The 144,179-nt window shown below is 40.1% G+C and overlaps 1 protein-coding gene and 1 non-coding gene across 8 annotated transcripts; both read left to right on the top strand.

Moving 5' to 3' along the window:
* Window positions 1–1,017: 1,017 nt before the first annotated feature.
* LOC140483033 (acylphosphatase-2-like) lies at window positions 1,018–113,997 on the top strand. Of its 7 annotated transcripts, none has more exons than XM_072580916.1 (5): window positions 1,018–1,233; window positions 6,983–6,999; window positions 20,019–20,128; window positions 70,752–70,848; window positions 112,040–113,997. In XM_072580916.1, the coding sequence occupies exons 1-5, from the start codon at window positions 1,116–1,118 to the stop codon at window positions 112,082–112,084; spliced, it is 387 nt and encodes a 128-aa protein (XP_072437017.1). In that variant the 5' UTR covers window positions 1,018–1,115; the 3' UTR covers window positions 112,085–113,997. The 7 variants fall into 7 exon arrangements, with proteins under 7 accessions (XP_072437017.1, XP_072437018.1, XP_072437020.1 ...); XM_072580917.1 differs by having other exon boundaries at window positions 70,755–70,848; XM_072580919.1 differs by lacking the exon at window positions 112,040–113,997 and adding an exon at window positions 100,417–100,803.
* Window positions 9,953–10,042, top strand: trnay-gua (transfer RNA tyrosine (anticodon GUA)). The gene is given in 2 exon segments: window positions 9,953–9,989; window positions 10,007–10,042. It is a non-coding gene; the product is annotated as a tRNA-Tyr (tRNA).
* Window positions 113,998–144,179: the final 30,182 nt, after the last annotated feature.

Consider the following 144,179-nt stretch of genomic DNA (forward strand, 5'->3'; position numbering starts at 1 on the left):
TCTGGATTGTTTGTTAAGTCTCTCATATTTTACAATGACCATGTTGGTTTCAAAGTTAAAAATCACACAACACCAGGTTATAGTCCAACAGGTTTAATTGGAAGCACTAGCTTTCTGAGCGCTGCTTCTTCATCAGATGGATGATGAAGGAGCAGCGCTCTGAAAGATAGTGCTTCCAAATAAATCTGTTGGGCTATAAGGTGGTGTTGCGTGATTTTTAACTTTGTACACCCCAGTCCAACACCAGCACCTCCAAATCATGTTGGTTTCAGTTCTTTCCTATGTAAACCCAGAACTTTTTTAAAAAAGTTACATTCTCAAGTGAACATTAACAATAGGTGTCACGTCAGCATAGATAATGCATTGAAGGTATAAGGTTAAAGTCTGTCTGTCTGTTTCCCAATGTTCAGACTGATTGTATTCTAAAAAAAAGATTTACAGAATCTTACATGGATCCATGCAGTTTTTGAGCAAAATAAAAAGTAATTCCGCAAGTACAAATTCACCCCACAAACATATATGTGTGTGTGTGGTGGGGAATGGGGGGGATGAGTGCCTGTGAGACAGTGTACGTGTATGAATGTGAGTGTAAAGGGGTAGAAGTCTGTGAGAGGGTGTGTGTGTGAGCGTATGAGAGAGAGCTTGTGTATGAGAAAGTGTGTGAGTGTATGTAACCTTATAAAAAAGTTCTGGAATTTACATATGAAAGAACTGAAACCAACATGGTCATTCCAAAAGATGAGAGACTTAAACAATCCAGGTCTTCTTCAATATATAATTTGTTACATCACACTGTAAACCTTTGCTATAAATTCTGTGTCTTACTATCTTATGCTCCACAATCACCTGATGAAGAAATAACGCTTCGAAAGCTAGTGCTTCCAAATAAACCTGTTGGACTATAACCTGGTGTTGTGTGATTTTTAACTTTGTACACCCAGCCCAACAGCAGCACCTCCAGATTATGATTCGCATCTTGCGGAATAGCTGCTTCCAGATGACCGGAGTGGATCAGGAAAAAGCTGGAATGGAGGACATCCGGTGTAGGTGGTGAGGGAAGTTTGGAGCGGATTGTGTTGACGGCTTGTGCCGGTGCTCTCGCTCTCTGCTGTTGGATGTGCAGTGCGGCTAAACTAACGATTTGTTTCGGTTTATTGTTGATAATGTCAAAGGTGGGGTCAGTGGCAGCGCGATTCAAATCGATAGATTATGAAATTAGTGGCCGAGTACAGGGTAAGTGTGGGGAATATAAATAGACCCTTAAACGTGTTCAGGACAACATCGCCGCGCACCCTCTCTCTAAGGCGGTATTTATCATTTGTTGTTTAAGAAATTGCGGTGCAATACATTCGCAGCCGAATTTCATTACAACCAAGAGGTTTTATTTTGTATCTGAAATAAGAAAAGGCTTAGGATTATGGTACCTAACGCCCCTCCTACACGAACAAAGAAAGGCCGGGACTTTGCAAAGTGCTGGCTGAAAAATGACAAGACTCTTTTTGGTCGAGACCGAATGTTAAGACAGTGCAGAAAATGCAACACTTTCACGTTTGACAAGGCCAGCGGGCGTGTGATATTTGTCTATTGTGAAAGTCGGACTTTGAGAAGCAAAATTGAGAATAGCAACCTGGGAACTGGCATGTTTCCGGATCAGCTGAAAGCTGTGAACAATGCGACACAAATAAGTATTTTTGTACAGCAGCTCAGGCCGAAAGTGTATGTACAAGTTTACAGTCAATGATTTCTATTCTGGTCGCTGGCGACTGTCAGAGACCTTTAACATTTGGGGGTGTCACGTGATCCTCCAGCGTATTTGCAGACGGATCCAGTCATCTATTGCACAGATGCTGGAAACTGAAATAAAACGGAAAATATTCAGGTATGGTACTGTTGCCGGAAATAGGGGGAAAAAAAGTACCCCTTTCAGGTTTAGGTGACCTTTTTATACCGACTCTCAAACGTTAACTTGCTTTCTTTAAAAGTTTATACCAAACCTGAATATTTCCAGTATTTTCTGTAATAGTCTAAAATGTAATGAAGGTCTTGTTTGTACAAGACAATTTCTCCTTGCTATGATTATTTTCCTTTTAATAACATTCTTTTGGCTGAAAATAAAAATTGGAGACAAAATTTAGAGTTTTTTTTCAAAAAAGCACAGCAGCACCTAGTAAGCTTTTGAAAACCGGTGGTGATGAATAGTAAGTCAGGTGATTAACAATTAAAAGAAAGATAGTTAACAATTGCTGAAAATGCTTTCTGAATTAAACATTCTGTCAATAAACTTGTGTTCAATTATAAATATTTCATTAAAATACTGCAGTTATATTCCACATAGAATGATTAAACACTCTTCCTGTACTATCTTTAATTCTAAAATTGCCATTTTCTTCCCACTTTAATCAGTTTCCTCAGAACAGTTGAAGCAAGCCACTTGCATTCTAAACAGTGTTCATTAGCTTCAGAATTGAAATATAAAGTCATATAAACCCTCCATTCTACAAATTTTGCTCATTTCTCCCAAAATCTGTGATAACGTTTACTGCATTCTCTGAAGAATATAACTCTGGTTGGTCTTTTATTTTGTGTCTAGGCCTGGATTTGGTTGCTTGTAGTCCCTAAGTCTTAAGAAATGTGAAGAATAGTTACATTGATTTCCAGTTTGTTGCCATCCACTGCATTTTCATTTCACAGAAAAAATGCAGGACTGCATATTTCTGACACAGAAGGTTGGTGGTGGGGGGAACTCTGGAAACACTGGAGACCAGGCACTATTTGTGGAAAGCGAAGCAGAGGTAATGGGCTGAACTTTCCCAATAGAGCTAGGGAACAGGAGTCCTGAGTATTTTGGGCACTGGGTTTGCCTTAATGCAAATCTGTTTCAAGTTCACATTTTTACATGCACGAACTCTTAATTGACTTGAAGACTGCTTCTCTGGTGAGCAGGCTGTTGAAGCCGGAACACCAATTACAGGCTTTGGTCATGAGCAGTAAATACAATATATTAAATTTTAAAATTTGAGTAAATTGCCATTTCTCTTGTGAGGAGTGATTGGGGTACCAGATGGAGTGAAGGGAGGAAGCATATGGTAGTTTTTTTTACTTCTGTGTTTGCGTGGAAAGGTGTGGTGGAAGGCTTGAGGGTGTTTGATAGAGAAGTGGGCAAATAATTAAGGGAATAGCACATTTGGAATGCTAAAAAAGAAGGGAAGATGTGTTTGAATTTTGTTCACTCTGAGCAGTGAAAATAATGGAGGACAATCTGTGAATGTGCAGACTGGTGAGGTGGAAAGGAAAATACACTTGATTCTTGAAGGGAAAGGACAGCGCGAGAGCAAAAATTGAAGAATTATAGTTCATGGTCCTTGCAAATAAGGTTGAAGGGTTGTGGAAAAGGAAAATAAATTGGAACCACTGCTGTGTAAGTTGGCATTGTAAGAACATGAGATGGAGAAACTGGGAGAATGGTGGAGAGACATTTCAGGAAGTTTGGGGGAAGAAAGTAGTCTCTTTTGGTTATAGTCAATCCTCCGGAATGGTGATAGAGAAGTCCAGGGAAGGATGAGAAGAGTTGGAAATGGACCACGTTAAAGCAAAATGAGTGAAAAATTGAAACCAAGATGATTACTTTTTCCAGTTCTGAGTGACAGCAACAAACAATACCAAAAAGTTATGAAATGGAGAGAGTGGACCCGAGTAGAATTAGATTGAAGAATGTATTCCATGAAAAAATGGGCATGGTCAGGACCCAAATGGTTTTCCATCTTATACTTATTTGGATTAGATGAAAGGATCATAAGATGCAGGAGCAGAATTAAGCCATCTGGCCCATCAAGTTTGCTCTGCTACTGGATCAGGGGTGATATATTTTTCAACCCCACACTCCTGCATTCTCCTTGTAACATTTGATCCCCTTACTAATCAAGAACTTGAGGGCTGACCTTACAGAGGTCTACAAACTCATAAGGGGCATGGATAGGTGAATAGGCAAGATCTTTTTCCTAGGGTGGTGGAGTCCAAAGCTAGATGGCATAGGGTTTAAGGTGAGAGGGGAAAGATTTAAAAGGACCTGAGGGGTAACATTTGCATGCAGAGAGTGCATGTGTGGAAAGAACTGCCAGAGGAAATGGTGGAGGTGTATATAATTAAATATTTTAAAGGTATCTGGATGGGTATACAAATAGTGATGGGTTTGAGGGGTATAGGCCAAGTTCTGGCAAATTGGACTAGGTCAGATTGGGATGTCTGGTTAGTCTGGACGAGTTGGACTAAAGTGTCTGTTTCTGTACTGTGTGAATCTGATTGTCTGTGTCATAAATACACGGTCTTCAGAGCCGTTTGTGACAAGTTATTCCATGGATACATTACCCTTTGGCTGAAGAAATTCTTCCTCATCTCAATTCTTAAAATGTTGTCCTTTCATTCTGAGGCTGTGCCCTCAGGTACAAGTCTCTCCTACCAGTGGAAATATCTTCTCCATATCTACTCTATCCTGGCCTTTACGTATTCTGGTGTAAGTTGTACTATGATCTGCCTTCCCTACCCCAATCTTTCTAAATTCCAACACGTTCAGACCTAGAGTCCTCATGATAAGCTCTTCATCCCAGGGATCATTGTTGTAAGCCTCCTCTGAAAAGCTTTCGAAGGCCAGCATATCCTTCCTTAGATACGGGACCTGTAACCACTCACAATATTCTAAATGTGGTCAGATGACAACATTGGATAGTCTCAGTAGTACATGTCTGCCCTTGTATTGTGGACCTCATGAAATGATTGCTAACATTGCATTTGCCTTTCTAATCACCAAAAAAACCTGCATGTTACCTTAGAGAATGCTGAAATAGGACTCCTTAGTCCCTTTGTGCTTCAGATTTCCAAACGTTTTCCCCACTTAGAAGATAGTCTGTGCCTCTATTCTACGTGTTGAAGGAGTAGTGCTCCAAAAGCTTGTACTTCCAAATAAACCTGTTGGACTATAACCTGGTGTTGTGAGATTTTTAACTTTATCTATTACAGTCCAACATCGGCACTTCCACAACATGTCTAGTTTTTCTACTAAAGTGCGCAATCTCTCACTTTCCCACATTGTGTTCCATCAGCCACCACTTAGACAGGCTAAGAGTGTGGACAAATCCCTTGTACAGCCTCCCTGCTTCCTCAACACAATAGTTTCTGTTCAGTATAAGAATAAGTCTTAGTTTGGTGACAAGAGTGTGGTGGATGGGAATTGTTTGGCCCTCCATTCCAGGAAGAAGAGGAAGCCTCACAGAAGTGTCCTGGTAGAAATTGGAGGTTTCGAAGTCCCAAGCATCATGGGAGAAATGGAGACTGTTAGGGCTTGGAAGCTGGAAAAGGACAATGTATTAGAAGGCATTAAAATGTTGCAGATATGAGGGTTGGTTGGCGGGGGATGAAGAGCGAGAGACGAGGAAGGAAAAGGAAAGGCAAGTAGAAAAGCTTAGCTTGGTGGGACAAGAACAGGCTGAAAACACTGTTTATCAAGACAGTTTTGTTTGCAGATCTTGGGAAGCAGGCACCGAGGGGTAGGAAGCAACTTGGGTTTCAAAGATATCCCAATGGCCTTTTCTGAATGCTTGCTTGACTATCCACTTATCCTGAGCGCTTGCTTGCTCCATTGACTTCTGGCCTACCTGCTTCAAATACAGTTTATACTTTTAGACCAAATATTTTCGATGCAGGCATTTGCCATAAAAGCCCCACACTACAACCATTCCCTGCTTGTCCTTTTTAAGATACCCCAAGCTTATCTGTTCAGCCCAAGTTGTCAATCTATTTATTGATCCATTTGTCAGCTTGACATGCTTTTGGCTTGCCAACTTGTGAAAGAGGGCATTGTGGAAGATGAAAAAGGAGAGTGAAAAGAAATAAAATTTCCTAAAGTCCGTTATTCTGGGAGGGAAGAGGGTAAAAAAAGTGTAGGATGTGTAACCAGATAAAGGGCTAGCATCTCCACAAGACAGAAACAGATATAGAAGAAAAGAGAGATATCATCAAAGGAACAGAAAGTCAGTTTTTTTTAAAGTCTGTCAGTGCCATTCCCTTATTTAGAGAGGCTAAATTTTTTTGGCAGGGCTTTGTCCAGAAAGTTTGTAAACTAATGAATTTGGTTTGAAAGACATTTAATGCCAGAAAAGGGGGAGATATGGAAATATCTGGAATAATCAGCAGTTTGCAAGGTGGGAACTATTTGTGACGAGAGAATGGTACGTTCATTATAAAGTCCAGAGAAACACTGAGATTCCTCATTATCACATATAGGAAAATCTAACTGTACTAACCTCTGTCTTCAATCATGGTTGATTAAAGTGAACCCCACTCATCATCTGCTGCAAATTAAGTCCATGTTCTCTTGATACCAATTGGACTCTAATTCAAATGGCCTGACTCAAATGGATACCTCATCCATTTGAAATATCAGACATTTTAAGTTAGGGCTAAGAAGGAACCAGCCACAAACTCCATTTAACTGTCACTTGTGCATGGGGAAATGAAGTTTCCATTACAGAAATTTTGAGTTGGAGGAAAATCTGGGAAATTCTTTTGAAAAAATTGGGTGTTTTCATTGTGTGTATGGAATATTTATTATGAATTCCTTGTAATTTTAGAGTTTCCAATTATAAAATGTTTACAGAGGATTTTTTCAAAGGTTTAATTAGGAAGTTTTATGATTTTAAGTCAACATGAAAACAATTGGAATATTCAAGAAAGCAGCTAATAGCCACCATCTCAACAGTCATTAAGAAAATGCAATAAAAACTGGCCCAGTCAGTAATGTCCACAACTTGTGGAAAAAGTAATGTAAAATTTAGGAAATAACATTGGTGGAAAGCAGGCAGAGGCCATTTGCAGATGTTTAATTCTATGTGCTTGAAACGAACCTGATATGAAATCATCTAATTTATTACATTGGCTTTTTGTTTTAGTGGGATTACATGGTTGATCTATACTTTTTCTTTTTCCACAGGGGTCTGTTTCAGAATGGTAAGATGACTGCTGCGGAATCATTTAATATTCTTAAAAGTCAGTAAAGCAGAGGTTTGTAATTTGTTGGGATAAACATTTTTTTGAGTTTATGGGTAACTTCTAATTCTTTTAATAAATAATACCTGTTGTTGCTTCTGTTATGACACAATGGTGAACCCTTCTGTTAATTAAACCAAACACCCAGAAAAGCTGACCTCGCCTCGTAACCTGTTAAAGAATGTGTGACAGAGAACTCCCAAATTCCACTATTTAAAGAAAAAAAGTCAATTTATTCTTTAACTCTAACAACCACTTACAATTCTACGCCTCCTTTCTCTTAAATGCTTGTTGTCTGCCTCCAACTCTATAACAATATACCATTCCCATAAAAACACGTATTAAAATTACACCAAATTAATTTAAAAAAAACACGCAGTGGCTGTTGTCATCTGTGTCTATCTTTCTCTGGCTGAAGATCTCCCTGAGCCGTCTTCGGTCTTTTGCTGCAAAGGAGTTTCATATGAAAAAGGTACCTTTGATAGAGAGTGTTTTGAATGGCAGCCTCTCTCTCTAGATGGCAGCTAACTCTCTGTCTAACTTTCAAATGTTTGCTTCTTTTTCCCCCAACATCAGATCATCTCATTGGTTCAAGGTTGGCAAAAACAATAAATTCAAACTCAATTTGGTTTTTGTATCCTGGGACATAATTTAAACGGATTGGTTAGATTCAAATTGTTGTCAAAACAACTACGGTATCTATTTCACAGCGCAATGGTATATATTTTCAATTTTCCAGTACACTCTAAGACTACTAGCCAGTTATATGACAGGTGCTTGTAAACTCTCATTGCAAAACAGCATTCATTCCCTCTTAAAGGTACAGTACACACCTTCAGCTTTATAACACATCACCTCCACTGTTCAACACACACTGATACCAAAGTGATAGCCCGATAGAGTCATACTGCTCGGAAATAGACCCTTTGGTCCAGCCAGTCCATGCCGACCATAATCCAAACTAAACTAGTCCCACCTGTCTGAGCTTGGCCCATATTCCTCCAAACATTTTTTGTTCATGTACTTACCCAGGTGTCTTTAAAACATTGTAACTGTACTCGCATTCACCACTTCCTCTGGAAGTTAATTCCACGTATAGACCACTGTGTTTTCTTAAAAGAATTGTCTTTCATGTCGTTTTAAATTGTCCTCCTCACCTTAAAAATATGCTCCCTAGTCTTGGAGTCCCCCATTCTACGCAAAAGCCACCTCATAATTTTACATCCCTCATAATTTTATAAACCTATATAAGGTCACCCCTCAGCCTCCTTTGCTCAAGTGAGAAAAGTCTCAGCTTCTCTTCATTACTCAAACCCTCCATTCCTGCAACATCTTGGTAAATCTCTCCTGAGCCCTTTCCAGGTTAATAATATCCCACCTGTAGCATTTTGAGAAAACAAACAAGGGCACGACTTAGACAATTAAATGTAGGGCCTTGAGAAGTGTAATAGAACAGAGAGATCTAGGGGTTCAGGCACATATTCCTTTGAAGTTTGTGTCACTTATAGGTAGGTTGCTTAAGGAGGCATTTAGCACGCTTCCCTTCATTGCTCAGGCCTTTGAGTATAGGAGTTAGGACATTGTGTCAGACATGAGGGGAGGCCTCTTCTAGTTGCCCTACTATAGGAGAGGTATTACTAAGCTTGCAATACTTTGTAGGTAAAAACAATAACTGCAGATGCTGGAAAGCAAATACTGGATTAGTGGTGCTGGAAGAGCACAGCAGTTCAGGCAGCATCCAACGAGCAGCGAAATTGACGTTTCGGGCAAAAGCCCTTCATCAGGAATAAATACCTTGTAATTATCCAAATTAAACTCCATCTGCCAGTCTTCAACCCATTGACCCAATTGATCACAATCTCTTTGTAATCTTAGATAATCTTTTTCAGTGTCCACAATACCATCAATTTTGGTGTCATATGTAAACTTACTAACCACACCACCTATGTTATCTTCTAAATCATTTATATAAATTACAAACAAAAGTGGACCAGCACCAATCCCTATAAAACACTGCTGAAAAACAACCCTCCACCATCACACTATCTCCTGCCATTAATCAATTTTGCATCCAGTTGGCAAGCTCACTCTGACTTCCATGTATCCTAACTTTATTAATTAGTCTGTATTGCAGAACTTTGTCAAAGGTTTCACTAACTTCCAAATAAACAATGCCTGCTGTTTTGGCCTCATCATCTCCCTGGTTACTTCCTCAAAAAAGTCAGTCAAGTTTGTGAGACTCAACTGTCCTCACACAAATCATGCTGGCTATTCCTAATCATTCCTTGCCTCTCTAAATGCTCTAAAAATCTGCTTTTCAGAATCACTTCCAACAACATATGCACCATCAAAGTCAGGCTCTCAGGTCAATAGTTCCTAGTCTTCTCCGTAGATTGTTTCTTAAACAAAAAGACAAACATTAGCTGGTATCCAGTAATCTGGCACCTCACCTGTAGTTACAAATAATACAAATATTTCTGCAATTTCCTCCCTAGCTTCCCACAATATCCTGTATGCAATAGGTCAGGTCCCAGAGAGTTAACCAACTTTGTATTTTATAAGACCTCCAGCACTTCCTCTTTTGCAATGTGAACTGTTGTCAAGACATTACTATTTGTTTCTCTGAGTTCTGTAGCATCCACTTCCTTCTCTACAGTAAATTAGCGTTTACCTAATTATCACTTCAGTCACATGCCGTGTCACTCACTAGACCCAAAGCATTCCCCTATTATCACTTCAATCACATGCCCTGTTTTATTACCCATGGAAGGTCAAGTTTTGTTCCTTCCTAGTGGGAGCATTCACATATTGATAAAGAAAATTCTCTTGAACACATGTAACAAATTCTTCACCATCTAAACCTTCAACACTGTAGTAGTCCCAGTCAATGTTTGGAAAACAATGTTCGGGCTCTCCTTCGATAGCTCAGCTGGTAGAGCGGAGGACTGTACTGTGTCGCAAATCTGTCATCCGTAGGTTGCCGGTTCAATTCCGGCTCGAAGGAGCCTCAGCTGCTTTATGGGCGGCACGGTGGCACAGTGGTTAGCACTGCTGCCTCACAGCACCAGAGACCCGGGTTCAAATCCCACCTCAGGCTACTGACTGTGTGGAGTTTGCACATTCTCCCCGTGTCTGCATGGATTTCCTCCGGATGCTCTGGTTTCCTCCCACAGTCCAAAGATGTGCAGGCCAGGTGAATTGGCCATGCTAAATTGCCCGTAGTGTTAGGTGAAGGGGTAAATGTAGGGGTATGGGTGGGTTGCACTTCGGCGGGTTGGTGTGGACTGGTTGGGTCGAAGAGCCTGTTCCCACACTGTAAGTAATCTAATCTAAACTAAAATCACCTACTATTATAACCTTATTATTCTTATATCTGAGATCTCTCTAGATATTTGTTCCTCAATTTCCCTCTGACTATTGGGGGGGGTCTATAGTACAATCCCATTAAGGTGATCATTTCTTTTTTATTTCTAATTCCAACCCATATATTTTAACTAGACGAGTTTTCAGAAATATCTTCTCTGATTACAACAGTAATGTTTTCTTTAATCAAAAATGCCACTCCCCTCTCCTCTTTTGCTTCCCTTTCTGTCCTTGCTATGATATCTAAAACCCAGAACATTGAGCTGCCAATTCTGTGCATCCCTCAGCCAAGTTCCTGTAATAGCTATGACGTCCCAATCCCATGTTCCCAAATGTGCCCTGAGTTCATCAGCCTTGCGTGTAAGACCTCTTGCATTGAAATAAATGTAATTTAATTCTTCAGATTTACTTTGTTCTCTGTCTTGCTCTTGTCTGTCTTTTCTAATTAACTTGTTCTTTTCACATTCAAAACAATTCTCATCCATTTTTCTATCTACTCTGCTACTTGGGATCCCTTCCACCCACCCTCTCAAGTAGTTTACAGTCACCCTTCATAGAATGAACAAATCTTCCCGCTAGGATATTGGTCTCTTTCCACTCCTGGTAAAACCATCCTTTTGAACAGGTGCTTTTTTTTCCCCAGAAGCGATCCCAATCATCCAAGAACTTGAATCCCAGAACATTACACCATCTCCTCAGCCATTGATTTATCTTCTTTATTCTTTCCCTCATTCAGTCTTGGCTCCAGGAGTAAACCAGAGATTACTACCTTTGAGGTTCTGTTTTGTAATCTTCTACTTAATCTCCTGTATTTAATCCATAATGCCTTAGTTTTTTTCCTTAACGATGTCCTTCCCACCGATGTGCACAGTAACTTGAGGTTTCTCACTCTCCCCTTAATGATTAGATTAGATTAGATTAGGTTCCTTAGAGTGTGGAAACAGGCCCTTCAGCCCAATCAGTCCACACTGACCCTCCGAAGAGCAACCCACCCAGACCCACCTCCATCTGACCAATGCCCCCAACACTATGGGCAATTTACCATGACCAATTCACCTGACCTGCACATCTTTGGACTGTGGGAGGAAACCAGAGCACACAGAGGAAACCCACGCAGACACAGGGAGAATGTGCAAACTCCACACAGACAGTCACCCAAGGCTAGAGTCGAACCTGGGACCCTGGTGCTGTGAGGCAGCAGTGCTAACCACTGAGCCACCGTGCTTCAAATGTTTTGAAATATGCTTAATCCTGGCACCAGGAAAGCAAGCAACATACTATCCTCGATTCATGTTTATTGTCGCAGAATCTCCTGTTCGTGTCCTTGACAGGAAAGTCTCTATAACAACAATTCTTTCAAATTTTGTGAAACCCTGTTTAACGGAAGATTCATTCTTAGTGCCCAAGATCTCACTGCCTGTTCTGTAGTCCTCTGAGACGCTATCCTTTTTTAACAATACCCAAAATTAAGTATCTGTAGCTGAGAGAGGAATAGCCACAGGAGACCTCTGAACTACGTTTTTATCTTTTCTGACAGTCACCCATCTATCTGACTGATCCGCGATGTATTCACTTCTCTAAATCTACTCGCCATCTAATTCTGTGTCTCTTGTATCCTCTAAACGATATTAAGCCTAAAAAGAAGCAGTTTACAATAGAACCTTTGTATGCAAAATAAACTACCTTTCCTTACCCAAAGAATTAATATTAAGCATGCAAAAAATAAATAAAAGAAATCGTAAAAAGAAATTACCTACTTATCTGAATAATCGAATTTAACCCCCCTCCCCCAAGTTGTCCAGCAAACATTTAGTTTCCAGTCTTCTGATATAAAAATGCACTCCCGAGCCATCCATATGTAGGCTTCTCCAAAAACTCTGTAAACGCAACTATTTAAAAAAAAAGTTCTCCTCTGCAATTTGAAAAAAAACTTTAAAAAATTTTTGCATATAATTTTACAGAAGAAAAGCTGAGCTGTCCACATGGAGGTGTTTCCAAATGGTCTAGTAACAGAACTCTTAGAAAAAGAATCACACACATGTTTTGGTTTTTTTTGCATTTTTGACTGTAAAAGAATCAGATATACATCCGAATAAAAATCTTATGCCAATGAAATGTAATAACTGTAATAAATCTAGAAGTATGTTATATGTAGAACTTTCCAAAAATTCTGTTAACCCAACTCTGTTTGAAAAAACATTTATGCGCTTTGTTTTGACTATAGAAGAATCAAAAAAATTTTATGTGACTAAAATGTAAGAAATCTAGAAGTAAATCTAGAAATTAGCCTGCAAGGAGCAGCTGCAAGATTTGTGCTATTTTCAGTCCATCATTTTAGGACCCTAGATGGCAGTATCTGAACACTCAATGTCAGTTTAATTCAGTTGCATTTTAATTTGTTGTCTTGTGCTCATTGTTTCTGAGTTGAGGAACATATTGTGTCATGTCATTCCTCAGTTCCAAGCTCCTCTCCTTCTGCTCTCTTTTCCACTTTGCTATGAATCAAGTTGTTCCTACTTTTTAGCTTCAGCACTGATCCTCCCACTATACCATCCCTAACACGGTACTTTCTAGGAGAACAAGCATTTCTTTCAGTGACTGAGGAACCTTGTATTTTAGGGAACCAGTCCTAGATGAGAGGATCACTTAATTTCTTAACTGTTAATGATACAGCTCTGCTTTTGTTTTAAACAAGGATCATGGTTTAGAGCAACTAATATTCTGCCAAGTGAAAATGGATATCAGTTTAAAATTGTGGTCATTGTAATTTTTTTAAGAAAATGACAAAATAGATTTTACAAAAGTTTAGCAGTGTTTGTTTTAATTAACTCAAATTTTCTAGTACGTAACTGCCTATTTATTCTTCCTGACCATCAGAAGTAAAGAAACCAGCGGCATATCAAAGGTGCCCCCTCCCGGCCCCCCATGGTTGTGACCAAGCCATTCTTAAATATGTTTAAGGCTGAGGTAGAGATATTTTTGGTCTGTGGGAATCAAGAGATGCTATCTTTTACTACTAACTCCTAAAACCAACCAAAAACATGCAGGAATGGTTAGAATGCACTGTGACCACAGCTGCATATACAGATTCTCTCATGGAACTGTCAGTGGATTCTGCAAAATTGACATATATTTCACAAGCTAGTTATGTTGGGATAATCCTTTTTTTAAATCATGAGAACAAGAATAGCTATTGTAGTAATTTAAAAGGCAAAAAAACCCAAATAGGAATGCGGTTATATAATTAAAAAGGCCTGGTTAATATTGCAACTTTGCTTTGGTGTGGGGCGGGAAAAAGAATTTATGGTTACCAAAGAACTTGAATGTTAAGAAGGTTGTTTTCTGAATAATTGCAACCTCTTTCATTTACTGACTTTTGTTGAAAATGCGGTAGTTATAAGACACCAACTTGCAAAAAGGATTGCATAATTCAGTGCCTAAGCAGAGCTGCAATAAAGCACATCTCACTTTAAATATTCCTGATGCTAAATTTGTGAATGTGCAGGGAGCAGATAGGAGGCCATTTAAAAATCTTGTTTAAAGATGGTACTTCCAGTAATGGAGTACTGGCAGATTTTGTGCTTGTCCTGGAGTACGGTTTGAATCCATGACTGTCTTACTCAAAAGTTTCCAACAGAACTATATTTCATACCCTTTTTAATTGTATGCAGTTCAACAGGGTGGAATGTGACGATTCAGCCCATTATGTCAGCTTTCATGTAGTACTGTCAATTTAGCCCCATGGTCTTTTCTCTTTATACCCTTTTAATTTTTTTTCTTTAATATTTATCCATTTCTCTTTTAATTTTTACATATGTAATACATCTGTATTATTATTCACAGATCTGATTATGAATTATTTTGTGTAGTTATATGGAAGTTTTCCCACATCATTTCTGGATATAGCTGAATGATCTGGAATTGGAAAATATCTGTAGGGTTTAAGCACAAAAATGTTTAAAATTAAGCATTAAAGGTGTATTTGACACAGAAAATGTACCGCTCTGGAATTCAAACAGAATCAGCCTCTCAACTGCTCCAAGGTGGCGTTGCTGCTTTGATCAGGCAACAAAACCATTGGGTTCACTGTCAAGGTAGTTTAGGGTTAGACTGGCAGTGATGAGGCAAGGCCGTAAGTGTGTCATTGGAAGTCAGTCATAGAGTATTTGATTTCATTAATCTTTGATAATAAGTGGAACAGATGATAGAGGAGGCTATTGGTAATCAGTGGCAGCCGGGCTCTAAAAGGGGATGGTAACCTGCTGTTGACTCAAGGAGGATTGGTGGTGACCTCTTAGCAAAGCACACTGACACTCATTATTGTTGGGTAAAAGGTAAATGACCAGAGAAGAATCTAAGGATCCCCTCCAAAGACAGCATGTGAGAGAGGGACAGCCTATTGGCCTGGGACTGTTACCAGTATTTCTCCTCTGGAGGGGGGAGAGCATTAATGAGTGTAGGGAGGACTAAGATTCAGAAATAGAAAAGTATCAGGAGGGTCACTCTTTGTCTGGGCATGGTGAAGAAGGGTGCAGAATAAACTGACAGTAGATCACCACACCAAGAAAGATTCACCTGGAGCCAGAAGTGTGCTGTACGCAACTAGGTGTAGACTAGAACTGTAGGTGTCAGGATGTCAGTGTTAAAGAAGATTGTGGCTGGTTAGGAAGGGTGTCTTGGACTTGCATATCATGCTAAATGATAAACTATGACCCATGGGCCTCATGGACACCCAATGCCTGTAGCTTTGAAGATACCCCTGTTTAAAAAGGGAGTAAGGCAAAAGATGGAAAATTACACACAAATTAGCCTAACTTTGGTTGTGGATAAGATCCTGGAACCCATTTTGAAAGATGAGATTTCTGAATACTTAGAAATGTATGGTACAATAGGGCAAAGTCAACGTGGTTTCATCAAGGGAAGGTCATGCCTGACAAATCTGGTGGAAGTCTTTGAGGAAGTAACGAGCAGGTTAGACCAAGGAGAGCTAATGGATATTATCAACCTGGACTTCAAGAAGGTCTTTGACAGGGTGCCATACAGAAGGGTACTGAGTGAGATAAGGAACCATGGTGTTAAAGGCAAGGTGCTAGCATGGATAGAAGCTTGAATGTCTGGCAGAAAGCAGAGAGTGGGGATAAAAGGGTCCTTCTCAGGATGGCAGTCGTGTCGAGAGGTGTTCCGCAAGGCTCAGTATTGGGACCACAACTTTTCACTTTATACATTAACAATTAGCGAACTGAGGGCATTCTGGCTACGTTTGCAGATGATACAAAGATAGATGGACATGTAGCATTTAGGAAGCAGGGAGACTCATTTGGACAGGTTAGGAGAGTGGGTAAAGAAATGGCAGATGAAATAAATTGTGGGAAGGTGTGAGGTCAGGCACTTTGGTAAGAAGAATGGAGGAATGGGCTATTTTGTAAATGGGGAGAAAATTCAGAAATCTGAAGTGCACAGAGACTTGGGAGTTCTAGTCCAAGATTATCTCAAAGTAAACTTGCAGGTTGAGTCAGTAGTTAGGAAGGCAAATGCAATGATGGCATTTATTTTGAGAGGACTTGAATATAAAAGCAAGGATGTACTTCTGAGGTACTATAAGGCTCTGATCAGACCACATTTGGAATATTATGTGCAGTTTTGGGCCCCATATCTCAGGAAGGATGTACTGACCCTGGAGCATGTTCAGTGGAGGTTCACGAGAATGGTCCCAGGAATGAAAAGCTTAACATATGAGGAGCATTTGAGGACTCTGGGTCTATGCTCGATGGAGTTTAGAAGGATGAATTGAACCATACAGACTACTGCATGGCTTAGACAGAGTAGATGTAAGGAAGATGTTTCCATTGGTAGGAGAGACTAGGACCGGAGGGTACAGCCTTAGATTAAAGGGAAGACCTTTTAGTTACAGAGATAAGGAGAATCTTCTTCAGCCAGTGAGTGGTGAATCAATGGAATTCATTGCCACAGAAGGCTGTGGAGGTCAGGTCATTGAGTAAACTTAAGACGGAGATAGATAGGTTCTTGACTGTCAAGGGGATCAAGGCTTAAGGGGAGGAAGCAGGAGAAGGCGGTTGAGAAACCTATCAGCCATGATTGAATGGCCTAATTTCTGTTTCTGTGTCTTATGGTCTTATAACTCTTGTTGCACTGAACTGTTATTAATCAGGCACCTCCCAGTTCACTGGGACAAGTGTAGGATCTCCTAATGAATAGTTCATTGCTAAATCAAGGAGTTGACCAATATTTTAATTAAGAGGGCTGCTAACTATGCATTTCCAGAAAGTCCTGGCAGGCAGAGAGGTCATCAGCTTCAGGGCCATCATTGGATTCCTCAGTTATATGTGTGTGGCCATCAAGGTCTTTGGGACCACCCAGAGGCTTTCATAGAAGACAGTCAACTCCATCAACGTTCAACTGGTCGGTAACTGACAAAAAGTGCATTGTGCGGATGTGACTCTAAATTCCTCGGTGTAGTTATGATGCATGCCTACTTCAACTGTCCTAGATAGCATTGCTGTTCCAACCCTCATATGCCTTTAGTGATAAATCTTCAGGGTCAACAGTTGCCCACTGAAGACGTGACTGCTAGTATTGGTGAAGAGCCTTCATGCTACAGTAGTGGAATAATACCAATATCTGCCACTGATCAAACCTAGTAACCATCACAGATCAGTGGCCTCCTCAAGATGTGATCTTAAGACTGATGAGTTGGAAAAGGACATTGCAGCACTCTTAATCCATTGCTGCAACTTCGCCAACACAAACTGTTAAATTGTTAGAAGATGTCATTGAGGCAATCCTGTGTGATTTTACTTATCATGATTTGTTGTGTGCCAATTTTATAATGCTAGAAGAAGACAACAAGCCAGGCAGCATCAGGAGGTGGACAAGTTGATGGTTCGGGTGTAACCCTTCTTTAGGACTTGGGGTGGGTGAGAGGGGAGCTACAGATATAGGGGGTGAGAGGACAGGCTGGTGAAATGGCTATAGGTGAAGGCAGATAGAGGGTATGACCTCGTTGGTCAATGGGAGGAATGAATACAGTGGCAGTGAGGGGGAGGGAGGCCACCTGAAACTGGAGAACTCAATGCTGGGTCTCACGGGCTGCAGGGTGCCCAGGCAGAAGGTAGGCCCCCCCCCCCCCCCCCCCCCCAAATAGGCGCTGCGGCCCGTCCTGGCAATGGAGGAGGCCAAGGATGGTCACGCCTGAAAGGGAGAAGTTGGGGGAACTGAAATGGGTGCCGACAGTGAGGACTGCAGACCCGGCTGCGACACTCGGTGAGCCGCCCTTCAAGTACATGCCTGGTCTCCCCGAATGTAGAGAAGACCACACCAGGAGCACCCAATGCAATGGAAGAGAGTCAGCTGAACCCCACCTGGAAGTACGGCCCGGGACTCCAGTTGGAGGCGAGAGGGGTGGTGTACCAGCAGGCACTGCACCCTTCCTGGTTGCGGGGGGAAGGCACCTGGGGGCCCGGTGGCAGGGGTGGTGTGAACCAATGACTGTCGGAGGAACGGCCCCCATGGAAGGCTGAGAGCGATGGGAAGTTTCAGCTGCAACCCTTCTTCAGAACTGGGTTTGGTGGGGTTTGGGGGGGGGGGGGGGTGGGGCGCTGCAGATACAGGGGGTGGTGAGGGCAAGGTGGTGGTGGGGATTCCAGCGTCTGCAGTTTTTCTTGTCTCAATACTAACTTTATTAATGCTAAACGGGCCATTATCAAATCTGCAGATTAGCCTGTTTTTCTAATCAACCTATTCAGAGATGTTTTATACACCTCTGGATCAAGTGGTATGAACCCAGGCCTCCCTGTGCCAGGGGTAGGGACACTAACAATGTGCCACAAGTGGCCGATTAATTCAGTAATTAATTAGTAATAATTAAGCAATAGCTAGATTGTACAATTTCTTATTTTTAACTCATGTCCCAATGAGAATTCTAAGTCAGTAACATAGATTAGCATCTCTTGTGTTGCAAATTGAGCAGTGTAGTTCAGAGCTTTGACTGCAGTACCAAACAGATGAGGATAACACAACTGATCTTGACTCCTCTGGATAAACAGGAAGCTTTCTATTCAGTGCTACTCCAGTTTTTCCACTTTGCTCAATCGGGGGATAACAACAGACTTTAGGAGGATAAAGATTGGTAAAAGATGTAGTCACATGGCAGATGAAGTAAGGAATGTATTAAAAGATATGGAAACAATTCTGAAGGGTGCACAATTAACATAGATTTAAAATAATTTATAGTATTTCTGCATGTAACATGAAAAAGTCTGATGCAGTGTGGTGGAATTATCACCAGGAATGTATGAATTGAAAGGGTGGTGGAATGAGGTTTAATAGTGACCTTCAAAAAAAAATTGAACTAGATAAATATTTACGTGGAAAATGTATAGGACTGTGTAGAAAGAGTGTGAGAATAATCGGACAGCTGTTTCAAAGAATTGGCAGACTCTCAATAGGCTGAATGTGATCCTTCTGTACTGTATCATTCTGGAATATGTAGCCTCAGGAGGATTTTTACTAAATCAAATAAATCTTTGATTTCACATCAGCTACCCTTAGGCCTGGTCATAATAAATTAATATTTGTGGACAGCTTTGTGTTGTGGATTGAACAAGAAGAGAGGTTAAATAATTATTTCACTTGAAGGAGGACACCAAACCTTATCTCAGATGAAAAAAATCCCTCTTAAAATGCCTCATGTAATGAGATGATTTAAAATTCAGCTTTCAGTACTATAGCTTCTAAAGCCTGCAATGCATTCTGGAAATGATTCTGTCATTGATAATGATTGTTACAAGATCTTATTGTGCATTCATATTGTATAAGTTTTCAAAGGATAATAAAGAAGGACAAGTGACTTTGAGAGTACTCTGCATATGTTGGCTGCTGTGGTCATGACCTTCATAGAATAGATTACATCATCATTAAGCAAGGATATGTATTTCTCAATGGTGCAAATATGTGGCACACAAGCTGCAGCACTCTTAAATAGCAGTATATTGAATAATTATTTTACTTTTGAAACTATTGAAAATCATAACATAAAAGCACTAAATTACTAAAAGATGTTTTTTGGTATCTGACTGATTGGTAGATGTTTTGTTTAAAAAAAACCCATACTGTTATTTTAAAAAAGAGCAGGGAACTTATCCCCAGTACTTACCAATATTTATTACTCAATCAGTATCACAAAAAGCCAACTATCTGGTCATTAGCAAACTATTGTTTGTGAGTTTGCTTCGTGCAAATTAGCTTCTACATTTCCTATAGTAACAACAATGACTACAATTCAATAAGTATTGTAAGTATTATAACGTGCTTTGAAACATATGGTAGTCATGAAAACCACAATATAAAGTTGTATTTTTTTCTCAATCTCTTTTTTTTTATTCTTTCAAATGGAAAGGTTCTAATTCTACCCTGATGTAGCTATTAATATTTGAATACAGGGGTATTTAGTTCACACCATTGCAGATCAATTGGTAGGCTTTGCCTCAAAACAGCAATGTAGTTTCAAACTGTATTTTTTTAGAAACCTATGTACAGTAACCAGATGATCCAAATTAAAAGCAATTGAACACAGTTTTAATTGTTTAATTTTATTTCAGTACACAGAGGATCAGGCTAGAAAACTTGGAGTGGTGGGATGGGTTCGAAATACTAGGAGGGGAACTGTAGAGGGACAAGTGCAAGGGAAAGAGGAACTAGTGAACTCAATGTAAGTATTTCATTCTATTTATATATTTATTGCAAATTAATGAAATATTTGTTTTGCCAAAAGTATCATAATGACGACTATAAAAAGAATTGATCTCCAAGCACAAAGAGCATTTTGAAAAATGTTAGAGTGAATTTATGTTGTCTGTATTTGTTTAACTTCTCTTCATACTGTTTGAACATTATTACAGGTAGCTAAGATTTTTAAACAAAATTCTTTCTTGTGTTGAAAATTGAGTATAGACTTGCTTGGTTAAACAAGTTGTAGTCATCGGTCACTTTTGCTAATTCAATATTGAAAATCTTTGAAAAAGACATATTTTGACAAACCTTTTTGTTTTGCACTCGCCGGGATAATTTATGAGAAATATCAATTTGATGGGAAAACTTTTTTTTAAAAACTCTATGAGAAGGGAGTATACTCTGTGTGGGTGGCCTCCCATGCTTTGTTGGATCAAGCTGCCTGGCTTTGTACCAGGAACTGATCAGAGTTGGAATATGGTCACTTCTAACTGAATTGCTCTTCTATCAGCAATGTCAGCTGTAATCGGAGAACCCCTTCTCAGGAACATAGTGTGACAAATATGGATAATACATTATCATCAGTTTTGGAATTTGGACTTTTGAAAATAAAGGAGCAGACGAACTTTTAAGTTAGCTTATGATTTGGCAGCTGATATTTTTAAAGTCCAAAATTGATATTTCCTCTTTCCTATCCTCCAAAATGTACAAAGGCTGCAAGCATAAGATCAAATTATGGTCATGTTTCAATTGTACATGGCACTTTTGAGACCACATCTGGAGTACTGCTAAGTATTTGTGACTGTATTTATGGAACAATGTAACGCACTGGAAACATTTAGAGAAGGTTTATCAGACTAATATCTGGAATGAGTGGATAGCCTTACAGGAAAATTTTGGACAGGCAAGCTTGTACCCACTGGGGTTTAGAAAAGGAAGAAGTAACTTGATTGAAAATACAGATCCTGAGGGTTCTAAAGAAGGTTTTGGACTCAAAATATTCACTGTTCTTTCTCTCTCCAGAATACTGCCAGACCTATTGAGTTACTACAGCGCTTTTTGTTTTTATTTAAGATCCTGAGGGGTCTTGACAGGGTAGCTGTGGAAAAGGTGTTTCCTTTTATGGAAGACTGTAGAACTGGACCACAGTATTAAAACGCAGAGGTTGATTATCACTGCTGTTGCTTCCTTCACCTTTTCAAAAGGTTCAAGAGTTCTTTAAATATTTTAAGGCAGAGATAGATTTTTATTGAGCAAAGAGATGAAAGGTTGCCAGCGTAGGTAGGAATATAGATTTGAGGTTAAAGTCAACTCAGTCGTGATACTTTTGAGTGGCAGAGCAAGCTCAAGGAGTTGAATGGCCTACTCCTGGTCTTTGTTTGCATGTTGGGTGAAGATGAAACAGTGTTGTAGTTTAAAATATAGGATGGAAGAGAACTGGCAGCTGGAACGATGGATTAGGAATGAAGAGATCCTCATTATTGAACCCTCACGCACTACCGATTGCCATGGCTGAGCAATGACTATTCTCAAGATGGCAGCATTATTTCCTCCTCGGGGGTTAGAATGTGTCAGTACTTATACCTTTCTCCAGTTTCTTGCTGCCTTTGGTTATACTCCACCTTCTGCAAAGGAGAGGGAACTGTATCAGCGAATTTCCTGCAGTGTGTATGGGTGATGTAGTTATCATGGTTGAATAGCAGCCAGAATTAAAGAGTTTGTTGGTGGAGCAAGCAACAGTTCTAAATATCTGAGGGTGTGGTACAAAATTAAAGGGTTTAGACTGATTTATATTGTCAGTAGGTGGATGGTGGTTAGTGAGTTGAGCATAGCGATGTAGTTTTGATGTGCTTTATGATTGGACACACTCTGATGACATGTGACAGATGAGTAAATGTTTTCCCATGCTGTTTCTATGGTTTTTGTGGATGTACTCCTCACAGTGATGCACTCCTTGCTGCTATTTTGTCTGTGTGTCTATTTGCATATACCTCGAGGGCCGCCACCTCTGTTGCTGAAACAGGAAGTTTCTTCTCTCACACCAATGCCTGGAGTGCTTTTCACGTAAACCTTAGTACATCTCTGTCACTGCATTCTGGCATTCTGTAAAATGGAACACAACACTGATTCAGTTTTCAAACAATTCCTGTCAAAGAGTTTTTGGGGTACAATATATCTCCCTTAAAGAAAAACAGACTACCTCTAAGTAAATACCAAGCTTTCACAATTTCAGGTCTCTACTGATTATTGTAGCCAAGAACAACAAGGTTAGCGTCAACTGCATGTAGCAAATCATAAAAAAACAGCAGGCACCATGCTGCAATGAAAAGGCAACTTCTAATCAGTGACCACAGCCACCCACTTCTACTACTGAGAATTAGTCTAACCACCCATGGCCTAGTGGTTTTCACTTGTGATTAAATCATTAAACTGGGTGTTTCAATTTTTTAGTCTATTGGGAAGTGACAAATGAAGTTTAATTTAAATAAATGTGAGGTGCAGTATTATAGTAAGGCAAATCAGGGCAGGACTTATACACTTAATAATAAGGTCCTGGGGAATGTTGCTGAACAAAGAGACCTTGGAGTGCAGGTTCATAACTCCTTAAAAGTGGAGTCACAGGTCGATAGGATAGTGAAGAAGGCGTTTGGTATGTTTTCCTTTATTGGTCAGTTTTATAGGAATCGAGAAGTCATGTGGCTGTACGGGACATTGGTTAGGCCACTTTTGGAATACCATGTGCAATTCTGGTCTCCCTCCTATTGGAAGGATGTTGTGAAACTTGAAAGAGTTGAGAAAAGATTTACAAGCATGTTGCCAGGATTCAGGGTTTGAGCAATAGGGAAATGCTGAATAGGCTGGGGCTATTTTCCCTGGAGCTTCTGAGGCTGAGGGGTGACCTTATAGAGATTTATAAAATCATGAGGGGCATGGACAGGATAAATAGACAAGATCTTTTCTCTGGGGTGGGGGAGTCCAGAACAAGAAAACATAGGATTAGGGTGACAGGGAAAAGAGTTAAAAGGGACCTCAGGGTCAACTTTTTCACGGATAGGCTGGTGCATGTATGGGATGAGCTGCCAGAGGAAGTGGTGGAAGCTGGTTCAATTACAATATTTTCAAAGGCATCGGGATGGGTCTATGAATAGGAAAGATTGAGAGGGATATGGGCCATGTGCTGGCAAATGAGACTAGATTTGCTTAGGATATCTAGTCATTTTGGCCCTGTTAGACCAAAGGGTCTGTTTCCATGCTGTATGTCTCTTGAGTGTGACAAACAGATACAATTAATCTACTACTTGTTTTGACCTCTAGAGGTCACTGAAATTCTGTAATTTTTCTGATGTTATGAGACAGACCAAATTAGATTTGCTAGCAGTGAATTCACAGAACAGTGAAATTAAAACATTTGATGACCTTCAAAGTTGTCCAATTGTTCCTAACTAGAAGTGAAGGATAATAGACATCAGGCATCACATTTACAGCTTAAACAAAAAATTAACAGTTTATTATCAATACTGTAACTTGAGAGCAAAGCTAAACAACAAGGTAATCTAATGTGCATGATTCAAACCCAAACTTCCCACTTACATATGTAGACTGACGGACACAGTTAGAGTCATAGAGATCTACAGCACAGAAAAAGGCCCTTTGGCCCATCACATCTGCCCTGGTCACAACCAGCTACCTAACTATTCTAATTCCACTTTCTAGATCAAGGCCCATAACCTTGTATGTGTTGACATAGTAAGTACACATCTAAGTACTCCCTAAGTGTTATGAGTGTTTCTATCTCTGCCACCCTTACAAGTAATGAGTTCCAGATTCTCATCACCCTCTAGGTAAAAAACATTTTCCTTACATCATCTCAAATTTTATAATCCCCTCATAATTTTATACATTTCATTCTTGTCCCCTTTCAATCTCCTCCACTCTGAGGAAAATAACCCTAGTCAGCCTAATCTCTCTTTGTAACTGAAACTGTCCAGACCAGGCATGATCCTGGTAACTGTTCTCTGTACCTTCTACAGCATTATCACATTTCTCTAATAATGTGGATTCTAGAAGTGCACACAATACTCTAGCTGTGGCCTATCTAACATTTTATCCAGTTTCAGCATAACCTCCCTGCTCTTAAACTCTATGCCTTGGCTAATAAAAGCAAATATTCCATGTGTCTCTTAACAACTTTATCCTCTTGGCCAGATGCCTTTAAGGGACCAGTCTACATGTACACTAAAGTCCCTCTGATTCTTGTGCTCCCTCAGGTCCTACCATTCATCATGTACTCCCTTACCTTTTTTATCCTGTCTATTTTGGATTATTTTAATTTTATCTCAATATTTAATTAAATTTGTAGTTATTTACAGAACGTAATTGATTCAGATGTATTATCTATCAACAATACATTTACTCCATATTCAGTATAAATTGTGTTTGTTATATATAATTCCAGATGAGGGTGCTAATGTGCCATGTACAAAGTTAAAAAGAAAGTATGCCCAATGCAAAGAATATATCATTTAGAGCTCCTTGTCTTTTAAGTATAAGCTTTTAACCTAAGGCTCATGTTGATTAGGTGGTTTAGCAGTCAGTTGTAGTGAATGTTGTAATTATTGGAAATTCTCAGTCCCTTAAGTTTGCATCAATTGTCAACTTTTTCAGAGACAGAAAATAGAGACAGCAGATTATTTTTGATTAAATAAAAATGCTCTTGGAATCTCTTTGCAACGTGTAGGTCTGTTGTGACGTTCATTGTGTAAATGTTCAGAACTTGGCATTTGTAATGTCTTTGTGAGATTGTGATAGGCTTACACCCATACAAACCTATCTGTAGGCTCATAATAGAGGCAGTCTATTTTTACAAAGTGTTTTGAAGGTCCATTGTCAGAATTCCCCTGTTATCCTTTGATGTAAGTGGGGTGGGGTTTCAAACACCGTTGCCTAAAAAGTATCAAATTTAAGTTTTGTTTCAACAATACTTGTAGTCTGTAGTCAAGAAGCCTTGAACCAATGCAGAGACTTTTGAAGGCCTCATTGTGAGCTATTTATTCAAGATGATTAATTTTTACTGTCTAGGTAATTACTCCTACGAGAACCTTTTCTAGAAATGGGAGTGAGTCCCAGCCATTAGATATTTCTTTGTATCTTCCAGAGAGGTTGGCTATTTTTGAGGCAATTTTTACGTTTCCTAGCTCATTTCTAGCTATTTTTTTCTATCAAACCCAAAATTCAAAGTTTATGAGTTAGTCAATTAATAATCCCTATTTTGTATCATAATTACACAGTTAAAATTTGATAACAATTGATGTGCTTGCTTAATTAGTTTGCAGCTTATTAAGGTGCCTTGAATGCAAGAACAAGCATAATATATATCATGTTGTTATGGTGTACACCAATAATAAAGTTGCTTTATGAATAAAGACTAGACAGAAGAGTCAGAGCCCACTTAATTGAAACATTTAAGGTCTGAGGAGACTTGACCAGATGCATGTGGACTGGATCATTCCTCTTCTGGGAGAATCTAGAAATAGGGCAATTACATATTCATACTTGTAAACTACACTTTACCAGTTTACTCATGCAGATGTTGATCTGCTTAAGCATTTATTCACCTCTACCTTTGACATCCTTGTCTTCAGTAAAACCTGGCTGTCTTTCCCCTTGATGTGGTCACACATTCACTCTCTCAAGCCCAGCTGAATACTTGAATACCTCTGTGCACAACAGGTTTTGTCATTTAACTCCATATGTTTGGATCGCTTCAAGGACTATCAGCTTTGAAAGCCAAAATGTACAATGTGGGAAAGATCAGTGGTAAGCCTGAGGATTATTGCATCACAGGTAGACTGTGTGGCCAAGAAGGCATTTAGCATGCTAGCCTTCATTGCTCAGACCATTGAGTTTAGGAATTCAGATGTCATATTGAGGTTGTTGGTGAGGCCATTTTTGGAGTACAGTGTGCAGTTGTGGTCGCCCTGTGGGAAAGTTGAAGAGGGTTCAGAAAAGATTTATCAGGACGTTGATGGGACTGGAGGGTTTGAGTTACAAGGAGAGGCGGAATAGACTGGGGCTAGTTTCCCTGGACCGTAGGAGGTTGAGAGGTGACTGTATAGAGGGTTTTTAAATCATGAGGGGCATAAGTATGATGAATAACAAAGGTCTTTTCCCTAGGGTAGGGGAGTTCAAAACTTGGGAACATAGATTTAAGGCGAGAGGAGAAAGAGTTAAAAGGGACGTGAGGAGCAATCTTTTCATGGTGGGGGGTTTGCATGTGGAATGAACTGTCAGAGGAAGTAGTAGATGTTGGTACACTTGCAAAACGTAAAAGACAGTTGGATAGTTAAATGAATAGGAAAAGTTCAGAGGGATATGGACCAAACAGAGATAAGTGGGATTAGGTTAGTTTGGGAAACTTGGTTGGCATGGATGAGTTGGACTGAAGGATCTGTTTCTGTGCTGCATGATTCTATGACTCTATAATAAAAGGTGACCAAAAGTAATCTAGAGGGAGAAGATAAGCTTTGGATGTAAACTCACAAGTAATAATGGCCAGTTAGCTTAAAATCTGTTATTGGGATGGTGGAACAGTCTATGAGAAAAGATCTAATAGCAGAGCATTTAGAGAAGCATAATACTGTATAGTCAAGCAGAGTTAGCATAGCTCATGAAGGGTAAATCATGTCTGACAAAGTTATTAGAATTCTTTGAAGAAGTAACAAGCAGGATAGGTAAAGCGGAAGCAATGGATGTAATATATTTGAATTTTCAAAAGGTGTTAGTTAAAGTATCGCTCTTGCTTTATAGGATTGGCTAATCAATTGAAATGCAGGTCCTGGGCCTTCTCTATTACCAATCCCTCACCACCTGACAGCTGGAGGAAGAACGCCTCATCTTCCGCCTCGGGACCCTTCAACCCATGGCATTAATGTGGACTTCACCAGTTTCCTCATTTCCATTCCCCCCCCCCCCACCTTACCCCAGTTCACCCTTCCAGTTCAGCACCATCCTCATGACCTGACCCACCTGTGAGTCTTCCTTCCCACCTACCCACTCCACTCTCCTCTCTGACCTATCACCTTTACCCCCACTTCCATCCACCTATTGCACTCTCACCTAGTTTCTCCACAGCCCCACCCCCACCTCCTCCCATTTATCTCTCCACCCCTGAGGCTCCCAGCCTCATTCCTGATGAAGGGATTTTGCCCAAAATGTCGATCTTCCTGTTCCTCGAATGCTGGCTGACCTGCTGTGCTTTTCCAGCACCACTATAATCTTGATTATAATCTGCAGTACCCACATCCACCTAATCAATCGAAAACAGAGTTGGGATAAAGGGCGGCAGTTTCAGAGTGGCAACCTGCAACTAGTGGAGTGCCACAGGAATCAATGCTGGGGCTGCAATTATTTACACTACTTAGAAAGACTTAGATGAGTAAAGTGAATGTATTACAGTCAAGTTTGCAGATATTTGAAAAATAGATGGGAAGGCATGTGCTGATGAAGAGTCTGCAAAGAGATATCAGCAGGCTAAGCCAGTGGACAAAAACTTGGCAGGTGGAATATAATGTGGGAAATGTGTGGTTATATACTTTGGCAGGAAGCATAGCGGAAGTGAACATTATTTAAATGAGAAAAAATGCAGAAGGCTATAGCACAGAGAAATTTGGGAGTCCTTGTGCATGAATTTCAAAATACAATTCAACAGGTAATAGAGAAAGCTAATGAAATGTTGGACTTTATTTCAAAGAGAACGGAGTATAAAAATAAGGAGGTCTCACTGAAATTATGCTAAGCACCAGACTCCTCCCAACCCAGTTATACTCTTCCACCCTTTTCTGTCAGGCAAAAGGTATAAAGGTTTTTTGCACGTACGAACAGATTCAAGAACAGCTTCTTCCTCGCTGTTATCAAAGTTTTGAATGGATCTCTTTAATGTTATTGTTGATCTTCCTCTCTGCATCCTCTTGGCAGCTGTAACATTGTCTCCTGCACTCTGTTCTGTAATCCTGACGCATTTTCTTTATTAAAAATCTGCCTGTAAAGCACAAAAGACCTTGGTACACATGACAAAAATCAAATTAAATCCATAACTGGAATATTGTGAACAGTTTTGATCTGTTTACCCAAGGAAAGATATATTGGCACATGAGGCTGTCCATAAAAGGCTGTCTGGTTGATCCTGGGTATGGAGGAACTGTTCTGAGAGGTTAAGTAGATTGGGCCTATACTCATTGGTGTTTATAAGAGTGAGAGGGACTTTATTGAATCATGCAAGATTCTGAAAGTACTTGACAGGGTAGATGTAAAAAAGTTGATTCCCCTTTTTGAGAGTGTAAAACCAGAGAACTTAATCTCAGACCAAAGGGTCTCTCAATTAAGTAAGAGACAAGGAGAAATTTCTTCTGTGTGTAGTGAGAGTTGCAGAGGCTGGGTCATTAAGTATATTCATGGCTGAGATAGATTTTTAATGATTTGAGGGAATTAGGGTTATGGGTCAAACTAGTAAAAGGAAGTAGAAGATCAACAGATGAGTCAAGATCTCTTTGAAGGGCAGAGCAGACTCAGTGGCTGAGTGGTGAAAATCAGCTCCTAAATCGCCTCTGACCCCCCAATTCTCTCCAAACTGTGTGAGTAAATTGTCTTAAATCTTGGTAATAATTCTCAAAACTTTATTTAAATCTCTCTGGTCAGGTTTTTGCTCCTACCTCAAAGCTGAAATGACACTAATTGAAGTTACGAACTTCATCCTCTGACCCCCACATATTTTGCTTGGTTCCACTCATGCCTAGGAGAAAGTGAGGACTGCAGATGCTGTGGAGTCAGAGTTGAAAAGGGTGGCACTGGAAAAGCACAGCAGGTTCGGCATCATCTGAGGAGCAGGAGGGTTGATGTTTTGGGCATAAGCCCTTCATCAGGAATCAAGGGCCAATGAAGGGCTGTTGCCTGAAATGTCTACTCTCCTGCTCCTTGGATGCTGCCTGACCTGCTGTGCTTTTCCAGTGCCACCCTTTTTGACTCCACTTATGCCGATCTAGTCATCGAGTGCTTCAACATTGATTTATCTTCCCACCTCTGAACCATAATCTTTTGTTTATCCTAAATGATATTCCTTGACCTTTTGCTGTTCCTCATCTACAAACTGATCTTTAGAAGACATGCTTAAGTTTCCAGATATACTACCTTAACATGGAAACCAAGTTTAATATTTCCAGAATTACCAATTGCGCAAAGCTTAGTAGGAATGTGTATTGTAAAGATGATGTTAAGAGTTTTCGGGGAGGTTTTGGATAGGCTTAGTTAGTGGGCAAGAACATGGAAAATGGAATTTTATGTGGAAAAGTCAGGTTATTCATTTTGTTAGAAGGAACAGATGTACAGAGTGTTTCTTAAATGGCAAGAAATTGGAAAGTATAGATGTACAAAGGGACCTTGTCAGTAAGTCACTGAAGGCTAACAGGCTGGTGCAGTAGGCTGTTAGAAAAGCTAGAGTGTTAGTCTTTATTGCAAGAGGACTTGAGTACAGGTGTAACAAAGTCTGGCTTTAATTGTACCAAAGTTGATTAGACTGCATCTGGAGTAGTATGCATAGTTTTGATCTCTGTGCCTCAGGAAGTATGCTATTGCCATAGATAGAGTGTAGTGAATGTTCACCAGACTTGTTCCTGGATGCCAGTATTGTCCTATTAAAAGTGACTCGGTAAACTGGGCCTGTATTGCTGAGAGTTTTGAAGATAAGAGCTGTGCTTATTGAAAGCCACTAAGTACTTAAAAGGGATAGAAAGATAGCGTAGATGCAGGCTAGATGCTACCCCCTAGATAGGGAGCCGAGAATGATGGGGCACAATTTAAAAATAAGGCAGTTGCTATTTAGGACTGAGGTGACAATAACTTATTTTTCCTGACTATGGTGAATGTTTGGGATTCTAAATTCCATAAGGCTGTGGAAGCTCAGTCTTTGAGTATGTTTAGAGATTGGTAATCAGAAATCTTTCAATGGTGTAAAGGGATAAGGCAATGGTGTGCAGAAAAGGCATTTTAATCTTTGATTCGCCATGGAAGTATTAAATGATGAAGCAGGCTCAATCGGCTGAATGGTCTGCACACCCTCCCATTTCAAAGTTTCCTTGGTTCCACCAAAGTGTTAACTACACCATTGCCTCTCATATCAGCCTTTTTGTCCAATATCCAACCTGAGAACAGCTATAATTTCTTCCGGTGAAATGTTTGAGAGTGCCAAAGCCATTCCCATTTAATTGTCAAAATGTTGCTTGCTGGCTGCTGACACACACCCCCACCCGGTCACTGCCGAAAGCTGAGCTGGTTGTTTGCAACATCAGCTTCCTATTTGCCCCTGAGCTGAAAACCTAATCCTATATCCTCACCATTACATTGGTCACCATGAGATTGCCCATCTCCATTCTCCCCGAATCCATTTATTATTGAAACGCCCATCCCTACTTTTGTTGCTTCCAGATTTGACTATTGCATATCTCTTTTCAGTCTACACCTTGCATAAAGTTAACTGATCTGACTTTGTGATGTCAATATCCCAACGCAATCTAATTTCCACACAGCCATCACCCCTACATTTTCCCCCAGTCGACAAACACTTCAAATTAAAAATCCTTATCTATATGTTCAACTCATTATATGGCCTTGCCCTACCTGCCCTACCCCTTTTTTCAAATTCTGTCTCATCTCATATTTCTCTGATCATTTGTGTTTCACTACCTTCTCCTTCTGGTTTCGGAGAGGCATATTCATATATATCCAGAACCATTAATTTACAAAATTATATGGATCACGTTTCCTGAATCACCATCATTATCCTGGGGGTTTCATTGACTAGAAGATTGAACTGGTTCTGGCATATCAAATCTGTGGCTACAGGGCAGTTCAGAGGCTGAAAATTCTGAAGTATGTAACTCTTCCTGATTTCCCAAAGCCTAATCAGCATCTGCAAATCACAAATCAGGGTATAATGGGATATACTTGATTTTGATGGTTGTGTGCAACTCAACAACTGAAAGCTCAACACAATCCAGGACAAAGTAGCCCACTTGATCAACTCGCCATTCACCACCTTCAGTATTCACTCGCCTCCACCACCAGCACAGTGGCAGCAGTGCACATATTGTACATTATGGACTGTAGCAACACGTCAGGCCTCCTTCAACAATATCTTCAAAACCAATGACCACTGTCAACAAGAGTGGCAGGCGCATGGGAATGCCACAACCTGTACATTCTGTTCCAAACCACATATTGTTCTGACCTGGGCTCATATCTTCACTGTTGTTGATTCAAAGTAGTGGAACTCCCTCACTAACAGCACTGTGGACTGTAATGGCTCAAGAAAGCAAGTCACTAGCACCTTCTCAAGACGAACTAACAATAGCAACAAATGCTGGCCTTTTTGTCGATGTTCACATTTGTTGAGAGATGAAATTTGAAAGAAATCTATAGATATCAGAATTTAACCCCAAGACACGTTTGAGCCGAATTTAAGGACATTTTTATCCTCACTTCATTTTCAGCCCACCCTTTTGTAAATATCTCTTACATTTTCTTATGATTATATCCTTGTACTTAACTTACTGCTCCAAGATCTTATCAAAATCACAATATCTCCCATATTGTTCCATCTATTTTGTTTGCCCTGTTCTCATCTCTAAGTTCTTCTTTCTTAAATACCGTGGATGCTGAAAATCTGAAATGAAAACAGAAAATGCCACATGGCTAGGTATTTCCAGCATTTTCTCTGCAAATTAACCTAAGGGCACTGATAACGGTCTGATTCAGATGATCTTCTACTTCTGAGTAGTTCCTATTGCTTCAAAATTCATCCTGATGTTTTGGGAATATGAAATCCTCTTCTCTGTTTAAGTCTTGAGTCTTGATTTTTGAGATGTACAGCACACACATTTTGAATTTGGGAATTTGACATTTGTAGGTGCCAAACAAAATCAGAAACAGTGTTATAGTGTTATATGTGCACGACAGATTGTCATTAGACAATCAGCCTGTATTCACATGGCTTAGCTTCCTGTACTTGCCACCTACCACCATTGTGATGATGCTATGGCATCACAAATACATGCTCAACTGATCAAAAGGATGTGAATAAGTGTCAGAGTACAGCCCTTGGTTTGAGTGTTCAAGTTTTTAAAAATTTGCACTGACAACGTTTTTTTTCAAACTGAGTCATAGATACTGAGAGAACTTTATACTATGGTATGCTTTATTCACTTTCTACCCTCCCCTATGCTGTCCTACTGACCTACACTCATGTCTGCTAATAAACTGCTATTATCTGCTAAATCTTTATATAAAGTATACACCTTTAGATTCTTCAGGTTTCCCTTCCTCAAGCTGTTAAAATTGAAGCATTTAAATATGTTGCAGCTTCTCTGCCAATCACTTCATTTTCCAGCACAAGCTTTTCATTGGTTTTGGCCTTTCAGTTTTTTAAAGCCCTTACCAAATCACAAATGATATCCTGTGTTAATGACAAAGGGAAATCTTGTCCGCAGTCTCTGTAATGGATGACCACACCATTTACTCCCTTGCCTTTCTACTGTCATCTAACTTGTTGGCACTAATTCACCTGATTCCATTCTAAAATATTTAATCATAACCAGAGCATCACCCAGATGGACTTAGATTAATGTTCTCCTCCTGTGTCAGAATGACTGTATGACATAAAATGGTTCCTTTTTCTACTGTAAGAATGTTAACTTTGGTGTCCCCCAAGGTTTTATCCCTGGTCAATAGCTATTTTGCATCTATGTCTCCCTTGCATGATGTTGCCTAAAAACAGCATTACTTTTCAAGGTCTCACTGGTGACAAGTTCTACTTCACTGCTATTTCCCTCAATTCCCTCAGTGTGCTAAATTATAAAGCTCTTTTACATCCAGGAATGGTTGGGGAGAAATTTCCTCTGATTAAGTATTGGGAAGACTGAAGGCTTTGTCTTCAATACATATTGCAAACACCAATCTCTAACTACCAAATCCATTCATCTCCCTGTAACTAATTGTCTACGGGAGACTGGACAGTTCTCGCAGTATACTTGACTCCGCGAAGTCCATCCAAACACATACACACGCTATCACAAAGTTCACCTATTTTCACTTGCATTATGTTGTGTAACTTCAACCCTGCTCATCTGCTATTGAAACCCTCATTCATATCATTGTTACCTCAGGACTTGACTAGTTCAATGTACTCTGTTTTCTGTAAACCTAAGGTCATTCACAATCCTGCTGTCCATAATCTTGCATGAGGTCTTGTTCACCTATCACTCCTCTGCTTGTTAACCAGTATTGGCCCAAAGACAAGCAACACTTAGATTTTAAAATTCTGATCCTATTTTGCAAATCACCAATGGCCATTCAGTTAGACACTCAATGTTTAGTTTTGCTTTATGACACTCCTTTGATGCACATTGAGACATTGTATTATGTTCTTTGCTTTTCAATAATTTAAAGTGGGTAATTATTTGGTTAGTTTTAATTTGAGTGAGCACCCCTTACCAAATCCCACTGATTTTATGTGTAATTCTAGCTGTATCTTTTTTGAAACATAACATACAGTCTGAATGCAAATATGGGACCATGATCCATCTGCACATGTACAGTTGCACCCATGATCTCACATCAGCCCCCACTTTCTGTCCTTGTAAGCTTCTAACTCAGAAGATTCAACTCATTCATTTCAATGAGAAAGAAGGGCAAATTTTCTATACACAAATGTTCTGCTAGAGTCACAAAACTGATTCAGCCGATTAGAAACCAAACCATTGTCCTTGCGCAAATAACAAAAACTTTATTCACAAGTAGTCATTGTTATAAGCTGGGTTCTCTGAATTTTTCCCCCGTACTTTTTTTCAGCTTTACAACGGAGATAAGGAATTTCAATGATTTCCTTGCACAAACAGAAAAAAACTTTATATTTAACCTTTAACCCAGAAAATATCCCGAGGAACTTCACAGAAATGCAGTTAAAAATAAACGAAAGTTGAGACAAGGGAGAAACTATTGTGCATGTTGGGTCCACTGGTGGCATTGGCCACAAACAAAGCCTTATTTTCAAATAAGATTTCTCATTTTGTAAATCATGTAGCTAATCATTTTCTCCCTTCTGTGTCAACGTTAAGCTTGTCATCAGAAGTACACTCATTCCGTCTGGGTGACTCCCTCGCTGATTACTCTTTTTTTTGTTTGAATAATAAATGATATAACAGAATCCAGCTGGGTGCGTCTGCAATGAAGACTCATGTTTTCCTAGTGTGATCTGTGTAATTACTGGAAGGCAGTAAGACCTTGGGAAAATAAAACCAGGTTGCCAATGGACAAGTTACAGATTTTCCATAAGATCCGACAATCCTTTACAGAATGAGCTTCCAGATGAACTGTTACCCACCTCTAAGTCCAAATCCAGAATCAAAGAGCACTGAGAGTTGTGGGTCTTTCTTTTCAATATAATGTAATTTGCATGGCTGTAGTTTAAAACCAACACGAATCTAAACTGGCTCCAACAAAGCCAGTTGACTCTCATTTTTTCCTTCCACTTTCTGTGAAGGAACAGCTTGGCCTAGAATCTCAACAGAGGGATGGATCTAACATGCAGTATGTCCTGTCACAGATCACCTCCAATGTTTGTGTTCCATTGTGTGGAATTTGAACACGAGCTTTTATTTCATTCAAATATCAAGAAGGGGTTTCTGGATAGCTGCTCTTCTGTGATGTTCCTCAGCCCAGTCGCTCTTGAAAAGCAGACTTGCTATACAGTTTGCACTGATTTTCTTAGCTGAACAGTTTATTGAACTTAAACTGATCTTTCTTAGCACTGCATAGTTGGTAAATACCGTTGGATATACTTCCACAAATACACAATTCAACTACTTCTGCTCAGAACACATATTGCAGATGTATATGTTAAATCATTCAGTTTTACACTATTGCATTATATGTTGGAGTTGTAGAATGCTTCAGTGAAGAAAAAGTTATGAATGACTGGTGTGATATACTGAACACTTGAGGATCAGCTTTTGTGCAATGGATTTTTTTTGTCGAATTTCCAACCTCTACAATGCAATTTTTGAAACGTTCTGAATGGAGAGCAGGCACCTTCTCCAGGAAGAGGATAAGAAAATCACCTCCGTGTGTTTTTTTTTCATTCTTGGTGTCTGTTTCAGAGAATACTAATGAAGGTCTGGAAGCAGATTACCATCCACATTTCTAGGTACCTGTGAAGATGGAAACAGGAAAAATAAGAAAATATTTAACATGTCACTCCAGAGGAAAAAGTAAAAGAAAAACTGACGTTTCACAAAGGTTCACTTAAATGGAAATATGTGTTTGGAATTGAAGTATGTAATGTTCAAAATTGGAAAGGAAGTAAATTAAGAAATCACTGGCTAAAATAATTATTTTGGCATATTCATTGCTTTTTCATGCCATGTACAATCCCTGCTCAACAGAGCTGGAATTTCATGCAGAGCTATGAACAGTCTGTCTGCAGTGATGTTCTTGCTATACATTGCATCTTTTAAAAATGCCTTAACACAGCAGTGACAAGCACAGGCCATACATTTGTCTCCAAGAAAAATGGTTCATTCATAGGTCATTGTTTGCTAAGGGAGCATTTATTAGGAAACAGGCAAACATTTTTTAAACAAAATCTGGAAATCAGTCTGTTTAGGATTAGAGAGGCCCCTTACGGTTTATTATTTGTGATTTCTTACGGAATGTTCTAGTCTTGTTCTTATAACAGCAGAGAATAGGTTGAATTTATGAACATCCCCATGACAGATGTGGATAAATGATTGCCAAGTGTACTGACTTGAACATGAGTATTGAAAGTTCAGGGTGGAGTTAGAAAAACTTCAGTACAGTCAATTTTATCTTTTGGCCCTTAATATAATTTGAGACACATGAAAAATCAGTTTACATCAACTCTAATAAATGAAGTAGAAAAGCACTTTAAAGTAACAATGATACTTAGGAGAATTTTGTGACCAGAAAGTCCTGAAATATTTGGAGAGATTGGCTTTTTACCATTAAGTCATTGAGAAATGGTTTCCTCTATTGTGGAATAGGGAAATGAGCTCTGAATGGGAGGTAACATATTCCAGGGTGTGAGACTACAGGAAGAAGGAACCCAGAGTCCAAGCAGACTGGGTGAGGCACTTTAGAATATTGAGGAAAAAAATTCAGTCAAGTTACATTTGGAGTGTTCTCCGTTGTAAACACGTGCCAATTGGGAGACTTGTATTCAAATTATATTTTTACTTAACACTCGTACATTAATGCCTCTGGAAGAAAAGGTTCACCATTATTCTCAACCTTATTTAGGTGGGTCTTGAGTCACTTTCTGCATATTCAGCCACATGATCAAGAAATATTTAAGTGACTCACATGAAACTGTGTTAAATATTATTGTACACATACCAGAACAACTTCCATGTAAATGTTGAAAAGAATTTCTTTGTACATTGGAATAAAATAGCAAACTGCAAAGTTTGAATTCAATATATGAAGTAGTTTACATTCTATGTATAATCTTTGTAGTTTGCAATCTGGCTTTTGCAGTGCTTTTCTAATGCCCTTTCTTAACCTCAGATATCTAAACATGCTTTCAGCACCAGGAAGAAGCCCCCCACAGTACTTGTAGAGGGATCATTGATCATCTTCATGTCAGTTGTTGATTGATTTTTGCGAGCTCTTGCTGAATTAGCAGACTGCTTGGGTGTTGGTATTGCAACTTCAAGTTGTTAAAACCTGTAGGGGAGTGATGCTGCATCCAAAACTTCATTTTCGTTGCATGGACTTTGCTCAAACCACATGCTCCCAGTTAGCTGTAACTGTAGATCCATATCCAAAACTTCAATGGGAGATTGAATTAAAATCAAAGATGGAGCTTGGAGAAAGGGGCTCAACTGCAGGCCATATTCATGTGCATGTCTTCAGGGAACAATTCTCCTATTTCATGCATGGTGGTTCAGTGGTTCGCACTGCAGCCTCACAGTGCCAGGGACCTGGGTTCAATTCCAGTCTTGGGTGACTGTCTGTGTAGAGTTTGCACATTTTCCTCATGTATGTATGGGTTTCCTACGGGTGCTCCATTTTTCTCCCACAATCCAAAGATGTGTATTTTAGGAGAATTGGCCATGCTAAATTGCCCATAGTGTAGGTTAGGTGCAACAGTCAGGGGTAAGTGTAGAGTAATAGGATAGGAGAATGAGTTTGGGTGGGTTACTCTTTGGAGGGTTGGTGTGGACTTGTTAGGCCAAAAGGCCTGTTCCCACACTGAAGGAATTCTCTGATTCTATTGATCCACCACGGAACAGTTAATTATTATCTGCCATACATTGCTGTGGTAAAAGGTTATAATTTTGGATTTCAACTTTATAAGAGACAAATGGATTTTGGGTCAGTTCTGGGAAGGTAATTATTTTAAAGTTCATGAAATTATTTGGAACAGTGACTTAAATACATAATTTCTAAGAAATTATGTGACTTCAGATAAGAGCCTGGCAGGGCGCCTGTAGTGGTAATAGATGGAATGTTTATATTGCTGAGTTTACAAATAGAATAGATGCCATTAATTTAGCTTTTGACTTCACTTCAGAAGATCAAACAGCTTTCCCCTAGCAGGAGAAACAACTTGTAAGAACTGAATCAGTTTAAGCAATCAGAACTGAGAGAGCTTCATGCCAGCAGACTTGGAAAGAATTCATAAAACACTCTCAGCAGTCAAGGGAAAAGAAATTGTGAAAAGGCAGTTAAAGATTTGAGATAGGACTGATATTTCCCTGGGATTGAGTGTCTGAAAGGATAATGTTAGGAATCAAGTGTTGAAATTTATTTTCCTGCTTGACTTTTAGAACAACTAGCTTTATTTGATGTTGTTTTCTTTTGGGCAGGAAACTTAGGTTCTGTTTGAAAGAACATCTGCAGCAGCATTCCCTCTAATTTTTTTTTCTTCTGCATGGATCTCCAGTGTCTGTGCACAGCAATGACTGCTGGAAGTGGAAATCAGTGCTGCAATCCACATTGCCATGCGCAGTGTACAAACAGCCTGGAGGGAATGCTGACCTGCAGCCTCATGTGATCATGTTTCAGTAAATTCACTGCCATGGTAAATAACAGCAAAACTTCACAAAATGATAATTCGCAACAGGTTTCATGCTGGAATCTGACTTGTCCAGAAATACCATCAGTGAAATAAGGGCTACGTACTAACCATGTAGCTCATGATTTTATGCATCCCACACAAGTGTGGGCTAAATGCATACAACAAGATCCATATTGGTACACAAAATGTCACCTCGTAGATCATTCAGTTGTGTAAGCAACACAACTTCTTGGCACATTCTAAAGGAGCCCTGCATACTCCTGAGAGTGTGTCTCTCAATTTGTTGTGGATTGTTGCATGCCACATACTCTCAACGCCATGAAGCTAGTTGTCAGCAGATATATGATTATCTCATTTGATTGTGGTACTAGTGAACCCAACCCTAGTTCTTCATTCAACAACAGTATCTGACCTTGTCTTATACACCTGATCTCCTGTCCACAATTCTGGAGCAATATAAACAAGCATTCAAAACCAAGTTTATCAAGCATACTCTCCAGTATTCATCCAAAGTCAATTACTTCTGCTTTCCCTTACTGTCTGTCTTCCTTGTGCCCTTTGCCAATTCTAACGCTCCTGCTCAATGATCCCCAGTGACTGCAGCGTAATTGAAATGCTAAAGAGACTCTAGATAGAATCATAAAATCCCTACAGTGTGGAAACAGGCCCTTCGGCCCAATTTGCAGGATGACTTCAAACACCTCTCGGCTTAGAAGGCCTGGCTTAGGGCTGAAAGAATATGGACCAGCTTGCTGACATGTAACAGAAGGAGCACTTCAGAGCAATAGGATAAGGTTGGTTAATAGTGTCACGTAGTCATTCTGAGAGGGGACAGCAATATAATGTTCCAGAAGCACAGGCACTGAAGGATACTACTGGAGCTGATCTTTAAGCACATTTGTAAGCTTCTATTTATAGAGCTCCATGTGAGAAACAATGCATCACATTTCCTCCCCTCCTCTCTCTTAACCACCTCCCCCCCCCTCCTTTCCCTCATTTCCGCAGATGACCACTGGTTCCTTGCTGGTAAGAAAGATTCCAAGCTCTGTTCAACCTATGCAAGGTTGCTGTTGGGTTCCATCACACTCTTCAATTGTGACCACAGGCTTTCCACTAGGCCTGCTTTTGCACTGAGCATTTGTGTGTGCACTGCACTGTCAGTGTCTGAGCTGGTGGCTACCAGTGAAAGACTGAATGGTGATGTTGCATTATCGTTAGTCATTTCTTCCTTTTCCATTCTGCTCTTGTGTCACTGCATGGCTAGTTTTCAGTTCCTGGGAATCTGAAAGGAGAAAGACACAAGATTAGGGTTGTATTGAGGGGAATGAGAGAAAGTGGAATTCATTCATAAATCATCTGCAACATGTAAAACAGAAGAGAGTTTGAGATGAGGGGAAGCTGGAATGTGAGAAGGAGGATAAGTGTCAGGACAGAATCATGTACAATTGCTTCATTTTATCTAGCACTGCCCTTAATTATAATTGATTTGATTATGGTAAGCACTGTCAGCACCATCAGTGTGATGATGTTCCATGTCTATTCTCTGAGTTCAACACCACCAGAGTTTGTGCATCACCTTGTCCTGCATAAGATGGGGAAGTGAGTCTAAGGGATTGCTGAAATGTGCTGAGTGATAAATAGCTGGTAGGGTTTCAAAGCCGTAATTAGAAAGAATATGAGGATGCTATATGAGGAAAATCACTGACGATGGGGCTTGCTGCAACTTGTGCTTGAGTAGGTGGAAAACTGAATATTGTGAGTGGTTAATGGATTAATTGTAAGGACATGGCCTTTTTGAAGATTTAATGCACTGACCTCAAGCAGTCATGAGTTTATGAAAATTTATGTGATATGACATCCAGGTTTTCAGGCTAATCTTGTGGAATTGGTTGTAATGGCTAATGTTCCCCTTGCCTTTGCAATGCCCATCTGTTGGGCCTCCTGGTTTTCCATGGGTAGAGGAGCACTTCTGTTGTTCATCTCCTGCACGAAGACCTCTCGCGGTGTAATTGAAAACCTCGGAGCTTGTACTTTCTGCCATGTTCTTGCTAAGCAAGGGTGTGAACATAATAAGGGATAGGCAGGAGTTCATATTTTAGGTTACAGCCAGATCAATCATGACCAATAAGACATAAGAGCAGCAATTAGGCCATTCAGCCCGTCGAGTCTGCTCCGCCATTCAATCATGGCTGATAAATTTCTCAACCCTATTCTCCCCCTTTTTCCCCGTAAGCCTTGGCCCCCTTGATAGTCAAGAGCCTACCTATCTCAGTCTTAAATATACTCAATGACCTGGCCTCCACATATTTCTATTGCAATGAATTCCATAGATTCACCACTCTCTGGCTGAAGGCATTTCTCCTCCTCTCCATTCTGAAAGGTCTTCCTTTTACTCTAAGGCAATGCCCTCAGGTCCTAATCTCTCCTACCAATGGAAACGTCTACCCTGTCCAGGCCATTCTGTATTGTGTATGTTTCAATTAGATTCCCCTCTCAACTTTCGAAACTCCATCGAGTATAGACCCAGAGTCCTGGAGCGTTCCTCATATGTTAAGCTTTTCATTCCTGGGACCATTCTCAGAAAACTAATCTCCTCTGAACATGCTCCAGGACCAGTACATCCTTCCTGAGATATGGGGCCCAAAACTGCACCCAATACTCCAGATGTGGTCTAACCAGAGCCTTATAGAGCCTCAGAAGTACATCCCGCGCTCTTATATTCAAGTCCTCTTGAAATAAATGCCATCATTGTATTTGCCTTCTGAACTACTGACTCACCCTGCAAGTCTACTTTTAGAGAATCCTGGACTAGAACTTCCAAGTCTCTTTGCACTTCAGACTTCAGAATTTTCTCCCCATGTAGAAACTATGGGCGGCACGGTGGCACAGTGATTAGCACTGCTGCCTCACAGGGTCAGATACCTGGGTTCAATTCTCGCCTCAGGTGACTCTGTGGAGTTTGCACATTCTCCCCGTGTCTGCGTGGGTTTCCTCTGGGTGCTCCGGTTTCCTCCCACAGTCCAAAAAAATGTGCAGGTCAGGTGAATTGGCCATGCTAAATTGCCCGTAGTGTTAGGTGAAGGGCTAAATGTAGGGGAATGGGTCTGGGTGGGTGTGCTTCGGCGGGTTGGTGTGGACTTGTTGGGCCGAAGGGCCTGTTTCCACACTGTAAGTAATCTAATCTAATCTAAAAAAAAATCCATGCCTCTGTCCTTCCTACAAAGGTGCATGACCTCACACTTTCCCATGTTGTACATCATCTGTCACTTCTTTATCCACTCTCTAACCTGTCCAAATCCTTCTGCTGCCTTCCCACCTCCTCAATGCTACCTGTTCCTCTATCTATCTTTGTATCATCTGCAAACTTAGCCAAAACGCCCTCTGTTCCTTCATCATTAATGTATGAAGTGAAAGGTTGTGGTCCCAACACTGAACCTCGCAGAACACCTCTTGTCAGTGGCTGCCATCCTGAGAAAGACCTTTTATCCCCACTCTGTCTGCTGCAGACATCCAATCTTCTATCCACGCTAGCCCCTTCCCTCCAAAACCATGGGGTACCTTCTATTCAGGGGGTAGCCTCCTGTGCGGCACCTTGTCAAAAGCCTCATGAAGTCCAGGTAGATGACATCCATTTGCTCTCCTTGGTCTAGCCTGCTTATTACTTCCTCAAAGAATTCCCCCAGATTTGTCAGGCATGACTTCCCCTTGATGAAACCATGCTGACTTTGCCCAATTCTACCATAAACCTCCAAATATTCAGAAATCTCATCCTTCACAGTGGATTGCAGGATCTTACCCAAGCCTGGGGTTAGGCTAATCATTCAGTAATTTTCTGTCTTTTGCCTTACTCCTTTTTTTAAATGGGGATGTCACTTCAGCCATTTTCCTGTCCTCTGGAACCCTCCCTGATTCTAGCGATTCCTTAAACATCACTATTAACACCGTCACTGTCTCTTCAGCTATCACCTTGAGAACTCCAGGGTCTGGTCCACCTGGTCCAGGTGATTTATCCACCTTCAGGCACCTTCTCCTTTGTGATGGCCACCATACTCATCTCTGCCCCCTCACCCTCTTGAATGTTTGAGACATTACTTGTGTCGTCTACTGTGAAGAGACTGATGCAAGGTAATTGTTCAGTTCCTCAGCCATTTTCTTGTTCCCCAATACTATTTCTCCAGGGTTATTTTCCAGTGGCCCAATGTCCACTCTTGCCTCTCTTTTGCCCTTTCCAAATCTAAAGAAACTCATTTTACTGGCTAGCTTGCCTTCATATTTAATCTTCTCCCTTCATTTTTTTTGAATGGTGGAGCACGCTTGAACAGCTGAGTTGAGAGTGTGATGCTGGAAAAGCACAGCAGGTCAGGCAGCACCTGAGGAGCAGAAAAATCGATGTTTTGAGCAAAAGCCCTTCATCAGGAACTGATTCCTGATAAAGGGCTTTTGCCCGAAACCTCGATTCTCTGCTCCTTGGATGCTGCCTGACCGGCTATGCTTTTCCAGCACCACACTTTTGACTCGCATCTGCAGTCCTCACTTTCGCCTAGCTGAAAGGCTGAGTGACCTACTTGTGCTCCTAATTAATATATTGCATCATTCTCCTTGTGCGTTTCAAAGGTCAAACTCGTTCTCAGACTGACTTCTATTACTACCCACCAATCAAAATGCACCTCTTACATTAAAATGTAAAAACAGGCATTAATTAGTGCAGGCTTGTTTGAAGTCATGTCAGCTTCTTAAAGTTGTGAACTCCCTGTGCCGGAATACAACCACTCAGCAGTACATACAAGCCATTGAAATGAGCAGGCAGCACCAAATCTATGTATTGCCTGCATTCGAAGCTACAGGTGGAAGTCAATTGCAAACCATGATCCCTGTCCTCGTTTTGCACCTTGATTCTTTGCTGTAAGTTCCTGGGTTCTCTTCACATAACTTGCAGCCCTTTCCTTGCGAGATCTTAAATCTTGTATAAGCCATTTGGATGCTGCTTTTGCATGGTTTACAGTTCAGGCATATATAGTCCTCTGTCCAAAATCAATTTGCACCAAATTAGATCCTGCTGTTATCCTTTTTCTGGTTAGAGTTTATCTGTTTTACAGCTATTCATGATGTTCCTTCAGTATTATATGACATTCCAGACTTGTCTACAATTCTCTATATAGAGGTGGCTTAAAAGTGCAGGGTTTAATCAGTTTCTTCTGTAGTATTTGGCTGTGGTGTCTCGTATATTGGGTGCCCCTGAATTAACTGGCAGTATCATAAGGTGTTGGGCAGATACTGTATTTTGCTTTCTAATTAATTAACAAGGTCCATTGCTTCTTTCTTCTTAAGTCTGCTGGTATCTAGCACCTGAACTGGTGTGCGTAACCTTTAATACCAAATGCCACTCAGATAATTTCCTTCTGGTACTGTACTGCAATTCACTTAAAGCATGTAACACTGAAATAACCCAATTGTAAAATGCAAAATGCTTTTTAATCGCATGCTGTCTTTCAAATATTTACCTCTAGTTTCATAATAAAGTGATCAAGATATTTGTTGTGATCAAAATACAAGGTATAGCTCTGGACTCTTTCAGTTAAAGTTTTAAAAAATGTTAGAAAATGACTTTTAAGAGTTTTGCGTCAATTCTAATTTCTTGGATAATAAGAATTATTGACTATGTGACTTGGCAATTCTTAATCTGAAAGCAGTACTAACAGGAAGGAAGTTGAGCAGTTGGCACACAGTATAAGATTGTAGACACAAAGAAGAGCTGAAGGCAATCAGCACATAATTGCAGACACAAATAAGTTATCAAATTCCTGGTATGTTTAGAAAAAAGCTGAGCTGTCTTCAACTCAGTTAGTACAGAAAAAGGCCATTCAGCCCATCGTGTCTGCACGAATCCTCCAAAAAGCATCCCACTCCAACCTGCAACTCTGCTGATCCATCTAACCTGTCCATCCCTGAACACGACGGACAATTTAGTATGGCCAATCCACCTAACCTACAGATCTTTGATCTTTGGACCGTGGGAGGAAATCAGAGTGCTCCGCAGAAATCCATACAGATACAGGGAGAATGTGCAAACTCCATGAAGTTGCCCAACGCTGGAATTGAACCCAGGTCCCTAGCACTGTGAGGCAACAGTGCTAACCACTGAGCCACCATGCTGTAGACGTTTTCAAATCAACCACTTGATGTTATTGCACGCTTCAGGAGCAGGTGGGATTTGAATATGGTTTAAAGGAAGGGATGGTACTAGTGTGCTACATGAGTCTTTATGCATTGTAACTTGCAGTTTTACTGACTACTTTTATGATATACTAGGTTGAGAGTCGCGTTATTTTTAATAAACTTGATCAGAGGTGTTATGTCAGACCTCTGGAGTAGGTGGAATGTGAGTCCAGGACTCCTAGCTCTGAGGGCATTATCATTGTGCCACAAGAGCCCCATTGGTGTTGCTGTACTTATGCATTTCAAATGAATACAGCTATCATTGAACGCAACTTTGGAGCTGAATCAGTTAGGTAGGAAATTGAGAGATCCCATGTACCAGAGATTGAGTTAAAGATTTTGACATTACATGTGGTGTCTCACTTAAGGAGGTTTGTTGGGGATTGGGATGGGGCTGTTTGCCATTACATAAAGACATGTCTTCATAAATTCAGCTAGTTAAAGTGAAATGTACATTTTTTTGATGGAATTTCCATGTTAATTCATTTTAATTTATTCCAGGAGGAAGGCAAACCTTGTAAATTAAAGTCATCTGATTGGTCATTGGTGAGGGTCAAGGGGATGTGACTGTGTTAGGTAGGTAGTGAACTTAGGAGATGGATGTGCATCACCTTTGCAGTTGTCCAACAGATTTAGGGTACTTTTAACTTGTTTGAGTGAAAGTGAGGGCTGCAGAGTAGATGAGCCAACTGACCAGGCACCGTGGTGTTGGAAACTAGTCAAGTGGAGGGTGTGAAAAGAAATGTAGTGGTAGTAGGGAATAGTATAGTGAGGCGATTGACACTGTTCTCTCCAGCAAAGAATAAGTTTCCAAAAGGCTGTTGTAGTGATTGTAATAAGGCCAACCAGGTGGTCCTGATAGAATATGAGTTCCCCAATTAGGGCTGTTAATCTGGTCCTATCAGGGAGACCTGGCTGACAGTTATAAACAGGAATATCAGACATCCTGTTCGCTCTGAGGGCGCTGGATCAGTGTCAAAGACTATCCGTGAGTAAACAAAGGTTGATTGGATGATGGGATAATGGCCTCTGTGCAGGTATTTCAGTAGCAACAAGAGTGGGATTCATGGTGAAACCATGCAAAAGCTCCGACTCACTGAAGCCTAACTGAACTTCACACAGGCACTACAACTGGCTTTGTCATTGAAAAATGTGGCAAATGGAAATGAGTTGCAGGATATTTTGATGGTTGTAGACACCCTCGCCAGTTTGACTGAGCTTGGGGAACACCACTTCAGTGAAGACAATTGCACAGCCTCACTTGTGACCTATCTTGAATAGAGGAACTCTAGGGCAACCCACAACAAAACCCCAAAATAAAGCCAAGCCTCAACCAACAATTAAAATTTTCTTCAGGATCCGGGCCAGCTAGCCATTGTATTTGCTGCCGGTACGCAGTTTCGAGACAACAAAAGAGTTCCATTTGACCTAAATTGAATAAGACAACTCATGGGCCAGTATCCAGGATGGAGTATAATCTGTAATGTCCATCTACATCTGTTTTGGAAGAGTTAAATTAGTTCTGATTTGAATGTTGCTAAGTAGTCAAAATAAATATCTAGTTAAATGGTCACCCTGTTGTAATGGAGGGGTTTCAGTGAGCACAAAACCTGTCTTTATCAAAGCTCGCTCTGGACTCCAACCCTTAAGTCTCCATAAAACTTAGACTGCGAACCTATACCAGTGAACATTTATAGAAAGGAACAATTTTGGTTCTGGTCTCTTTAGAGAAGCAGCTGGTTCATTATTGCTGATTGTGGTAAAGGACTTGGACCCAAGCTTGATGGAGCAAAATTGGATGAGAGAGATTTACCTAAATTGGCTCCATATTTTTCGATTAGAAAATGGCTGCCTGAGTGAAGTTCTATTTAAAACCCTGGAGTGTTTTTTTTTCAGGAAGATCTCGGAACTATCAAAGGAGCCAAGGCACCTTGCATGTTGACTGGGAAAAATTTCCATGATTCTACAAGGCCGACTCAGTGCCATTTGCCTTATGGCCAAAAATAGAGGCAGAAATCAGGAAGCTGGAAAGCAAAGGAATCATCAGACAAGTCCAGTTTGCAGAATGGGCAGCACTGGTGTACAGATTGTGAAGCTCGATGGGTTGTTTCGCCTTTGTGAGAATTTTAAACAAACGGTAAACTGCTTTTCACAACTGGTTAAAGACCCAATCCCTCACATAATGGCTTTATACGCAAAACGTGCAGGGGGCGCTGTCCTTCATGAAACTGGACATGAGCTTGCAATTGTGGTGAGTTGAGGGTTCCCAGAAATATGCTACAATTTGTACACATAATGGTTTATACCAATACGCAAGACTGCTATTTGGGGTATTGTCAGCGGATAATAGGGATAATTTTACAAGGTCTACCCCAGATCGCCATTTATCTAGGTGATGAGAAAACAGATAAGGAACACTTAGAGAATTTGGACTTTTCTCTCAGGTGGGCATATACCTTAGAAGGGAAAAATGTGTATTCCAGGCATCCCAAGTGACTTACTTGGGCTACGGAATTAACAAGACCAGGTTACACCCATTGGAAGATAAGTGAGAGTGATCAAAAGGGTTATGAAGGTGCAGGTGAACTGTACCTTTAAGAGAGTTAAAAGCTAGCAGAACTACCTGATACAGCAAGGTAAAAACAATGACTGCAGATGCTGAAAACCAAATACTGGATTAGTGGTGCTGGAAGAGCACAGCAGTTCAGGCAGCATCCAACGAGCAGCGAAATCGACGTTTCGTGCAAAAGCCCTTCATCAGGAATAAAGGCAGTGAGCCTGAAGCATGGAGAGATAAGCTAGAGGAGGGTGGGGGTGGGGAGAGAGTAGCATAGAGTACAATGGGTGAGTGGGGGAGGAGATGAAGGTGATAGGTCAAGGAGGAGAGGGTGGAGTGGATAGGTGGAAAAGAAGATAGGCAGGTCGGACAAGTCAAGGAGACAGTAACTGAGCTGGAAGTTTGAAACTAGGATGAGGTGGGGGAAGGGGAAATGAGGAAGCTGTTGAAGTCCACATTGATGCCCTGGGGTTGAAGTGTTCTGAGGCGGAAGATGAGGCGTTCTTCCTCCAGGCGTCTGGTGGTGAGGGAGCGGCGATGAAGGAGGCCCAGGACCTCCATGTCCAGAGGTCCTGGGCCTCCTTCACCGCCGCTCCCTCACCACCAGACGCCTGGAGGAAGAACGCCTCATCTTCCGCCTCGGAACACTTCAACCCCAGGGCATCAATGTGACTTCAACAGCTTCCTCCGTGACTACCTGGTCAGGTCCACACCCCCCTACGACCCACCCTCCCATTCTGGCACTTTCCCCTGCCACCGCAGGAACTGTAAAACCTGTGCCCACACCTCCTCCCTCACCTCTATCCAAGGCCCTAAAGGAGCCTTCCACATCCATCAAAGTTTCACCTGCACATCCACCAATATCATTTATTGTATCCGTTGCTCCCCATGTGGTCTCCTCTACATTGGGGAGACTGGGCACCTCCTAGCAGAGCGCTTTATGGAATATCTCTGAGACACCCGCACCAATCAACCAAACCGCCCCGTGGCCCAACATTTCAACTCCCCCTCCCACTCTTCCGAGGACATGGAGGTCCTGGGCTTCCTTCACCGCCGCTCCTTCACCACCAGACGCCTGGAGGAAGAATGCCTCATCTTCCGCCTCGGAACACTTCAACCCCAGGGCATCAATGTGGACTTCAACAGCTTCCTCATTTCCCCTTCCCCCACCTCATCCTAGTTTCAAACTTCCAGCTCAGTTACTGTCTCCTTGACTTGTCCGACCTGCCTATCTTCTTTTCCACCTATCCACTCCACCCTCTCCTCCTTGACCTATCACCTTCATCTCCTCCCCCACTCACCCATTGTACTCTCTGCTACTCTCTCCCCACCCCCACCCTCCTCTAGCTTATCTCTCCATGCTTCAGGCTCACTGCCTTTATTCCTGATGAAGGGCTTTTGCCTGAAACGTCGATTTCGCTGCTCGTTGGATGCTGCCTGAACTGCTGTGCTCTTCCAGCACCACTAATCCACTACCTGATACAGCACCAAGCATTCTGAATAAGATAACAATGTAACACTTGGTCAAAAGTTAGATTAGCTAGGTTGCCTAAGATGATAAAACAAATGCAAATTCAGCCAAACAGTTTAAATTATACCCCAAAAAGTACCAAACTCCAATCAAACTTGAATTTAGTATATTGACAATCTTAAAAGCCAATGACACAATCTGAAACTTTGGGGGGGTAAGACCACGGAAAACCAGAACAGTTGAAGGAGAACTGCCAAGCCACCAGCATCTGCAGACTGCCCGGAGAATAGCTCTCTTAATGGTACCTTTATCAATCAGTAACCTGTGAAGCAGAAATTCCTAAGAAAAAGAAAAGAAGACTGAGGAAGAGAAGATTCAACATCTGACTAGTTTTGAAAACTTTAATTTTTAGTAAATTTTAATCAGGTGGTTTATCGGACTAATATTGCAGAAGGGGACGGTAAAAGATAGGTTAGAGGACGGAGTTGTAAATAGTTGTCAGTTAATTATTCTCTGTTATACTTTAAGAAATAAAGTTGTTCATTTTTATTTTAAATAGTTCTTGGCCTCTCAAATTTTCACAGATTACTGCACGGGATAAATCTTTTCTGTGTTGCTGGTTTAAATTAAGAGAGTTTACCCCGTGTTATAACAAATGTGCCGTCCTTCCCATGTCTGTACCAGAGCTAAGGGTTTCCCTTTGGCTGGTGAATTATTATGGAAATTTCATACATAACCTGGCCTCTATCCTGACACCTTTTCATCAACTCTTAAAAAAGAGTCAGCCTTGGAAATGGTTGCATAGACAAGCCATAGCTTTCAGGAAGTAAAGAAACAGCTATCATCCTCTAAAGTATTGGGACACTATGATCCTAAGTGTGATCTGATATTAACATGCAAGTTTCCCCATACAGCATTGTGGTAGTATTGGCTCATAGATGGCCCAATGGAGAGAAATGCCCAATAGTATGTGCATCCAGAACTTCAGCTGATGCTGAGTGTAAATATGTCTAGACAGAGAAGGAAGAAGTTCAACCAGTACCATTTATGGATATAAATTTGTAATAATTACTAATCACAAACCCTGCTAGATCGCCTTAAAGAGGAAAAGCTGAATTCAGTGATGGGCTCTCACTCCAAATGCTTTTAATTACAAGTTGGAGCACCATAGCACATAGCAACTTCCTGTTGGCAGATGCACCACAGATGGTATGGCTACTGGAAGAGTCCATAATGTTTTCAAATTTTCTGGCTACACTTTCAGTCACAGCTGATAATATCAGACTTCCTGGCAAAACTGAAAAAGCTAGTCATGATGGAGAAAACCAAAGGTCTATCACAACCAGAATTGAAATGTTTTTGGACCCACAGAGACCCAAATCACAATAGTGGACAGCATATTAGATTACTTACAGTGTGGAAGCAGCCCAACCAAACCCATTCCCCTACACCTAACACTATGGGCAATTTAGCATGGCCAATTCACCTGATCTGCACATTTTTTGACTGTGGGAGGAAACCGGAGCACCCGGAGGAAACCCACACAGACACTGGGAGAATGTGCAAACTCCACACAGATAGTTGCCTGAGGCGGGAATTGAACCTGGGTCTCTGGCGCTGTGAAGCTGCAGTACTAACCACTGTGCCACCATCCCCATATTGTTATGGGGACCAAGAGCGCTTGTTCAAGCAAAGGTCGCTGCCAGAAACTGGATGAACTCCACCACGGTCATCCAGAAGTTTTCAAAATGAATATATTGGTGAGGATGTATGGTGGCCAGGATTGGAGGCAGACATAGCTGTGTTGGCAGTGTAGTGCTCAGACCGCCAATAAGGGGACAAAAATTACCGCCAGAAGCTCCCTCACAATCATGGAAGTGCTGGGTAAATCCTGGACTCAGGTACACATTGACTATGCTGGCCCTTTCGTGTGCTCAACATATTTAATTATTGTGTATGTCCACTCAAAGTGGCTGAACATGCATGAAGTTCTTTTGTCAAATACGGGGACAACGATAGAAAAACTGCACACATCTTTTACAATACAAGGACTCTTGGAAGTGTTGGTCACAGATAAGAGGCCATCGTTTACCAGCAGGAAATTTGAGTATTTCCTAAAATTGAATGGCATTTGACATATATGGACAGCTGTATACCATTCATCGTCCAATGTTCTGGCAGAAAGACCAGTCTAAACTTCAAAGGCAGGTTTCAAGATGCAGTCTACAGCTTCACCAAATACCAAACTTTCCAGGTTCTTTTTTGATCATAGGACCACCCCCTCATGAAATGATAGGGATAGGTCATGCAGAGTTGCTAATGGGAGAATATGCTGCAGCAGGTTAAATCTGGTCTCACATATGGGGGAGGGTGAAACAGCGTCAGGAGAGCCAGTGTTTGACATAAGACTCCACTAAGCGAGAGAGATAGGGGGAAAAAAGTTGGTGTAGGAGCCATGGGGAAGACCCTGCATAGGTAAGAGGCATGGTTGATGTGAGGTTATGTCCAGTGATATATAAAGTTTGGAAGGTGCAACGATCCTGAACAAGCACATGGACCGTATGAAAGCAGCTGACTCTCAAATGATGCGGGAGCAAAACGTATCCGACTCCTCAACAGCTTTTCTGGCTGTTCTGGAGCCTATTGGTTCTCCTTCTCAGTAAAGCATTCAAGATACCTTGGAAACTGAGATGGATATGTTAGGATGTTGTCGCCTCAGTGCTTTGCCGCCTGAAGAAGGGAATGACTTTCTTGCAAGACATTCCGGACGCAAGAGGCAAGCTACCATGCATTCCACACTCCCTGTATCAGAGGCAGAGTTAGAGGAACCTGACCCAATGCTAAATTGCCCCAGGAGGAGCTACAAAAAAAAGGGCCTGGCCTCTGTCCTCAGAATCAGAGGTGGAAGAATGCAGTGATTGTAACAGTGTCAGTCAGGTGGGCCTCATAGAATATGTGTTTCCTGATTGAGGCTGATCTGGCCACTCAGGCTGACAGATCAGAACAGGAATATCAGACAACCTGTTCACTCTGAGAGCTGGCTCTGAGGGAGCTGGATCAGTGTCAAGGACTCTAGGAGAACCTGGGGACAGATACTGGCCTTTGTGGAGTTATTTTAGCTGTGATGCTTCCTAGTGTCAGTGTTTGCAACATCAGTGAATCAAAAGGTACCAGCAATGGGAAGTAAAGATCCATTGTACTCCATGTAGATTTTGATGACATCATAAGACAAGGAAAGAGGTTCTACCTTCTAAGTATGAGGAGCTGGGCACCAAATTAAAAAGCAGAACCTCAAAAGTAGAAATCTCTGGATTTTTACCTAAGCCACAAGCAAATTGACACAGGGAAATGCAATTAGAGAAGTAAATGTGTGGCTGAAAGACTAGCCTGGGAGAAGTGGGTACTGATTCATAGGGGCATTGGCACCAGTATTGGGAAAAGTGGAATCTGTACCATTGAGATAGTTTATACTCAAAATGCATTGGAGCCTGTGTTGTGATAGGCCACATAAATCAGGAAGTAGAGAGGGTTAAGTTAAATAATGAGTTCAAGGGATTAAAATTAAGAAGATATAGTAAATCTAAGAGTAGAGAAAAGGCAGGTGAGAAATGTATGACTATGGGAAATAACAAAGAGACAGTGACTGGATAGGAGTACATAAGTGAACCGAAAGCTGCAAACTACACAAGATAATAATGGAACAAAACTAAATGCTCTGTGTCTGAGTACATACAGCATTTGGAACAAAACCGATAAACTGATAGCATAAATAGAAATAAATAATTATAATCTGATAGTCATTGTAGAGATATAGATACAGGATGATCTAGATCAAAATCTAAATATTGAATGGTACAGGACAAAGAAAGGAGATGTTGTAAAAGCTAGAAGGTTGACTGTGTTGATTAATCATGGTATTAGTACAATTGACAGGGATGACCTAAGTTTGGGAAATCAGGATTTGGAAGCAGTTTGGATCAAGATGAAAAATTATAAAGAAAAGTCACATGTAGGAATGATGTATAGGCCCCCTAAGAGTCATCACAATGTACGATGGAACATGAAGGAATAAAGAGCTTGTCAGAAAGATACAGTAATAATTATTTGTTAATCTACATACAGATGGGCAAAGATTGCCTGGATAAGGACTACATAGTAATAAAACAGAAAGTGCTGGAGAAGCTCGGCATGTCTGACAACACATATGGACAGAGAGATATAGTTAATGTTTGAGTTCAAAATGATACATCTTGAAAAAATGCTTCCTCTTGTAGGAGCGTCTAGAACCAGGAGTCACTGTTTAAGAATTATGGTTCACCCATTTAAGACAGGAATAAGCAAAATTTATTTCTCCCAGAATGTCGTCAATCTGTTACTCTGTTCCCCAAAAGAAGTGCAAGATGGTAGAAGCAGAGTCTTTGAATATTTTTAAAGCAGAGGTAGATTGTGGATGAGCAAAGAGGTGAAATGTTAGTGAAGATAGACAAGTAGATGGTGTAACCAGATGAAAATGTGTTGCTGGAAAAGCGCAGCAGGTCAGGCAGCATCCAAGGAGTAGGAGAATCGACCTTTCGGGCATGAGCCCTTCTTCAGGAATGAAGAAGGGCTCATGCCCAAAATGTCGATTCTCCTGCTCCTTGGATGCTGCCAGACCTGCTGCGCTTTTCCAGCAACACATTTTCAGCTCTGATCTCTAGCATCTGCAGTCCTCACTTTCTCCTAGGTGTAACCAGATGAACGATGATCTTATTGAGTTGCAGAGCAGACTTCTGCTGCATTGTTTATATAATAGATATGACAGGTTTAGAAGGTGCTATCAAAGGATCCTTGGTGAATTACTGTAGTGCAATTTGTAGATGGTACTCCGTGCAACCATAGTTCGTTGGTGATAAGGAAGTGAATAGTGAAGGTGATGGATGGGGCACTAATCAGTCAGCTTTGTCCTCCGATGCTTTACAGGACCCAAGATCAGACATCTTTGATACAAAAATCATAAAAAGAATTATTAACTAATTAAAAGAAGGGCCAAACATGTGGGTTTTAAGGGGCTCCTTAAAGGAGAAGTGCGACAGTGAGCTTTAGGAAAGAAATGAGTTAGCACCTAGTCGGCTGAAAGTATGGCCACCAATGATGGGCAATATTATGGGGAAGTGCAAAAGGCAACAGTTGGAGGATCACAGAGATCTTAAAAATCACATAACATCAGGTTATAGTCCAGCAGGTTTATGTGGAAGCACTAGCTTTTGGAGTGCTGTTCCTTCATCAGGCAACGCTGTGAAAACTAGTGCTTCCAAAAAAATCTGTTGGGCTATAACCTGGTGTTGTGTGATTTTTAACTTTGTGCACCTCAGTCCAGCACCAGCTTCTCCAAATTACAGAGATCTTGGAGAACTCTGGACTGAAGGAGTTTAAAAAATATGGAGGGACAATGTATGCAGGAGTTTGAACGAGGACAGCATTTAAATTAATAGATGGCCAAACTGACATATGAGATGTTAATTTTTGAAGCTCCTGACGTAGCATGCTCAAGATGATTTTGGTAGATTATTTCATATTTTGCACCCATACCAATACCAGGGTTGAAGGCAGGTGACTTCCTTGCAGGCCTACCTCATTGTTATTTCTGAACTGACATTTAGGTGATGTGCTAGAGGGGCAAAAAGATGCTGTTTGTTTTAACAAAATCACTGCAGTAAAGGTACCTTCTCTGCACTAAATGTCCATTTTAATTGCATTGGATAATTAGATGTTCAAATCACCTTTTTTGACTGCCTTCCTGATTTTTCAGCTAGTATGTTACAGGTAGGTTAACTTATTCAATTTCCACAGCTTCAGGTTCTTCTCTCAGATTCATATTCATTGAAATGGTAAAGAATCCTTCATTTTTAAGTCCATGTAATGTCAGAGTAAAAACTAAGCTATTTTCTGTAACCAGAAATGGAAACTTCATAGTTTAATATTCAATCCACTGTGCCTTTGGCCCATTATCTTTGGACAGCTATTAGTCTGTACTTGACCTAATCAATAAAATATACTTCAGTTAGTGCTTAGAATTCCTATTAGTGCTGCGTTAGGCCTTTATATCTGTTCTCTGTCCAGAGATATCTAAGTTATTTTCACCAAGTGTCAAAAGCTGTGTGACTGTTGAAGACACCTGACACTTTTAAAGTCAAAGCTTTAAGTGGAGGAATGATAATGATGATTGGAAAATAAGGCTGATAATAAGAAAACAAGATCAATCATCTTAAACATGAAGAGCAGCTGCTTGTGTCTTACGTATGTGACATTTGGTTCTGAAAGCTCCTGGTCACACCCAGAAAATAGCAGCTGCTGGCATTGTGATTATACTGGGGGACTTCTGGAATGCATGTTGCTCCATCTGGTTATGTCCACAAATCTCCAGAGTTTAATAATGCTCTTTTATATTGTACTATAAATCTCTAAGATTGAAGCCAATTTGGACTCCTGGAATATTTGTTACTCAAATGTTTTGTATTCCAAACACATATCAGACTCAGCAGGCTTGCCTGAACCCATCTCCACATTTGCCGTTGCTCAGAATGGAAATCAAAAATTCCCTTTGGATTCTTGCAATCTATCACACATGGACTTTGCAGTCATTCTTGCTTTTATTTCCTTCTCCAAAAAGAGAAAAGGAAATATTAGATTAAGTATGAATTTATATTAAAGCAAGGCTGTTTAATCACTGGAGCAATGGTCAGTGAACGTCATTAACGTACAAGTAACAACTAACAAAAGCTGCTTAAGTGTTAGAAAATGCAAGGTAATAAATTAGCAAATGGAGTATAAGATTAATGGAAAGATGCTTACTTATATCCATCCACTCTTTCACTGATGCAGTGCCAATGCAGTATGTACAATTTACAGCATGCACTGAAACAAATCACTCAGGTTACTTTGACACAGCTTAATTTCAAGCTCCCTTCCCCCACCTACCAAAATCTCTTGCAGGGGGAAGAGTAACAGTGTCATGGAAATAACTTTGCTTCTGAGTTACTCATCATTCAGACTTTACTTCCATCCCTTTGCTCTTGTTAAGTTGCTATCCTATATTCCATTGTGAGAGCACTGCCAGCACAAGAATACTTCTTATTCTTTCATGGGGAGAGCTAGCATTTGTTGCCCAACTCTAATTACTCTTGAGAATGTAGAGCCTTGCAAAGAGAAGGACAGTCATCACTTTCTCCGTTCAGTAATACGAGGCAATAAATCGGGCATTGTCAGTGTTTCCTAAATGCCAAGATCCAAGTATTCAAACAAAATCTCATTGTTTCCCTTTGTCATTCGGCTGGGAACAAAACATGTTCTCACTGTCTGTTGACAAATTTCAGCCAGTTATTCTCTGAACTGATACCTTTGTGACATCATTCTTTCCAGCGTTGAGAAATCCCAGATGTATTCTAACAAATTCAAGCAATGGGTGTTTTATTTTTTAAAATCCAATTAAGTTTCCAAGTAGAACAGGAATTGGTTTCATTAGAGACTGTTGAAACGTTAGAAAACTTTTGTTTAGAAATGGTACTTCAATGAAATTATTGAAAGGTTACAATGCTTTTCCTGTTTAAACAAGTTCAGTAATTACTGCACTGCATATTGAAACAAATGGCAGATTATCCAGCAAAACAACAGTTGCAGGTTAGTAACAGAGTATTGTGACTGAATTTAAAATGTTCTCATGCTGGGCCTTCTGGTATTGTCATTACAGCTCACTGCGAAGTTATCATTAAGGCTATTGAAATTTGATCAGATTTTTGAATTTCTTGATTAGTGTTTTCTCTGAGTTAGCTCAGATGAAAGCAGCAGTTCGGACAATACACTTATCTTCAGTAACTCTGTGCTTCAATGGATAAAATTTACAAGGACCGCTACATCAGAAGATTGTGCAGCAACGTCCGTCTGCTGCACCTGTTGTGTAAAACACTTCGATAGATATTGGTTGGGAACCGAATTATAGCCAAGAGTAATGTTTCATATTTGAATAGCTCACCAGCCTTTACTGCTTACACATGAGGATGATCACATACTAAGGGAATGAATGGTACCTGTAAATGTAAATGGATCCTACAGAAAGGAAGAATAAGAAAATAAAACAAGAAGGGCACGTATTTACGCATTGGATAAAATAATTCATAAAAGTAAATAAAAGCAGTAACTCCAAAACCAGTGGTTTATTTTTAAATATGCTTTTAATTCTTCCTCATAATCTGACATCAATGGACATAGGAAGGTACAGACTAAGAGCGGGAGTAGGAATCCGTGGAGCCTACTCCACCTTTGAATAAGATCATAACTAATCTGATTGCAGCTAAACTCCACACTCTCATCAATAACCTTTGATTCCCTTGGTAGTCAAGAATCTATCTACTTGGACCTTAAAAATATTCAATGACTCTGTCTCCATCATTCTCTGGGAAAGTGAGTACCAAAGACTCTCAACCATGTATGCAAAAGATCTTCTCCTTATCACAATGGTAGAAGACCTTTTATTTTTAAACAATATATGTCCCTTAGTTCTAGTCCCTCCTACAAGAGTAAACATCCTTGTCGCATTCAGGATCTTAGGTCATTCTCAGGACCTTATATATCTTAATAAGCTTATCTCTTATTCTTCTAAATCTCAAAGGATACAGGAACTGCCACACCACAATATTATGCAGACAGTCCAGTCTGTCCAAACTTTCCTCATAAAGTAAACTCCTACTCCCTCAATCCCAAGTATCAGTTGAATAAACCTTCTCTGAATATTTTCTAATGCATTTGTATCTTTTTTAAATAAGGAGACCAAACCTATGCTCAATACTCCAGATGTGGTCACAATAATGACCTGTATGATTAGATCAGATTCCCTACAGTATGGAAACAGGCCCTTCAGCCCAACAAGTCCACACCGCCCCTCCGAAGAGTAACCCACCCATGACCCATTCCCCAGTAATGCACCTAACACTACGGGCAATTTAGCATGGCCAATTCACCTGACCTGCACATCTTTGGATTGTGGGAGGAAACCAGAGCACCCGGAGGAAACCCACACAGACACAGGGAGAATGTGCAAACTCGACGCAGACAGTTGTCCGAGGCTGGATTCGAACCTGGATCCCTGGCGCTGCGAGATAGCAATGCTAACCACTGAGCCACTGTGCGACCTGTACAATTGTACCAAAATAAAGAAAATAATAATTTTAAAGTTGATAGGAACTATTTTTAGGAAAAGTATAATTTCTTATTGAATTTCTTATTTTTTCTATCATTTACTTTTAAATTTTTATTGTATGGTAGATAAATTATTTGAGGTGGTCGGAATATCACGTATGAATTATTCAAAACACTGCAAGAAGAATGGTGCAATGACCTGATGTGCTTATGATGTAACAGGGCTTTCACTGTGGAATAGAAGTTAGTGACTCAAACTATTCATTGCTAGAATGGGAAATATTGATTTAGGATTCAAGACCTTTTTGTTTAACCATTGTTACAATTCAGAAACAGACAGCCAAATCGAATCAGCTTTCCTACCTCTGCATTCGCGACATAGAAAAATTAGAATATTCAGTGAGCCTCCATGTTGACCCCAAAATTGTTCCTGAGCAGAATTTTTCTAAATAACCAGTACCAGACTTTGTGAATAATCGACATTGGACACCAAGTTTACAGCTTTAAAAAAAAGATGTAACAACTTATTAATAATAACAGAGCAAAGTGAAACAATAAGGTAATCTAATTAACGTCTAGGATGTGAACCCAATAACCTTTGTTGTCAGCCCCATTCACACAAAAAGCTGGCAGAGAAACAAATACAGTTGAGAGATAAATTAGAAGAAAAATAACAAAACTGGATAAACATATGGATAATAATGGAATAGTGTAGGTTAGATGGGCTTCAGATTGGTTCCACAGATCAGCACAACATCGAGGGCCGAAGGGCCTGTACTGCGCTGTAATGTTCTATAAAACTGGTTAGATTACTGAAGCAGTTTACATGCTACATTGATTCATGGGTGTATAGGTTTTCTGAAGACATCAATCAGTGCCACCTTTCCCGTTCACTCTGGAGATTCAGTAACACTTTTAACTTAGTTTCTATTTTCTGAAATTCCAGTAGCTGACAATTGGAGGATAGATAGGGAGTGTTCAAATCTTCATGCTGTAACAATAACCAAACTTCTTGCAAAATGCCCCCCCTCCTGAGTTCAAGCACTTCAAAAAATCTCTGGTCCTGCTCTCTGTTTGATCATCATGTTCTCTCCCAGACTTACTGAAACCAATTTCCAGATTTTCACCTCATTGGTGGCCAAACATTTACTATCTGTTTAAGCATACTATCACTCCACAGTCGAAGAGTCTATGGATTTTTAATCAAGAACAATCTGTAATTAACTTTCAACCTGGCCTCAAAAGCAATTAATAGCTTGTTTGTTCTCTTAACACAAATGCTGCTCATAATCCAAAGGTTTCCTCTAAGTTCGCTGTTTGTAGTTCACAGCTCTAAACCAAAATTAATTAAAAATATAAAAATGCAAATAATAAAAAAAATCTGTGAGGATTCTAATGTCATGTCTAGCTATTACAGATCAACAATCTGGTAGTAGGCAGTAATTAGTTGTTGATTTTATGATATAACTGAGGAGACAGGTAAAAGAGGAAAATGGTTAGAGTTTAAAATTCATTGACACCCATTCTCAGGTACACGGCTATGACTTTGGTCTGCCTGTGGCAATTCCTATTACAGTAAGTCAAGGACAGACTTCATCTGACTTGTCTTTTGTACAATTCCAACATGACCTACACCCCTTGCTTGACGGCATGCTCAAAAGGGGGTTGAAGAGTTTTTAAGGCTGGCACTTTCCAGTGATGTGACACAGTGGCTCAATGGTTATCACTGTTGCCAGGGACCCGGGTTCGATTCCAGCCTCAGGCAACTTTCTGTGTGGAATTTGTACATGCTGCCTGTGTCTGGGTGGGTTTCTTCCAGATGCTCTGGTTTCCTCTCACAGCCTAAAGGTTTGCAGGTTAGGTGGATTGGCCATGCTAATTGCCCATAGTGTCCAGGGATGTGCAGGATAGGTGGATTACCCATGGGATTCCTGAAGAAGGACTCATGCCCAAAACGTCGATTCTCCTGCTCCTTGGATGCTGCCTGACCTGCTGCACTTTTCCAGCAACAGATTTTCAGCTACTCATGGGATATGCAGGGTTGCAGGGATATGGGTCTGGTTAGGATGCTCTTTGGAGAGTTGGTGTGAGTTTCATAGGCTGAATGGCCTGCTTCTACACTATAAGAATTTTATGATTCCATGAGTCTTCAACTGGCCTCCAGCTTATAAAGGCCAACTTCATTCTTAAATGGAAGCTACATTAATTGAAAGGAGACTGTTGCTGATTGATTGTGCTGCAATTGCAGATTAGGATCATGGAGCACCAAGACAGAGAGATTCGTGACTGTGGAACTGGATGCTTTGATTGTGGAGCTGAACGGGTGGCAAGGAACTATGTTTTTTTTTCAGGTCAGGAAGCCTGGAACAGGTGACTAAGGTGATTGCTTTCCAAAGTCTGATCTCCAGGACCTGGTATGAGCATCACAAGAAGTTTACTAACTTTCAAGCTCAGTAAATACATCTTCAGAGGACATCGCCACCTAATATATCATCATGGACCTCCTGTTTTACACCTTAGCTAACTTTCTCCAGCATGGTACCTACATATATTGCATAGATTCTGTTCACTATGGAGCCATATTTTACAGTCAGATCTCTGAATATTAGTTTGCCATTCATGCTATCACCACCACCCAACAATCTACCCAGCTAATGACTGGCCATTTGCTCCAAACATTCCTGAAGCCAGTGATTTGTTTGCTCACCTCAAGAGCCATGGGTTCTATCTTGGATCTTTGCCCACAAAGCCTTTCACTTCAGACTAGCTTGTGGGATGTCCCCACCATAATGTCATGCTGATAACGAGACCAGAGATCTAATATGGGGTGCACTTTGAACGTTACCGTTTAAATCAGTGATTGTATCCTGCATACCCTTATTTCTAAGCTTATGTGTTAACACTGTCTCTCACTTCAGTTGGTTTCGTGTTCTATTTTAAAGAAAACCTTTGGCCTTATTGAATATTGTGGACAAAATGTTCTTTTTTCAGAGTACTGTAAAGTCACTACAGCTTCTTGATGAGCAACATGTACTAACAGTGGACTCCAAAATGGACAGTTAAAACTTGAAACTTGAAAATATTTTGCATGAGAATTGTGTTGTAGTAATATAGGATTATCTCTGCATTGTATTAGATGTACATTTTTTCACTTGAGAGTAATTGATATCACTGAATGCAACTAAGGTTTCTCAACACAACATCTTTGACATCATTCATTTCATCTGGTTGATGATGATTGATGCAGTAGGACCTTAGTGTGATCTGGAGTTGTTTGCAGCCACAGGCACTCCACCCTTCCAGCTGCAGGAAATCATGCTGAAGCAGGATGTCCCGTGAGGAAAACACTGGATGAAAAGCAAGCAAAACATTTCTCTTTACCCTTAGTGAAAGTGACTAAGGTCTTCAGAAAACTTGCATATTTAGGAGTTTTACATCTTGGCAATAGATTTTAATTTATATTTGAAAAAGGGAAAACTTGCATTTATACAGCAGCTTTCACGAATAAAACATATCCCCAACCTCCTCGAAAGTGGTGAAAATGTCCAATCAATATTCAACTTTCATTATTTGATTTTAAAACCTGAGACTTTGATGAACTAAAAGTGATTTTGAAAAGGGCAATTATGACATAGAATGGCTGCAGTGATCACCTGACAAGTCTAGGTAACCCACATGGAAATATACAACACAGGCTGCATCAAAATTTACCATTTTAGCCAAGAGGTCCTGAGTCTCAGGGAGGCATCAAAAAGATCACATTGCTTGTTTTCCTCACACTTTTATGATGCATATAATGACTGTTGAAAGTTTGCCTGTACCTACCAGCTTGAAATCCATAATAGAACTGTTTATCAACAGCAGCCTTTCAGCAGCAAAGGATGAGAGACAACATTGTGGAATCATAATGGTAAGAATAAGAAAGCTCTTCTATCCTTATCTGAACCTCACAAAAAAAACCACACACAGCGAATAGGGTAACTTGAAGCAACTTTCTGGATTAGTGGTGCTGGAAGAGCACAGCAGTTCAGGCAGCATCTGAGGAGCAGTAAAATCGACGTTTCGGGCAAAAGCCCTTCATCAGGAATTGGCTTTTGCACAAAACATCGATTTTACTGCTCCTCGGACGCTGCCTGAGCTGCTGTGCTCTTCCAGCACCACTAATCCAGAAGCTGGTTTCCAGCATCTGCAGTCATTGTTTTTACCAACTTGAAGCAACTGTTCAGTGAGAACTCACAATCTCCAAACCATGCCAGTGCTGATGAAACAAGGCAGCAGTCTGGGCTCAGTCTTAAAATCCAGCATCTTAAGGATACTTCAAACTTCATTGTCTTTATCTTGCTGTCTGTATAAAGAATCCCCTTTCAAGCTTATTACCTGAACTGTGTTTAAAGCCACATTTTAATTATTTGCTGGGGAGTAGAAATTGCTCATTCTTCCACTCAAGAAAAGCTTGGAATTGCCTTCTTCATTTGGATCGAGGTTCCCCCAAATTTTGCTTGAAGTATGATACCTGCTGCTTGTTATGACCAACTGGGAAGGAGTTTTAAAAAAAAGAGGAGAGACAGTCAACCCTCTTCACCTGATTGTAATAAGCCATCTAAGTATTTTGGAAAGGCTGGTCACTGTTGTAATATGGGAAACAGCGACTCATTCACAACAAGCTTCCATATCAGATAACTTATTTTGTGTGACCTTGATTGCGGAGCAAATATGGACCTAGATATTGGTGTATCACTCTCCTCATTTTCAAATAGTGCCATGAGATCTTTGATCTGCAACTGAGTTAAGAAGCGGGGAACCCTCAATTGTATACCTCATGTGAACATTGTGTATCTAACAGTGCAGCTTTAATTTTTCTGTTCAATACTTGCCGTGAAACTTGAACCCCAAACCTCTTGAGTTGGAGGCAAGAATGTCACCAGCTGGGACATGACAGAATTATCAGATTTCATCAGCTGTCAAACGTCCCATTTGAAATGTTTCTTAAAGTCGCTTTGTTACTTGAGTTTTGCGCAACAATCTGTTACAAAGATAGGTCAAAACATTTGTGAATAATTTCATAATTCAGCATTTTTATTGAGCGGAATTGCATGGTTATTATAGCTTATTTCTGAACAAAATATCAACCTTTATGAAGTTTACCTTTGTACTCTTAAAATAATTAGCACTGGTAGAGTTCTGTTAACAGTGTGAAATGTAGAAATAATTAAAACTCTGAGCCTGAGAGTACAAAGTTTTCAAGATATATATCAGAGTATATCTGATAATAAAACAAAATACTAGGGATGCTAGAAATCTGAAACGAAAACAAAAATTATTGGAGAAACTCAGCAGGTCCGGCAGCATTGTAGTGAGAAAACTAAGTTAATCTTTCAAGTTTAGTGACCCTTGAATTGAAGAAGAATCACTGGGCTCGAAACATCAATTCTGTATCTCAAGCAATTTCTTTTCTTGTATTTCATCTGAAAACAAGCAACAATTTAACTTAACAGTTCAGTTAACTTGGCAACACAGTGACAACTAGGTCAGACTGGAATTTACACATCTCAACCTCTCATACTATTATTCCCTTTCAGGGAAAGGAAACTGTTTTCAGTTTTTTACGCTTAATGTTTATCATTGCTTAGTCATCCATTTTATCATCACTCTCATTGTGAATGAGTGCTTTGAAAAGAGCTTGACTTCAGATCAAGTAGAAAACTGTAGTGCCAGAGTACTGGTTGTACTTTTCAAGCAGGTACCCTGGCAGCTTTGGTTAGGTATCCATAATACTTACAATTTAAAATTGCAATTGGCAAGATTAGAGTGGGAAATCAGAGGATCCCTCGGCCCATCCAATTTTTGCCATGAGCTTGAGATTCCTCTCGATGCATCTGGAAAATCTACTTTTATGGATTTCTTAATGGATGCAATTAAGCTGTAGCAGTTTTTGTTAAATAATACATTCTTGATAAGACTGTTTACCTATCCATAACACTCAGTTTTGACAGTGAGAGGTCAGAGTTATAAGGCAATTAATTGTGATCTGAACCCCAAAGAGATAGGGCCAAGTAAAAATAGCCAAAGCATAGTTAAAGAGAATATTCTTTGGGAGGAATCTGGTAAGACAAAGATTGTACGGCCAAGCTTTTCAGATTAAGAGAAAATCTGTCTGAAGGGATCACCAAATGTGGGGGAGAAGGAACAGACAATTATGGGCCAAATTCAAAGAAAGTATAGAGTGTGCATAGAGCATAACTTGAGAAGATTTATAAATATGGAGAGGTTAGGCTATTGTGAGAATTGAAGGTGGCATCTTTTGGAATACTATGGATCACTGGATTTTGATAATTATAAGCATAATGGGGATGAAACTTTAAGTATGGTAATAAGTGCATTCTGTTTGATGTAGAATTTGGGAGGCTCCCAAGGAGAACCGTGCACTATTCAACTTTGACTGAATAAAGGCATTGGGCAGAATCATGCCAATGGGGTGGACTATCTGATACCTGAGCGGCACTTCCCTTTCAGTTTACTAGCAGTAGCAATGGTGTGGTGGCAGCAGCCCATCTGCAGGAGCCTTTGGCCCAATCAGAGGGCTGGTAGCTTAGGAGGCTCAGTAGCATCACTCAGAGTGTTAGACACTGCTGAGGCCCTGCAGGCAGAAAGTAGGCTGAAGAAATTCTTTTTAAGTTGTAATCATGAAGGGGAAATCCTTCGAAGGGAATTGCAAGGACTACCTTCCCTGCCACTTCTATTTGTCTGGCAGCCTTTCTGTGGGAAGGAGATCAATCCAGCATCACAAAAATACTGACTGCCTGATCAAGGTGATACTTTAAAATATCTTTGTGCATTCAAGTTAGCCATTTGTCACCTTGGGTTGAGCAACCTGATCAATCCCACTCCTGTCATCAGTAAGATTCCCTGGCTTGGACCCAACCATGGAACTAATCTACCTCCTGGGGGACCAGTAAAATTCCCTTGTTTCAGTAGCATGAAAAAAGCAGTCCAGATGGAGATGAAAGAAAACAATTTTGTCTATAGTTGTGGCAAATTGTTGTTTGCAGAAACTAAAAGGGTGATTTTTCTGATGGAGCGTTTTTAGTAATATAACATATAATTTACATATACTATTATTTACAGCTATTAATTTGAAAAAGAGTGAACCAGTGAAATTACTGAGAAGTATTTGTGTTGCTATTTTTAGTCAGAAACTCATGTGGCTGCTACAGGTTTAAATTTGTCTTTGATTTTAAAGATGAAAGCCTGTTTCTTTAATTGGTAATTTGATTCACTGTTGCAAGATTAAAAATTCTGATGCTATGCTGTGAGTAAAAGATCAGCACATTGCCCATTTGTCAAGCTTCCTCTCATGCAGAGCTGACCTTTCGCAAAATCTCCTCAATGAAGAGCATTTCATAAAGCCCACACTGAAATTGTACTTAGCAATTTTCAACTTATGTCCTGTTTGTATAAAAGTTAGCTCCAGGGGACAGGACTGGGATTTAATATTGGATAAAAAATTTAGTGTGGTTTAACATTTTTGAATCTACTTTTTAAAAGACTCAGCTTGATTTTGCCAAGAAAGATTTTCCAGTTGGTTTGATATGTCGAGCAGTTATTGTCAAAGTTCCTTCACTTTTGGTGTTATGTTGGTTCAGTAATCTCAGACATCAACTTTGAAAAGAAGATTACGAAAAGTAGGGCAGTGAACTGTACCAGAATAGTTTTGAATAGGAAGCAAAGGTGATGGACTTGCAAATTCTGTATTGAATGGGCAACAACGTGTGCCCTGATTAAAAAGTAACATAAAGTGCAGGGTTTAGATATACGAAGAATGCAAATTGCTGTTAATGTTTTCTCATAGTCTTAATGAATGCACTTGATTTATTTTTACCGATATCAATGAAGTATGAAGCACAGACCACAGGTTTTAACTCAACAAAGAGATTTTAAAAGACAGGCCTCATTAACTGTCTGCCAGGCAGCTGCCAGTTGGAAATTGACGGAAAGAGGCAGCTGGCTGGCTGCCAAAAAGGTAAAGATCAGAGAACACAAAGACTGTCTGCTGGCAATTCTTTTTTGAGCAGGGGCAAATTTGACAGAGTTTCCAAGTTTAGAACTCAGTTGAGATGGGTGTGGTGGAACATCTACATTTCTTGTGCCTTCACAAATGAGTGTTCTTTCACTCTGGGACCTCTGCTGCAAATTTCACTGGATAGAGCAACCACAACAATCCCATCTCCCACAAGTTGGTTAATTGCTGCAGAATCTATCCGAACAACAGATCTCATGTAAGTTAATGAGGCATCAGCCTTGATCCAGTGAGTGTTTAAACTGCCCAGTATTAAAATCAGTGCTTGGCAGTATTTGGACAGAAGGAAGAGTTTGTTCATTTTAGTTTTCATTTCATGAACATTTCCCGACCCCACCCACCAAAGGGATTTTGAGGTTTCGATTTATCAGGTGAATTTGAAGTACAGGATTCTTAAAGTAGTTTTACATGAATAAAACATTCAAGGTCCAAAGTAATTTGAAATATTTAAATCTCATTTAATACTGGCCGATATTCTTGTAAGTTATGAATTATTGATTTTGTGAAAAGCAATTTGTTGTTGATTGTTAGTGACACAGGCAAGACAGCATTTATTGACCATTGCTAGTTGACTCGGTATTAAAAAACACAAGGTAGATGAACTGAGTTGGTTTCATTTGGTGTTAGCCCTAACAACATTTTCTGAGTTCATTTTTACAACTTGTTAAGGAAGGATATGAACGCATGACCTAGAATAGTTAAAAATTACCTTTTCACCCCCTGTGGCTAATAGTAAGTTGGATGAAAGACTTTTTTTTTCTAAGGACAGGACTTTGTATAATGAATTAAATTTTCATATATCAGTTTAAAAACAAAAGTGACTGTGTTGCTGGATAAATACAGAAACAGAATAAACATTTTGAAAACTAGGCAGTTATTGTTTATTATAAAGAAGAGGATCTGTACTTTGGCTCTGTAACTTAAAACCATTTTCTGTTCCTTTTAAAAGTATAAATTATTTAAAGTGCAATTTTTGCCCATTGTTATGCTGTAGAGAAACCTAGACTGTCTGGTAAACCAGGAGAACATTATATCACAAATCTGAAAATAGTATAATAGTGTTAATAATAGTGTTTTCCAATGGTGGACACATCCGCTATGGGATTCATGACCTCATGTTCAGATTTAGAGGGAGTTGAGCATCTTATAAATAAAAATCCAGGATGACCTTATTGTACAAGATTGAATGAAAACTACATTAGAAATTCCAACAAAATGCAGAATACTGTTCAATTTTTCAGTAATGTCATAAACATCCAGTTAAAGGTTTTGTAACAAACTATACTCGCTTTTTAAAATTGGTTGTCAGGGAGCTTTTAAACATGGCTCCTCCAAGTTGCATGACTTCTCTTATGGATCTACTTGCTGCTGAAGCATTGAGCTGGGCTCACAATCACAAAGTATTTAAATAATTCAAAGATTCCAGGACGTGAACTCTCAGAAAGATGTGAGGAATTAGACTTTTGGTTGTGTTGACAGGAGACAGATGATGGAAATCACTAGGAATTCTAGCATAATTGAGCTTTGTGGAACAATAATTTCTCAGTGTTAACATCTTGCAGCCATTTCGATTAATTTTGGTAAAAATGGTTGAGAGCTGCCATTTAGAGGCAAATCATCTGATCACCACGAGAAAGTCACCTTAAAACAAAATCTGTTTGCAACAGTAAGATAGGGGAAGGATGTGGGATGAAAAGAAGACAATTAGAAGTCTGCTATGTTGTACCAGGCTACTAAGAGCCACAACATCTAGAAAGGTAGAAGTGAAACAAAGGAGCCTAAAACTAACTGTGCTTACTGAATTGTCTTATCAGAGCAACCTCCAACTATTTAACAATCGAACCCATTGCAGATGCTGAATCTGACTTCGCATTTCAAACCCTTTTCTTCAGAAAGAAAATCTTGAAACCAGGCCAGGCCTACAACAATATTTTAAAGGCGGATTTCATTTTCATCTTCATATGTCACTTTTATTCTCACTTTAAGTCTTTGTATACTTACTTTATCTAATATCCTACATAATTTACTTAAGTACTTTTCGGTAGAGCTATAGGGAGAGGCTGGGGCTGTTTTCTCTGGTGTGTCAGAGGCTGAGGGGTGACCTTATGGAGATTTATAAAATCATGAGGGGCATGGATAGGGTAAATAGGCAAGGTCTTTTCCCTGGGTTGGGGAAGTCCAAAACTAGAGAGCATAGTTTTAAGGTGAATGGGGAAAGATAGAGGCAACTTTGTCATGCAGAGTGAATGATATGGAATGAACTGCCAGAGGAAGTGGTGGAGGCTGGTACAACTACAGTATTTAAAAAGCACCTGGATGGCTATATGAAGAGGAAAGCTTTAGATGGATATGGGCCAAATGCTGGCAAGTGGAACTAGATTTATGTAGGATATTTGGTCGGCGTGGACAAGCTGGAGAGAAGAATCTATTTCCGTGCTGTATATTTCCATGACTCCAGTGGTTATGTAATAAAATAACCTTTAAACTTGTTTGAAACATAACTCTGTGCTTCTGATAATTTTTAAATTGAAACATTAAAAAATTATTATAAGCATATACCATTGCTTAGTTCATAGACCACTCTAAGGAAATGCCTGGTACGTGGTTGTGACAGTAATAAGCAAGAAACACACCCAAAATAAAGTAGAAGAAAAATCTGCAATGTATGGAAATTAAATAAACTAAGACGTTATGTACTTCAATCAGCAGCTGTGCATGTTTGATAATCCATTGTTCAAAGAAGGATTTAGGCAAGAAAGCTTGAGAAAAACAACTCCAATATAAAATTGAACCAAAATTATCACCAATGAAAAACCATACAAGGAAAAACAGATAGAAGGGGTTTAGAACAGAGGAAACATATATCCTCAGGTAATTAGGCTTGAATATGCTCTTTTTAAACCTATATTTTATTGTGTTTGGATTATAAATTGGATATTTCAGAATATATGATTATTTCAAGAAACAAAGCAATTGATCATTTGAAGATTTTACCAGAATGACAAAAAACATTTAAAGCACTGCATTCGTATTAATAACTTTAAGAAGAAACGGAATGGGACAGAGAAAGAAGTTGGCTCAAAAAGAAATAAGAATGTTAAGAGGCCAAAGGTGGAGGGCATTAAGGCAGAAATTAAAGAATTGTGTCAGTGAGAATAATGAAGTTAAAAAGGATCGAGAGAAAACAAGGGTAGATACAAGTGAAATGGAAACGACAAGAGAGGTGGAGTGAAGAGATGGATGAAGAAGTAACATGAACTGGAATTGTGATGGAAGTTGCTGCTTGTTCTCTACCAAATGTTATTGTCATGGCAAGTTTGTTAAATAGAATAGGTAGTAGAGGTGGTCCCTGACACAGCCTACTACATTTTATGACAAATTAATAAGTTAACGGTGGAAATATATGAAAATAAACTCCTAGTCAACCTTAGAGGCCTTTGACTCCTGTCAACAGTAATGACTTAATGAAATCTGTCTTTCATGCAAACTGGGTTGTGCCTGAAACAGCTTGTAGATATTAAAAAGCTACAAAACCTTGCTCAGGCAAGAATTGATGAAATAGTGCCAGAATTAAGGAATAAGAAGGATTGATTAATGTTTACATTGAGGGAAGCAGATCTGCTGCCAAAAAATATGGAATTTACTAATAAGTTTATCTATTTGGAAATTTGTTCTAACAGCAATAATATTTTTCTAATTTATATTTTGAAGTAGAAGGAAAGAGTATCACAGATGTTTTCTGTTTTTTTTATCCTAACTTTTGGGTGCCTCAGAATCCCCAAAGGCGGAAATTGGCAGTCATGTCAATCCTTACAATTGTGCCCAACACCATAAGAGCAAGTCCAGATGGTAATTCATAAATGCTCAACTTCCAAGGAAAAATAGATTGGAGGTGACTGTTTGGATTTAATAAATCAAAACCTCATGCTCAAAATTGCATTACCAGCTATGGACAATGAATAGAAGGGAAAGAAGAAAATGAAAGGCAATTACTGAAGGGACATAGATGTTAATCTGTTGTTGAGGTCACTGTAACCAACATATTTATTAAGTCTGGAAAAAGCAAATTATTGCAGTTCCTGATAATTTGAAATATGAAGATGATGGAAATGCTGAGCAGGTCCGGCAGCATTTGAGAGAAAAACAGAATTAACGGGTAGAATCATAGAATCCCCTACAGTGCAGATAGAGATAATTCGGCCCATTGTGTTTGCACTGACCATCCAAAGAACATTCTACCCAGACACACCACCCCACTCTATCCTCATAACCCCACATTTTTCATAGCTAATCCACCTACTCTGCACACCCGTGGACACTACAAGGCAATTTAGCAAGGCCACTCTGCCTAACCTGCATGTCTTTGGACTATGGGAGGAAACCAGAGCACCTAGAGGAAACCCACGCGGACATTGGGGAGAACAGTCCCCCAAGGCTGGAATCATACCAGGGTCCTTGGTGCTGTGAGTCAACTGTTCTAGAAATTAGTGGAGTTCATCTGGAGTAGACAGGAAATCAGATGCAATAGGAGAATCACATAAGACGTAATGCGCCCAACCTCCAGAAAGGAAAACTGTCCCTCACTTAGTAATTGGCAGAAAGGGCTGATGTGGGAAATCTATCTGCTAACAACAGAAAGGCAATTAGACTCATTATGGAGCCACTTAAACTAATTATCTTTGAGCCCACCTGGATTTAATGGTGACTTTGGGATTATAAGAGGTACGCTTGTGTTTTTCATCCCTACGGAAAACTTCTCAACAAACTTTGTTGGGTTTACCAATGGCCTACACAGAGAATCCTTCATTCACAAGCACTTGATGCCTACCTAACCAGTCTAGCATCATCAAGTGGGGGAACGGATCTTCTGAGGTCCATCCCTCTCCCCTTGCATCTGACACCCTTCTCATCACCAAACCATCCCCTTGTGATTCTTTCCCACCCATTTATCTTTCCTTTCATCCAGCAGTGATCCCTGGAGAAGGCCCCAGTATGTTTACAGCCATGGCCCTGTTTCTGGTAATGGAAAGCTGTCGGCTCCTCATTGGCTTCCAGATTTTGGGGTGAGTTTCTGCCTTGTTGAGAACTTAATCTGGCGTGAGGTCACACCATAGACAGGTAAGTAACTGCTTACCTTGTAATTGTGTCAGGCCTCCCAGACGAAAGCAATGTAGGATTTTCACAGGAATCTTCATCTGATTACCAGGAGCTCCCTCCCCAAGAACACCAAAGTCTGGCAAATGTTTTGGATCTGTGCTCTTGCAACAGAAGACTAGCGAAGTCATCAATTGAAACATTTCTCTCTTAACAGATACTGCCAAACCTGCTGATTCTTAACAATCATTCTCTGATTACATATAATTTGAAGGTTTTGACCATATTTGTCCGGGGAAAGGAATGTTATAGATGTTCAGTATGGTACATGGGAATACATCAAGTCTAGTTCCACCTGGGCTTGAAACCTTGGCTATCTTGGACAGAAGGTAAAATCTCTCAGCAGCTATTTCAGCAACACGTTCAGTCTTAAAGTGAGAAGACAACTAATTTTCAGCTGCAAGCTATCCAGTATATTTGGTCTGTAAAGAAACTTACTACTCAAAAATAAAAGCTATTTATTGCAGTCTGTCCCACTTTTATCAGTCTCTGCATACATAGTCCTAAAAGATTTCAGGTCTTATAATGGTTTGTGGTGCATTGTTGTTGGCTGTTAGTCTGGTATCTGCTCAATCTTGAGGTGTTGTTCCCTGTCCAGGGAATGTCACTCTAGTGGTAAATATTACTGTGGTAACTGTTATTACTGTTCCATTGCCCTTGATGGGAAACAGTTAACCACTGGGACTGATGACTGTCTGTGTTCTATGCAGTTGGTGGCAGCACGTCCTCTTCATCAGCCATCTGTCATAAAGGAGCAGCTTCTCCAGTTGTATGTGTATAGCAGCAATTTTAATGATAAAGCTGCTTGTTTACGTTCACTATGACCAATCAAGTTGACAACTTCTATCTTCAAAGATTCAAGTTGCCAAGTGGACGGATTTTTGTGGAGATAAATGAATGTTTGCACCTGACTGGCTCACCAGTGCTCAACTGTAACAACAATTTGGCACTTTTGTCAACGTGAAGTGTCTTTTGTCATTTTATTTTGATTTTGTCACTCACTTTTGTTGTAGGTCTTACTGCAGATTTTTTTATTGGCCATTTGAAGATTAGTAGCAGCATATTAGTAGCTGGGCTGGACTATTTTCAGAAGGTGTGTTATTCCACTGACTGCCTTGTAAACATCTGGACTGGATTTGCTCAATATTTTAATGATTTCTTTGACAATTTTCACAGTGGCTTCAATCTTTCCATCTGAATAGAGATTGTGTGGAAATGGTGTGTGCTACTGAATTTCCATTTCTTTTACAAAGCTGCTGAATTCTTCATTTGTGAATTAAAGCTATTGTCACTCATTGATAAATTGGAATGCCATAATGGCTATAGTATGCTTGCAGGTATTCTACAAGGCTACTTCTAGTTGTTGGCATCAGCTGATATAACTCCTCGTAGTCAGGATTCTAACTGATGATGACAAAATAATCAGTTCTTGTGAGAATAAAGAGGTCTACTTCAAATTTTATCTGTGCACTATCTGGGATGTTATGAGTGAATCTTTAGCTTGTTTAACTTGGTATTCGTTACAGGTATTGCACTGGCTGACACCAGCTCTTAATCGCATTACACATGTTTGGCTAGTGGAGCACTCTTCTTGTCTTCCTCAAACTAGATTCAGCACCTTGCTGGCTTCCATGAATGTGCTTCAGTATGTCCTCTCACATCTCCATTGGGATAACGACTCTGTTTCCTTTGTGAAGGATGCAATCTTGAGGAATCCTTTTTATCTCTGCGTGTCTAAAACTGTCTTCTAGCAACAGGTCTGTTCTTGATGGTTTCAGGCAATCCTTTTATCACTACTTCCTTCAGCACTTGGAAAATTGTGTCTTGTCTGAAAGGTTAATGACTTCCAGTTCACGTCATGCTATTGCTCCTCATTGAATCTGGAAGATTTCACACAAAGTTAGCATCCTCAACTTCTTTCAAAGGGAATGCTGCTGTCAACAACATATGGACATTGTGCATCTGCATTCCTTGCTTGTATGCCACTTTTAAATTATATCTCTGCAAATGAGGTAACATTCTTTGCAACAGATGAAAACGGTTTGAGAAATCTGTTTTAAGGTGACTTGTGGTCAGACTGTACTGTCACATAGTTTCTTCCAGACAGGTCCTGAGTAAAATGCTCATAATTAAACACAGTAGGCAGACACTGTTTCTGAATCTGTGCCGAGTATTGTTCAGTTTGCTTTAATGCTCTGGATGCAAAGCCAAACCTTGTGTCACAGGATGATTTCATCATTGAATTACTAATTCAGCAATGGCATCATCATCACTAGATATTTGGTTTGAATGAAAGCTGCTTCTTGTTTTATGCCCTAATAATGATCTGCGATAAATGCTTCTTTTTGTGAGCATTCATCATACTGAATGCCAGCGTTCATGAAAATGGCAAGTTTGTAACATTCCCAAGAGTAGTTCGGTGGTAACATTTAAATCTGTCCTGCAATAGGGTAAAGGCTTATTGCAAACATACCCAAAATAAAGTGGAAGAAAAATTTGCAATGTCCTGAAATTAAACAAACTGAGCATTTACTTCAAAACAGTAGTCAAAAATTGTGTGTGTTTGACAACCCATAGTTCCAAGAAGGATTTAGACAAGAAAGCCTGAAAAAACAACTCCATTGTAAGATGAAGTCAAAGTTGTCACAGATGAAGAACCCTGTGAGGAAAAGCAGAGAAAGCATCCTTGGAGCAAAAGGGCCTTCACCTCTGCTTCTAGTTCTACCTCTGCATCCCTGCTAGGTTCCAAAAATTACAATCAGTCTTTCTCTTCTTCCCTCTCACTGTCCTCAGACTGTCAGACTGTCTTTCATAATCTCTAACTACCAGTCAGTTGTGCATGTAATGCTAAAATGACATTGTGACCCAAAATCTAATCACAGTTGTATAATCAATGAGATAAAAATTTCGGCACTGGTGGAGAATGTAAGGGAATGATGTAATACTGCATTCTCCTCCTCAGAGGTCTCGTGGAAATGGCAGCTCTCTGAAACTGTGAGGAAAAGCACAGCTATCAATAGTTCTCTCACTTCCATGGGAGCCCTCAGAATTGGTTGCAATTCACAGACGTCTGTACATTGGAGGACAAGTGATCTCTGCTCCTCTACTTGTCCGATGAAGTTTTCACATCTGCTGATGAGTTGACTCTGTTTTCTGTGACTGAATGCCAGCCTCACCATCCACAACAAATCAGTCATTCTCATGCCCTGTCAGCTTCAAAGTCTCCTCTTACATAAGGCTGGTCTGAACCCTGTCTTTGGATTCTTACACCTTATTCCCTTGTAGGAATACAGGAGTATAATGTTAAAGCCAATACTCCAGCAAACGCAATGTATAGTCACTTTGCCAGCTTACTGCAGTATAAGACCATAAGACATGAGCAGAAATTAGGCCATTCGGTCCATTGAGTCTGCTCAGCTATTCAATCATGGCTGACAGGTTTTTCAACCCCATTTTCCCACTTTCTCCCCATAACCTTTGATCCCTTTGGCAATCAAGAACCTATCTATCCCTGTTTTAAATATTCTCAATGACCTAGCCTCCACAATCTTCTGTGGCAATGAATTCCACAGATTCACCACACTCTCTCGAAAGAAGTTTCTCCTTATTTCCATTCTAAAAGGTCTTCCCTTTAGGCTGTGCCCTCGGATCTTTCCTGCCAATGGAAACATCTTCCCAATGGCCACTCTGCCGAGGCCATATAGTATCCTGAAAGCTTCTGTCAGCCCCACCCCCTCATCCTTCTAACCTCTATTAAGTATAGTGCCAGAGTCCTCAAATATTCCTCATATGTTAAGCCTTTCATTCCTGGGATAATTCTCATTAACCTCCTCAGAACCTGCTCAAGGGCCAATACATCTTTCCTGAGGTAACTTGTGGCCAATGGCATGTATGTGACACTGAGCCACTCACAGGCAATTGTATTTGTTCACAGTGCTCGGCTTGCATTTCTGACAACAGCCCTTTCCTTTCAAGGAGCTGGTGTAAACTTCATTCATTTCCACCAACAATTATGCTCACCTCCATTCCTAACTTCCTGTTTGCTCATTTGCTGTCCCTGAAAGAAAATTGAGGTTTATCACTACCCATTGTAAAGCAGAGAAGGTCAGTGACCCCCTTGCAAATAGCTTGATGCTCCAGAAGATGCCCACACCCTCCCTGAGTATTCATGACTTCCTCAATGGCTGCCATCCAAGTGCTTGCTAAGGCACGAGGTCTTCTCCCTCAGTCTTTCGGGGAGAGGACTCCCTTCCTGGCCTGAATAGTCTGAAGTAGAACATGCAAGAAGTTGACATTGAAGTGTATGTAGGCCTCTAGGGACCTTGCTTCACCTTGTCCATGAGTGCATTTCTACTATGGCTTCCTCTTGACAATTTTGTGTGGTCTCTAGCTCCTGGATGATTGGAGGTGGAAAGAGACGTGGTCGGAGTTGTTGGCTGTTGCAGGATGAGTTTTGCTGGCTGTTCAGAGAGTTGGGGAAAGGTTCACAGGTTGCTGGTTGTTTTTGGGATCAGGAGGGCAGTATAACTTGCTGTAGTGTTGTGGGGAAGGCTCACATATTGTTGGTGGTTTGAAATGTTACTGGCTGCCAGCTAATGTCAGGTCTTTGTTTAAATCAGGGCCCAGTGCTGGTGGCTCACGTTGCCAGCACTGCCTTCTGCATCAGGAGACAATGTGGCTGCCCACCTCCAGAAGCTGAGTTATTGACAGTTCCAGTAGCTGGTTGTTAATATGCCAGCTAATGTGGGACTACACCATGACAGGTCAGAGTAAGAGGACCTTGGCCCCAGCTTGTAGTTCTTCCTCTGCATTCCTGCTAGATTCCAAAAACCTCAATCAATATTTCTTCTCTTCTCCACTCATTTTGTTTTCTTTTTCTTCAGTCTGTTGTGGTTGTCTTATATACATTAGTTTTAATGGTTTATGTAAAAAGGATTAATCTGTCCTTTCAAAATGCTGACTGCTGCATATTTCTAACATTTTATTTCCTTTTGTTTCACAATGGCTCTATCTTGAATCAGTTTGAAGTGATTCTGAACTCCCAAAGGTTTGTTTCCGTGCTTTTCCTTTCTTAGACAGCTAACTTTCAAGCACAGAACTGTCTCTCGGTAAGAGTTTTCCCTGGAGATTCTCCTTCTGCTGCAAGTTAGATGAATTTTCTGACCCCATTTCAAATTGACTTTGGTCATTTCAATCTGAGTGCAGGCTATTACCTACATTCATGTACAATAAACTATTGAGACTGGCTTTTCTCACTCTCTCCAATAGTGGCATTTTAATTTGTCTTTCAATTTCAGAAATATTTTTTCCAGAGCCTGTGGCCCAATCCGACAGACAGATCCTTGTGGAGCTTACCCTTATCAACAATCATCACAGTGTGAATTTTAAAAACATGTTCACTCACAGAATCATAGAATTCCTACAATGTTGAAACAGGCACATTGGCCCAGCAAGTCCACACCGACCCTCTGAAGAGTAACCCACCCAATCCCATTCCCAACCCTACTACTCCTCATTTCTCCTGACTACACATCCCTGAACACAATGGACAATTTAGCATGGCCAATTTACCTGACCTGCACATCTTTGGACTGTGGGAGGAAACCGGAGCACCTGGAGGAAATCCACACAGAGACACGGGGAGAATGTACAAACTCCACTCAGACTGAGGCTGGGATTGAACACGGATGCCTGGCGCTGTGAGGCAACTGTTCTAACCAATGAGCCACCATACCGCCCCTGTTAGGCCTCTTGCATTGAGTTCAGAGAGGGTTTACTAGACTAATACCAGCATAGGCCTGTATCCTCTGGAGTTTATAATGGGATGTTAATATCTCTAAGACAACATTTATTACCCACCCCTAATTACCCTCAAGAAGGCGATAGTGAATTGCTGCCTTGAACCGCTGCAATCTTTGGGGTCACTCAGTGCTGTTAGGGAGAGTTCTGGTACTTGTGTGATATCAATGTTAATTGTCACTTGTCAGCCTGAACCTGAATGTTCTATGCATCTTGCTGTATTTTAAACTCAAGCTGCTTCAGTATCTGAGGAGCCGCAAATAGTGCTGAGCATTGTGCAATCATCAGTGAACATCCCCAGTTCTGACCTTATGATGGAGAGAAGGTCATTGATGAAGCAGCTGAAGGGCCTAACACAGTCATCAAAGGAATTCTGGCAGAGATGTCCTGGAACAGAGATGATTGACATCCAAAACTCTGTTTTCTCTCCACAGATGCTGAGCTTTTCCATTACTTTTTGTTTTGATTTTTAACATTAATTTGTCTTGTCATTGAACTCTATGCAGCAGTGGTAAGAGGAGAAGGTTTTGACTCATTTGTAGTCTCCTCCAGATGCTCATCATGCTTCATGCTACGAGAGAGAGGGAGAATCTGCCTTCTAAATCTAGGAGCTCTTTGCAGAGGCCTCCCTGAGTACTGTCCGTAGCTTCTCAGCGCTTTTGCCCCTGGACCTGACATCTCCAGTAGCCAGCGACAGAAGAATATTCTGCAATTGAGCAAAAGCAAATCAGCAAGCCAGGTTCTTGAGGTACAAGACAGCTACAGAACTGTCAAGGTCTTTGTAGACCATAGGTAGCCTGTGGTCTGATAAGTTAGGAAAATACCCAGTTATTTTAGACTTAATACATGTTTGTCCTTTGCAATGTTGCATTGACGTTGCTATTTGGACGTCGACAGATGGTTACGACATGGACTCTGCACTTTCTCCAAGGTATAGACTCCACTACACGTATTGGGGGTTTTTAATGTCCCCTCTGTATCCTTCTTTGCTGAGTCAATGTAGTAGGTGGTCCCTTGCCTGTCCTGCGGCCTTGCTGGTGTCTGAGTCGTCTTCACTCTGAGCTATTCCTCTGATGGTCCTCGGAGGGTCCTGGTGGTGGGTGTGTTTGAAAGCTGAACAATCAGCCTTATCTAGAGGCAGAAATCAGAAAGCTGGAAAGTGAAGGACTCATTAAACCAGTCCAGTCTGTGGAATGGGCAGCACTGGTCATACCAATTGTGAAGCCTGAAGTCAGTTAGCCTTTGTTGGGATTTTAAACAAATGGTAAACTGCTTTTTGCAGATTTTTTTTACCCAGTCCTTTGCATAGAAGATTTATACACAATGCTGGCAGGAGGACTGGAAATGAGCCATGTGTTGCAATTGTGGTTAATGAGGATTCCCAGAAGTATGCTACAATTAATACCCATAAAGGTTTGTACAAGTATACGAGACTGCCAGTTTGGAGTATTGGCAGCCTGTGCAGTTTTTCATAGGGACCATTTAATAAGGTGGACAACCCAGGTCCCTATTTATCAAGTTGACCTGCTAATTAGAAAGATGACCAATAAGGAGCACTTAGAGATCTTAGACATAGTTCTTAGAGACATTTTTCTCAGGTAGGTGTACACATTAGAAGGGAGAAATGTGTGTTCCAAGCACTCCGCGATTTGTTTAGGCTACAGAATTGACAAGACTGGATTACACCTGTTGGAAGGTAAGTGAGGGTGATCCCAGGCTTCCGTGTTTGTATTGGAGCTTAGGTCTTTCCTTGGACTATTTAATTATCAAGGAAATTTCATACATAACCTGGCGTCCATCCTGGCACCTTTGCATCAACTCTTAAAAAGGGTCAGCCTTGGAAATGGTCGCATAGCCAAGCCATAGCTTTCAGGGAAGTGAAGAAACAGCTATTATCCTCTAAAGCGTTAGCACACTATGAGTCCAAGCAAGATCTAGTTTGGCATGTGATGCCTCCCCATACAGCATTGGGCTGATATTAACTCATAGGTGGCCCAAAGGAGAGAAATGCTCAGTAATGTATATATTAAGTATTCTGGCTAATGCAGAGCATAAATACACCAATACCTTTATGGACCTACACTTGTAATAATAATGACCCACAAACCCCTACTAGGTCTAAATAAAGAGGACAAGGCAGCGCTGCCCATAGCTTCAGGTCGAATTCAGCAGTGAGCTCTAATAGCACGCGTGTAAAGTTACAACTTGGAACACAGTCCAGGAGGCCAAATAGCAAATGTGGAAGCACTGAGCCACCTCCCGCTGGCAGATACACCACCAGTGGTACTGCCACTGGAAAAGTCAGTGACGGATTTAAATTTTCTAGACACATTTCCAGTCACAGCTGACAATATCAGACTTTGAGGGCAGAAAAAATCTGTTCCAGGCAAAACAGAAACAGCTGGCGATGATGGGGAAACCAAAGGGCTGTCACAAGCAGAATCAAAACTTGTTTGAACCAGAGAAACTGGATCACAGCAGAGGACTGCCTATTATGGGGAGCAAGAGTAATTGTTGCGAGCAAAGGTTGCTGCCACATACTGGCTGAACTCCACCAGGGTCATCGAGGGATTTCCAAAATGAAGATGTTGACGATGTCTAACAGTCAGGATTGGATGTAGACATGGCCATGTTGGTGGGCAGTATTCAGAATTCCAAAGGACACAAATTATGTTCAGCAGCTCCCACATATTCGTTGGAATAGCCAGGTATACCCTAGACTCGGTTACACATCGACTGTGCAGGTCCTTTCATGGACTCAACGTCCTTAGTCATTGTGGATGCCCACTCAAAGTGGCTGACATGCATAGAGTTCATTTGTCAAACACAGGAATGACGAATAGAAAAGCTGCAAGAATCTCTTGCAATACACAGATTCCCAGAAGTGCTTGTCCCAGATAATAGGCCATCATTCATCAGCAGTGCATTTGAGTATTATCGAAAGTTGAATGGTATTCAACTTATAAGGACATCTCCATATCATGCATCATCCAATGGTCTGGAAGAAAGAGCAGTCCAAACTTTGAAGACAAGGTTAAAGAAGCAGCTTTACTAAACACCAAACTGTCCAGGTTCCTATTTGCTAACTTGCAACTACAGGGGTAGCTCCAGTAATGTTACTAATGGGGAGAAAATATTGCACCAGGTTAAATTTGAACTTCCCAGACCTGGGGGAGAGGGTGAACTGGCATCAGACTCCGCTAACCAAGAGAGACAGTTTACTTCAGGGGGTGAAGTTTGTTATACGAACTACAGGAAAGGCCCTGCATGAGTAAGGGGCACAAGTCATCATGAGGTCAGGTCCAGTGACAATAAAGTTTGGCTAGGTCTGACGGTTCTGAATAAGCATGTGGACCATATGAAAGCTGCAAATAGTGCAAGAGCAAAACAAGCCCGGCTCCTCAAAAGCCTTTCCAACTATTCTGGATCCCATGAATTCTCTCTTTGTCAAATGTTGAAGATACCTTGGAATCTGAGATGGGCACAGCAGATATTGTCACCTCAATGCCTTTGCTCCTGAAGACATGAGTGAATTTCTTCCAAACTGCTCCAGGTGCAAGAGGCAAGCTACTGTGTATTACACAGCATCTGTATAAGAGACAGAGTCGGAGTTGCTAAAATGCCTCAGGAGAAGCTACAAAAAAAAGTATCAGCCAATGTACTCAGACTCAGTGATGTAGTGATTGTAACAAGGTTAGCCAAGTGGACTCATATAGAATATGAGTTCTCTGATGGGGCTGCTTAGTTGATCCAATTAGGGAGCCCTGGCTAACACTTAAGAACAGGAGTATTACCCCATCCCGTACTTCCCTCAGGAACCTGTGTCCCACAACCTGAGCTGCCTCCAGAAGTTTAGTTTTGTCCCTTTTAGGGACATAAAACAGCAGGTCCTGTATCGACTGCTGCTGCACACCGTCCACCTCTTCTCTCTCATCCACCGTCCGGACATGCCTTGGCGTACCCATTTGCCACCGGGCGGTGGGGATCCCCAGTGGAGGGCTCTCTATGCAGGAGACCTCCCCCTTTCTCTTGGGAATCTGGGGTGGAGGGTGCTGCACGCAGTAGTCCCTGCAGATTGCGGTGGTTTACGGACTCCCAGCCCAACTGCTTGTTCTGTGGCACTGTGGAGTGTGTGGACCATGTATATATTGGGTGTGGGCGTTTGCACTCCCTTTTTGATTTTCTTAAAAACCTTCTCCTCTGCTTTTGGTTGCACTTCAGTCCCATGCTCCTGATCTTCGGGCACCCGGTACGGAGGAGGGAGGGCAGGTCTGAAGACCTCCTCATGGGTCTGCTCCTGGGCCTGGCCAAACTGGCCATAAACAGGTCCAGGCAGCGGGCCGTGGAGGGGGTTGTTAGGGCCGACTGCCTGCCCCTCTTCCACGGTTACGTTAGAGCCTGGGTGTCTCTGGAGAAGGAGCACGCGGTGGCCACCGACACCCTGGAGTTGTTCAGGGAGAGGTGGGCGCCACAGGGAGTGGAGTGCATTATTTCCCCCTCCAATTCTATTTTGATTTAGTCCCTACCCTCCCCTTCACTGTTTGATCACACAGCATTGCCCTTTGATGTGAAGGGCACTGCTTGTCACTGGCCACTCGGGTGTTTCCTTTCTTCCTGGTGGTGGAAACTGAATAAAGATTCATGCACCTTGTGTCTTTCACTGTGTATCACACCTGCACACACACACACCATGGGTGCTGGGGAAAAAATAAGCACTACCGCAGTTAGGCGGTAGTGTGGGGGTGATAAAAGAAAACAAAAGAACAGGAGTGTTACCCCTGCCCAGACAAAATTTCACATTGACCCCGAGGTCCCGTACTTCCCTCGGGAACCTGTGTCCCACAACCTGAGCTGCCTCCGGAATTTTAGTTTTGCCCCTTTTAAGGACGTAAAATGGCAACCCCTGTATCAACTGCTGCTGCACACCGTCCATCTCTTCTCCCTCATTCACCGCCCGGATACGTCTTGACATGCCCATTTGCCACCAGGTAGCGGGGATCCCCAGTGGAGGGCTCTCTATGCGGGAGTCCTCCCCCTTTTCGGGATCTGGGGTGGAGGGTGCTGCACGTAGCGGTCGCCTGCAACCGCAGATTGCGGTGGTTCACGAACTCCCAGCCAAACTACTTGTTCTGTGGTGCTGTGGAGTCCGTGGACCATGTGTATATTGGGTGTGGGTGTTTGCATTTCATTTTTGATTTTCTTAAAATCGTCCTTCTCTGGTTTTGGTTGCCCTTCAGTCCCACGCTCCTGATCTTCGAGCACCCGGTACGGAGGGGGGAGGGCAGGTCTGAGGACTTCCTCGTGGTCTGCTCCTGGGTCTGGCCATAAACAGGTCCAGGCAGCGGGCCATGGAGGGGGTCGTTAGGGCCAATTGCCTGCCACTCTTCCGCGGTTATGTTAGAGCTCGGGTGTCTCTGGAGAAGGAGTACGTGGTCTCCACCAACACCCTTGAGCTGTTCAGGGAGAGGTGGGCACCACAGGGAGTGGAGTGTATTATTTCCCCCTCCAACTGTATTTTGATTTAATCCCTGCCCTCCCCTTCACTCTTTGATCACACAGCATTGCCCTTTGATGAGAAGGGCACTACTTGTCACTGGCCACCTGGGTGTTTCTTTTCTTCCTGGTGGTGGAAATTGAATAAAGATTTATACACCTTTTGTCTTAAAAAAAAGAACAGGAGTGTCAGACATCCTGTTTACTCTGGGAGCTGCCTCTGATGGAGCTGGACCAGTGTGAAGGACTCTCCATTTTGTATTAAGTAGGAGGAGTGACCTCTGTGCTGCCTGAACCACATAGTCAGTGTGTTATTACTGCTGTTGGGTTTCCGACTGAGGAGGAGAGTTTTCTTTTTTCTCTCCCCCTTGTTTCAGGTAGATGTTTACTTTTGATTTAAATGAAAAGAGAAAAAAGGAAAACGAGAAAAAAAGAACAGGAGTGTCAGACATCTTGTTTACTCTGGGAGCTGGCTCCGTGGGAGTTGGATTACTGTCAAGGACTCTCTACATATGAGTAAAGGGTGACTTGATGACGAGATACAGGCCTCTATGGAATCATTTCAGTGGAGATCCACATTTACCACAATGTAGAGCCCTTCAATTACTACAGTATTTATTTTATAGATTTTGAAACCGCATTTAAGAAGAACCTCATTACAAAAGTTGGCATGAAGCATCTGCTAGATGGCCATTTCCTTCCTCGAAAGCATAAGGTTTTATAAAAGAAAATCTAAAAGTTTAAGTGCTTCATCTTTTTCATGTATGTCTAATTACAAAACTAATTTTTTTATTCCAGAATTACATTATTTTTTTGGGCCACATGTAAGTAAGGGCTACAGTATGGTGCTGAACAAATTACTTCATGGTGCGCATGCATCCAACTGGCTTAGATACTTGATATAAGCCTGTTTTCAATTAACTTTGTTTTGACTATCCGCTGTAGTCTAACGTCAACAGTGCAAATTCACTTGATTCTGCAATGCACCAGGATAAAGTGAAAATAAGAAATGAAACAGAAAATGTTGCACCATGATAAATTTATATAGGAAGCAGTAAACAAAAAAAAACTTAATGTTGTTACGGGACAAGTTTAGGTGTAATTAGTAAGGGTTTATGTGTCAATGTTATGACCTTGTTGAAATGCTTTACATACCACTGTTGGAACTCAACTATCAGTCACCACCCTCTAAAAAGAATCCAGATGGGTCTGTAAATTATATTGCAAACAACATTGAATTTATTTAATGGAAGTGCAGTAAGCTCTATTTCCTATTCCTAAAGTTCTGTTACATATTGCACACCCTTGTTTTCTTATTAATTTTATGCATCTGTTTTAGATTCTTAAAAAAATGATTTAAAATGTACAATGTATGGTGCTCCAAGTAAATATATATCGCATGATTTTGTTTTGTGAACTTAAGTTGAAATAGTGTGAGGTGAAGTTCAGATTTTGCTGAGCTCTTGCCAATATTTTGTGAGGTTGGGAGGTCAAACAATAGATATGGAATGAAAGGAGTGTTCAAGCTATAGTCTTGTTTTAGTAATGTAAGGCATAGCAGGTACAGACTGTATTTCACAGTTACAATGTTTTCATTGTTTCTAATAATAATAATCTATTATCTATTAAATGTTTTAGTTGCATTAAACTTAACGTGTTCTTAAAATCAAAAGCAAATGCTCTCTCCCCATGTATGTGATTTTAACGTGATTGCAAAATTATGGAAAAAAGCAATATTATTTCAGAAAAGATCAAGTACAACCAGATTATTTTTAAATTATTTTATCAAAGTAAATTATATATCTTTTTCCTCTTTATTTGATGAAAAAATTGAGATGATGGTCTAGAATTTGCTGGGAAAAAAATGGTGTTTAATACCTAAACTGGAAACAGTGTGTAAAGAAAATTAAATTTTTTTGGTGACAGAGACTTGCCATGAACCATCCCACATTGTCAAATCTGGAGCTCACGTCAACATTCCTTTCAGTTTTGAGATGTTGTTGCATTTTACACTTAGACAACTTAACCATGATGCAATAAGTTAGGTCTTGTGTTGAGTGATATAAGGGCCCTTTTAATATTGAGGTTTGTTGAGGTAGAACTTGGTATAGTTGAAACAGTTAAGCCTCCTCCCTACAAGAGGTTGTACTAAGAGGTATTTCAAATTTGAGGCTTAATATTTTGTTTACTTTTGTTTTCTGTCTTTTTTCTTTCTGTTAGATGTAAACTTTTTATCCCTTTGTTTCTTTGATGTATCTAATCTGACTCTAGGTTCCCCATTTCCATTTTTTGTTGCTTTGTTGCTTCTTTCATCATTTGAATTGCATTGGATAATGACATACTGTTGGTTCCTTTGTTTGTTACTACACAGTTGTTAGCTAACACTGCAAATATATTTCTGGCCCAGAAATTGCCTCATTCTATCGTTTGGATAAGTGGTTCAGTGGTTGAAATGAGTATCTAATTTGAGTAGGGTATGGAGCCTCATATGAAAACAGGATGGTAAATGTGCAAGTGAAAAAGTATAGTCTTTGCCGATTCTGAACTAGGTAATCCTAGCCAGCTGTTCTGTTCACTTAGCAATTGTCTTATGGCTCAGAGATTTCTTTGACAGATGACTTTGCTGTAAACAGCTCCTTGGATAAAAATTGGAATTATAATTAGAATTAGCCTTTATTGACAAATATACTCAATAAGGATAATGAAACGTTTATACAGTACTATCTTCAGTACAAAGGTACCGAGGTACAGCTTCTTTAGTTTCGAGATCTTAGACAATCGAGAAATAAAGTTGTGTCCAGTGTTGCAGAAATTAAAATTCAGAACAACAAACCACACTGGCACCAGCTTTCTGGGTGCTGGCTCCAGACGGCACCGGGCTTCACCTTGAGGATCATGAGGCTGCGAAACTGCTTCAGACCGCCACGCTGGGCCGAGAGAACACCATGCCAGGAGGCCGCTACAATGGACAGGGAGACCACTATGCCATGCATGTACCTCACCACTCCCAGCTGGGAGGCCTCTGCGCCCGGCCGGGAAGATCACCGAGCCACACTGGGAGGTCTCTGCATTGGGAGGATCACTGAGCCACGCAGTGAGGTCTCTGCGCCCAGCTGGGAGGATCACTGAGCCACACTGGGAGGTCTCTGCTTTGGGAGGATCACTGAGCCACGCAGCGGGGCCTCTGCACCCAGCTGGGAGGATCACTGAGCCACGCGGGGTGGCCTCTGCCCCAGGCTGGGAGGATCACTGAGCTATGCAGGGAGGCCTCTGCATTGGGAGGATCACTGAGCTACGCGGGGAGGCTACTGTACCAAGCCGGGCAAATCACCGAGCCTGACTTAGCGCAGGGAGGTCTCTGCGCTAAGTCAGGATGATCATTGAGCCATGCAGGCAGGCCCCCGCGGCAGGCTGGGAGTCACTGGAGGCCAGCAGTCGCCGCTGGAGACAGGGTGTTATCCAAGGCTGGAAGTCATCGTCTGAGGCCGGAAGTTGTCAAAGCTGGGAGTCATCGCCGGAAGCCAGAACTCATCGAGAGAAGAAGAAAAACACTAAGTGGGGAAAAAAAGAGCTCCGGCTGGACCATACTACTCCACAGCCATCCTGGATCTTTGAAAGTATGTACTGCATGATGTACTGTTGGCTGCAGAAACACTGTGCATTTATAGAATGGAATTCTCCAGTTTAAAGGAGAGATTTGCATTGCTACATTGTGTAATTACTTGCTTCCTGGACCGGGCAAAATTCCTTAATTCTGTTAAATCCTAGTGCTTCATGTTTCTGGATTTCTCTGACAAGAGGGAAGAATAGGTAATAATTTCTTCAACTATTAAGCCTCAGCAGTCCTGTTATCCAGAAGTGCCCTGAGTGACAATAATCATTCAATTCAGTTCAATAAATCAATTCCTCAATGGCCTCTCAGGTGAATGTAATAGATTCTGTGGCATTAGTTCAAAAATGAATAGGGGAAAATCACCTTAGAACCACCCAAGCCTATATTTAATTCAAAACATAAATAAAATGACCAAGAGTACCGATTTTGGCCTACCACATTGCCGCCGCAGCTGACTGACACCAGATGTAGATGCTGCCTTCTCCACTGACTGCAGAGGCCACCTTGCCATTGCTGCCATCTTGAAAGCTGGTGCCGCCACCACTACCTCAAGTCCTGCGCTGTACCTACCAACATCGAAATCACGAAGCTCCGGCACCATCCAACACCGCTGGGTCCACACTCACTGCAGCCGTTCGCTCTCTCAGGGCTTGCTCTCCTCGAGGAGCTGATTCCCACTGCTGCTGCCACCTATGCTCAGGAGGCCAGGCCTTCTCTTACCCTGCCAAAGATGCCAAAAAAAAGGCCTTCAAGGAGGAAAAAAGCAAAAGCAAAAAAGAAACAAATAAAGCAGATGATGGCCGGGCGAGGAGCTTGGACACAGTGCCACCAGTCCGTCACTATCTTGTTTGCAGCTTAACGCCATATCTAAAAGATGACGTGTCCAACAATGTATCATTCCTTCCGTACAGCACAGAAATATAGATATAAGAGAATATTAGTGACTTAATTTATTCTCCAAGCCACTGATAATGTATGTAATATAAAATTGAGATTTTTGAAATAATGTCTCTACAAATATGAAATCTATATGTTAGCAAGCCACACTTTGAGCTGAATCATAAGGTGAAAGTGTTTATGACTGAAACGTCGATTCTCCTGCTGCTCAGGGGCTGTCTGACCTGCTGTGCTTTTCCAGCACCACACTCTTGACTCTGACTCATAAGGTCACAGCTATGGGACATGAACAGATAAATCTGAAAATTATTAGTAAGTCAGGCATCATATCTTGTTAGAGAAACAAAGTTAATGGGTTTGATTTTCAGTCCTAGGTAGGGAATCCAATACTACTTCGAAATGTTCAGCTATTAATTGGGTCAAAGATGAGCCATGGCACCCAATTCTGGTGGCAGGTACTGTGTGCAGGTGGGTATTGCTCTAGATAGCAATGCTCATAGACACATGGCAGCCATGACAGGAGATCATAGGGCCAGCAGTATCACAGGTCATACAGATGGCCAAATGGTTAATCCAAGGCACTTAATGCACTCTGGTTGAATCCTGCTATTTTTCCATTGCATTTTATTTATCAGGCACATTACCAAATGGTCCTACTCTTTGCTCATGTCAAATTACCTGTGTAAAACAGCACTTTCACTTTTCCTGACATACAATTTTAAAAACCTCTTCTGCCTTTGCAGCCCATTAAAAAGTTTTTTGTGGAGTTCAGCAGGACATTAATGGGAGGTGCCAGCATCCACGTCCACCACACCTCTCAAGTACTCTTGCTTTGAATGTAATGTTGCAGTCTGGAGATGTTGGAAGACTGACATGCTATTCAGGAAGTCTGTTTTTGAAGTGCATCTATATCCACAGTCAAACAGAAGGACATTTGAAAATTCAGTCCAAAGTCCACATCTGTGAGCCTCCTTCAGAACTTTGGGATCTGATATTCGCTGTCAGTCTCTTCATTTTCCTCCTCCTCTTTGTAACTATTATTTACTGTACTGTTGGCTTGCCTTCTGTTTCCGATGTAATGGGCTAACCATAAGGTAGCTTCTGAAATCTGAGAATTCGTGTTTCCTTCAGACGTTGTTTTTGAGAGGCAAGATATCTTATTCTACTGGCAAGATGAATTGAGAAGATTACACTAAACCATCGTATGGAGGAACAGACGAAAGAAGTTTAAATGGGAACTGTGAAAATAGGAAACATTGTAGAACAGGATCCCTTTACATTCAGGACTCTATTATGATACAGATTTTCAGAATCTGTTGAAAGCATAAGGATAATTGCACAATTTCAAAATACTGCTGCAGTCACTGCTGAAGTCCCTTCCTAAACATTGATTGCCAACATATATTTCTTGACAAAAGACACATTTATCTTGCACTCATTAGGATAATTTATAATCTGCCAATTCAAGGGAAATGCTACTATTTATACTGCATGAGAGGAGAGTGCTGATTGGTTGGCAAATGGACGTTGGTAGTGGGATTGTCATGGAAATGCATCAGCTAATAATGATCGACAGATAACTACCAGGCTTTGTTTAAATTTTAAACCAATTTGATTGGGCAGGGCATTGCCCTGAGAAAAAAATTAGCAAATTGCTATCATTTATTGGTTGAGTTCAAACCAGCATATGATCCTTCTTCTGTAGAGAACACTTTCCTGCAATTAATACATGTAGTTTCCAGTGCATACTGTAAGCACCACACTCTGAGTCAGACTGACAATCCTAAATTATTTGTCAGAGTAATTCTTTGCACTTAGGATGATGTAGCAAATGTTCAGTTGATGAATCACATCTAATGTTGGACAATAAGTTGTGAAGTTTTCAAGCATGGGCTTGTTGGGTACAGTCAGTACCTTGTTTATTGAGTATAGCGAAAGATATGCTGTTTGATACCATCCATCAGAATTTGGGATGTAGGTTGTACATATCTGGCATCACGTTGGCATTGGAACTCATAGACCACATTACTTACTTATGTAGCAGGCAGAACATCTTTTGAATTAATGGCAGCATCCTAACGGCAATGAATATCACTGGTGTTTCTACTGTGTATTAGAAGTATGAAACAGCTGGCTTAATCTGTCGCTCAAGCTTCTGAGATACCATACCCTTCCATTTACTTTTCGTGACCAAGAGAAACCTCTGCAGACTTTTAAAGAGCTTATATAATATGCAGTGAGAGATTATTGAATCCAGGTAGCCATTATGCCACAGGATGGCTCTGATATGTCGTGTTTCAACCTCAGTTTCACAGAATGAAAAAATGATTCAGGTCTTGTTTGCAAGGTTCTCTCATTGAATTGGTATTCTTACAAATTGTCCTGACGAGTGCAAGACAAAAGAGCTTCAATAAAATGTGTTTTTTTCAAGCAATACTCAAGTTCTGTATTACCAAATAACTATTTTTAGCAGGTAATCCTGTAATTCCAGCCTGCTAATGGATACATAAACTTTGATAATGAAGCCATTGATTTTAGACTGGAGATTGTTTCAGTTTGAGTAAGGAGAAACACAGTAAATGACCAGTAGACTTGGAAATAATGATATTGGTCCGAATGCATCTCATATACCTGAAAACTGAACCCCAGTTTGAACCAGGTCCATTATTTCCCAGTTTAACCGATTTTTCTTTCTGGGAGGTAAGATCAGGCAAAACTTCAAGATATTTGTTTGAAGAGTATATATTATAATGAAACACGTAATGATTGTGCCACAGAGCTCGCTGCCCTAGACTGCTCCAGTTCCATCCTTCCAATTGATTCTCTCTCACATGACTACTGAGATCAGAATACATCACAGCATACCTCAGAGGCCCATCTGCAGATTAATTAAACTGCTTCATTACAACGATGAGATTTGTCTGATTTCTTTAGGAGTGGGGAATGTTGGTTAGATTAGAGATTAGATTACCTACAGTGTGGAAACAGGCCCTGCAGCCCAACAAGTCCACACTGACCCTCCGAAGAGCAACCTACCCAGACCCTTTCCCCTACATTTACCCCTGACTAATCCACCTAACACTACGGGCAATTTAGCATAACCAATTCACCTAACCTGCACATCGTTTAGACTGTGGGAGGACACTAGAGCCCCAGAGAAAACCCACGCAGACATGGGGAGAATGTGCAAACTCCACACAGACAGTTGCCCGAGAAAGGAATTGAACCCGGATCCTTGGTGCTGTGAGGCAGCAGTGCTGACCACTGAGCCACCATACCGCCCCAAAGTGTTGCGGCTGGACTGAAAAATTCTGCTGTGGGGTCAAGAAAGCCAGAAAAGCAGGTTTTCCGAATGTAACTGCAGGCTACTCTAACTGTTTTCTTTAAGATTGTCACCCACAGGCAGCATAAATGACAGGCTGGAGGTCAACATCATTGGCTAAAATCTACAAGCGGAGTTAAACAGTTTGAGGAATTGGATGGGAACAATAAGGCCTCTAGTCTTTGGGAAAGGATTAGACAACAGTCAAAAGGATACAGTGGTGTTTGTGAGTTTGAATGATAGTCATTGGGGAGCTAAGGTCATCTGAGGAGAGGATTTACTATGTTGCTTACTGACCCTGCAGGAAACATTTCTACTTCTACTACACAAAATAGGTTGTATGTGTTAACTGTGGTATAGTTAATGGCACTCTTGCCTTTGAGTCTGAAGGTTATACATTCAGGTCATATTGCAAAATGTCAGCACGTAATCAAGGCTGACATTCTCATGCAGCACAATGCTCACTCAGTGCTATCAGAGGTGTCATCCTTCAGATGTAAAGTTAGATTGCAGTCCTGTCAGCCCTCTCAAGTGGACAAAAGGTGTCCCCATGACTATTTCAAAGAATAGCAGGGGTCTTATCCCTAATGTCCTGACCAATAGTTATCCTCCAGTTGACATCTCAAAAACAGATTGTCTGGTCATTATCGCCGTGCTGTTCAGAGGGGCTTATTGTGTGCAGAAGTAGCTGTCTTATTTTCTACATTGCAGGGATGATTAACTTCAAAGGTACTTATTTAGCTAGAAAGCCCTGGAAAAAGCCAGTGATCCTGAAAAGTATTATACAAATACAAGCATCTTCTTTTGCTTCATGAGTCCAGCCTCTTCTTCCTTTGAGTTGTCAAGTTCCCTAAGCTCACGTTAAAAATAAATGTAATTTGAAGGCATGCTGTCTTGTTATAATGGTAGAATGCGTAACAAAGCTCCTATGACCATGTTTGCCTCTGCCCTCGTCCCACTTGTGTCAAAACTGGAAGTAGTAAACTCATTTCCTGCTCCAAATTTGGTTGCCTTTTACCAAGACTTGATACCAGCCCTATTTTAGGAGTTAAGATTCAGCCCAATACTTTGCGTGTTCAGTAAATTTGCATTAAATTGTTTTATGACACTATATGCTGTAGATACAAGTTGTGGTTATGTGCGGTCAGCTTTGGTGAATAACACCAAGCCTCCTAAGAACACTGAGTTGAGGTACGTTAGTATAGTGAGAAGATCATGGAGGAGATTTCCCATCCCCTTTATGTCATCACGTGTGTTGCCTGTGAATAGAATTTCTTTTTAAAATACATCTGTAAGTGATAGACTCAGTATTCAGATTTCTTTTTCTTATACAGTCAATGGTTCCAAATGTTACCTCTTGGAATCAATCTGATAGTTGGCAATACAGAGGGCACTGTGATGAGATTATTCAGAGAAAGATCTAATTCCATTGTATTGCCAATAATTGAAGGACACAAATTTACAGTGACCAAAACAAAGCAAAGGATGTTGTTCGGATATGGAATGTCCTACAAAAATAAGTTTAGGGCACAGTGTATGATCATTTTTAAAATGAACTTAGGTATATGTTTAAAAATGAAAGGGCAATAGAATAAGCCTTAAGTGGATGGATCAAATTTAAAAGTTTATGATCCTAAACTTCTGCCCATGACAAATAAATATGCAAGACATTAAAACCAATAGATCATTTCTGATGAACATTAAGAAGAACAAAGGCAAGTATTTCAGATGTTGTTAAAGAGAAAAATAAAGAGAACGTTCTGATAGGAATAAAACAATAAAAATCAGATCCCCACCAGAAATGGAACAAAAACAGAAAATGCTGGAAACGTTCATGAGTTCAGACAGCTCTTTTGGAGAGAATACATGAAGTAATATTATGGGCGTTGACCATTTTGCTTGGATAAAGCATCTCTGCCCAAAACATTAACTCATTTGTTCTTTCCACTAATGTTACTTGACCTGCTGAATGATTCCAACATTTTCTGTTTTGGTTACAGGCTTCCAGCTTCTGAAGTTTTTTTTTTGACTCCAGGAATTACTTTGAATCGTGTGTTAAACACAGTACTAAAAGATTCTTACAGTACCATTACTATGAGAGGGAAAGGCAGATCTTGAAATGATAGAAGCCATTTTGAACACAAAATAGATTTAATCCACTATTAGATTAAAATTTTGTAGAAGTATTCATTTATTATCCAACATCAGTAGTTTATCCAGGATTTTAAGGTCAATATAGTATTTGATCAGTTAGGAAAACAAAAGGTAGGAGAAGCTAACAAATCTCAGGGGCCAATGAATGTGTGTATTAGGAAGCTCCAGGATCAAAGGATATTGGAGACTGACTTTGTCAGAGGGAAGTCATTGGTGATGTGGTACAGAACTGAAATGAGGTTAATGAAATATCAGGCAAATTTAAATTTTAAATCCAATGGGCCCTCAACTTAAAATCAATAGCTACTAAAATAAGGTAATCTATTCTGAACTGAAGGACTATCTACATAGGAACAATAAAAAAAACAGCTGGCGTGATTTAGGTGGAGATCATCTTTACTGACTTCTAGGCTATTGTGGTGCAGTGGTAATGCCCCTACCTCTGGCTCAGTTTTATGTCCCACCTGCTCAAGAGACGTGTCAAAACACCTTCTGAACAGTTAGATTAAAAATACCTCCTGTCTAATGTCTTTGAGACAGATAAATTCTGTCCCTTGATAGATCTAGATTTTCAGAATGTTTTTGACAGTTACTTGAACATAAATTAAGTTAAAAACCATGTTCAAAATCACACAACACCAGGTTATAGCCCAACAGGTTTATGTGGAAGCACTAACTTTCGAAGTGCTGCTCCTTCGTCAGGTAGTGGTGAAGCAGGACCAGAAGACGCACATGCAGGAGAGAGAGTGTGTGCATGTAAGTGTGTGCGTGAGAATGTGAATGCATGTAAGAGAGTGTGTGTTTGCGTGTGTGCAAACTTGGTAAACTGTGTGTGAGTGTGATGGGGTACGAGTTTGTGAGAGCGTGCATGTGTGAGTGTGGGGTGTGTATGTGTGTGAATATATCTGAGAGAGTGTATGAGAGAGGGTCTGTGAGAGTGTATGAGTATGTAAGAGTGTTGGTGTATATGAGAGAGTGTATAGTGTAGTTGGGTCACCTGTAGTATGACATAAATCCAAGGTCCTGGTTGAGGCCATCCTCTTGGTCACTGAACTTGGCTACCAGCCTCTGCTGGGCCACTTTGCGTTGTTGCCTGTCCCGAAGTCCGCCTTGGAGGACGGTCACCCAAAGAACCGAGGCCAAATGTCCCCGACTGCTGAAGTGTTCCCCAACTGGGACACATGAAGGTGCTCAAGGATGCCCTCATAAGAACAGGGTACGATGCTCAACTCATCAATGACCAGTTTCGATGTGCCACAGTGAGAAATCGTAATGACCTCTTCAGGAGGCAGACACAGGTTGCAACCGACAGGGTACCCTTCGTTGTCCAGTACTTCTCAGGAGCCTTGTTCTTCGCAGCCTGCAACACATTATCGATGATGAGCACTTCACCAAGATCTTCCCAACACCTCCATTTCTCGTCTCTTAACAACCAGCAAACCTTAAACAGATCATTGTTAACAGCAAACTGCGCAGCCTTCAGGACAACGTCGGTCACAACACTGTACAACCCTGTCATGGCAACCACTGCAAGACGTGTCAGAATGTCGACACAGATACCACAATTACACATGGGGACACCACCCACCATGTACACAGCAGGTACTCATGTGACTCCACCTACTTTGTCTATCTCAGGCAGCAAGCAAGAATGCCCTGAGGCATGATACATTGTCGAGACCAAGCAGACACTACAACAACAGATGAATGGACACCACGCAACAATCACCTGACAGGGGTGTTCCCTCCCAGTCGGGGAACACTTTAGCGGTCAGGGACACTCGGCCTCGGATCTTTGGGTGACCGTCCTCCAAGGCAGACTTTGGAACAGGCAACAACACAAAGTGGCCGAGCAGAGGCTGATAGCCAAGTTCGGTACCCCATGGGGATGACCTCAACTGGGACCTTGGGTTCATGTCACACTACAGGTGACCCCACTACACTATACACTCCTATTCACACACACTATTGCATACTCACACACTCAGGCAGACCTTCTGTCATACACACGCTCTCTCTGAAACACACACACACACACATACATATCCTCACACTCACACCCACACATGAACCCTCTCATAGGCTTATACCCTTTTCACACTCACACACACACTTGCCAAGCTTCCACATGCAAAAACACTCTCACTCTCACGCACACACTCACATGCGCGCATATATTCTCTCTCTCTCTCTCTCTCTTTCTCCTGCATGTGTAAACACATATAAGTCTATGGGGTGAATTTGTATTTACAGAATTATATTTACAGATACATTCTGTTTCGCTCAAAAAATGCACAACCTGCAGGCAGTTAATGCACGCACCCAATACATGTAATATTTTGTAAATTCCACTATAGAAATCAAACCAGTCTGACTCAAGATTGGGATACAGACAGACCCTAACCTCACACCTTTAATACATTGTCTGAGCTGAGATGTCACCTTTTTTTATAAAACCTTATGTTATCTTGAGAATGTGGCTTAAAAGAAGTTCTGGGATTTACATAATAATGAACCAAAACCTGCAACTCATTCTAAATGATCAAAGACTTAACAGCAATCTAGGTTTGTTCAACATATCATTTCACTGTAATCTTTTGCTATAAATTCTGTGTCTTATGGTCCTGCTTCTGATGAAATAGCAGCGTTCTGAAAATTAGTGCTTCTAAATAAACCTGTTGGACTATAACCTGGTGTTGTGTGATTTTTAACTTTATCCACCCCATTCCAATGCCAGCTCCTCCAAATCATGGTTAAACACCACAGCACTCCTGACGTGAATATGATGCTGGGTGACAAATCTGTTTAGAAAAGGGAAGAAATGTTTTTGTGTGCAATATCTTACAATTGATGAAGGGCTCATGCCTGAAACATCAACGCTGCTGCTCCTTGGATGCAGCCTGACCTGCTGTGCTTTCCCAGTGCCATACTTTTCAACTTTTCACTGACCAGCAAAATGAGGGGAACAAAAGGGTAAATGGATTTGTTAAGCTGGCAGCATTCCCGCTGATGCACAGTGAAATGATTAGGGTCCCACATTCCATAACTGAGAGGGCTACCATCTTATCAACATTCAGTTTGCTTATGGCCATGCCCTGAAGACCCTGTCAGTGAATGCCCACTCTGATCATAATAGCCATGATTATTTTGTTCCACAGGAGTTAGCCTTTGTATCATCAAGCCAGGAAAGTTTGAACAACCTGGATCTCTAGGAAAGAGAAAAGAAAAATTCTTTGAAATTGTGAAAGAGTATGATAGACATAGTAGACAAGATGGGCAACTCCAGAAGTACAGACACAAGCATAAGATAGTCACTTACAAATTAAGAACATAGAACAGTATGGCACAGGAAGAGATCCTTTGGCCCATCATGTCTGTGTCAACCATGATGCCATTTTAAACTAATTCCATCTGCCTGCAGATGATCCATATCCCTTTATTCCCTGCTTGTTCATGAGTCTATCTAAATGCCTCTTAAATGTTGCTATTGTGTCTGCTGCTACCCCCTCTCCTGACAGCACTTTCCAAGCACCTACCATCCTTTGTGTAAAAAAAACTTGCCTGACACATCTTTAAACTTTCCCCCTCTCACTTTAGCCTGTGCTCCCTAATATTTGATATTTCCATTCTGGGAAAAAGTCTCAGACTATCCACCCTATTCATGGCTCTCATAATTTCATTTGCTTCCATCAAATCCCTTCTCAGCCTCTGACACTGTAGTAAAATCAGTCCAAGTTTGTCCAACCCCTCCTCATAGCTAATATACTCCAATTCAGGTAACATCCTGGCAAACATCTTTTGCGCCCTCTCCAAAGCCTACACATTCTTCCTATAATGTGATGGTGAGAACTGCACATTATACTCCATATATGCCCCAACTAAAGTTTTCTACTGCTGCCAACTTTAATACTCTGTGCCCCTGTAGCGATCCTGTAGAGCACTGCTGGTCATAGATCTCCATCCAAAAAAACAACCTTCCATCACCATCTTTTGTCTGCTACTGTCAAGCCAATTTTGTATCTAGTTGGCAAGCTCACCCTGATCTAACTTTACTAATTTCCAACAGTAGACTAATTAGTAAAGTCAATGTAGATAACTTCCACTTCCCTACTTTCATTAATCATCTTCATCACTTGCACAAAAAGCTTAATCAAGTTGTGAGGCAAGACGTCACCCACACAAAGCCATGCTGACTATCTCTAATAAGTTCATTCTTTTCCAAATGTGAATGAGTAAATACTGTCCCTGACAATATCCTCCAATAATTTCTCTCCCACTAATGTAAGGCTCACTGGCATGTAATGTTCCCAAAATGCTCCAATCACCTGGCCAGACTCATTTTCCAATACAAGGTTTAGTATAGTCCCTTCCCTAGTTGGATTATCTACATATTGTTTCAAGAAACCCTCCTGGATGCTGTAAACAAATTCTGCCCCATCTAAGCCCCTGACATTAAGAGAGTCCCAGTTAAAATCACCTGTTATTTTTACATTTTTCCCTAATCTACCAACATAAATCTCTAGGCCTCCCAATAGCTCGTGGGAGACATTGTTTAAACCCATCATTGTGGTTCCACTTTTCTTATTCCTGAGTTCTAACCTTATGTACTCACTGGAGGAGCCTTCCAAAATGTCCTTTTTTGGTGCAGCTGTGACATTCTCCTGAATCAGTAATGCCACTCTCCCAGGCCTGCCCTTCTCTCAACCAAGTTTCTGTAATTCAATAAGGACTTCAGGAGGAATCTCTTAACGATTACAAAGTGGAACTGTCATCGTATTTCAGGTTAAAAAAAGGTAGATTACCTCATAAAAGAGAAAGGAATAGAAGGATATATTGATAGGTTTGCTGAAGAAAGGTGGAAGGAAGTTTGTGCAGAATATAAGTACCAGCCGGGACTTGTTGGGCCAAATGGCATATTTATGTACTCTAAATACTTTGTTCCTCTCTTCAAGACATTCCTTAAAACTCATCTTATCTGGCACAGAGTTTTGAAGAATCCAGAAACTGAAATATCATAAACAGCAGAAAATACCACTGGTGGGGTAAAGGAAATTAGTAATGCAGAAGAGGTTAGAAAGGAGAAATACAGATTTCCAGAACAGTTATAGGGCTAAAGGAGGTCACAGAGATTGGAAGGCTGAGGCAATGGACAGATTTGAACCCAATGTCGAGAATTTTAAGTTTAGGGCATTGCAGGATTGTTAGATCAGAGAGCAAAGGGTGATGGCAAGCCAACCATTCTTTTATGTTGTTCAGGAAGGCATCTTGTTTAAGCATATTAAATTCAACTGTACATATAGAGTAAATTAACTGGATCTACCTTTGTGTGGCCTGCATGGAAATGTTTGGGGTTGCTGTGTAGCCACACATCTTCGAGGAAATATTGTGATGGATGAATGAGAATTAATATTAAGATAGGATAGGGCAGCAGGATTTTGGTTCAACTTAAGTTTATGGAGAGTGAAAGCTTCTCCATCAAATTGGAAGACTTTGCCCAAAATGGATTTCCTTCCTATCTATCTATCTCTAAAGTTATAGTGCCATTTTTATGTCATAACATAACTACAGGTTTAAATTAAGACACGGAGAGCTTTTCAATTTGTGCAATGTTTGTATTTTTTGGTTAATCAAAGGCAACTAGATTGAATTGCATTTATTAAAAAAAATCAACTTTATAGCCATTACAGCACAAATATGTCACCTTGATGCAGTGTGGTGAACAGTTTTACTGAGCTGAACTGGAAACTAATTGGCAGTTAGGTTTGCTCTTTTGTCAGATATCACAGGAGTGCCAAAGAAAACCATGAAACCTGGAACATTATCAGGTTGTAAAAAGTGATAGTTTATATGGTTTACGCTTGCATGCTTTGTAAGTTCATATACAATACTTCAGTGTTCAACTTGGACCTCCAGTTGTAATCAAATTCAAACTGGAATATCCCTGCTGGTATTTTTAAGTTAAATCTGTGCTTTTCTGACCATCTCTAATGGGGCTTATTAAAGGTAAAAACACTTTGAAGTGTGATGGAGAATCTATGGTATCATAGTCTATCAAGCTGACTAGAGTGAGAATTATGGGCTTGGATATTGATTTCTCCCTAAAAATGCCTCACGTAACCCAAATAATCAAGGAGAACCAAGAAGTGCAGCGCTCCCCAGCAACATTTCTCCCAGTTCAAATGGAAATAAGTACATTTCCCAAGCTCTCCTTATTTCCTGACTCAAAGATTCTCTCATTTTTTTCAGTCCAATGACTACAATGGCTCCACTCAAATTTTTTTCCAGCCTCCACCAAATCGTTTGCAATTAGAGGTGTTGAGTATGAATCAAGTATGAAGTCCTCATTTCACTTTTTAGCGGTGCTGAAACTAAAGAACTGAAAGCAACATTCCCATTCTAAAAGATGAGAAACTTAACAAACAATCCAAGTCTTTTTCAATATATTATTTCAATTACATAACACTGTAAACTTTTGCTACATTCTGTGTCCTATGATCGTATACTCCACAACCACCTGATGAAGGAAGCTAGTGCTTCCAAATAAACCTGTTGGACTATAACCTGGTGTTGTGTGATTTGTGATTTACTTCACGTTAGTTTACAATAATTTGGCTAGCAGGGTCAGATTTATCTGCTGCTGCTGCTATAAAGTAAAAATTCTGTCAGTAGAATTTAAGGACTGGCTGAAATCTCTGCATTCTAACCATTTTATTCACTGAATTTGCCTGCCTCTTGCTGTCACTCTAGCTGGAAGTTCAGGTACAGCATAGACTAGGAACCCTCCAGAGGGATTGGACTATGTTATCTCTGAAATGGCATGTTGTGAATGACAACAAAGAGTTGCAGTCCTGGTATTGCAACAGTTCAGATTGTCTGAGTCAAGAGCATAATTATATCCCTTTCCCCCTTAGAGATCAATAAACCAGGAGCACAACATCACCTGCTTAAATAGAAAGGCTGATCATTGCCCTTAATTTTTGGAGAATTGTTTATGGTATGAGCTTTAACATCCAGTGACCATGGCCATGAAAGAATAGATGCTCAGCCATCTAAAACAGGACACCATGTTTGTACATAATGGAGCAGAACACTGAATATAGAACCTATAAGCTGACAAGATAATTCTATCAGTGCAAACTAAAAAGGCATTTCTACTGACCATGAAATAGACAAAAAAAATCTCAGTGACTAGTGCAATAACGTCTGTATCTTTGATAGTCCTGAAAATCTGAAATTAAGCTTGTCACTTTTATCCAGGAGACAGCCTGATTCTACCTGACTCTAGATGATAGAACAGTCTTCATACTGGAACATGTGAGGTGACCCAGGTAATATTCTGGGGACCTGGCTTCAAATCTCTACATGGCAAATGATAGAATTTGAATGCAATAAAAATAACTAGAATTAATAAACCATAAAACCATTGTCAGTTGTTGGAAAAACCCAACGGTTCGACTAATGACTTAACAAACAGTCCAAGTATTTTTCAATATATAATTTCAATTACATAACACTGTAAATGTTGGCTACATGTGTCCTATGATCTTATACTCCACAACCAATCTGATGAAGGAGCAGAACTCAGACAGTAATGTGGTTGACTCTTAACTCCACTCTGATTAGTTAGGGTTGGACAATAAATACTGGCCTAGACAGTGATGCCCACATCTCATTGTTTGATTTTAAAACAATACAGAACATATGAATGCCCAGTCTAGCAGATCTAAATCACACAAAATCTTTTGTTGTTAACTTGCAAATAAAGAAGTAAAGGCTAGAACCCAAGTTGAGCTATGTTGCCAGTGGCATTGCATACACAACTTTGAAATGCTTTGGGACACCTAGCAAAATGTTTTGAGAACATCAGGCTTGCTTCTTGCAACTGAGGTGTCAATTACAGGACGGCCTAGGTTACTAGACTCAAAATTCTTCAAAGGTATTCCAACATTTCCAACAGCTGCCTCAAATACTTAAAATACATTTGCCCTCCTGTCATATAAGACCGATACAAAGAACTAATAAACATTTCTAATCCCACCTCCCTCAAATCACAGGAGATCTAACTTTATGCAAACTAATACCATCACATTGCAGAAGCTTCATGACATCTGCACAATTAAGACCCATTCCCTCTCTATAAAATGTTGCTCTATAAAAAGGTGGCTTATCACTGATGAACCTTCTAATTGTATCTCCTAGAACAGAATTTATATCACATACTGAAGCCAAGCACAAGAAGATCTGCACTCACCTCCAATGACAACAAAATATTGAAGAAGTCAATCTGCAATAGTTGGAATACTTCTTTTAAAAATTACTGTGACATAACATAATGAAGTATTCTTCAGGAATATGGAAAGAACGTAATTCTGATTATTCCTCCTATGTGAAATTGGTTTACACTTAAAATATTTACAGTAGCACAAATAGTATTGTATCAAGGGAAAGTAAAAAATTTCCCACTGAATTATGTTTTATGCAGCTTATGTATCTGTCATCTTAAGATATGCAGATCTTTAGAGCTCTTTAGAATATCTTTATTTTGTTATATTTCTTGCTTTGTAACTAACTACCAATTATTTGGATTTAAAGACAAACAATTAAATATCAATTGCTTCTCTGAAGGAACTTTATTTTGCCTACTATACTTTATCCATAGTTTCCATGCCTCATTACTGGTGTGAAGTTATCAAGTTGAGATGGGACTTCAAAGGTATAATTGTTGTAAAGTAAGGATAACTAAATTGTTGGTGGAGGTATCGTACAAATTATTATAGTCCCTTGTTGGTTCCAGTCTAATATGTAAAACGTAAATGCTTTCAAGGACCTGCAGGAACAATAGCCTATTTCTTTTCTGTAAATATCATATGCACTATGCTGTTTCCACCACAAACAGCTTCCTAAAAATATAATATTTAAAGGTGTTTTCAAAAAGAATTGTTGAAACTCATCATTAAAAGCCAATCAGGCTACACTTGGACACACCTACAGTCTGTTCTGCTATAATGCTGTAGTTGCATTCTTGTGTGACCTCATGTTATAGAAAATTGTGCAACAGAAGTAACAGGGCCTTTGGGAAAAAAACAGGGTTGGGGTGAACCATCAAAAATATTAGTAAATATCAAAACAAAATTAATAGTTAGCCTGAACCAAGTGATAGCACAGTCTAACTAAATGTTAAAATCATATATTTTAATGAAACAGTACAATAAATTTAACACTTTAATGGGCTTCCTGAGTTTGCTAAGTTACAATACTGATACAGGTCCTACCAGTCTGCATTCAGATTCCCTGGTTATACAATCCTCTGAGTAACAGTCTGTAGAGAATCCATGAAACTTCACTGCATGGTTCAGGGTTAATGATAAAGGTTTCATTCTCACCACTGGGAAACCAATTTCTGCATCTCACAAAGTGCCACTTAAAAATAATGAGAAAAACAATTCCAAACTAAGGCTTTGATGAGATGAACTCTGGTCACTCATGTGGATCTGGAGGTCACCAGATACACAGATAGGAAGGGTTGTGGGGACTGGAGGTGGTTTCACAATGAGGAACAGCTTAGAGCCATCGGAGATTATGGAAGTAAACACCTAGATGGACTTCAGATGACCCATGGATGGAATCGCATAATAGCCTGCGGGTTTGGTGTTGTAAAAAATTGTTCCCCAATTCACCAATCGCCAACAGCCTAATTGCTTTGATGAAACACGCATTATAGGAGAACGGCCTGTATCTGATTTAAATCACAAAAACATTAGGGAAATTGCAATAATCCTGAGTTCTAAGGTGGAAGCCTCAATCAAAGGTAATGATGACCAGATATGGAATTGCAAATTAATACCAGTTCTTTAAACTGTATCCTAAGTTCTATACTGAGATCGCAGGATTGCTTTTTCTTGCAAAGGTTTCCTAAATGTTGTAATATTCGTATACACGGATGCGTTCACACGACCTATTACTGCGACATTTCCATGTTTCACTTCTTCCATTACACAATTTTCATCAGACCTATCTGTAAGGCATTTCTGAAATGCATAAGCTTCCTATTTTTATCACATATTTGAGCTCAGATTGACTCATTTATTCCACATGACTCAGTTCACTCCTGGTTCTACCGGCTGTTAGATTGTGTGTGAGAGGTGCAATGGTGCTGTTTCTATTAGTGCCACCAGCCTGAAGCCTTTCGAGATTGAGTTTCTCACCTTTGCTTCCTCCCTCTGCTCTCATGCTTGATGCTGTTTTCTATTCTCATAATTCACTCAAGAAGCCAGTGAGGTTTGCATGGACAATGACAGCTTGTTACATTATATGAGCTGCTGCTCATGATGAAGATGGTTGCCATCCATCTTTTTAAGCGTAAGAAATTACAGATAGTTGTTAGTATGAGGAGGAAAGCCACTTCCTGGTCTTGTTACAGTCTCTTGCAGTTAATGAGATATAGATTATTGCATGTTAGCAACTAGTTACAGGCTACATTGATATAATAGCCATTGTTACACAGACTTTGAGAGAACCAAATGTTAGGTCTCACTCCTTTAAGATCTTAAGCTAGTCTATGCAAATTTATATGACATTATCACAGTATGTGGCACTATGGTGCTTCTCAATATTCATTTTTCAGATCCATCGACAACAGTAAGACCTCTCCGCTCTTGTTCAGAGGGCTGATGCTGTCTCACTCCTCTCTGCTGCTTAATGTACCCCAACCCAAGAAATATAAAAATGATACATTATAAGCCAATTTCCATAAGCCAACTTTACTTGCTTTAAAGTGCCTACTGCACTTTCACTAAAATTCCAGTTCTGCTCAGTACACATTTCAAAGCATTCGATTACAGTTCCTAAATAGCTAAGAACACAGCAATCTGACAGGTCATCACAAGCAGCTTTCCTGCACCAAACTGTTCATTGTGGAATGATTTTCTTAGTTCACATAGTAAATATGTCATGAAAATTGCCTGTGCAACTAAGATCTCAGAGACCAGATTTAAGAAAATTTTAAAACATCAAAGGATGGAAAGGGGTAAACACTTGCAATCCTGAAAGTTTTCTTCTCATACTGCCTTTCTCCCCCCAAAAATGCACAGCCAGATTCCGTAGCTGCAGTCATAACACATGTGATATAGTGTAGTATTTAAAACTGGGAATGAATATTGTGAATGTGAGATATTTCAAAATTATTCTTGATTTATCACTTTATTTTCTGCAGTGGGAATTTAAAAGATGTCAATAATTGGCAGCAATAAAAAGAGATTACATTGGTAAATGCTTTTATTGTATAGGTATCCTGCTTCCTTCTTTTGTGACATGTAAAGAAACTAAGCAAAATGAATAATTGTTGCTACGCATTTTAAACTTGTGTGAAAGTAGAATCTTTAAAATATTTTGACATCATTAGAAATTATTTTCAGAGATTTGAGATATAGATGAAAATATGAACCTGTGTTATTGTAATCATTGCTCCACAGTACTCAGTATCTAAGTATGACTGGGGCAGATGTATGGACGGAAGACCTGGCAATCAATAAATAATTGAAACAATCTTTCCTGCTAGTGAGACAATACATGTTCCTTCAGGAGCAAGGTCACTTATTTCTTGTGTAGCGATAAAGCATTATTCTGACAGTGCGGTCAAACTGTGCACAGAGACATATGAGGAGATACTTTCAAGAGAGAAAGTACCCCAATAGCTTTGAGTAAGTGCCCAAAATAATAGGGCACTGAGCAATATAGATCATAAAAACCCTGTTATCAATCCTGAGGGTTTTAACCTTGCTCATCTGCTGGAAATTGGACATGCTATTAAAATAATTGTGCTGGTTTAGTCTCTCCAACTCTGTTACCTTCTCACAGGAATTTTATTTAGCAGTTCTGAAAAAGAATTATATCACACCTGAAATGTTAACTCTCTTTGTCTCGCCACAGATGCTGCCAGACCTTACTAAATTTCTTCAACATTTTCTGTTTTTATTTTATATTTTTTGAATCTGCAGTATTTTGCTTTTATGCAGTTTTATCCTCCTCTTCTGAACAGCTGCTAAAAGGGAGCAGGACCATTCGTTTAATATTGTAGGTCAGGCTCCAATCAGGTCCTCAGGACCCAGCTGTGAAGGGGAGATGACCCACAGGGTAGCTGAGTTTTATTTTATTTGCTTTCTTGTTGGCCTGGAGGAACAGGAGTTTTATCCATAATGAAACAAAGAACTGTGGATGTTGAAGATCTGAAACAAAGACAGAAATTTCTGGAGAAATTCAGCGGGTTTGACAGTATCTGTAGGAAGAAAGCAGAGTTAACATTTCAAGTGCAGTGACTCTTCATCAGAAGAGTTGTAGGACATTGGAAGTTGTAGGAAAAGTTGTAAGAAGCTTTAGGTATAGTCATCCAGAAAAACTGGACCTTGCAACCCCAGGTGTTGTGCTTCAACAATAATGCCTTGCCAGCATTCCTTCTTACCCAAGTGTTGGTGATTGTTCCTTCACTGCAGTGTTTACTACCAGTATCTCACTGCAAACCAGTGGCCACCTAGTGCTTTCTGCTGGGTTTAGACAATGCAATAGGAGAATATCTCCTGACCTTCTGCTAAAAGGGCAGGATGACTTGATGGCTGGTTTGGTTTTTGATTTGGTTCCTGGTCACATAATTCCCTCAAGGGCGATACAATTGTGGATAATAGAAAAATGCTAGAAACTCTTCCCAGCTATGGAGAAAGAATAATGTAGTTATGTTTCAGGTCTGTGAACTTGCATCAAAACTAAGCTGAAATGGAAATTGAACAGGTTTTAAGCACATGAAAGGATGGAGTGTGGAAAGACCAAAAGGAAATGTCTGTGATGGCTTGGGAGGGCCAGACAGATTGAATGACAAAAGGTTTCATAGTGCAAAGCGAAAGGAAGGGGTGATAGGACAAGGAAAGAAACAAAAGTTATGTGTTGTGGTGATGTGAATGGAAGAACAACAGCCATCCAAAGACACAGTAAAGAAACTCAGAAAGATACAAGAGAAGAATAATGAAACAAGATGGGAGGTAATTATGATCTAAAATTGTTAAGTGGAGAAATGTCCAGTTGGAAGATAAGCTGTTGTTCCTCAAATGTATGTTGAACTTCATTAGAACACTTCAGTGTTAAGAATATAACCTTCTACTTGAGAAAGGATAGAACTACAGACCTGTTAGCCTCATGATTGTAGAAGGAAAAGTACTAGAATTTATTATAAAGGATATGATTGCTTGATATTTAGAAAATAATTGTGTAATTAGGCAGAGTTTATGTGGATTTATGAAGGGGAAATCATGTTTGACAAATCTGGTAAGAGTTTTCTGAGGATGTTACAAACAGTCAATAAGGGAAAAATAATGGTGTCGTTTATTTGGATTTTTGAAAGATTTTTGATAAAGCCCCACACAGGAAGTTAGTTAGGGTGGCACGGTGGCTCAGTGGTTAGCACTGCAGCCTCACAGCACCAGGGTCCCAGGTTCGATTCCAGCCTTGGGTGACTGTCTGTGTGGAGTTTGCACATTCTCCCTGTGTCTGTGTGGGTTTCCTCCCACAGTCCAAATTTGTGCAGATCAGGTGAATTGGCCATGCTAAATTGCCCATAGTGTTAGGTGCATTGTTCAGAGTTAAATGGGTCTGGATGGGTTACTCCTTGGAGGGTTGGTTGGGCCAAAGGGCCTGTTTCCACACTGTAGGGAATCTAATCTAAAAAAAAAGTTTTCAAAAGTAGCATGGATTGAGGATTACTTAACCAGCAGAAAGGAGCACGAGCAAAACTAGAGACAATGGGAACTAGGGGAAAACTCTCCATTGGCTTCAGTCATACAGGCACAAGAGAAGATGGTTGTGCTGTTGGAAGTCAGCCATCTCAACTTTGAGAGGTTATCTTACAAGGATTCCTTAGGTTAGTGCCCCAGGCCCAACCATCATCAGTTGCTTCATCAATGAAATACCTTTCATTATAAGGTCAGAAGTGGGGATGTTTGCTGATGATTATGTAATGTTCAGCACCATCTACGAAGCAGTCCATATCCAAATGCAGCAAAACCTGGACAATGTCCGGGTTTGGGCTGACAATTGGCAAGTAACGTTCACACAAGTGGCAAGCAATGACCATCTCTAACAAGAGTCACTCTAACCATCATCCTTTAACATTCAATGGCATAACTCACCTCCTGTCTCCCCAAAGACTGTCCACCATCTACAAGGCATAAGTCATTATTGTGATGGAATATTGTCCGCTTGCCTGGATGAGTGTGACTCCAACAACATTCCAGAAGCTTGACACCATCCAGGACAACGTGGCCAGTTTGATTGCTCAAAATCCTGGAACTCCCTCCCTAAAGGGTTTTGGATCTAACGATAACTAATGAAATCTGCCAGTTCAAGAAGGCAGCTCACCACCACCTTCTCAAGAGCGACAATTGATGGGCAATAAATACTGACCCGGCATGAGTTATTAAAAAATGGTCTCTTCACCATGCCGCAAGAGGAAGATATGTTTTATGGTGGTTTCACATTGGAGGTGACAGAAATGGACGTGGATGATCTATTGAATACAGGTGTTAGTGGGATGGTAGGTCATGACAAAAATCCTATTATGGTTCTGAAAGAGAGTGGAAGAGGTGAGGGAAGAAATGCATGAAGTATGACGGTCACAATTGTGGCATCCTGCTTTCTATATGGATTCTATTCTATTCCAAACTTGCAACCTCTACCATCTAGGGAGACAAGGACAGCAGGTGCATGGGAATACCAGCACTTGCACATTTTCCTTTAAGCCATCCAGAAATGAAAGCAATATCACTGTTCTTTTGTTGCGACTGGGTCTTGGAACTTCCTTCCTAAAAGCATTGTGGGTGTACCAACATCCCAAAAATTGCAGCCATTCAAGAGGTCAGCTCACCACCACCTCCTTCTTGACAGGATTACAGATGGGCAATAAATACTTGCATAACCAGTGACACCCACATCAATGAATGAATTTAAAACAAAAATAAATTAGTGTTCTGGATTATGTGTTAGACAATTCTGTGTGACAATTGAGATGTAACAATTGTATTTCATTTCGTGGGGAGGCAATATTTATTTTGAAATGGCTGAAGCATCTTTTTAGGACAAAAACCAAGATTCCTAGATAAGAGTAGATAACTATTCGTGCTATGCAAGTAATAAATATCCATATGCACTATGGATTGTTCCACACAGTGACAAACTGGAAAGTAAATTTGGAAATTTGACAAGCAACGTGAAAAGGTGTAGCCTCTTCCATGATGTATGACTCCTCGGACATTTGTAATTGTTTAAAAATACTTTACACTAATTAGCATTCTTTGTCAATGACTGTTTTTTTCCCAAAACATTGATTTTCCTGCTCCTTGGATACTGCCTGACCTACTGTGCTTTTCCAGCACCACTCTAATCTTGACTCTGATCTCCAGCATCTGCAGTCCTCATGTTCACCAAGTAAATGTTAACAGGCTATTATATCCAAGCCTGATTTCATCCTCATGCAACAGCACATGTGGTTTTGTTCCCACTTTAACTACTTGCTAGGAATTAGAAGTAACAAACATACCTTATCTTTCCCTTCCTTTGATGAGGATATTGAGTGCAGTTAGTGTTTTCCATCTGCTGGCCTGATTATGATCAACGTACCCAAATCAAAATCGATCATCTATTTCCTGGACTTCCTGACCCTGTAGTGATTGGAACAAGATCAGCAGGTGTACCTCATAAAATATGAGTTCCCTGATTGGGGCTGTTAGCCTGACGCTATCAGAGAGTCCTGGATAACAGATATAAACAGGAATGTCAGAGGTTCTGCTAACTCTAGGAGCCAGCTCTGAGCTAGCAGAGTCAGTACAATGCAGGTGTAAATAGCTGGTGACTTGGTGATGGGATACTGGTCTTCATTGAGTTATTTCAGATCTATTTATTAGTTCCACTGAGCTATCACTGGAGCCCCAAATCAGAGATTTAAATATATCAATCAAATATGTGTCTCTGTGCCAGAATCTGTGGAAATTGTCTGGATGACCCCTCATTTTAGGCCTTATTGAATATTTAAAGGCAGTACTGGACTAGACACTGCCATAAAATTCCTTTATCTAATTGATTTACCATTAACATCATTAAGAGGAGAGGGTGAATTTCTATAGGAATTCTCCCACCTGTCTGGACTAACTTCAGACAAAGAGCCTCAAAATTCTGAAAACTTTAGGTTTTCATGATTCTGCCACAACATACAACAGAAAATTGGGGAGAATAAACACAACAACATTCACCATTTACAGCCTCCAAGTGAAAAAATAAATGTATAAATAAACAGGGAGGAAACCTTCAGAAAAATGAATGAGAACAAATTAAGGGAACCATTCCTAGTTCAAAGAAATCATTTCTACAGCAATATGTTTATTCCCAACTAAGTTGTCTGACCTGGCTTGAATACTTTTGTTTATGCAATGCATGGAAAAGTGGTATTTATACATACATTTCATTTTTATTTCAAAAGGAAAAGCCCTCAAGTGAAAAACTATTTGAAGCACATGAATGCAACCACATATTCCAACTTCATGGGAAACAAAAAAACCTTCAGAAAAATAGAAAGCAATTGATGGACATTTTTTCTACTATACTGGCATGCCTATTTTCCAAGTTGAACCTGCAACAATATTTACTTAGTTTGGCAGGCATTTCTGTTGTTGTGTAAACTGCTAATGTCTCTAGATTTTACTGACGTAATGCATCTCATGCCCTACATCCCTGGAACATCTGGGCAACAAGGCTACATACATCAGGCCCCTACTTACTGACTACACCTTCACTTTCAACACCATAATTCCAAGCAAACTTATCTCCAAACTCGAGGGCCTAGGTCCCTGCTCCCCGCTTTGTAATCAGATTCTCGACTTCCTGACTAACAGACTGCAGACAGTAAGGACAGGCACTAACATCTCCTCCACTATAATCCTCAACACTAGTGCCCTGCAAGGCTATACTCAGCCCCCTACTGTACTCATCATACAAACACCACTATGTGGCCAAATTCTGCACCAACTCCAATTTTCAAGTTTTCTGACAATGCCACCCTGTCTGTGTGGGTTTCCTCCGGGTGCTCCAGTTTCCTCCCACAATCCAAAGATCTGCAACTTAGGTGAATTGGCCGTGCTAAATTGCCCACAGTGTTCAGGGATATTAGGTGCATTAGTCAGGGGTAGATATGGGATAGAAGAATGGGTTTGGGTGGGTTACTTGTCAGAGGTCGAAGTGAACTTGTTGGGCTGAAGGGCCTGTTTCCACACTATCGGGACCCTATGACCCTATTTTAACATTTTTTAAATTTCTAAAATTTTGCTTCCTGTAGGAATGAGACTCCATGGTTTAAGTTGTTCTTTTTCTGAACTGCCATGAGGAAGGTATTTAAGATGTCAGGTTAGTAGTCCTAAATTTGAATGACAAATTTAATGGCAATTAAATAGGTAATATAGCAAATGCTTGAAACTAGTAGAAAACTACTGTGTGAGGCTCCTATTAAGTCAGATTGATGGTGCAAATTACACAGTAAATTGTGGTTTTGCAAACTCCAGAGTATTTCGTCCTCAGCACAAGTTATGGGATGGTTTAGACACTAATATTGAGCTCACCATTATATTGGCCTTAAAATATCTGAGTTTCTTCATTAATAGTTTGTTTATAGGAGTGTTCAGACTGAATTCTTCTCCAACTGCCAGATTAGCTGAACTGGAAGGTCATCATCCTAGTCCCACTTCCGTGCTTGAATGCAGAAAAACCAGGCAGTAAAGGTAGATAATACTTAATCCGAAACGCTCCGAAATCCATTCTTTTCATGAAGATTTTTTTCTCATTAGCAAGGTTGTTTGGCGTGCAAACAGTTAACACAACTCCACACCCACTCGACCCACGTCACGTCAGTGCTGGCAGGCATCAATTCTGTCTCAGGGCTTGTAATACTCACAGGTGTGTCTGCTGTTCAGTAAGATTTTTAAAATTTCACCGTTAAATCGTCACTTATTCTAAAATCTGAAAAATTCTGAAAACCAGCTGGCTCCGTGGGTTTCGGATAAAGGATTACGTGCCCGTACTAAGGGAGCACTGCAATTCTGGGGGTGTCAACTTACAGATAAACTGTAAATGGAGGCCCCATTTGCCTGCTCAATGGATGTAAAAGATCTTATGTCACTACTTTAAAGAAGAGCTGGAGATTATCCCCAGTGTCCTAGCCAATATCTATCTCTCAAAAGATATGCTGGGAACAGGTTATGTGGCTATTGTTAACCCCATTCAGAATGAGAATATTAATCTGTGATTACACACAACCCAAGAAGGTCAATTGGGAAATTTTGGACAAGACCTTTCTAGCCCCCTTTGTCAATCAAAACCAATAATTAGAAAATGGCAGGTTACTAGAAACAACTCCTTAATGCTTGCAGGAAATACTATGAGCAAGATATGTAGTCATTAAAAACTTTTTATTGATACCCTCATAGACAAGTTAGGTAAGGCTAGTAAACAGGCAACAGGAGTCTGATTACTGATGAACCTACTCCCATTCATTGTGATATAGACAGGTCACAATTGTAGCAGTGAAACTAGGAGTCAAGTATTCATTCTCAGATTAGTAGAATGTGACAAGTGATGTTCCAGGGATCTGTACTTGGGTCTCAGTATTTGATCACATTGAAGATCTAAGTGAAGAATAGAGAATTGTACATTGAAGTTTGCGATGGCACCCAATTTGAAATACTGAAAGTTGTTCAGATAGGATCAGGATTTTACATTCAAACCAATTTCCAACTTAAATCACATAGATTAAATTAGTGAGGAAAAGGTTAACAATTTTGGTTTGTTTGATCGTGTGTGTGGGTGTCTCTGGCTAGGCCAACATTTATTGCCCAACTTGAGTAGTTAAGTGTCAACAACATTTAGAGTCATAGAGTCTAAAGGAGGTACATGTAAGTAAAGATGGCAGATTTCCTTCCCTTAACCTTTTTTTTTAACAACAATTCACAGTGGTTATATGGTTGCCAGTAGGCTAGCGTTTTACTTTAGATTTTTAATGACTTCAAATTTTACCATCTGCCATGGTGGGATTCAAAGCTATTTTCTCAGAACATTAACCTGGCGCTCTGGATAGTGATATTAACACTATGACATTGCATATGCCCCCAAGGTCAAATGGAATGGATGTCAAATCAATGTCTTAAAGATGTACAGCGCGGAAACTAACCCTTCAGTCCAACTCATCCATGCTGACCAGATATCCTCAATAAATTTAAGCCCATATTCCTCTAAATCCTTCCAATTCATACACCCATCCAAAAGCCTTTTAAATGTTGCAATTGTACCATGAAATCATCCACTTTTGATCAAAGACCAATTAGAACATTCTCTTAAGTAAAACCTGTAGAAGTGCAGAGATTTGGATGATCGAGTTCATACATTTCAGGTATAGAAGCTAAATCGGTAGTCCCTGTCACATCATTGACATGTATTGTGTGATGTATTAATCGTTTAGTTTCACTTGTAAAATTGAACAGATTAAAGCATAATGAAACTCTTACATAGTCAAGATGTCAATAAACCATCAAGAGAGATGCAGAGAGAAGGAAGATATGATCAAGTTAATCCAACTGGTGTTATGAATTTCCAGCATTTGGTTACATCAACATTTGCACAGCCTGAGGGCTACACAAACCTACTCTCATCAATATCTACAGAATGGAACAGAGGTGTATAAATAAAGGGGTGGGTGGGAATTCACTTAAATAATGGTATACTTTTTCTTTGCTTCTCTCCGCAGGAAGAATTGGTTAAGCAAAGTGGGAAGTCCAAGCTCTCGCATTGACAGAGCACATTTTTCAAATGAGAAGGAGATCTCCAAAGTGGAATTCAGTAATTTCACCACCAGATACTAATAGCATGATCTTACATTGCTCCCCAGCTAACAGCTAAAACAACCAGTTGAAATTATGTGAGCAATGTTCATTTTCACCCCAATGCCTTTACTTGCGTGATTGCTGCTTACGGAAAAGGTTTTCTCTTTATTATCAAAACAAACAATACTTTTTGCTGAAAAGAAGTGGCATAAGAAAGATTGCACTAATGTACAAAATGATATTTCCCTGTAGAGATGTAAACTTAGGACGAATTTTCTTTCAGTTTTCTCTGTTAAATAGTTCTTACTTAAATTAAAAATAAAACTCGCATGGAGGTATGGAGGTTTGAAAACATTTGAGAATGTTTATTTTAAAAATATGAGCCAATTGAAGTATATAAATAAAAAAAAAAATAAATTTCAATTGTGGTATTCAAGTCATTTTTAAATGATTGTGCATTGAACTGAGTTTTAAGCAATAAAAATTCCACTAACTCTCTAAAACCAATATGTGTTTAGTATTCTTTCTTATGGTCAAGTAGCAAAAACATTTTAAACTTGCAGGACTTTTCATTTGTTTAGACATTATCAAAAGGCATTACATTTGCTATTTTAATTGAACATACCACCGTATGTGCCATCCCCTTGGCAGTGGAGAAATTGACTGAGTGCAGATCAAGAACAGATGTGTGTGTGTGTATGTTCTTAGCTTGTGTGACAGCAATCTGTCAACTTTCCTTTTCCAGAATTTCATTCAAGGCTAGTTTTGTCATCATACTTCACTTTTATGAATGGTTGTCCTTACCTGTTACACTGTCTCAGCAAAGCATGTTTTTTAGAAACCAATAAATGACTGAACCATGGAAGTTGCATTGGAATGTAAATAGTATAATACATTTAAGTTTAAAATTAAACTGTGGTCTTTAATTAACTGCATCAAAGCCTATGATAACTGATTTTATAAAATTATGGTCTTAGGAGAGAATCTCATCCACCAGCATGTAATTGTTATCGCAATGTTATCACCAAATGAAAACGTGTGGAAACCACATTTATGTCTGGTGGATAAGGCTTCCATCAGCAGTGCAATTTTTAAACATTACTCTAATAAGTTTCAACAACACAACCTTTAACATTCGTATTACACATTTAAGACCACTGAAACAATGGAGCACCTTATATGACCTGTGTTCCAGTAGCAGCTTATATGTACACAGTCTGTGCACCAGTTGTGTACTACGTTCCTGAAAGCCCAGTTTTCATGTAAATGAAGGCAAGCACATATACAGGCGATTCGCAGTTTACAAATGACTGACTTATGAATGCTTGTAGTTAGAAATGCGATCCAGAGGTATATTAATATTAATTTTAAAGATCTGATGTGAACATTTCCTCACATTTATGAATGGCTATTTTATTATGTTCTGTATTGTGTTCCAACTTGCATACAAATCAACTTGCAAATAGACTCAAACATAGCACATGTTTGCAACATGCAGAGTGCCTGTTTTGTGAGCAGAGTACCTGAATAGCATTCCATGTGCAAAGTGCCTATTTACATAATTACAGCTGGAATGGTCTTTTGAACTGGTTTCTATCTCCTAAGGAATTCAGAAAGTGGTTTTCCAGATCTTTTCTTCCCTAATTGGACTGGGTGCTTATCTTTCTTTTGACGCTCACATGGCTTTTGGATGAGATGAGATGGTATAGATGTATATATTATGAAGTAGACAGTACAGTTTAAGGGGACAAGCTGGAAGAGCCAATTGTTAGTATAGCAAACTGACAATGCAAGAAGGGCTTCTTACTTTCAATTGTATTTTTTCTGTAAGATGCAATATTGTTTCTGGTGAAGTTGTCTGTATAATTATTTCATTGCTACATTACTGTTGATAAATAAACTTGTTGAAGTTGAACATTTTTTGAAATTGTAAAGTATCCCTCATTTGAGTTGGTCTCTACAGCAAAATGAGTGCGCTGAATTTATGAAAGTCTATAGTTATCCACATAAACATAATATTTAATTTGCACATTCTGATCACAGAAGACATTGCACACAGTTACCAATATATTTCAAGAGCTTCTTTAGATTTTACTTTTCAATGCCACATTTATGATCCCTGCCAGGATCTTGTATGTGGATATCTGAAGACAAGTTGCCAGGGAAGACCAAAAGGGTAACTCACTTTGGCCAGGGTAGGAAAGTTGGTGATTGTAGATTAGCTATGTGTCTGTCATACATACCACTCGATTTTCCTTTCCATTATATTCATTGATCTGCAGCTGTGAGTTTTCTGCCCATATCCAAAATGGAAATTAACCCATAACATTCTTGAGAGAAACCATAACAGAGCTATGCATACGTTTGCAGCCAGACTTGAGATTTGCCTCGAGAGATTGCTCTCTCTGTCTTTGAAGGTTACAGCTTCATTGAATATTTTTACAGGAGGGTCTTTATAGGCAACCTTTGGAGACCTCTGTCACATTTTTAAAATTCCATCCACAATTGTATCACACAAATCAGGGATGTATTTTAGCCAAGGCCAATAAAATTAACTGTTTCCCTTTGGAAAACAACTGACATAGGATTAAATTTTCCACTCCTGTCATGTTCCACAGAGTATTAGACATATTTGACTATATGCACATTACACAATGATGGTGCATTCATGAACACAAAGAGCTACCTTCATGTGAATGTGGAGCTGTTCTGTGACCACTTTGCATGTATAGCCAATCCAAGAACATGTTGAACAAAATAAGACAAATATGAAAGAAATACCAAATATACAGTTGGAGTTTGTCAGCAACAGCAGCTGAAGAGGAAGACAAATTACTGTTTAAAAGGTTAAAGTACAGGTAGAATACAGTGTATTTTTGGCTATCCAGTTGAAACTTCTAATGGTCACACAGGGGCCATAGACCCCAATTTAAAAACGCCTGTGCTAAGTCACAGCAGGAGGTTCTATCATTTAGTTTCAGCCATTTACCTCAGCTACCAGGAAATTGGCTTTGAAATCAACCAGTAACTATCCCTGATATGGCGATATCTGTGTTGGACTAGAGTGTACAAAGTTAAAAATCACACAACACCAGGTTATAGCCCAACAGGTTTAATTGGAAGCACTAGTTTTCAGAGCACTGCTCCTTCATCAGGTGTTTGCCGACACAGCCAACTGATGAAGGAGCAGCGCTCAGAAAGCCAGTGCTTCCAATTAAACCTGTTGGACTATAACCTGGTGTTGAGTAACTATACCATCAGTATGCTTCTCAGTCTTATGTAAAGTGATGGAACATGTCATTAACAGCATTGTAAAGGCAGTAGTTACTCAGCAATTGCTCACTGATGCTTAACCTGGATTCCATCAGTGCCATTTGGCTTTGACCTCATCACAGCTTTGGTCCAAACTCAGACAAAAGAAAATTTCAGAGGAGATGGGAGAATGACTGAAATGACCAAGAGTAGGGTCAAGGAGCTCTGGAAAGTTGAAATCAGTAGGAATAAGGGAAAATTTTCCACTGGCTGGATTCAGATCTTGCACAAAATAAATGCTTGTTGCTATTAGAGGTCCATCATGTCAGCCCCAGGCACTGATGCAGGAGTTGCTCAGGGTTGTTTTCTAACCTTATCATGACCCTGTGTCCCTTCATCATAAGGGAATGTTTGCTCATGATTGAACAAGGTTCAGTGTCATTTGCATTTCCTTCAGATACTGAAGCAATCTGTATCCAAATGTGGGAAGACCTGGAAAATATTCAGGCTTGGGCTGGTAAGTGGCAAGTAATATGCACATCACAAAGTGCCAGGCTATGACCACTTCCAACAAGAGAAAATTAAACTATCTCCCCCTTTACATTCCACAGTATTACCATTATTGAAATCCCCAATATCAACAACTTGGGAGTTAACATTGACTAGAAATTTAAATGCATTGGTCATAAAAAAATACAGTGGTTACAAAAATAGGTCAGAGCCTTGGATTTCTGCAGCGAGTAACTCACCTGCTAACTCCACAAATTCTGTCATTCATCTACAAGGCACAAGTCAAGAATTTGACAGAATGTACTCTGCTTCCAGTACACCTCCAACAACATGCCAAAACCTCAGTGGTATCCAGGACAAAGCAGAATACATAATCTATAAAACATAATCTATAAAACATAATCTATAATCCATGTGCCTTCTTAATTACTTGCTCTAGCTACATACTAACTTTCTATGACTCATCTACTGGAACAACTAGATCTCTTTGCACCTTGAAATTCTGCTGTTATTCTCCATCTAAGTAATGCTTTTTATTTGCCTTGCCAAAGTGAACAATTTCACATCATATTCTGCCAGATTTTTGTCCACTTGCTCAATATATCTATATGCATCTGTAACCTTATTATATCCTCTTCACAACACTTTCCCATCTATCTTTGTGTAGTCTACAAATTTAACTACCATGCCTTCACCACCCCATCTAAGTCATTGATATAATTGTGAAAAACTGATGCCCCAACACAGACCTCTACAGGATAATCCTCATCAAATGCTACCAATCAGAAAAATACCTACTCATGTATACTCTGTTTTCTGCCAGCCAGTCAACCTTCCATCCATGCTAGTATCTTACCTAATACTGCACACCATTCACCACGTAAAATGTATCTTCGAAAGGTTACACAATCTTTTATCTGAAATCCTCATGGCCAGCTGATTTTCAGAATTCGAAATTTTTCGGGTTTTGGAATAAATGACATTTTCACAGTGAAATAAAAAAAGTCTTACTGAGCAGCAGATACAAGTGTGTCTACTAGGAGCACTGAGACACGATTGACACCTACCAGTGCTGGGCCATGCTGCCACGTCACATCTGAGTGATGTGGGTCGAGTGACTGTGGAGTTGGGTTAACTGTTTGTACGCCAAATAACCTTGTTATGCAGAAAAAAACTTCATGAAAAGCACTTTGGATTTCGGAGCTTTTCAGATTTCAGATAAAGGATTGTCTACCTGTACTTACATTGGCTCCCCCTTATCCACATAACATATTACTCCTTCAGAGAGCTCCAAAAAATTGTTAAAACATGATTACAGTTTCACAAATGTATTCTGGTGTTTATTGAATACTTTGAATATTTAAAGGACCCAGCTATAGCCTCCTTCATGGTCAATTCAACACCTTTTATTTCAGACATCAAGCAAACTGGCCTGTATTTACCTTATTTTCTGCCTGTCTCACTTCAATAATAGAGGCATTATATTTCCTACTTTCAGTCCTGAATTGAGGAAATTTTGGAAGTTTAATACCAATACATTGCTACCTCATTGAAGTCCATCAGGACCTGGGGACTTGTCAGTCTGTAGTTCCATTAGTTTGCTCAGTACCACATTCCTAGTGATTACAATTCCACCAAGTTTCTGTCTGCCTTCCACATCCTAGTTTATAGCTATTACTGTTATATGTTTTGTATCCTCTATAATGAAAACAAAAGCAAAGTATTTGTTAATTTCATGTGTCATTTCCATATCATCTATTGTGAACACTGCATTCTTATTGTTAGAGAACCAATGCTAATTTTATTTATCCCTTCTCTATTTTTAAATACCTGTAGAAACTCCTGCTCCCCATTTTTTATATTTCTGGCTAATTTGCTCTGCTATTCTAATTTCCTGAATAACCTTTTAGTCATTCTCTGCCATTCTTTATATTTTGGCAAATCATTTGACCTGTCACTGACCTGAAATAATTTTTTTTTCTTTTTTGATGCTTTCCTTAACTTCTTTATGTTATTGTAGGAATATAAGAGTTTTGTGAAATATCTCTTCAATGTATCTCTGTTGATAGTGGTCCAGTGCACTTCAGATAACTCAGCTTTCATGTTTAATATACTAATCTTAGAAACATTCTTCTCCCTTTCAATCTGAATGTAAAATTCAATCATATTTTAGTCGAAGACCAGAACAGGTGAAAACGGGAAGGTCTTACCCTAAAGAAGATCAGTGAAACAAATGGGTTTTTATCGAAATCTGGTGGCTTTAATATTAATTTATAATTCAAGATTTATTTTATTAACAACATCTAAATTGCTCAGTTGCCATTGTGAATTTTGAACTCATGTCACTGGATTATTAGGAGGAAATGAGGACTGCAGATGCTAGAGATCAGAGTCCAGACTGTGGTGCTGCAAAAGCAGAGCTGATCAGGCAGCATCCGAGGAGCAGGAGAGTTGACTTTTCGGACATAAGCCACATTCCTGTCGAAGGGCTTATGCCTGAAATGTCAACTCTCCTGTTCATTAGATTATTAGTCCACTTTTCTGGATTACTAGATCTATAACACAATTTCTATGTTCCATAGTTTACTCCATCCACTGTCTTTAATTATAATCAAGCACAGCTATGTGGCTAAATGGAAACTTTTTTGATTATAAATGCTTAACTGTATTCAATTTAGAATCCAACCCAAGCAAATCGTTTGCTCAAAATAATAAAGATATCATCATTCTCCTCGAAACCATTGCCTGTATGGAATAAGGTAAGATGCAGCTAATATTCCTGGATCCACTTCATTTTCTCAGGAATGTGCAGCCAAATAGTAGTTACATTTTAATGATCAAAGGAACTGACAAGGCAATCAGATCTCTGCTAATATTCAAAAAAGTTAAAATGTTTTCAAGTCTGTTTAAAATCACAGAACTATTAAAATTAATTTAAGTGATTGCTAATGTCCCAGACTGCCACCTTGGGAATACAGAACACTGCTTGTCTAAAATCAGTTCAGGCTGATTCTGTACATTAAAGGCATTTTACTTCATTCAAGTAAATTTTGAAATAATCATGTAAATTGTGTAATGTAACAGTGTACTAACTCAAAAAGCACTTGGCTGCAGTATTGAAGAATCATTCACTATAAGCACAGATGAACAGTGAAAAGTACAGGGTATTGAAGTGTAATAATGGGAGTAAAAACTTTGTGTGGTTTTCCTTCCAGCAATCAACTGCTGGTACCCGTCTAAGCAACCAATAACATGTGGGGAGGATGTCCATACAAAGTCTTCAGCAAGATCTAGGCTCAATCTAGATAAACGATAAACAGGTTTGATATATATTACTTAGTAGCTGGTTACATCTGAGTGGGAACGATCAGCCTTGATCATATTGAATGGTGAAACAGGCTTGAAGAGTTGAATGACCGACTTATGCGTCTGTTTTCAGTGTTTTTATGTTTCAATGTATGATTTTGTAATGAATCACACATCCTGACTTATCCTTTGAGTATTTCAATTGAGAGATAATCAGTCTGCTATTTTGAAGACCAATTCTGCTGTTTTCCCACTTTATCTATGCCATATATGTCCTGTCAATGATATGATGTTGAATTAGATGCCTGCTGATAACAAGCTGCCACTCAAGAATTGCAAAATATGGATATGCCATTCCTTAACTGCTGACTGCAAAATCCAGACCAGTTACAAACAAGTATGATTTGTTTAAATTGTTTAACAGCCACTACCATCATTGAATCCCTTGCTATCAACTGAGTGGGAGTTATCAAACGTTACTGGACCAGCTATATAAATATTGTGGCTGCAAATGCAGTTCAAAGATTGGGAATTCTGTGGTGAGTAATTCACCCCTTGATTTCCCAAATTCTCTCTACCATGTAAAGGACAGAAATGAGAAGTACAATGGAATACTCCCCACATGCCTGGATAAATACCATTCCAACGGCACTCAAGAGGCTCAATACCATCTAGACTAAAACAGTCTGCTTAATGCCATACACCACCTAAAACATTCAACCCCTCCAGCACCATCGTCCACAGTACTAACCATGCATACCATTTACAAAATGCCATGCAGCAATTCACTAAGGCTCTTCTCAAAGTACCTTTGAACTCTGCAGGAACTATCATCAAAAGGAACATGTACATAGATACTTAGGAACACCACCACCTGGTTCTTTGTTCCAATAACACACCATCCTGGAAATATATTGACACTTCTTCATTGCTGCTGGGTCACAATCTTGGAAATCCCACCCTATAGCATTGTGGGTGTACCTACATCATAAGAACGGTAACGGTTGAAGAAGCTGGCTTACAGCCAAGTTCTCAAGGCTAATTCAGATTATGGATTAAATGCTGGCCTTGTCAGCAATCCTGACATCCCATCAATCATAAAATAAAACATTCTGAACATTAAACAATATAACAGAAGGAGGGATCAGATGTTTACTTGTAATAAAATGTATTGTGTGGAATTTTCATTCTGAGGCTCAGTATGGAGGCAGATCAAAAAACAGGAGGGATTTCCACTTGGGGGCAAGATGGATTTCTCATACAATTAGGTTCATACAAGCTTATTAACATATTTGTACTTAAGCAAAATGCCTGGCAAGCAGGCAGGAATTTCTGAAGTCCACAGGGATCTTTCAGCCATTATATTGGCACTGAGATAGCACTTCACAGTCTGCAATCCAGGATCATCAATGGACCTCGGCTCCTCACTGCCATTCATCCTTGTGATTTTAGACACACACAAAAGAAGAATGCTGCATACTTCAGGTGTTCTCCCGCAGGGCATCTACGAAACAAGGAAAGTGGTGTTTCCCAGGGCTAGCAACACGAGGTCATCCTGAATCACCAAGGTGACTTGAATGGAGGTTGCTGCAGCAGTTTTCACCTATGGCAAAAGAAAAGCTGCTGTCATCATACAAAGATACCTCCTACACTGTTGTTCACACATCTGAAGGTAACTACAGTGCCTCTGTACACTTCACTTTCTCTGTTGTCTGTTCTGCAATGCTGAAGAGACTGGCTCCCCTCCTCATGCACAGCTTCCCCATTCACAGCTGAAGCCTCCCACACCTCAAGTTTCTACTTCTACTGTCATAGCACTTCCTTTTTTCTCTTTATCTTCTTAGTCTCAGCAATGCTAAAACTACTGCTGGGTTCAATAATTCTAGCCTCTGGAATGGAGGTACTGATCTGTAACAAAATGGTATGATGCTTTCCATTTAAGGTCTTGACACAGTCACTTCACCTTTGGGCCCTTATCAGGTTTTTAAAAAAAATCATTCCAGGGTATGGACATCACTGGCTAGACCAGCATTTATTGTCCATTCATAATTATTCAAAGGGCAATTTAGTGTCAACCACATTGTTATGGCTCTGCATTCAGAAAAGCCAGACCGGGTAAGCATGGCAGATTTCCTTCCTTATAAAACGTTCATGAATCAGTTGGGTTTTCACAACAGTCAGCTATGATAACATGGTCATCACTGGATTTTTGGATTGATCATTGCATCAGGTTTTTTTAGTTGAATCCAAATGTTACCATTAATGGCAACTAGGGACGGGTAATAAATGCTGGCCAACCAGTGATACTTACATCCCACAAATGAATTTTAAAAATCTGCCATGGTGGGATTCGAACCCATGTACCCAAAATGTTAACCTGAGGTTTGGGATTACTGATCGAGTGACATTAGTATTACACTACGCCATGCTGGTCCTACTGCCACTGGTTCATGGAGAGGTACACCCCATTAACTCTCCATAAACCTTGAGTGTTTTTTTCTCTTTCCTAAAGCTTCCATGTGGACAATATTTGTTTGCTTTATCATTGCTTTCCATGCATGTAGTAATTAGCACAATATGATTCTTGTTGTCCTTCATTACCATCAATGATGTAGCCCTTGCACATTGCTTCCATAACATTTCCTTCCCCATGCCATTAACTTTCATAAGAATGGGCCTGTGAATGGTCTTGATCGGCTGATTGTACCTTAATTCCACGCTGCTTCTCCCCATCATATTCCCCAGAGCTGCTGATGAATCTTGGTCACTCTTCTTGTGAAAGGCTTCTTGTGAATGACTGGATCTAGTTGTGAGATTGCTTCTTGTAGCTTTTAACCTTTATTCATCTTTAATATGCACTGATTGATTTGCTTCAATGCAAAGACCTTAATGGGGTGCTCAGGAAACAGTTTTCTTCACTTCAGTTTTGACAGATGGTTTTGAGTGTGTGAATATAAGTTCAACACTTCTTTAGATAATTGACTGCAATTATAGAAAGTCACAATCCTAAACAATTTCTTACCTAAAGATCACTTTTACTTAAAAGGGATTTGGTCAAATGACTCCAACAAGTTGTATTGAAAAATAACAGATATTTATACATTTATTAATACGGATAAAAATAACAGGTAAAAGATTAATTGGTTAACAAGAAGTATAGAAGAGGTGTAAATGGATATTTTTTGGGTTGTCAAGCTGGGTCTAATGGAGTGCCACAGGGATCAGGACCTCAGCATTCACAATCCATATCAATAACTTGGATAAAGAGACTAAATGTATGGTTGGTAGATTTAGGTTAGAGTGGTGCTGGAAAAGCACAGCAGGTCAGGCAGCATCCAAGGAGTAGGAAAATCAATGTTTCTGGCAAAAGCCCTTCATCAGGACTGAAGGCCTTCAGTCTTGATGAAGGGCTTTTGCCTGAAACGTCGATTTTCCTACTCCTTGGATGCTGCCTGACCTGCTGTGCTTTTCTAGCACCACTCTAATCTAGACTCTGATTTCCAGCATCTACAATCCTCATTTTTGCCTGGTTGGCAGATTTACCAATTGCACCAAAATAGGTAGAAAAGTAAGTTGTCAGTAGTATTAAAGATTCTGCAAAGGGATTTGGCAGGTTAAGTGAGTAAATAAAAATTTGACAGATGGAATATTATGTGGGGAAATATGAACTTGTTAATGTTTGCAGAAAGAGTAGCAAAGCAGTTTACTATTTAAATGCAAACAAATTGGTGAAGTCCATTGCATAGAGAGATCAGGGTGTCCTGATATCTGCATCATAAAGATATTACTATGCAGACACAGCAAGTGATTAGGGAGGTAATTAGAATGTTGGAATTTATTGAAAGGGTAATGAATTATAAAAGTAATAGCTCACAAATTCATGGAGCATCAGGTAAACTGAGGGCCAGAGGTTAGACCAATTACTACTAGAAGAAAAATATTGATATGACAGCTTATACTTATTTCAAAAGGATATCAAAAGCAGTTAAAACCCCAATAACATGGACTTATATGATAGAAACAACTTGCCTTTTATATTGTATCCTTAGCTTAAAGCGTTTTGCAGCCAATGTGACCTTATCACTTTGTAATGTAGGAAACATAGCAGTCAATTTGCACATACCAAAGCCCCACAAATAACAAAAAGATAATGGCCTGAGAGTTAGTCTATTATTAGTGACATTGGTTGGTGGATAAATGTTCACCAAAACGCTAATGTAACTTAAGTATAGCAACGTAGAAATGTATTTTAAATACAACTGATCGACAGAAAGGGCTTATGCCCGAAATATCGACTCTCCGGCTCCTCAGATGCTGCTCCTCAGATGCTGCTGATCTGCTTTGCTTTTTCTAGTGCCACACGTTTGGACTCTGACTCTCCAGCATCTGCAGTCCTCACTTTCTCCAAAAAACTTTAAAATGGGTTTACTAATAGCTTGACAAACATTTACTCTAACTTTCATAAAAACTGATGTGTAGAGATTGTTTCTTTTCAGTTAGAACCACTGTCTTAAGCCTTCCACACCACCTACTCCACTAAACTAGGTCTAATCAAGACCACAAATAATATTCTCAATGAGGACGAGGGTGCATTCTTCCTCCTGTCAACTGTTCTCGGTAACTTCTGATACAATCAATTGCATAACCCTTTTCCAAAGGCTGTTTTCCATTGCCCCACAGGGCAGGACCTGACATGGCGTGTTTTCCATCTTATCCAATGTTCCCTAAAAGCTACAAGTACTCACAACCATGAAACAACCCAAGAGTTACAGCGCAGGCTGGTCAAAGTCATCCCCTTTAAGATGGTGCTTGTGCACAGCTGTGCAAAACAAAATAAAGGCTTGCAAAACTTGTGAATAGATAGTACAACCAAAGATATCAGAGAGGTCATTGCTCTTGCTTCATCAATTGTAATCTCAGCAGCTGTAATGATGTTTTAACTTCTAGTTTATCTGTGGTTCTTGTTACTTTGTCACTCTCAAGCTGCTGTCTGGCAATAACAATGTCCAGATTTATGCTAATGTCACTCAGCTTGACCTCTTTCAGCTTCTTCATGTCATGATGCTGTCAATCTGCCACTTCAAAATGTATCATTATTCTCTCCAGTGAAACAGCAGGAAAATTCAGCCTTTTTTATTCTTGCTAATTTTACATCAGATGACCAAAACCTTGGTCAAAGAAGTAGCCTCCAAGGATTACTTAAATGATGAAATAGTTATGTGAAATGATATTTGTGACCTCGATAAAAGTTGGGATGTTAGGTTGCAAAAACAGTGAGACAATTAAGGTTTGGTTTTTTGAGAAGACAGACTGTAATAGCAGATTTAAAGGAGTGAGGGATAACACATGAATAGAGAGAACCATTTACAGCATAAACTAAGATTGAGACCAGGAGGAAATAATGGGGATCAATTTAGCAGAACTATAAGGCTGTAAGGACTAAGATCAGGAGTAGATAGTTCAGTCCCTTGAGCCTGCTTTAATGTGAGCCTGCTCTACTATTTAATGTAATCAGGGTTGATTTCATCACAGTCTCAGCTCCACTTTCCTGCCTCCTCTCCATAATTCTTCAACCCTTTATAATTAAACATTTGTCCTCCATCTCTTCCTAAAACTTACTCAATATTCTGACATCCACTGTATTCTGGCATCATGAAATTCCACAGATTCATGAACCTTTGTGAGAAGTAATTCGTTTTCATCTCTGTTTTAAATCAGCCACAACTTGTCCTAAAACTATGACCTCTTCTTCCAGATAGCCCATACGAGGAAGCATCCTCTTTATGTCTACTTTGTCAATCCCCTTTAGAAACTTATATACCTCAATTGGATCTCCTCTCAATCTTCTAAACTCCAAATATTATTGGCCTAAATTGCTCAATCTCTCTTCATAAAAGAAAAATCCTCATGTCTGGAATCAACCAAGAGAAATTTCCTCTGAACTGAATCCAATGCAACTATATCCCTCCACCGGTAAGAGTAATAAAATTGTCTGCAAAACTTCAGGAGTAGTCTCATTAATGCACTGTACAGTTGCACCAACACTTCCCTACTTTTATACTCCATTATTTTAGCAAAAAAATTGCCAAAATTCTATTCACCTTCCTTTCCTTCTACTTGCCTTAAGAAAACATGAGCTCAAAGGCCATGAGGGCACTTAAGAGAGAAACTAAAGAAACGTGGGTAAAGTCAAGTGGAACACTGTATGATGTTTGGGCAAGTGGAGGGGAGGAAAACAGCAGGAGCAGCTTAAAGAATGGTCTCAATCTGAGTGACAAAGAAGTCCATGAGCCCCTTATACTTCCTTGTAGAGGTGAGGGGGGTTGGGAGGCAGAATCTTTACAACATCCATTGTCCACGTAGGTAAAATATTAATTCCCTATTTCTTCTGAGAGACAAAAGGATGAATTTTTCTTGAATAAAGAAAGTCCTGGTGTTAGGACCCAAACTACATTGTGTGGCCTCACAGGCAGGACATGAAGTGGATTTTGGTGCCTGCACCTGGCAGATGTGAAGGCCAATCAGAAGGGGTGATGGCTAAGCAGGCATCCTGGCAGCTGAAATAGAGCTGCCATATTTAAAGAACAACAGCACTTTAAAGTCATCACAAATAGCAGTAGCCAAAAGGTAACATATACAAGAGCTGATTTCAAGGAATGGCTGCAGTTAGAGGAAGAATGTCAGCCAGATTTATGATGCCTCTAAACAGAAATGGCACAATGTAAAATGCTTTTCTCTGGCAGGGGAAAGAAGAGGCCTTTAAACCTCACCAAGAAGGCATGGCAGGAGGTCATAGATGGGATGGTCACATGGCATGTTGCAGTCACAAGTAATTCAATGACTTGTGATCCCACAACATGAGTAAATCCCATGATTTACTAATGGAATTGTTTGAACTATTACAATGGCCTCTCAAAATTAGAATGAGAAATTAGTATTGGATTATTTTTTCACTGCAACATAGATTAAAATTGTTCCAAATGATTTGATTTGGGCAACACAGTGGCTCAGTGATTAACATTGTTGCTTCATAGATTTGGGGACCACTGTTCAATTCCAGCCTGAGATGGCTGTCTGTGTACATGTTCTCCCTGTGTCTGCATGGATTTCTGCTGGATGCTCTAGTTTCCTCCCGCAGTCCAAAGATGTGGTTGTGGAAAATTGACTGTAATGTCCAGGAATGTGCATGATAGGGGAATTAGCCATGGTAAATGCAGGATATTGGGATTGGGTCTTGGTGGGATGCTCTTTGGAGGGTTAGTGTAATCTTGATGGGCTGAATGACCTCTTTCCACATTGAGGGATTCTATAATTCTAAGTTTAGATTAGATTACTTACAGTGTGGAAACACGCCCTTCAGCCCAACAAGTCCACACCGTCCCGCCGAAGCGCAACCCACCCATACATTTACCCCTTACCTAACACTACGGGCAATTTAGTATGGCCAATTTACCTGACCTGCACATCTTTGGACTGTGGGAGGAAACCGGAGCACCCGGAGGAAACCCACGCAGACACGGGGAGAACGTGCAAACTCCACACAGACAGTCGCCCGAGGCGGGAATTGAACCCGGGTCTCTGGTGCTGTGAGGCAGCAGTGCTAACCACTGTGCCACCGTGCCGCCCTTGTTTGAATTTTTAAAAAATCTAATTTGTAAATGTAGAGGATAGAAACATTGTGCTAACACATTGCACCAATTAGGCCTCCATTTCTTTTCATTGTCCAATGTTGCTTTGGTAGCTATTCCTTTAAACCCATCATAAACATATTGAGTTTAACTTCCAAGTATCACTCCATAATGAATAATGTTCCTGATGCAGTATTACCAAATTAATTGGTTATAGCCTGAGACATTGTTAACTTACACAGAGTTGGTTAATTGCTTTAGTTTCAATTTGACTGAAGATTTCATTTTGGAATTGGTAATTCAAATCCATGAAGTCCCAACAATAAAAAATATAGACTGGTCTATTTAAATTAAGGTTATGTTGGGAAGTTCCATGAGAATTCAGATATATTTTAACAGCTAACCACATCATAAAGCTCCTACAGTGTGGAAAGAGGCCATTTGGCCCATCAAATCAGCACCAACCCTCCAAACATCATCCCATCCAAACCCAAGCTCTAACCTATAGCCGCACATTTATCATGGCCAATCCAGCTAACCTGCACTTTGGAAGGAATCTGGAGTGCCCAGTGGAAACCCACACAGACACACAGCAAACATGCAAACTCCACACAGACAGTCACTTAAGGCTAGAATTGAACCTGGGTCCTAAGCACAATGAGGCACCATTGAGCTACCATGCCACCCAATATATAATCATACTGTTTGCTATGTGCCTCTTAATTTTCTCATTCACTTGAAATTTTAAACATAAAATGAGATCTGACATGATGCTTCATCACCATCAGAAACCAGGCTGAGATCATTTGATGATATAAATCTAATTCAGTCACTGCTAGGTGTGTGAGATTGTGCTGACGGTCATAAATAATCTGTTGGAAAGTGATGTATTTTCCTGTTGGCAAAAACAGAAATTGCTGGAAAAGCTCAGCAGGTCTGGCAGCATCTGTGGAGAGATGCTATCAGACCCGCTGAGCTTTTCCAGCAATTTCTGTTTTTGTTTCTAATTTACAGCATCCATAGTTCTTTTGGTTTTTATTTTCCTGTTGATTTAGGCACTGGGACTGATCAAAAGATTATGGATGGTCTTATGGGTGCAATCTATGGCTTACTGAATCTTGGGGAATACTGCCACTTGGTAAACTTACATTGTTTTGTCAACCTGCTGCCAGTAGTCCATGGGAAAGTATGTGAACTGGCATACACCAGCATTTGTGACTCCCTTGATGTGTCTGTTTGTCCAGTTATTCACATTTCCAGTGAATATCCACCAGTATTCCATATCTAACATAAAATTTATGGGTGACAAGACATTTGCAGATACTTGTGGAGCAGTGCATATAATCAGGATGGGATGGAGATTGGATTTAGCAAGTGTTATGAATGTGTAGTTTCGTATCTCATATGTTTGGGGAAAATAATGTTTGGAAATTAGATTTTAAAGATATGATAAATGGGAAAATCTGGATTTGGGAAACGAGTGAGTACCTCTAAGATAGCTACAACTCAGCGGTGGTCCATTATTTACTTAAAGGGATTAGAGTTAGAGGTGTATTAAAAATTAATCCTCTCTTGACTTTGTAATGGAGCCAGTGAGACTGATAAAATTGCCCCCATTAGAGGTTTACATTTGCATTAGCCATATCATTTCCACAGACCATAGAAATCTTTGAAAGCAATTGCTAAAATAAGGAATCTTTTAAAGAATTCATCTACTTTTCAGATCAAAGGGAAGGTTGGGAGGGTTGGAGATAATTGGTTTAAATTTTCTCTCTAGAATATCTGAGCTGTACCATCTTGCTATGAAATAAACTATATAGGGAGATATCCTTTTGTTTCGGGGTTTCCCATGTAAGGTGATTAAGGAACAATGGAGTTCCTCTTGGGTGAAATAAAAGTAGAACATGAATTGTCTTGCTGGGACATTTGGACTTAGATTAGGTGTTTATCTAATATAGTGTTAAATTAGTGGTTCTTACTGTGCTTGACTCTTGTACAGTAAAGGCTTTTATTTAAAGAATGAAATCAGGCAGCATAGTTATTAGCTGGCAGTCTGAATGCCTTTATCCTGACTTGGAAATATATCACCATTCCTTCACTGTCACTGGGTCAAAATACTGGAATTCCTTCCCTAAGGGCGTTGTGGCTCAAGCTACAGCATGTGGACAGCAGTGGTTCAAGAAGGCAGCTCACCACCACATTCTCAAGGGCAACTAGGGACAAGTAATAAATGCTGGCCAGCCATCTATGTCCATGTTCCATGATGAAATAAAAAAAATTCTGCAATGAACTGTGAACTGCGAAGTCTCTAATCCTTGTCAAGTAGAATTCAATCTGTATATGGTGATGCCTCCTTTAGTATCAGAACAATTTAGCAAGCTTTTCCTTTTTCTTGTCACATTAAATAATATTCATAAACTATTTACGAAAAGGAAAACAAAAGAGGCCCCTAAAGTGTATCCCACAATTCAATAAGGTCATGGCTGATCTTATTGTTACTTTAACTCCACTTTCCTGCCTCTCCCTATCCCTTCCACTCCATAACCCATGGCTCCCTTGTCAATGAAAAATCTATTTCACTCTGATTGGATATTTTTAATAGATCAGCTTCCACTGTGAACAGAATTCCAAAGGCCAGCGCCCTCTGAGAGAGGAAATTCCTACTTATCTCCATCTTAAGTGTATGGGAGAGGCTGGGACTAAAACAGGAGAACCTCAGAAAAATCTACACAATGGCGCAGGAATTCTCAGCCGCAAGAATGAAACAAGAGCATTTTTAAAACCTTGCAATGAATTATTTTATGACAACTAAACAATTAAACTAATATACTTTTTACCTTTTCATTCCTGTACAGTGGACATTGACACTAGTTTTATATCAACATCAGTGAAACTGGAGCAATAATGATAGAAAATGAGGCATTTAAGTCTTTATGTCATTTGCACCTTATTTAACAGCTGTTCATTTTAAGATTTCAGACAGAAGTGAGTTTGGAAAATTTGACAGGCAAGATGTTGGCACTAATGCAGTATTATAGTTGCCTAATGCATTTCCCAGCTTGCTACAAAACCACTGAAACTGTAGCCCAGCACAGACCAGGTTGTTTATTTTAAAATCCAAAATGCTACTAATGGTAATGATTTTCTTATTTGTCAACTATCATAGATATGTACCTGAGGTGGCATAAAAAGGAATTAATCAGGCTTTGCTTCTGATGAACAAATATTATCTGTCGTGCATTAAATTCTTACAGAAAGTACCTTTTTTAACTGGTCTCTGGCAATAACATAACAACCTTTCTCTTCAATGAAGAAACTCAAGGACAATACTTTATGATATCCCACTTATATTGCCTACCATTAATTTCCCATTTAAATCAATGGATGGAAATCTAAAAGGAGTCTGCCTGAGATTTTGCTATTAGCTTCCTTTTGCATGCCAGACATGTATGTGAAATTAAGTCATAGAACATTTTACCTATTAATGTGGATGAAATGTCCCAACTGACTGTACTCATTTCGGAATCAATGAGAACTTCTGCTTCTATGCTGTAAAAAAAACTTTTGAAAAATTACACATTGTTGAATGATGGGTAATTGGGTTTTTAACAGTACATCGAATTCATAGCTACTGCTAATCCGCCTCACTGGCTAAGAAAGTAATTTCATATTTGCTTAATGTCAGATCTCTCCAGTATGATAGATTCCACAAATGTAAATAAGTGTTTGTTTTTGATGTTTTAGCTTCTCCTTTAATCCCATGTATATATCCCAATCATTTATTTCACCATCTGTAAAATATAAAATTAACAGTGAAGGGATTCAAAGGAGTTTCCTTCCTGGTTTATTGTCTATATTGTGGTTGAATGCTTTCCCTACTCGCTGATGTCACAGCCGGGATGCTAGCAAGTCAGAATCCAGCCACAAATAGAGGTCTGACCTGATGAAGGGTCACTGGTTTTGGAACATTAATTCTGCGTTATCTCCATTGATGCTGTCAGACCTGCTGAGTTTCTCCAGCAATTTCTGTTTTTGTTTCAAATTTTCTACATCCACTGTTCTTTGTTCTATTTATGAGTTTTCTTGCTGTGTGTAAATTAACTGCTACATTTCTACCTTGCAACAATAATGACATTTTAAAAGCACTTCATTGGCTGTTAATCACTTGAGGATGTTGCTGGTCATGGCAGGTATCATATAAATGTAATTCTTTCTTTCAGACCCTCTAATGGAGTTACACCTTGGTCAAGAAACCATTAGTGGTCCCAAATGAAGACCTGTTGTTCAAATGAGTGCTCCTTGCCAAAAGCTAGTGATTTCTGATGGCTTTAGACAGCAGTGCATTTTAGTTTGGTAACTGAACAGCCTGATTTTTATCTGTGTCAAAATGTGTGGCTCTGGAAAAGCATATATGGTCAGGCAGCACCTGAGGAGCAACAGAGTCGATGTTTCGAACATAAGCTCTTCATCAGGAATGTGGAGTGTTGGGGATTGGGGCAAGGGGGCTGATAGATAAATGGGAGGGGAGTGGGGCAGGGGAAGACAGCTAGGAATGCGATAGGTGGATGAAGGTGGTGGGGGGGCGATGGTGATAGATCAGAATGGAGGGTGGAGCGGATAGGTGGGAAAGAAGATGGACATGTAGGACAGTTCAAGAGGGCAGTGCTGAGTTGGAGGGTTGGATCTGGGATAAAGTGGGAGAGGGAGATAAGGAAACTGGTGAAATCGACATTGATTCCTTGTGGTTGGAGGGTCCCAACGTGGAAGATGAGGTGTTCTTCCTCCAGGCGTCGGGTGGCTAAAATTTGACGGTGGAAGTGGCCCAGGACTTGCATGTCCTTGGCGGAGTAGGAGAGGGTGTTGAAGTGATCAGCCGCAGGGCATTGGGGTTTTTTAGTGCATGTGTCCCAGAGGTGTTCTATGAAACATTTGCACTTTGGCGACCTGTCTCCCCAATGTAGAGGAGGCCATATCAAGAGGAAAGGACACAATAGATGAGGTGTTTGGAGGTGCAGGAAAATCTCTGCCAGAAGGATCCTTTGGGGCCTTGGATGGAGATGAGAAGGGAGATGTGAGTGCAGGTTTTACACCTCTTGCAGTGGCAAGGGAAGGTGCTCTCGATGTGGTCTCCTCTACATTGAGGAGACTGGATGCCAACTTGTGGAACGTTTCGGAGAATGTCTCTGGGACAAATGCACTAAACATCCCCACCACCCTGTGGCCAATCGCTTCAACTCCCCCTCCCACTCCACCAAGTCCTGGGCCTCCTCCACTGCCAAATCCTAGTCACCCTATGCCTGGAGGAAGAACTCCTCATCTTCCGCCTTGAGACCCTCCAACCACACAGACTCAATGTTGATTTCACCAATTTCCTTATCTCCCCTCCCCCCACTTTATCCCAGATCCAACCCTTCAACTCGGCACCGCCATCTTGGACTGTCCTATCTGTCCATCTCCCTTCTCACCTATCGACTCCATCCTCCATTCTTACCTATCACTATTACCGCCAAACTTCATCCACCTATCGCATTCCTAGCTACCTTGCCCCCAACCCCAAGTCCCTCCCATTTATCTCAGCTCCCTTGACCCCGTCCCACATTCCTGTTGAAGAGCTAATGCTTGAAACGTCCTCTCTCCTGCTCCTCAGATGCTGTCTGACAGGCTACGCTTTTCTAGCTCTGGTTGCCAGATTTGCAGTCCTCATTTTCTCCTATCTGATTCTTATCTGTGTCCAAGAATGATGCATCTGACTACATCTGGCATCTCCTCTACTGGAACAATGATCACACACTTGGGTCACTTTTCATGAGAGGAGTGCAATGAGCTAGGATCTGAAACATAAAGGATGAAACTTCAGTTGGAATACACGTGGGGTGAGTTTGAAATGGAAGCAGTCACTGAGGAATGAGATGTGGCTGTGGAAGTGAGTTTTAGCAAGTATCTTGTCAAACACTAGGAGCAACTACAAAAGTAATGATGATGAACAGGAAAAAAGATTAGAATGGAAACCCTATCAGAGAGAGGTATAAAACCTCTTCAAAGTGGGTATACCTGAAAGCGATGATACTGTGAGCTAAAACTTTTAAAAAAAGAACTGTGGATGCTGGGAATATAGAACAAAAACAGAAATTAGTGGAGACACTTAATAGACTTGGCAGTATCTGTGGAAAAAAGCAAAGTTAACATTTTAGGTCCAGTGACCTTTATTCACATCCATTGGGAGCTAGGAAAAGGCGGTATATATGCAGAAGACAGGAGGGTGAAGTGGGGTAAAGGAGTACATGATAAGTACAGATGGAGCCCAGAGAGAGAGAGAAAACAGCAGTTATACAGACAAAGAGATGGACAATGGTGAGCCATAGAGAAAGAAAAGCTAATAATAAAGACCATAAGTGATAATGGGTTGCCAACAATGAAAACAGCCCATGTCTGCTTTTGATTTTGATACCATATTTTCTACACATATGTGTCCAATGTTCTTTGGTGTCACATGATTTGCAGATGTGAAGAATCACAGGACAATATCTGAGTAGGTATGAAAATCCTCAACTAGGATACATCTTGCTCGTTTGATATGCTTTGCTGACTGCAGCAATTATGTTGCCTGCAGCAAAGTTATAACTGATGTTGAACAACTGCAATTATTTCATACTGGTCTCCGTCATTCAGCAAGATGTCAATGATATGTCCTTTTTTCTTGTCCAGAAGATCTTTATAGCAGGAGGTATCAGAGTAGAGGTAATTTCTAACATGATTGGCCTCTGTATGAGTTCTTCTTCAGAGAAACACATTCATTCTCGTTGCTGTGGAATTTGGTGGCAAAGTCATTAATAGACCATTGGGGTTTCTCTCTGTATAAGATGTGTTGGAATTTGTTTACTTGGAAGTTAATTTGTTCCTTGAACTTGGTCCTTCAATACTCTCAGATCTTCTCTGGCTGTATTTTAGATCTTAAGGAAGACTGGATATACTTATTCTGCAAAGCCTATCCTACATGATAGAAAGTAATATTTTAATGGATTTCTTCTTGGGATCACTTATGGTTTGCTCTATAAAGTAAAGCTAAAATAGCCTTAATTCGATGAAGTTGTCATTTGCAGCCCAATCCATAACCAAATGTTTGCCTTCCATTTCTTACTGATGATCTATACCTTTTTGTTTTATTGATCAGTGTGCGGGGTTTGTTTATTCCTTTCTTTTACTTGGTTCTGTCCTTTAATATTGCCGCCTTTTGCTTTACTTTAGTTCTCCTTGTTGTCACCTCTTTAGGAATGTTTGCCAAGCATGTTTCTGTGCCTTTAAGAGATAAAGAGATAAAGGAATACCAAATAATGGCTGATGACATCGCAGCAGCTTTGGTGCTGCATTGAAGGAAACAAAGTAGCAAAACTAACTGCCCACTGCACATCGACTCTCCAGATTAGAACATCACTCCTTCGTGCTTAAAATATCATTTATTTCAAACAAAAGGGATGTATAGTAAAACTGCCATTATGCTTTAACACTGTTCACTTTGAATCTGTAGAAAGCCTTTTGGCTGTTAATTTTACTTTTGTCTAATTTTCATTCATGATTCTTTTATAAGCAATTAATGATACTTACCTTTGCTTGACAACCATGACATGATGAATAGGTGTGATAGGCGATGACCTGGAACCATCACTATGATATTTATGTAGCTCCTATAATATAAACACGAGGCATTGGTCACATAGTTCTGAAGACTTCAACATGGAAAAGGACAAGGATGGACTTGAAATTGAAGTTCTCAACTGGGCAAAGATAACTTTAATAGATCAGACATGATTTGGCCAGAGTGGACTGGGAACAGATACTTTCAGGTGTCTTAGAACAGTGGGATACATTCAAGAAGGAAAAATGGAGAGTAAAGGGCCAACATGTTCCAATAAAAACAAAAGGTGAGGCCATCAAAACCTGTAAACCCTAGATATCAAGGGATGTAGATCATTTGATTAAGAGAAAAAGGGAGGCCAAATAGCAAGGGCTCAGAACAGCAGAAGTCCAAGAGGAGGATATAATGTGCAAGAAGGAACTTAAAAAGGAGATTAGGAGAGCAAAAACAGGACATGAAAGTATAATGGCTGGTAAAATAAAGGAAATCCTAAATTGTTTTACAGGTACATTTATGGTAAAAGGATAATAATGGAAAGAGTAGGGCCCATTAAGGAGTACAACGGTACATATAGAGCCATTGGATTTAGGTAAGGTTCAAATGAATAGTTTATGTCAGTTTTTACTAGTGAGAGAGACAATATGGATATGGAAATCAGGGAGAAAATATGTGATAAAATTAAAGAAATTAACATTGACAGAGAGGAGGTTCTGACTATTCTGGTCGGCTTTAAAATGGATAAATAAACAGGGCCAGATGGAATATTACCCAGGTTACAACAGTTGTTAGATGGTTAGTTAGCTCTCTGGATCTATGGCAGTTGTTAGATGGGTAGTCATTATTCAAGAAAGAGGCATTGAATAAACCATGAAACCACAGGCCAGTCAGCCCTACCTCAGTGGTGGGAAATTGTTGAAAGCAATTTTGAGAGACAGAATTCATCTGCACTTGGAGAAGCAGGGATTAATCAAGAGCAGTCAGTATGATTTTGTTAAGAGAATGTCATGTCAGGCCAACTTAGAGTCATAGAGTCATAGAGATGTACAGCATGGAAACAGACTCTTTGGTCCAACCTGTCCATGCCGACCAGATATCCCAACCCAATCCAGTCCCACCTGCCAGCACCCGGCCCATACCCCTCCAAACCCTTCCTATTCATATACCCATCCAAATGCCTCTTAAATGTTGCAATTGTACCAACCTCCACCACTTCCTCTGGCAGCTCATTCCACACACCATACCACCCTCTGTGAGAAAAAGTTGCCACTTAGGTCTCTTTTATATCTTTCCCCTCTCACCCTAAACCTATGCCCTCTAGTTCTGGACTCCCCCACCCCAGGGAAAAGACTGTGTCCATCTATCCTATCCATGCTTTTAATAATTGTGTATACCCTCAGCCTCCAACGCTCAAAGGAAAAACAGCCCCAGCCTGTTTAGCCTCTCCCTGTAGCTCAGATCCTCCAACCCTGGCAACATCCTTGTAAATCTTTTCTGAACTCTTTCAAGTTTCACAACATCTTTCCGATATGAAGGAGACCAGAATTGAGTGCAATATTCCAACAGTGGCCTAACCAATGTCCTGTACAGCCGCAACAGGACCTCCCAACTCCTGTACTCAATACTCTGACCAATAAATGAAAGCATACCAAACGCCTTCTTCTCTATCCTATCTGCCTGCGACTTCACTTTCAAGGAGCTATGAACCTGCACTCCAAGGTCTCCTTGTTCAGCAACACTCCCTAGGACCTTACCATTAAGTGTATAAGTCCTGCTAAGATTTGCTTTCCCAAAATGCAGCATTCGCATTTATCTGAATTAAACTCCATCTGCCACTTCTCAGCCCATTGGCCCAACTGGTCCAGATCCTGTTGTAATCTGAGGTAACCTTCTTCGCTGTCCACTACACCTCCAATTTTGGTGTCATCTGCAAACTTACTAACTGTACCTCTAATGTTCACATCCAAATCATTTATGTAAATGACAAAAAGTAGAGGGCCCAGCACCAATCCTTGTGGCACTCCACTGGTCACAGGCCTCCAGTCTGAAAAATAACCCTCCACCACTACCCTCTGTCTTCTACCTTTGAGCCAGTTCTGTATCCAAATAGCTAGTTCTCCCTGTATTCCATGAGATCTAACCTTGCTAATCGACAAGGAACCTTGTCAAACACATTACTGAAGTCCATATAGATCACATCTACTGCTCTGCCCTCATCAATCTTCTTTGTTACTTCTTCAAAAAACTCAATCAAGTTTGTGAGATATGATTTCCCACACACAAAGCCATGTTGACTATCCGGAATCAGTCCTTGCCTTTCCAAATACATGTACATCCTGTCCCTCAGGATTCCCTCCAACAACTTGCCCACCACTGAGATCAGGCCCACCGGCCTATAGTTCCCTGGCCTTGATTGAATTTTAGAAGAGGTGACCATTTGTATAGATGAAGGCAATGCTCTTGATGTAGTCTACTTGGACTTCAGCAAAGCTTTTGATAAGGTCCTACATGGGAGTCTGAAAATACAGGGAAGAACCATGGAATCTAAGTAAATTAGCAAACTGAATCCACAATTAGCTGAGTGGCAGGAAGCAGAAAGTGATGGTTCAGGGATATTTCTCCTACTGGACATCTATGTCCAATGGGGTCCAATGGAGTCAATGGTGGGACCCTTGATGTTTGTGCTTTATATAAATTATTTAGATTTGCATGTAGGAGGATTGATCAGAAAGTTTGCAGTTGATAAAAATAATTGGTGAGGTGGTAAATTGGAAGGAGGGTAACCTAGATCATAGGAGTATATAGACAGGCTGGTCAGAATAGCTGATTAGTGGCAAATGGAAATCAATCCAGATAATTGTGAGATCATGGACCTGACCAGGATAAACAAGGAAAGGTAATATATAATAAATCATAGGACCTTGGAAGTACTAAGGTTCAGAGTGACCTTGGTGTACAAGTCCACCGGTCCCTTAAGGTATAAGGACTTAACAGATTTCACCCGTGGGGTTTTGGAATCTGGAACTTTCTATCCGTAAAGATGGAGGTAGAAACCCTCATACGATTCAAGAAGTATATGGATGTGCTCTTGAAATGCCAAAGCATACAAGCCAGTGGGCCAAGTGCTAGAAAGTGGGATAAGAATAATTATGTGTTGTTTTTCACTGGCAAAGGTGTGACGCACCAAAAAGCCTTTTTCTGTGCTGTAGACATCTTTGATTCTAATCCCATGAACTTTTATTACAGATCTGTATATGTGGACATGACAATCACAGGCACTTGTGTATCTGAGCTCAAGTGAAGTAATTCAAATTTACTGAAGCAAGCTTCCCTGTATGTCATGTTGTAAGAGGAAACAGCTCAGTAAGGTGGAGACTGAGAGCTTTATACCATTAGATAGCATGACATGATATGGTGATGATATTATCAGAATATCTATTAATGGTATATTATACAACTTCTGCAAAGCAAATCACAATGGCTTCGACAGAGGCGTTTCTGAAATATGATACACTTCAAACGTTTTAAAAGGTGACAGATCTTCCAAATGTAACAACAGAAATAGAGCAGACTTGGTAATGCAGGGATGCTTTTGCACAGGCTGCTTGTGTAATGTACTGACGTATCAGATGTAAATGTTACAGTGTGAACTACTGCATGGGGAGAGTCAGCAAACACCACGTGAACATTACAAAGGGTGGGGACTGTTCTGAAATTGCTTGAGGTTTCAAGTGCAAGATATAAGTAGATAGGATATCCTTGAATGACTGCTGACTAGGTGGAAATCTTGTAACTGCATTCCAAAGGTGATTCCAGAGAACACAAATTGCAGCTTTTATTTCTCCTTTCCCTCTGCCAATGACAATAAGATTGACAATATCGTAAAATATTTTTACATTATATATTTAACAATAACTTGTTGATAGCATTATTTTTCCTTCTTCTTTGAGGATCATCAAGAAAATTTCATTTGGAAGATTCCTCCAAAGCCCATGCATCCCAGTTAGGATTAACTGAAAAACTGTAAAGATAAGCTATAATTATATACCTTATATAGTATATATTATTATAGACACATATATACACATGGCATAGATAAGATGAATCACGAAGGTCTTTTCCCTCAGTTGGGGGAGTTCAAAACTAAGGGTCACATTTTTAAGGTGAGAGGGGAAAGATTGCAAAGGGACCAAAGGGCCATCTTTTTAACACAGTGGGTGATTCATACGTGGAAGTGGTAGATGCAGGTACAGTTACAACATTTAAAAGACATTTGGACAGTTATATGAATAGGAAAGGTTTAGAGGGATATGGGCCAAATGCGAGCAAGTGGGACTAGTTTAGTTTGGGAAACTTGGTCAGCATGGACAAGCTGGACCAGAGGGTTTGTTTCCATACTGTGTGACTCTATTCATCTACTCTATAAATGTTTGTTTAAAAACCTCAATGAACTAGCACTTCAACAATAAATTTCTGTAGATCAAGATGCTCACAGGTTCAACCTGTGCATTGTACTCAATTGTATGATGTGAGCTAGGGTTCATTGTCCTCCGATTTGAATAAGTGGAGTTTCCAGTCTGGATCATTATCCACTGTTAACTTACAGCTCAGACTTGCCCAGACAAAATTTCTTCTGTCTCCTTGGTAACCCCAGATTCGCTGTAGGCACGAACTAGCAGGAGCCCCCTTTCAGTATGTTGTACATCATTAGCCTAAAGGCTTTTCTCTTGAATTTAGTCATGTGAGTTCAGGGACAAGGGATATTTTGCTGAATGTTTGAGTCCCAAACCAATTTTGTAGGTTATAAAATAAAAGTTGGTAGCTTTTCCTCTACTTGTACAATAATCTCTTCATTTTTAAAAGCTGCATATTGCATTGCAAGGAAAGTTAACATGTGTGTATTATTAAATATTAGTATCAACAATTCCTTGACAGAAAGCCTGGGTTTCAACTCCCACCTGCTCCAGAGGTGTGTAATAACATCTCTCAATGGGTTGATTCAAAAAATAGGTTAATTTAGAAAAAAAAATTGCATTGACAGAAAGCGTAGAGCATTCAACTTATAATGTTATTTTAGCAAACCCTGCAAAATGAATTTTAGAAATGCTTATTAAATTATTTTGGAAATTGTAGCTGCCTTTAGAAAAATTAGTTACAGCAGTTCAAAATTCTTAACTATGGAATAACAATTTATGTCTATGAATGGGCTACAATATAATAAAAATGTTCTGATGTGCTTCACCGGAGCATTATCAAACAATATGCGGCACTGAATCACAAAAGGAAATGTTAGGTCAAGTGGCCAAAAACTTGGTCAAAGAGATGGTTTTAAGGAGTTCTTTCAAAGGGGCAAGTGAGATGGATAGGTGAGATTTAGGGAGGAAATTCTAGAGCTCAGTGTCTTGGCAGCTGAAGGCATGGCCATCAACAGTGAGGTGATTAAAATCAGAGATGCTCAAGAGACATCAATTATGAAAAGCTCTGAGATGCTTGGGGAGCTGGTGAAGATTATAGAATAAAAGAGACACCACAAAGGAATTCAACAAAAGTCTTGGAGTTTTAAAGTGAAGGCATTTCTTAAACAGGAGTCAATGTTAGTCAGTGAGCACAGGGATGATGGGTGAACAGGACTTGGCATAATTGAGGATGCAGAAGCAGAATTTTGAATGACTTAGTTTACAGAGGAGACCATTTGGGAAGCTGGCCAGGAATGGTTTATCATGGTCAAATCTAGAGATAACAGAGATTTAGAAGAGGGTTTCGCCAGTAAATAAGGATGGAAATGGGTAATGTTACAGAGATGGAAGTAAGTAGTCTTAGTGATGGGAGATATGTGATCTTAGGGTCAGAGGAGTCTAGTCTCAAAGAGAGTTAAACTTAGTAACTAGGGCTCACAATTTGTCACAAGGACTGAAGACAGTGGCTTTACTTTTACATATATAGCTTCTTGGAAGAAATTTCTGCTCAACCTGTAGTGAATGTTGAACATGTAGAGACAATGAAGGGGTTGGCAGAGGTGACAATAAGGTAGAGCTGGGTGTTGCCAGAATATATGTAAACTGACATGTTTATAATATATTATAATTCACGTAAAACCTTATTTAAACATGTCGATTACAACATCACCCTTTGGAACTAGATAACGTTCAACTGTCTAAGGTAAGCTCAAAATAAATCAAATTTAGCATGCTATATCATAGCCTAAGGTTTCCTTCATGAACGCAATTAGGGCAACAGTCTGTACTTTCTGTACCATCTGTACAAAGACCACAGTTACTGACTAGTCAAAAAGTCAATTTTGGTTGTTGTGGCTTCAAATACAGTTCCACGGACTCTGTTGGCGCCTGCAATTACAAATTTCTGACTACGGTATGGTAATGAAATCAGCCTCTTCAAAATGAGCGACTCCACAGCTAAGAATGAACAAGATGAGCCTACCCCCTTTAATTTCCCTGGTGCAACAGCCAAGCAGAAAATTTGTGCCAGGGTAATTGTGCAACAGTTTATCGGTCCTTTCCAAAAGTGCTGCTTTAAAATGCAAGGCTTGCAGATAGTTCAAGATGAAGAATGTTCTTAGTAATCAGGAACTGCAACTACACTAAGTAATATAGTTGAATGATAGGCCATTATTTTTTTTTAAATCCTAAAAAGAAATAAATAAGTAATGAATGTTCATGTTATGAACAGAATTCCTCCTATTTCCTCTTGCACTTGCCACTTCAATGAGAAAGAAATTCCACTTGGCACCATGAATGCAACCAAGAAGTGCTTAAAAGGTTATAGTCTGATTGCAGATTTTTTTTCCTGATAGAACAGAAACAGCATTATTTTTAGAAGCCAGAGTGATAATTACACACACTGACTGAACAAAACATACAAAAGATGAATAGGATTGCTGCTTAAACCAGTCATTATTCAACCCTTACAATCAGCATGGTGACATCACAAAGAATATGAAGTAACAAAACATGTCTCTCTCCGTTGGTCAGGTTACAATCAACAGTAGTTTTTCATCAATGACTATAAAAGAATGCTGTCAGATTAAAGTACAGTTTTGAATCTATGCCACAACACAGTTTAGATATGTAAGTTATTCAGAGCTTCAGGGAGGTTATTGCAGAGGGGAGGAATAATTAGTGCACTAGTGCCATCTTCAAGGCTTTAATTTATTGTACTTGGTATTCTAAAACTGATGCTCAATTATATCTGCAAAGATTTGCTGTTATATTATCATAAAGAGTTGAGGAAAATATATAGTGAGGAGAAACATCACAAATGTGGGTTCATTAAAAAAGATACAAGTGATAAAAACCTCAGTGTTAATCAAGATAAAAGGAGAAAGTTGTTGTTGTGGGGAAAGATGGTTTTAGGAAATGTTAATAGTTGGAGGGGTTATAAAAAGAATCAAAGCAGAAACAGGTTTTGATAAAGATAGGTGAAGTAGTGAGATGGCACAGCCAATGAGATAATGAAAGAATGCATTGAATTCTGAATTAATTATGACCTGGTATGGCAGGGTTTCTATTCAGTTATGCTTCCCCCAAGCTAATTTTTTGTTATCAGTCACATTGCTTGAGGGAGAAGAAGCTGAGAAAGATTTAACACCAAATCATGATTGTGCACTTTCTGACAATTGACTTACAGGGCCATTAACAATGTCCATGTTTCTCTTCTTGCCTGAAGAACAAATGGTCTCTCTGGCAGTTTATAACACAATAGCAATTACTCCACTCCAATCAGGAGCTACAGGATGTGTCTGACATTGACATCTGGAAAGTTACTCCCAAATCAAGTCACTTGATTAGAGCAGCCATCTTTGTTGGAGTGTTTAATGTACAGGTCCTTTTAAAATAGTCATTACATATAGTTACATATGAAAGTTGATATTTGATTTGTTTGTGACTTCTTTTGTCTCTAAAAGCAATTAATTCTTTTTTATTTCTTTAAAATTTGTGCTGGTAAAAGGAAAGAAAGAGCTAAAGAGTTATGCATTCATTTTCCCATTCATAATCAGAGTCACACGCAATTGATTATTTGTTATAGTCACATCTTCTGGTTGCACCTCTTTGCTTAATGCCCCAATATTATGTATTTTTGGAAGAAATAGCTCCTTGTAAATGCATACAACATTCATAGTCTGGACAAAGTCTCAATGCTCATTGCTTTAGAAACACTCCCAGATTCATGATGTTGGGAAAAATATCAGTTTCTACTAAGGGGTGCTTTGTGGGACTGTTTTTATTATGTATATTTTCGTGACTGATTGTGGAGACAAGTTGTAAAATATTTAATTCTCTCAGGCTGCTTCCACACCCTTGTATCTGGTAACCAAATGTTAGCTTTTATGTAAAGGTTTATGTCTGGGATGAAGGTGGAGGTGCATTAATTGGAAGACTCTGTTGAGACCTGTGTATCTGTTGGGATGTGGAGTTGCAGGGCTCAGGCTGAAAACGGTTTCAGACCAAGCCTCAGAAGGTTCCTTATTTTAGTTGTAGGTAGTTATACTTGAAATATACTAGTGGTAGTTTCTAAGGTGGTCGAACTTCAGGAACTTCAAGAGCTTCAAATCCTGCAGATTTGGGGACGAGTCAGTTGAAAACTGCTCTCATATTTGTTGGGAGACTGTAGCCCTCACATGGCTCTCTAGTTCGTGCTATACTCTACTACTGCTTTTCATCTGAGTGAGGTGTCTCCTCTCTATGTATCACTGTAATGGAAGGTTCTGATTAGTCAACCTTCTCACCTATAAGCTATCAGGGATGTGGACTTCTTATCCCCATTCAGGTGAAAATTCTGCTGTCCACATTTTGGCTACATACTCCTTACTGTCTTCTGCCTCCACTCTTGAACTCTGGTTGCCTCTTTTTCAGTCAAACTTCAGCCCTTTAATTTTCTTATGCTTTAACTTGCTTATCCCAAACCTTTTGGATACTATTGCTCCTGCAGGGCCATTGAATCTTATCTCTCTTTTTGCCCCTTTGCAGAAACTTTCTGAAGTGGTTTATTCTAAGGCAACACCTTCCTTTTTCTGAGAGCCAGACAGGAATGCTTTTTGCTTCATGTGTCCCTATTTGCTCTGTTTATTTCCTATGCGTCCTCTCTAGTCCCTATTTATTTTGGCAGGCTCTTGCCTGGCTCCCTCAGTTCATGTGGTTAGTCAGTCTCTCTTGTGGTGCCTGTCTGGCTTGGGTCTTTTGGGTTTACAATAACATAATTGTTGGCCATGTCATTCCTGGAAATGTATCCCTATTACTAGAATTGCCAGATCAATTTCTGTGACTACAGGTCCTGAGACTGAACCATACTGTAGGCGAGTTTGGTGGAAGCAAATAGAAAACCATCCGCCCACTCCCCCTTATTTAGGCCTGGAGCCTTAGAACAGACTCAGGGCAGAAGGGATGAAGTTTAGAATCCTGCCTGATATTCATGATTGTGTGGTCCTTGAATAGCACAATAGTTTGGCTCACAGTTTGACAAAAGAAAAGTGGATTCTGGGTAATCCAAGATGGAGGACAGGAAAAATTTCTGGCTGTAAGAGCTGCTCATTTTTTTGAGGTATTTTAGGTGTTGGAGGTAATTTCCTCGAATTCCAGGAGCAGCAATTACTGTTTTATATGCTGTTGCATTGTTTTGGAAATTTTGGGAAAAAATAGACAAAACAGCAGCAGTTTAAAAGGGAGAAGAGCAGACAAAGGAAGCACATGGTGAGGACAGTGCAGGAGAGAGAGAGAGACGGAG

The sequence above is a fragment of the Chiloscyllium punctatum genome, chromosome 11 (genome assembly GCF_047496795.1).
Source record: "Chiloscyllium punctatum isolate Juve2018m chromosome 11, sChiPun1.3, whole genome shotgun sequence".
Classification (NCBI taxonomy): Eukaryota; Metazoa; Chordata; class Chondrichthyes; order Orectolobiformes; family Hemiscylliidae; genus Chiloscyllium; species Chiloscyllium punctatum.

Excerpts from the sequence above, each read along its gene's own strand:
- LOC140483033 (XM_072580916.1), top strand. The coding sequence starts at position 1,116 with ATGTGCAGTGCGGCTAAACTAACGATTTGTTTCGGTTTATTGTTGATA. Across the intron at positions 20,129-70,751 it reads GAGGAACTAGTGAACTCAAT|CAGTGATCCCTGGAGAAGGC; the intron begins GTAAGTATTTCA and ends CCTTTCATCCAG. Across the intron at positions 70,849-112,039 it reads ATTGGCTTCCAGATTTTGGG|GAAGAATTGGTTAAGCAAAG; the intron begins GTGAGTTTCTGC and ends TTCTCTCCGCAG.